Genomic DNA, 144,179 nt, shown 5'->3' with positions numbered 1-144,179 from the left:
TGAATATCACCTAAACTATGCTAACATTTCCTTTATTCTTACACAAAGTCAGAAATATGTGAATGATTCAAGATGATAACAGCATAACAGAAAAGATGGTCAGAAATAAGTTACATTCATGGAGCTATCAAAAGACTGGATTACAACAACACAAATCCAGAAAAAGTGAAATATCTTCATATTCTCTCAAGAATAACAAGATGCATTGCCTGATTTGGATCTCAGGACCATATAGAATTACTACGCAGTCCAAGATTCTACATGTCAGCCAATAAATTGAGAGAGAAGTTGTTGGAACAAAGAATAGCAACTTTATTCAGAAAGCCAGAAGACTGAGAAGATGGTGACTTAGTGTTTCAAAGAACCATCTTGCCGAGGTTTGTATGCTGAGAAGAGAGAGAGGTGAAGAGGCAAAGTAAAAAGGCATTAAATTGTTCCAAATATCCCATTAGACTCTGGAGGGGTTGTGATTTCTTCTTTTCCATAGTCACTCACATGTGAGACTGGTCAGATATTTCTGTAAGCCTAACAAAGGTATTTTAGTTTAACACTCCGGCATAGGAGGCGGGTTTCCCATAGACAGGCATTATGTCTTAAGTTATAAGCAACGTATCTTTAGTGATTAATTGATAGAAAAAACATTTGAATACAAAGTAACCTTAAAGTAAAAGAGACAAATCCAATATGGTGTCCGATTTGTTCTTCCCTGTTACAGAGTCTTAGTCTCTTTAGAGTGGTTGTCTGTAGAAGTGACTTCAGAGATCTTGAAGCAATTGGAAGATTTTTCTTTATTTTTTCTTTCCATTTCAAATAGAAAACACACAAACACAATATGCAAATATTAGTAGTGCATATCTCACATCTTCCTAGTTGTCTGAGTAAAATCAATTAACACTAAATCATGCTTAAAGAATTGGAAGAACTCCAAGATAAAACTCCAAAATAAAAACATTCACAAAAATCAGAATGATAAAGTTACATATGTCAGTAAAGGAATTTGTTAATTAGCTAATTTTCAGCTAGATTAACTGTTAGCAGTGTCACCTAGATAACATGGAATTTTTTAAAATAATTTGCTTAAATTTGAAAAAAATAATTTCTAGGGATAATCACTCAGATAGCAGCTTCTAAATTTATTGCAAACTTTAGCGTTGAATATGTCCTTTTTCCTAAGCCTTGTATTTACTATAAAGTTGGAAACCCCTAAGAATAATTTATAGCAACAATTCTAATCAAGATTATCTCAATTTAATTAAGTGATCTGGATCTATGTGTAAGAGCTCACTTTCTGATATTTCAAATAGTAAACATAATATAAACTCATCTTGCACCACAGTCAAAGTAAATCATGACTACTAAGTATAACTGTGTCAAGAAATTTGTAGAAACAGACATTAACAAAAATTAGAACAAAGTCAGCAACCATTTGTCTTGATACTGTGATTTTGTTTATCCAATGGCATGAAGTCTATAAAACATAAAAGAATGCTTAAATATATTCATTTGGAGAAGCATTAAAAGCATCCTTTTTCTTTCTTTCCAGGCTGCTGTCAGAACAGATTTCCTCAATATATTATAGCAAGCACAACTAGCTAAAATAACATTTACTTCTTTCCAGTGTGCTAAGATAAACTAACCTTTCTCCAGGGGCTCCCTGGTAGCTCAGGAGTAGCCCCCCTCCCCACTCCCACAAATCAGGAGCCACAGGAGATGCAGGTTTGATACCTGGTTGGAAATATCCCCTGGAGGAGGGCATGGCAACCCACTCCAGTATTTTAGCTTGGATTATTCCAGGGACAGAGGAGCCTCATGGGCTACAGTCCATAGGATTGCAAAGAGTTGGACACAATTGAAGTGACTTAGCATGCACATGATATTGAGCACCTGAATGGCGTGGACCCACCTGCAGGGGTCCCCAACCTCCCCAGGACTGTATAACAGGAAATGAATGCCTGGCAAGAGAGTGAAGCCTCATGTGTATTACAGCCACTCTCCATTGCTTGCATTACCATCTGAGCTCTGCCTCCTGTCCCATCAGTGGTGGCATTAGATTCTCATAGGAAAATGAATTTTATTGAATTTCAGTCACCCCAAAATCATCCCCACCCTTGCCTCTCAGTTCATGGAAAAATTGTCTTCCATGAAATGTATTGTTGTTGTTCAATCACTCAGTACTGTCCGACTCTTTGTGACCCCATGGACTGCAGCATGCCAGGTTTCCCTGTCCTTCACCATCTCCCAGAGATTGCTCAAACTCATGTCCATTTAGTCTGTGATACCATCTAACCATCTCATCCTCTGTCGTCCCCTTCTCCTCCTGCCTTTAATCATTCCCCGCATCAGACTCTTTTCCAGTGAGTCAGCTCTTGGCATCAGGTGGTCAAAGTATTGCAGCGTCAGCTTCAGCATCAGTTCTTCCAGTGAATATTCAGGACGGATTTCCTTTAAGATGGACTAGTTGGATCACCTTGCAGTCCAAGGGACTCTCAAGAATCTTCTCCAACACCACAGTTAGGAAACATGAAACCCAACTCTGGTGCCAAAGAGTTTGGGAGCTGCTGGTTTATAGCACTCAAGGATGCTGGGTCTACAAAGGGAGACCACAATATTTAAATGAAACTACTTGTCTCCAAGTTCTGTATATATTAGGAGATATTTTATATCAGCAGCCTCACCAGACACCAGCATAAACAGAAAAAAGGCTGGCAAAATTAATTTCAAAAAAGTTAATTAAAATTAATCAAAATTCAGCAATTAGGAAAATAACCAGATAAGGAAATTAAACTGAATAAATACAATTTAGAATTTAGAAAATCAATTACCATAAAAAGAGACAGAAATTAAGGCTGGATTTTAATAGGAAGATGATATACTGTCCATACCTATCATATCTATCCAGTGACATGCGCCGTTTTCTATGTCATTTTTGTGCCATAGCTATGCATATAAATTCCTCCTTGGTAGACAGATATTGTGAATGTCAATGGCTCCATCTTATCCATTCTTTTATTCACTACCACCCTACTCATAGGTTCTTAATCAGTGAACAATGATTTGGCTAAACCCATTGCATAGAAACACTCCAGAATGTAGTTAGTAAAAAGCCTTATTAACCTGGTTGATTAGTGAGTTTACAGCTTTGTGTGCAATTTTTAAGGAAAAGAAAGGAAATAACCAATGAAGAGAGGACACCCAAAAAATAGAGATTGAAGTAGAAATGACCAAAACATTAACGTCACATTTTATCTTGTCCTGAGCACTGAAAGTTATCCAATCCACTGCATGGGTTATTGCTATTATTAGCAGGTTGTAGTTTCACAAGGAGTATGTTACAGAAGGCCTTAGGGGAGCTCATTTCCAAGGAATTATTTTCTATAGATTACCAATATATAAGGGAAAATAGAAGTAAAAATAGAACAACATGCACTGACAAATGCTGAGTAATTAAAAGTCAAAGCAAAATATACACTGAAGCAGTTGAAAAATTGAGAAGTAATATTTCAATACAAAATATTAATCAAAATAATGGATGCCAGCATGGGACAGGGAAAATAAAAATAAAATTTAGCTGAAGCAGAGGATTCAAAGATGATTTTGACAAGAATCATTGCGTTAGCATTTGTCAGCCACTGATTTCATCAATATTTTAGTTATTTGGAGGTTTTACTTATGGTGAAATCCGACAGTAAGAAATCATCTCGTCTTTGTCCTTTAATATTCCAGAGCATTTAAAAATTGTGATATCTTTGCATTCAGTGTTTTCCTTGTTTATTATACAGTTCTGTGTGATGTAATAAGCCATAGTATCATATAAATATGATCAAAGTAAATTTACATCATCCATCAAATTTTTCCTGTACTCATTAGTATTGAGAAGTATAATGGAGATTTCACAAGATCCAAAAAAATTACCATAATTGTTGTCCTCTAATTTGCTTCAATTAAAATTTTGCTATGCTAAAACTAATGGATGGATTTTAAATTGTCTTCATACTATTGCTCCCGACACACTGTATTTTCTCACATTCTTATGCTAATTTTTTGCAAATTATTTATAAGACTAAAAAGGGCCATGTATATTATTTTTTAAAAGATTAGTTGGAGGAATAACTTTAGAACACTCAGTAATATGTTATATTGATAAATGAGAGTTTTGCATTTTACTATTTTTAAAAATATGTGTATATATACACACACATAGAGATAATGTATACGCATATATGTAAAAGACAAATGAAGTACACTTTTCATTTAATTTTAAAAAGTCAAGGCAGTATTCACTGAAATCCTAGGGATTAATTCTGTTAGTATTAAAGTTAACTGCTTATTTGCTTCAAAGTTAAAAGTTACATATATCTCCCAATTTCATGTAAATCACTGATTCAGAAAAATAAACACCACCTAAGGAATGATGTCACTTATATTAACAGAGCAAATATGAATGTTCACTTGTTCTAAGTGTTGCAATTCTATTTGCTGGATTGAATTTATCATAATAGATAGAAGCTATGCCTGGTTTATTGCATTATCACATAAATATTGTACTACTGAAATAAATAACAGTTCATTTAATCCTTACCTTAAGTGTTTTGCCTGTATTATATCATTCAATCATCACTATAAATCTACTTAATATGAACTGCTAATAACCCAAATTTGCAAGAGAAATATGAGGCAGAATGTTTAAATAACTGTCCATGTCATATAGTTAATAAAAAAATATAGCTTGATTTAATTCAGTCTAATTTTAGAGGCAACACTTTTCACTGCTATGCTTGAGGCACTGTTAGGAACATTTGAAAATGCTTAAAAAATTTACTGTGATAAATAAGCTTAAAATTTTCTACCATTTTTTCAGGCAATAGCTATGATTGCCAATAATGCCTTCTCTGTTTTAGCATCAGAGGATGAATTGGCTATGTGTCATTCCATATACAGTACCTCTAGCTTTTACATGACTTAAATATAACTATATAAAATAAACTTGTATAAAATGGAGCTTAAAGCAAAAACCATTGGTCAGGCTGACTTATCTATCAACCAACGTTTGCTGTTTGTTTAGTCGATAAGGTGTGCCTGACTCTTTTGCAGTGGTTTGTAGTCTGCAAGGATTCTCTGCCCATACGATTTCTCAGGAGAAAATACTGGAGTAGGTTGCCATTTCCTTCTTCAGAGGATCTTCCTGATCTGGGAATCAAACCCAAGTCTCCCACATTGCAGGCAGGTTCTGTATTGCTGAGCCACCATGGATTAGCAGACTTATCCCATGTGCTGAATTTACTGATGAAATAAAGTGTACTCTGACATCAGTGTTTGGGATAACTAAAATCTGTGCATCTCGGGTATCTACTAGTGACAGGAATATTCAACACTATTACCCAAGCTGGGCATTTGATATGCTAGCCAGGTATCCGGTGGCCCCATCAGGCATATAATCTAAGAGAGATGACAAATTACATTATAAAATAAACCTTTGTGAAATATGTATGGAAAAAAGAGGCCAAACAGTCCTGGCTTAGAGTATATAGGAAATAACAATAGTATGATTTCTTTAATTATAATAGTTTTGTCATTTATTTCATGGGTTGATTCTAAACTATTAATTTTATTCTCTGGGATCATTTTTTTAAATTTTTTGGTATAGCCTTCAGAAGCAATGAGCACAACATACCAATATAGTTTACCCTGATGTTGGTGTTGTTTAGTCACTAAGTCACATCTGACTATTTTGCAAATCCATGGACTGTAGCCTACAAGGCTCCACTGTCCCTAGGATTTCCCAGGTAATAATAGTGGAGAGGGTTGGCATGCCCTCCCCCAGTTGATATTTCCAACCCATGGATCAAATCCACATCACTTGCACTGGCAGCAGATTCTTTACCACTGAGCCACCTGGGAAGCCCAATAAATTTTATACTTAACAAAAAATCAAGAACTATGTCCCTTTGCCCCCACATATTAAAAATAAATGAATAAATTTGCACAAAATATTTACTGACATTGACCATCTACTCTCAAGTCTCTGTTGGTATCTAAAGTTATGTGCAACAATATGAAGCACATGTGCCAAAGAAACTTCAGCATTTATTCAAATTCAAGGGACTATTTAGGAAAAAAATTGCCTGCAGACCTGTTTGACTTATACATCTGTAGAATGACATTTACGTGTTACTCTATGAAAGGAGACTCTTAATTTTGAATAAATATTTTCCTAAATTAACATGGTTCAATTCCAGGCTTTTTCTAAATTGATTTGGCACATACAAACAGTTAAATGAAGTCTTAATATTTCAGCTCCATAAGAATTTAGTGATGATTATATTCTGCCAATTTTATATTATGCCCATCAAATAGAAAATCTGCTAGATGAATTCCACTAAGAGACTTTTACTTTGGTTCAATTTATGAAACCAATGTTTTGAGTTTTGAAGTTTATTTTTTGAAGGTGAAATATCAGATATGAATGTTTTTACAAAGTCTGTTGGAAGTTCAATATTGAAGAAAAATTGTTTCTGTGGTGATAATGCTTTTACAAACCATGTTGAAAGTTCAATATTGAAGAAAAATTGTGTCTGTGATGATAATGTAACTAAAATTTTGGTGGAACACAGCATTTTTGCTTCTATAAAAGCACAATGTCCTTCCTAATCTTGGAAAACTATGAAGCAGAAACATATTTATACTTGATTGTAGTACATACATAATTAATAATTGCATCTGAACAGCCTGGGATGTTCTACTAATTCAAAATGATCAACTGACAGAATTTGTTAAAAGCAAGATATATATGTTCATATGTATGCATGTGTCTATATATGCATATATACAAATATATACATAAAAAAGAAACTACAATTCATTTATAGAAATGCTTATTTTGAGTTAAAAAAGAAACATTTCAATAAACACTTTCTTGGATGCCCTCCATCAATCAGATTCTAAGAATGTTTGAGAGTTAAAAAAGTAATGTAATTCAAATTGTGTCTAAAATGCTTTTGATATTTTTTGTAACTTTTGTCTGTACAGTTTCTTGTATTTTATCCAAAATTATTGGATAGCCTTCAAAATATTCAATGCTAAAGAAAAAAATGTACAAATATTCTATAAACTCTGAAATTTAAAGAGGAAGGAATACTTAAAACCCATATAGCATGTCAGCATTAATCTGACACCATAATCTTGCTCCCTGGAAGAAAAGTTGTGACCAACTTAGACAACATATTAAAAAGCAGAGACATTACTTGGCCTATGAAGGTCTGTCTAGGTAAAGTTATGGTTTTCCTAGTAGTCATGCATGGATGTGAGAGTTGGACCATAGAGAAAGCTGAGTGCTGAAGAACTGATGCTTTTTAACTGTAGTGTTTTGAAAAGACTCTTGAGAGTCCTTTGGACTGCAAGGAGATCAAACCAGTCAATCCTAAAGGAAATCAGTCCTGACTATTTATTGGAAATACTGATGCTGAAGCTGAAGCTCCAATACTTTGGTCACCTGAGGCAAAGAACTGACTCATTGGAAAAGACCATGATGCTTGGAAAGATTGAAGGCAGGAGGAGAAGGGGATGACAGAGGATGAGATGGTTGGATGGCATCACTTAGTCAATGGACATGAGTTTGAGCAAGCTCCAGGAGTTGGTGATGGACAGGGAAGACAGGCATGCTGCAGTCCATAGGGTCACAAGGAGTGGGACATGACTGAGATACTGAAATGAACTGAATAATCAAATGACATTAGTAGAAAAGAGACCAATATTTATCATAATATAGGTGCAAATTGCTCTATAATATATTATCAAATAAAGTATTATCAATATAAATAATATCCTAATTGTATATTTTATGATATAAAAGAAGCAAAAATAATAATGCCTGATAACCAAGTAGCATTATTCTGAAAATGCAAGAATGATTCAATATTTCAAATGTAATATCAGTATTGACATGGTAAAGAAAGAAAATATATTAATACAGAAGTAAATGCCTTTAGCAAAATTCAGTGTACATTCATTATAAACATTATCATATTAGGAAGAAAAGAGAATGTTCCTAAATTGGTAAAGGGTGACTATAAAAATCCTCTGAATATATTACACTTAGTAAAAGACTGAATCTTTCTGTATAAATCTGGAAAAAAGCAAATAATTGAGAATTTACAGACTTTTTTTAATAGCAGATTTAGAGTAGTAGGAATTCTAGAAAGAGAAATAATTTTTTTATACAGGTACAAGAAGAAAACAGGAAAATTATACGTAAGAACTCTATTTGATCCTTGATAAAGTTCAGAATATCAGAGTTATCTTACTTTATATCTTACAACCATTTTTTATAACTACTTGTAAATGTAGTCTATCTTGAGACTTTTTGAAGTTCAGAAAATTAATATTTTATTCTGGAATGTCATTTTTAAACTCTGAAAGCCTTATATTCTTATTATAATTTGCAGTTTTATGCAAATGATATAATAAACTCTGAAAATAAAATGCATATATGTACTTTATTTATCTGTGTTACAGAGAAAATTAAACAAAATAATCCCTAGTTGTTGTTATCTTCTTGAACAAAAGATAAAGCAATATATCAATGACTCTAGTAAATTTACTATCTTCAGAAATTACATTTCTGAAAGATTGAGTTCACACCACACTTTAGAAAGTACATCATATCACTTCTGATTGTCCTTCTGCTTTTTGTTTTTTTTTTGTTGAAATTGCAGACATACACTGCGATGTATTGATGGCAGAGGTATATGTTTGGGAAACAGCATTTTGCCTATCCTAATTTATTAAACCCTGTTTAATTGACAGGCTGCGCAGTAGAACTGAAGGACGTTTCTACCATCTTTTAGCATTTCAAGTTTGTTTACTTTCTATTTCCATTAGCAAAGGAGGGGGGAGTTATTTTTCATTACAGTTTTATGGTATTTATTCTTCTTCTGCTGCTGCTGCTGCTGCCGCTAAGTCGCTTGAGTCGTGTCCGACTCTGTGCGACCCCATCGACGGCAGCCCACCAGGCTCCCCCGTCCCTGGGATTCTCCAGGCAAGAACACTGGAGTGGGTTGCCATTGCCTTCTCCGCTTTATTCTTACAATGACTTTCTATGTTATATCATATACTGTCTATTTGATGCCTACCGAAATGTGCACTGTAAATAGTAGAATGAATGTTTTATCAATAAAAATGCCTTCCTTTCATGGAGTGAAACTATCATTGCAATTTCTTACTTTAATTTGTATATTTGAAAACCACTTTATACAAAAGTGTTTGAGGCTGACATCCACAACTCCCAATGTCCTTAAAAAGAGGATGACTTCATTAAAATTTATAAGTAATTAAGCTGATACATTTTAAAATATTAACAAATAAAATTGTATTTCCATAATCCTGAATAAGAAGATATTAAAACGGTACTTTTCAAATCTAAAATAGTTTTTTTCTACTAAAGGCTAATTGGATTATATCTTTGGCTAAATATTTTACACTGCAACATACTTAATTATAAAAGATCATTGATAGCTTTACAGTTGTATAAAATACAAAGAACATGCTAATTTAAATTCACTACTTAGCTTTCAGTAACAAGGATCAAGAGAAGCATTAAAGATTTCAAAGGTAAAACATAGCTTGTAATATGTTATCTATTCATTACACAGTCATAAATATTGTGACATTTTAAATGTAAAGAAAAGGATTGGTATTTATACTGCATTTTCCCAATCATTCTCTCTCCCCAACAGCCCCTCCCCGCCCCCCACACGCATGTGTATGTGCTTATTCATTCAGTTGAGTTCTACTCTGCGACCCCATGGATCCACCCCATGGATCCACCCCACGGAGCCCACCAGGCTCCTCTGTGCATGGGATTATCTCAGCAAGAATACTGGATGGGGATGCCAATTCCTCCTCCAGAGGAACTTTCCAACCCAGGGATCGAACCCTCATCTCATTGGCAGGAGGATTCTTTACCACTGAGTCACCTGGAAAGCCCAGACTGCCACATTTGGTGTGCTGATTAGTTAATTAACTTGGAGAACTGCCACAAATATTATATATCCATGTTTGCAACTTGTGAAATGTTATTTACAAGTCATATTTTAAAAAACAATTCACTAGGACAAACTGAAAAAAATCAGAATGTTAGGTTTATGCTCATGAAGTAAGGAATGTAAATCCACGCTAGTCCTTCCTATTGGTGTTCACTTAGTCTTCCAGACACTTTTAAGTGTACTCTATTCCTTCATTATGTAGCAGCAAACATATTTGCCTTTATAACTACCTTATTCAACACTAGAAATTCACTTTTTACCACTTCAAACAGTGGCATCATGCATCCCAAAGTGGAAGATGATATTTCAACTCTTATTTCAATGAAGCCACTAAGTTCCCTGGCAAATGCTTTCAATACATTTCCACCTTAGATACCATGAAATCTATGGATAAGCAAACTGTTTCTTTAATGGGCCAGATAGCAAACACTGTATGATTGGTAACCATATGGTATCTTTTACAACTAGCGTTTCTACTGTTACTGCCCCAAGTCAACCAGAGACAGCACAGAAACAAATAGGTTTGGTTATATACCCATAAAATTTACAAAAATAGGTTGGTGGACCAGGTTCGGCTCACAGGTTATAGACTGCAGATTCCCTTCTCTAAACCACCCAAACCTGAAGTCACAGAAATATAAACAAATAAATGTGAAATGAGATATTATACTCTTTAGTGAAAAACGTGACTTCCAATTCCATGTTCTCAGTTCCTAAGTCTGCATATCTGGACTATAAGTGAGACATGACAATACATCATTTTCTGGTTCAAAGACTGTAACACATGCAGTAAGATAGGAATCCAACTTGGCAAGATAGTGTCTGGGACTGTAACTAAGCAAAGATTTTAATTATTCTCATGGATAAGTTCGACAGCAATACCAAAGATTTCATTAGGTTCGGTAGCTGTAGTTAATTGCCTTAATCCTTTTGCTGCACATGGTCAGAAGCAAATTTTTGTAAGTGTAGCAGTGGGTAAAGTATTTGGTAATTCCACAGTTTGTTTTACTGGCAGAGACAGCTACTCAAGAAAGTCAAATAAAACCTAGAATATAATTTAAATGACATAAAATTGCTGCCCCTCAATGGTTTAAGGCTGTTGCATTTTCAACCTGTCACCAGGTGGCTGACTTGTCTCCCATGAACACAGCAAAGCATTGGGACTGAATGTACCACTTTCTGGAAGGTTAGACTGGCATGAGCAAAGTCAACTCCTGGTTTTCTGTGGCTGGTAGCACCTTCATGCTTGGCGAAGAGAAGTGTGTATACTTGTTCTGAGATGTAATCCCCAAATCTGAGAATATGACACATGATCACACTTTTATTTTTTCACACATCTGAGTGTGTTTTGGGATGACTTGGGGTTAAGGAGCTAAACTGATCAATATGACTACTGAAATATATAGTTATTACTCTTTCCACGATACAGACTCTGTAATAAAATAGTTACATATATCTTTGGAAAAAATATGAAGAAAACATTACCACACAATGTTAGGTTTTTGTCACAGTATTTTTAAGTTTCCCATCCCAATCTTTTTTAAAAGTGTTTTATTTATTTATTTCTTTGTAAAAACAAGTACAAAGTTTATTATTAGAGACTGGGCTTATGGTTACTGGGGTAAGGTGGGGAGGGATAGTTTAAGCGTTTGGGATTGACATGTACACACTGCTATATTTAAAAATGGATAATTAATAAGGACCTATTGTATAGCACAAAGAACTCTGTTCAATATTGTGCAACAATCAAACTGGGAAAATAATTTGAAAAAGAATAGGTACATGTATATGCATAACTGAGTCACTTTACTGTACACCTAAAACTATCACAATACTGTTAATCAAATACACTTCAATATAAAATAAAAAGTTTAAAAGCTGAATAAATGGATGCTCCTATCCAGATCTCCCATTCTAATCTTTAATTGAGGGGCCTTGACTCTGCAATGTGATGACATAGGTTTAAAATCACATGAGGATTCTTCTTGTATATGTTGAGACTCAGTCTTTTTTTCTGCAGATATAACTTTTGTTGTTGTTGTTAATTATACACATCCAGTAAGACTTCAGTGGGTTCTGACATATTTTAAACTTAAGGACTGATTCTGGTATACATTTTTGCTACTATAAAAATTCAGGACAGATTGCACTCTGTCCCTGGTGAATGTTACAATAAATATTGCCCTTGTCTCTGGCAGGTAAGTGAAGCTACTTGGTTTCTGTCAGCCTTATATCCATCCACTCAGTTGTATTAGTTTTCTATGCCTGGCAAAACAAAATCACCACAGACTGAATAGCTGAAGTAACTGAAATTGATTTTCTTATAATTGTGGAGGCTAGAAGCCCAAGATCAAGTATAAGCAGGTTTGATTTCTTCTGAGGCATCATTCCTTTTTTGCAGGCAGAAATCTCACTGTGTTCTTAAAGGATCATTCCTTGGTCTGTGAGTATCTGTATTCACCTCTCCTCTTATAAGAACACTAGTCACACCGAATAGAGACCATTCATATAAGGCTCAATTTACCTTAGTTATCTTTCCGATGTCCCCATTTCCAAGTGCAATCACATTTTGAGGTACTGGGGAGTTAGAACTTCAGTATCTGGATTCAGAAGAACAAAATACAGTCCATAAAACCATCCCAATTCAAATTTGATAATCTCTTCCACAGGCATCTTTGCCAGCATCTTAGATCATAGGGAAGAACACTAGCATCTTTTTGATGTTGCTGATATTAGGAGAAGCACACGGACGGAAATTGCCCACCCTGGCCAGGCTCTCTAGTAACCATTTGCATGAGTTGTTTTATGATAGGAGGTCCTGGAAAGGATCATGGTACTAATGAGACACCACCAAGTGGAAGAGTTCAGGAAAGGTCAAAAGGAGACACCACGTGTCCGTCCACCTCCCAAAATCCCTCTTGTTAGCATCCATCTTGGCTGAGTGATGTGTGCCACCAGAAAGGGCTCTTGGTCAGAATGATTGGCCAAAGACAACCTGGAAACTAACCCCATCAACATAAAACCTGCGACCATGAGCCACATATCAGAGCAGTTCTCCTGGGTTCCCTTATCCTGCTGCTCTCCACCTGGGTGCCCTCTTCCAGTAAAGTCTCTTGCTTTGTCAGCATGTGTCTCCTTGGACAATTCTTTTTCCAAGTGTTAGACAAGAGCCCACTCTTGTGGCCCTGGAAGGGGCCCCACTTCCTACAACAACTGGAAAACACGAAGGGACCCCTATTTTTACTGCAGTTGACATCTGCATCTCTCATGAGCGCTAACAACCACTCGGGGTACTCCAGAACCAGCTCACCTGCTGACGGACCTGACCCAGCGGCCGCAAGTGGGACCCGTTTGTCCCTGGTCTCCTGATGCGGACAACTGGCCAGAGTGCATTGATCAGGTAAGGAACAAGAGATTCTGTTGACTACTTTTATCTCACCCCTCTTTTCAACCCATCCTATCCTATCCTACTTTTTCCTGTCCAACGGTCCTGGACACGGGAATCTGGTCAAAGGTCCTCAGCCTGAGCCGAGGATTGGAGATTGATCACCTCTTCTGGCAGAGAACTTGAATTTTGGTTCCGGTTGGGCCAAGTTCCAGTCCTCCTCTGGAGGCCAGGGAAAAGTCCTGTAACGCCTGGGTATCTGCAGGTGGCAGGAGACATCTGTAAGGCCACCTTTTTTTTTTTTTCTCTTTCTCTCCCCCACTCTTGGACCTCTTTTCTCTCCCCATTCCTTCTCCTCCAACCTGGCCTATTTTCTTCTCTTTGAAGACCCAAGGGTATTTGTTTACTCTGTCTGTCGATACTTGGGCCTGAACTTCTGGGTCTTCGTAAGAGATTTTCTGAGAGGCTATGCTCTCTCCTCCTCACCATTCGTGCTTTCTGTTCTCAGGGAGATAATCATGTGTTAGAAGTCCTCCATCGGTTGCCCTGTTTCTATAAATTCAGCCATTTGCCTGAATGCTTCCAAGTGGAAGTGATTGATGGGGTTCAGTATATTCACACCTGGTCATTGGTGAAAATTAACACCCTTTTGGGACCAGTCCTACAGGCCCATTGATTGTGCTTACTACTGAACATTTCCTGTGGCGCATATACAATCAGGCAATTTGGGACCAGGAGAGAGCTTACACTCTCTCTAGAGTCAGATATAGGGACATCCATTTTAGTACTGGTCCCCTGGGAATGAGATATAAACTATGCCACTGCTAAAATGGGAAATAAGCCTAACTTCCCTTTAGACACCCTGCTGGGTTGTCTTTTGGCCAACTGGGAGGGATACCAACTGGGAGGGCTAAAAAAGAAAAAGAAAAAAAAAATTATCAAATACTGTACTCGATACTGGCCTACTTACTCCCTGGAAGTAGGGGAAAAATGGCCCCCATTGGGGTCAATTGGACTCAACACCGTTTTACAGCTCAGTCAATACTGCAAACACAAGGGTACATACAAGGAAGTTCCCTTTGTCCAGGCCTTTATAGCCCTTTACCAGGATTCCAAAAAAGAGAGAAAATATAAGCTTGAAGAATTTGATAAATGCTCTTTCAAAGTCCTTTTGGCAAGGTCTGAAGCAGAAGATCCCTTTGACCTTCTCTTGACCTTCTCAGCTCAGGCAGAAGGTCACCGGGAAAGGAAGTTCAGACAAGCCCGGAAGTCAGGAGGCTAGGCCAGGAAGTCAAAGGACCTGAAGGAAGGTCGCTTACAGTTGCCTGGGTTCTGCCTCCGTATGTCTCTTCCCCTATGGGATTGCAATTAGGAAGTAAGCTTTGCTCTCTATAGAAGGAAAGGTCATCCTCAGACAAAATCTGCCCCCTAAGATAGATACCAGATGGGGAGGGGGGAACTATGCATATTCTTGCTCCTCTTTCTATGCAAGACATTACCCAATGTAGGAAGCAATTGGGTTTGTATTCTGAGAACCCCAAGAAATTTAGGGATGAATTTGAGAGTCTTAGCTGTAACATCTCCCTCATCTGGAGGGATATAATGGTCATCCTCATTCGGTGTTGTAATAATGAGGAAAAAGCTAGAATCCTAGATCAGGCTAGATAAGTGGCTGATGAAAGACAGTGGGTGGATGTCAATCTGTCCCCTGTGGACGAGGCAATCCCCTCTACAGAGCCAGATTAGAATCCCAATACAAGGGCAGGAAAGGAATCCTTAAGATCCCTCACTACTTGCCTACTACAGGGAATGACCCAGGGTGTCCAAAAGGTTGTTAATTATAATAAGATAAAAGAGGTTACACAGGGAGAGAATGAAAATCTAACTCTTTTTGGGGGGAAGAGTCACAGAGGCCTTTAAAAACTTTACCCTGGCAGATCTAAAATGTATGGAAGGAAGTGTCCTGTTAACCCATTCCATCATAATCCAGGCAGCCCCAGATACAAGAAGAAAATTGCAAAAACTAGGAAAAGGACCAAAGACTCCAATCTCCAATTTGGGGAAGGAGGCAAATAGGGTGTTTTTGAATAGGGACCAGGAAGAGGAAGCCAAAAGAGAGAAAAAGGAAGCCCGAAAGGATAGGAGACCTTTCAGTCTCAGACCCAAGCCTTGGCCCAACAACAGGCTAAAATCCTGGCCTTGATTCACCCTGCCACTATGTGAGAGTCATAGGGAGAGCAAGGAAGAAAAAAGGCTCTTAGAAATCCACCACAGCTGAGATGTGCCCAGTGTGCCTACTGCAGAGAGGATGGGCACTGGAAAGGGGAGTGCCCATATCGCCCTAAGGGAAGGCATGTGGAGACCCCTACACCAGATCCCTCTGTGCTAGTCCTGGGCAACCGGGACTGACAAGACCCACCAGGAGCTCGAGAAACCCCTGCAAATAGTGAGATCCAGATCACTCCTCTTGACCCTTGGGTGACTCTACAAATAGAAGGTAAGGTTGTGAACTTTCTTTTGGACACAGCGGCTGCCTTCTCTGTTCCTCCTCTCTGATTTGGACCTTTAGACTCCCTGGCTAAAATGGTGATGGAGATAGATGGAAAACCTCAAAGCTGAAATTTTACTAAGCCCCTCCATTGTAAGGTAGGCAACTGGCAAGGAGCCCACCCCTTCTTATACATCCCTTGTTGCCCTGCTCCCCTACTAGAGAGAGACTTTCCTTGCTGCCTCCAGACCACAGTGACTTGGGGAAAGCTAGAAGCTAATAATTTGCTTTGCCTAGTGTCTGAATATTTGCAGTCAGATGTAGAAAAGCAGGAGTCCGTCCCTTTCTTAGATGAGGTCAATCCCTAGATGTGGGATGTCTCCAGCTCTGGGCTAACCATAAATTTTCCAGCAGTGAAGATTCTTCTTAAGCCAAATGCTCCCTACCCCTGGAAAAGACAATATCCCTTAAAACCAGAAGCTCTTGAGGGTTTTAGACCATTAGTTAACAAATACGGAGATATTGGAATTCTAATCACCTGTGAGTCTCCCGACACTACTTCAGTATTGCCTGTTAAAAAACTAGATGAATCTTATTGATTTGTCCAGGATCTAAGAGCTGTAAATTAAGCTATGGTTCCCATCCACCCCATAGTCCCAAACCCATATACCTTCCTATCCCAACTCCCAGGAAATGCTAAGTACTTCTCAGTCTTGGACCTTAAGGCTGCTTTCTTTTGCATTCCTCTCCATCCTGATTCCCAAAAACTCTTTGCGTTTGAGTAGTGGGACCTGGGAACAAGGGAGACCATACAACTTTGCTGGACTCAACTACAACAAGGGTTTAGGAACAGTCCTCATATTTGGGGGACTTCCCTGGGGAGACAACTAAGGGAATTAACTTTAACAAACAGTAGTCTAATACAGTATATGGATGACTTGCTCATAGCTTGTCCAAATTTTACCAGCTCTCAAATGGATACTATTAAAACTTTAAATTTCTTGTATGAAAAGTGTTGTTGAATATCTCCCCCAAAATCTTGGATTAGCTTAACCCAAGTAAAATACCTTGGATTTATAATTAGGGAGGAAAAAGAATCTCAACCCCCAGAGGAAATCCCTCATCGAAGATACCCTGTACAACCCACCCCCCCCCAAAAAAAAAAACAGGTTATGGGATTTTTCAGAATGACTGGGTTTTGCAGGACCTGGATTCCTGTTTATGGAAATCTGGCCTGATGCCTATATGAGAAGTTAAGAGGGAAAGAGGATGAGCCACTGGACTGGGATGAGACTTGCAAGGTTGCCTTTAAAGCTCCAAAAGAATCTATCACTACAATCCCAGTTTTAGGCCTCCTGAATCTGAAAAAGCCTTTCAGGCTGTATGTTTCTGAAAGGATAGGAACTGCTCTTGGGATATTAAGGCAAATGATGCAAGCCTGTAAGCATGGCTTGCCTCTCAGAAAAACTATAGACGAGGAGGCCAAAGGGTGGCCCACTTGCCTCTGGGCAGTAGCAGCCACCACTCTTATGGTTAAAGAGGCATCTAAGTTGACCCTAGGTCAGCCCACTACAGTGTACACACCTCACCAGGTGGAAGCAGTCTTGGAAACTAAAGGGGACATATGGATGACAGGTGAAAGGATCCCCCAATACCAAGCCCTCCTCCTTGACACTCCAGAAGTAAAGTTAAGGGTCTGTCAGACTTTAAATACAACCTCCTTAATGCCAGATCCCCCTACTTCCCTTTTGAATCACCAATGCATGGAAATCATAGACGAGTTATATTTTTCTCACCGAGGCTTATAAGAGACACCTTTATCTGACCCAGAGGAAGCATGGTACACAGATAGCAGTAGTTTTGTAGAAAAAGGAGAGAGGAAAGCAGAATATGCTGTAGTGAGCCTAGAAGAAACTAGGGAAAGTGGTTCTCTTCCCCCGGACATCTAAGCCCAGAAAGTTAAACTTTTGCCTTGACAAGAGCTTTGGAATTAGAAGGAAAGAGGATTAATATGTATTTAGACTCTTTAGTATACTTTCCTCACCCTGCAAGCCCATGCAGCAATTTGAAAGGAAAGAGGGATGCTGAGTGCTCGAAGCTCTCCTATTAAACACAAAGAGCTCATTCTCAGGTTCCTGGAGGCTGTCAAACTTCCTGCTAAATTAGCTGTCATCCACTGCAAGGGTCACTAAAAAGGGCAAGAAAAGATGGCCCAGGGAAATAGGAAAACTGATCAGGAGGCAAAATGAGCCACTAGGGAAGCTACCCCATCACTGGTATCTGCCTCCTTATCCCCAAGGAAACCCTGACTCCAAATTATACCCCAGAGGAACATTCCCAATATGCTGAGTGGTGCTGGGAGATTGGGTCACATGGGTGGTTTCAGACTGATCAGGCCCAAATAATACTCCCTGACTCTCAGGTATGGAAAATTATTAACTCCTTACAAAAAAGTACCCATTTTGGAAGAGATAATCTGGAAAGCTTGCTCAAGCCCATTCTCTACCATCCCCCATTGGCTAAGGTTGTTCCACAGGTCACACAAAATTGTGCTACCTGTCGAAGAAATAAACCAAAAGCAGACCCGTGCCACCTCCTCTAACTAAACCTGTCCAACATTGAGGATCATACCCAGGAGAGGACTGGTAGGTGGGTTTTACAGCCATGCCAAAGACCCAAGCGTTCTCTTATTTGCTAGTCTTTATTGATATGTTCACAGGATGGATTGAAGCATTCCCTACTAGGACAGAGAGAGCTACAGAAGTCTGTAAATCCCCACTGAAGGAGATAGTGCCTAGGTTTGTGCTGCCTCGATCACTTCAGAACGACAATGGGCCCTCATTTACAGCCATGATATCCCATAACCTGGTCACATGCTTAGGCATCAAAAACTGCCTCCACTTATACTGGTGGCCTCAAGCCTCGGGAAAGCTGGAGAGAGCCAACCAGACTCTTAAAAGGGCTCTGGCCAAACTATGCCTAGAAAAACTTAATGGATCCATATGCTACCCATAGCCCTCATGAGGGTATAGGCAGCCCCCAAGTAGCCACTATTAAGACCTTATGAAATGATGCATGGACATCCATTCATAACTTCTGATTTGTTTTTTGATGAGGACGCCAATACACTTCTAAAACATAATTGACCTGGGAAGGTTTCAGCAAAAACTCTGACAATATGGAGAACAGATCCTCCCTAGACCACAGGAAGACTTGAAAAATCCCCAAGTAGAGCTGGGGGACCAAGTATTAGTAAAGAACTGGCAAGAAAAAGGGAGTCCAAGCCAGCTGTCCGAGAAATGGACAGGGCCATATCAGGTTGTCCTAGTAACTTCAACTGCTGTAAAAGTGAAGGGTCTATATGCCTGGGTCCACAATTCTAGAATAAATCCCCATAGGAAGGGGAGACAAACACTGAGACTCCAAAACCAGAGGACAACTATTCCTGTGACCCTGTTGAAGACCTCAGACTCTTGTTCAGGTGGAACCCCATCAAATCTCCCTCAGATAAGTAAAATGCATCCTATGATGTTCCTCCTCTTCCTGATCATGTCTCCCTGTATGGCTATTAATCTCTCCATAAATGATGTATTTACACTTGCAAACCTCACTGCTTCTCGACTCAACCTAGCCAGCCCTTGCTGGATCTGCATTAACGGTAGAAATTGGGGGTATGTCCAACCTAACCCAGGGCATCAATGGCCCACCCTTCCAGCCCAGCTACATGCTTTCCCCCAGCGCACCCTTTCTGGTTGTGGCAAGGCCTTTTGGGAAAAGGGAGAAAAACTCCATGCCTTGGTATCGGCAACAGCTGTCTATATTTACTCCCATGATAACATCTGTAATCCCACCCAAGCCTTTATTTTCTCCACTGACTAACATTCCCCCAGTGACCTTCCTTATCTGTCTAAGAAGTGACTCCCTAACTAGGGGTGTCCATGGGAAATCTGAACAACTCATGATGTGGGGTAACGTTCACCATCAGAACTGATGGGGAAAACTGGGATCTAGAAATTTCTCTAGAGTATTATGATTTAGCCCAAAATCTGGGAACTAGAAGTTCTGGTAGAACTGATATGCTATACCTATCCCCGAGCATGAGGCTCTTCTCAGATGCTATTAACCAGTCTCAAAAACCCATATTCTGTTCTGGACGACCAAAAAACCACACCTGTTCATTCTGGTTTCTAAATCGGGCAAGCAAATCTGACCCCTGTTATTCCCTTTTGGGGTACCCACCCCTGAAAACCTAACCTTATGGTGGGAGCCTAAACGAAATGCTCTCTCTACCTTGAGGACAAAACCCAGGATGCCTAAAACACTTGAATTCCTTCCTAAATGCCCTCACAGCTGCTGGTTTTGCAGCAAATGGAGTGATGGTCTCCTCCCAGCTACTAAAGGACTGCCCTTGTCCCATTACACCTTGTCCCAGTTGTAAGGCATATGGAAATCCTGTTCCCCTTTGGCAAACCCATTTTGCTGCCCAGCTGGAACACAGTCACGGTGCCTACTTTGTATGTGGGGAAAAAGCTTATTTATCCCTGCCACCTTTCTCGTCAGGAACTTGCTCCCTAGGGTACTGTCACATCCCACATAGATCTGGTCTGGAGTAACACATCCTTGCCTCTACCAGTATACACCCACCAGAAGATACGTCGTGCGGTAGTCCTTATCCCTCTTTTCCTGGCATTAGGACTGACTGCTGTTTGATAGGAGCTGCTCTCAAGTGATGGGAATATGAGACCACCTGGCCTGCCTCCTGAGAAACCTGTATGCAGGTCAAGAAACAACAGTTAGAATTTGACATGAAACAACAGACTGGTTCCAAATAGGGAAAGGAGTATGTAAAGGCTGTATATTGTCACCCTGCTTATTTAACTTATAGACAGTGTACATCATGTGAAATGCCAGGCTGGATGAAGCACAATCCTGGAATCAAGATTGCTGGGAGAAATATCAACAGCCTCAGATATAAGGGTGACAGCACCCATAGGGCAGAAAGCAAAGAACTAAAGAGCCTCTTGATGAAAGTGAAAGAGGAGAGTGAGAAAGTTGGCTTAAAACTCAACATTCAGAAAACTAAGATCATGGCATGTGGTCCCATCATTTCATGGAAAATAAATAGGGAAACAATGGAAACAATGAGATACTTTATTTTCTTGGGCTCCAAAATCACTGCAGATGGTGACTGCAGCCATGAAATTAAAGGACGCTTGCTCCTTGGAAGGAAAGTTATGACCAACCTAGACAGCATATTAAAAAGCAGAGACATTACTTTGCCAAAAAAGGTCCATGTAGTCAAACCTATAGTTTTTCCAGTAGTCATGTACAGATGTGAGAGTTGCCTATAAAGAAAGCTGAGTGCTGAAGAATTGATGCTTTTAAACTGTGGTGTTGGAGAAGACTCTTGAGAGTCTCTTGGACTGCAAGGAGATCCAACCAGTCAATCCTAAAGGAAATCAGTCCTGAATTATTTGTTGGAAGGACTGACTAATGTTGAAGCTGAAGCTCAAAAATTTTGGTCACTTTATGCGAATAACTGACTCATTGGAAAAGACCCTGATGCTGAGAGAGATTGAAGATGGGATGAGAAGTGGAAGACAGAGGATAAGATGGTTGGATGGTATCACCGACTCAATGGACATGAGTTTGAGTCAGCTTTGGGAGTTGGTGATGGACAAGGAAGCCTGGTGTACTGCAGTCCATGGGGTCACAAAGAGTCAGACACGACTGAGCAACTGAAATGAACTGAACAGAGGTGTATGGAGTTCTCCTTCTTTCCCTTCTTAGCACATACTCTTTCTGGGTCCAGTGATAACTATCTAAATAGGCCTCCTATTTGGCCCCTGCATACTCCAACTCCTTACAAAATTTATCTCCAGCAGACTCCAGCAGTTCCAAGCCAAACTGATGTTATTACAGGAGTAGAAGCTAGTTCCAGATATGGAACACTTCAACTTAGATCAGGTAGAGAGAGACTTCTGCTCTGCTAGACAGGACTATGTCCATGCACATTAGGAAGAAGTTGCAGACAAAAGACTCCTCTGCCCCAATTCCCAAGAAGTATTTTGCATATGAAATCTCTCAGAAGGGGTTGTTGGGGGAAGCACACTGACTAAAACCGCCCACCCTGGCCAGGCTCTCTAGTAACCATTTGCATGAGTTGTTTTATGACAGGAGATCCTGGTAAGGAACATGGAACTAATAAGCTACCATCAACCAGAAGAGTTCGGGAAAGGTGAAAAGGAGAAACCACATGTCCTTCCACCTCCCAGAATATCTCTCGCTGGCATCCATCTTGGTTGAACAATGTGTGCACCACCAGAAAGGACTCTGATTCAGAATGATTGTCTAAAGACAACCTGGAAACTAATCCCATCAACATAAACCCTGAAACTGGGAGCCTTGTGGCAGAGCAGTTCCCTTGGGTTCCCTTATCCTGCTGCTCTCTGCCCAGCGCCCTCTTCCAATAAAGGCTCTTGCTTTGTGAGCACGTGTCTCCTCAGATAATTCTTTTCCTAGTGTTACACAGGAGTCCACTCTTGTGGCCCTGAAGGAGGCCCCCCCTTCCTACAACACTGGCATTCTTCTTCAGCGATGTGTGATCTAAGTCACTATGAAAGGTGTGATTTCTGTGCCTCCTACTAGAGTATCATTGAGAGGGAGATGAGTAGACGATTTATGGTGATTCTACTTCAATGTTCCTATCACTCTAAATCCTTAGGTTACTGTCTCCATATTAGACCAAGGAAATTTTGGTATCTCAATTTCATTTATTGTAATCTGCTACACAATTCAGGTTCTAGTCAACCTATAAATAATTAGAAACTACTCACAATTTTGAAATCTTGCCTATTACATTCAGAACTTTTGATATTTTCATCTGGAATAATAAATTCAATCTCATATAAAATATATTCCTCTCTTTTTGCTTCAATGCCATCCATATCTGTACCTATTTTCAGAATTTTGATTCATATAAAAGTAGCAGCTCTTTGGCACTTGGGCCTCCTTGTCTCAGAATTGAAACCCTGTATTTCACAAGAAGGGAATGCTGGAATCTTACTCTATTTATTTTTAGGAACAGTGACTGGCATTGCATGTGGAGCATGAGGAGAATTGGTTTCTCCTTTGCAAGACTGTCGAGGTTTTCTGTTACAGCAGGGGGAAAACTTGTGGAACTGGGGAGAAAAGGCTACTTATGGTAGAAATAAAGCTCAACGTGGGGCTTTAGATGTTTAAGATACTTACCAATTCCATCTTTTATATTCTGACATGGGTTCCTTTCTTAATTCTAAAGGTCTCCCTCTCTCCATAACAGTGTCCTGTTACATCAGAGATACAGTGAGATTAGGGATTAAACTTATTTTCAGTTTGATTTATCTGTGACTTGTAGCTATTTTAGCCCTAAAACTAGAAGAAATGTTTAGGTTTGCTTTGTTTGTTTGGTTGGTTTTGCTTTTTGCATAATCATAGAAAGTACCTATTTCTCATAATATTCTTTGAGTTGAAATTACAGCATTCTTTAGTTCCATACTGTAAGATTTCAGTATACTTAGAAAAGCCAGTTAGCCAGTTCTTTTTTGTCTTCAACTTTATTTTTTTTCAAAAGCCAATGAGATCTCCCAAAGACATGCTCTCAATTTACAACTCATTATAGATGCTCAAATGGAGTTGTCTTCAGTCATGCTGTCAGTCTATGCTATAGGTTTCTAGAGTCCCGTACACCAGTATTAGAGGGATAACTGATGTTCTTTAAATTAACACAAGCCAGCTCACATATCCTGGATTCTCATTTCCTTAGAGTCTGAAAGCTGAAATCACAGTGAATGTCAATTTCTATAATAAGTGGTATTTTTATGAGTAAACACTGAAACCTATTCATGCAAGTTTAACCATAAATTTTATTTCCTAAATAGTATTGCTGGTTTACAGACTCACCAAGTGAATTAGAATCTGGCTTGGAGGAGTAGGATCTCAGAACAAAGCCCAAACTGCAATGGGGAAACTGACATAGTAGCTTGAACACTTCTGTGCATCAGGTCCTAGAAAGACATTAATTTCTGCCCCACAGAAAAAGCCTCCACTGTCCCCTCAGCAAAAATTAAAATAAAATGAAATCTTCAGGATGTTTTCTCCACATATTTCTCTCTTCTAAATGATAAGTCATGAGTTTACCTGATTGGCAGCACCTATATTGTATATGTTTATTTGCAGTTAGTGGCAATGAAATTTCTCTTTTTAACACTGAGATGATATTTAAGAAATATAAGGAATCCTCCAGATACAGGAATATTATGCAGAGTGATATCCCTGGTGGCTCAGTGGTAAAGAATCTGCCTGCCAATGCAGGAGTCATGGGTTTGATCCCTGAGTGGGGAAGATCCTCTGGAGAAGGAAATGGCAACACACTCCAGTATTCTTGCCTGGAGAAGTCCAGTGACAGAGGAGCCTGGCAGGCTATAGTCTATGGGGTCACAAAAGAGTCATACATGACCGAGCAACTAAACAACAAATAATAGGCATGTCCAAGTGCAGAATCCAAAGACACATTTCGTTCAGCTCATTGTATGGCATTCATCTAATTTAACAGATTTCACAGTGCTCCATCTCCCCCAATGTCCACTTACTCCAGATCTTTTCTTTGAGTTTGATCAAGTTTCACCATGTATTGTGGTGTGTGTTTATTATCCATCTTGAGATTCATTGGATTTTCTGAATCTGAAATTCATAGGGTTTTTACTTAACAATTCTGAAAAGGTTTTTAACATCTCTTCTGTGAACATTGTTTAATTTGTCATTGTCAAGGTCCTTCAGGAACTCTGGTCAGATATATGTTGTGATTATCATGTACATTGCTTTACCTCTTTCATATTTTAAGTGATTTTATTACCTTAATGACAATTTGAATAATTCAATTTAAATTCTGGTAACTGATCATCCTCTTCAGTAGCATCTAATATGCTATTTATCCAATTATCTAAATCTTTAACTTTGTTGCTGTATATTTTTCACACACACACACACACACACTCACACATGGTCTATTGGGCTCTTTTCCAAGTGACATATTTTAACAATTGTTCTCATAGATTTTCCAAGTGATTCATTACATTTTCAAAATTCTCTTTTATTTAAAATCCTTTAACTATAACAAAAGTGAAAGTAACATCTGACTCTTTGCAACCCCATGGACTATACAGTCCATGGAATTCTCTAGGCCAGAATACCCGAGTGGGTAGCCTTTCCTTTCTCCAGGGGATCTTCTCAAGCCAGGGACCAAACCCAGGTCTCTCACATTGCGGGCAGATTCTTTAGCAGCTGAGCTATCAGGGAAGCTGAAGAAAACTGGAGTGGGTAGCTCATTCCTCCTCCAGCAGATCTTTCTGGCCCAGGGTTCAAATCAGGGCCTCTCAACCCTTCTTGATTCTTAACCAACTGAGCTACCAGGAAGCAAAATATGTCTCATATTGTCAATATCTGAATTCATCACATTTTCATTTCTAATGCCTGTTCTCTCTTCAAACTCACTTTCCTTGTTTTTTCCTTGTTGCTTGATTTTAATTGAGTGCTGTATGAATTTTTGCTATAAAGTCCCTTGGAACTTTATTGAAATAATTGTTTAAGGTCAATGTGAAGTTGTTTTCCTCCTGAAATACATTCCACAATCTTTTACTAATTGTATAAAACAGTGTCAATTGGAGACTAAATTAAATTATCCATGTATTTTCAATGTAAATATTGTAAATTTAAATACTGTCATGGATCTATAGCTGACTTATAGATCTTCAATTTCATTCAAGATTTCTTTTTTACTTTTCTTCATTTACCCAATGTCTGACTCAAAACAGGAAAGTTTAATTACTGCTTATTTCTGCTTTTTAGGCTGATTCAGTATTGCACTGAGGTATAATATCTGAGGATCTTAACTTTATGGATGTTATGGTACTATACTTTCTATACTGAGTGAGCACTCAACTTTATTTCCTTCATCTGTAATCCTGTGCAATCATTAAAATTAAGGTCAGATTCATTAAGTTTTGAAATATATCTTCAAGGTGAGAACTTAGGACTACCTTGTTAAATAAGATTTCTCACCTTTACTTTGTTATTGTTCTCAGGAGTCTTTGATTTCTTGAAACTCAAGGATGTACTTTTTAGCACCAAAAAATTACTCATTCTTTAAAGATGTATTTACCAGAAGCATAATTCATGGAATTTAGTCCACAATACTACATTATTCCACTAGTTAGTTATTTTACAAAAATGCTAGGGAAAGCACTTTCTTACTGGTATTTTTACATCTTTGCCTCTGATTAACAGGTTTTCACTAAATATTTTGAATTAATTTTTATTTTGAATCAGATGTGTTACTCTTTACCTATTAAGCAGTTAATTTCAAGAGCCATAAATTTTAGACCTTAGGGAATATGAACCAAGACGACTTAGCCCTTACAAGACTTGAGAGGTTTATAAACCTCCCACTTCACATTAAATCACTACAGGTAATAGGCCAATATGAATTATTAATTATATCTCATTTATTTCAAAGTCCCTTCTAATGTTAATAGCATACATTCATTCACTGCTACACATCAGGAGAGTGGATTTCCAGTGACACACTATTCTTCATATACTCGGGACATTTTCATAGAAAAATGGTGTTTTAAGCAAAGAGGACATTGACAGTGATGGTATCCTCACTAAAAATGTTACTATATGTTTAGTACAAAAATATTAGTCATGACTTTTAAAAGATTGAAGTCAATATTATTAATATAATCTGAATATATTTGGGAAGTTTTAAATTTGAATTCCTTTGGGAAGAATTAAAATAACAAAATTTAAGATTCAACACATTCCATTCACTAATTTCTCTTTCACCAAAATAAGAGAAAGCAATAATAATTAAATTGAAATGACAAAAATGGCTCTTTAAAGCATTAAATATGATAAGGATTTATCTTTTGGTACTCAGTAGAGTATAGTAGTTATGTTGTATTGAAGAGAAGTACAGGGAATAATTTTGTTTTCTTCAATTATTTGGCTTGAGGTTTAATATAGGGAGTTTTACATATTGAAAAATGACTTGATAAACTTATCTGAAATATTAATCATTGGCTGCAGGAGAAACAGAAAATTTAATTGTATTTAAATAAGTCATAAATATGTATGATGAAATGGTTCAGTGTATTTTTGAACTATATTACTCCAGAGGAAATATTAATTAATATCCATTTCAGTAGTTATTAAAACTGAAAATTCCCAACTCTATAGCAGTGAAAAAAATGTTATTAATCAAGAATACAAAGTATTCTACATTTTCAAACATTTCCACTCTGGTAATGATTTAAGATTGTTAAATACTATAATTTTTAATAAAGCTTTATTATGAAATCTATATGACCTTTTAGGTTAAGTAACACAATACTTATATAGGCATTTATACAGGCACATCTTTGAGATATTATAGGTTTAGTTCCAGACCACCACAATAAAGCAAAATTGCAATAAATTAAGTCACATGAACTTTTTGGTTTCCAAGTGCATATAAAAGTTACATTTACACTATACTGTAATCTATTAGGCATACAATAGCATTTTGTCTAAAAAATGAATACATCTTAATTTAAAATGTCTTTATTATTTAAAATGCTAGGTATTATCTGAAACTTCAGTGAGTTATAATGTATTTTCAATAGTAACATCAAAGATCGCTGATTGAAGATCACCGTAGCAAATACAATAGTAAAGAAAACATTTGAAATATGGCAAGAATTATCAAAATATGACACAGAGACACAAAGTGAGCAAAACCTGCTGGGAAAATAGTGTTGATAAACTTGTTGATGCAATTTGTAAAAACTACACTATCTGCAAAGTTCAATAAAACAAGATATGCTTGTAAATTTCTCCTGTTATCATATCAATTATGCATTAATTAGGGCTGGGAGTAATTATACTTAAACAGTCAGTAACTTACTCTGGCATACAACATAATTCTTTGGTAAGCAGTCCAGGATTGGTTTGAAAGTTTATAGAATTTTAAAAACTCAGGCTTAGTCTCCTTTTCTGCTCAGCTGTGCATAAATTCCATTCTTGAGATGATTCCCTTCTTGAAAGATCTACGGTTTTATTAATCTGCACTTTTGTGCAGAGCCATTACTTGCAGTTATAATCCCAAGTATCAAAGGGTGCATGACTATCTTAATTCAAGTTTCTGTGACAAAAATATGATGACTAGGTTACTTAGATAGCAAACATTTATTTCTTACAGTTCTTAAAGCCAAGAAGTCCAAGATCAAAGTGCTGGCAGATTCGATCTGATGAGAGTTCTCTTGCTGATTTATAGACAGTCACCTTTTTGATGTTTCCTCACATGGCAGAAAGCAGAGTGAGAAACCAGTTCTCTTGTAGCTTTATATATATATTATATATAAATAGTATATTTTATTAAATATATATTTAATAAAATAATTGAAATTTATCTATATTATATATATATACACATACATATGTGTGTGTGTGTGTATGTATATAATTTATTTGTTTTGTTGATCTTGATTTTAACTATAGCACACAGGATCATAGGGCTCCTTTGCAGCATGCAGGATCTTTAGTTGCAGCATGTGAACTCTTAGTTGTTAAACGCAAACTCTTAACTGAGACAGGTGGAATCTAGTTCCCTGACCAGGGATCAAACCCAAGCCCGCTGCATTGGGAGGACAGAGTCTTAACCACTCAGCCACTAGGGAAGTACCTGTATCTCTTCTCGCATGCCTGCATGCTCAGTAGTGTCTGACTCTTTGAGACCCCTGTAAGGACTGTAGTCCACCAGGCTTCTCTGTCCATGGGATTCTCCAGGCAAGAATATTGGAGTGGGTTGCCATTTCCTCCTCCAAGGAATCTTCCTAACTCAGGTATCAAGCCTGCATCTCCTGTGTCTAAGGGCACTAATCTCATCACAAAGGCTGCATCATAATGACCTCCTGAAAGCCCTATCTACAAATAACATCATATAGTAAGGATTAGGGTTTCAACATGTGAGTATCATTGAGGACAGAAGCAGTCCACAGCAACAAGATAAGCTGAAATCACAACTTTCCCTCTCTAGTTATTGGAGTAAGCATGAGTATGCTTGGCAGTTAGGCCAATGAGATACTAGGGAATTTTTGATAAGAAGTCTTCTGGGAAATAGATTCTTCAATTTTAAAAAAGGTAGAAAATTTTTGTTCTAAACCCTCTCACTTGGATTTGTGCTCTGGAGCTACTATAGTTTTCCAGTAATCATCAGGGAAACCAGTCTGAGGAAGAGACACACGATGCTGTGGATGGCAGAAGAGAATAATAGGAAAAAATATATGAGTCTTGTTAAAATGTTGGGTCATGAATAAAACCATGATGTCTCCTATAGGTTTCTGTTCCACTTGGCATCAATCCCACAACTATTCTGCTTGTTACAATGAGCATGCAAATTCACTTCAAATAGTTTGCTTGTATATTTGTAACAAGGTGGTTCTAGTAGCAAAAAATTTGACTGCCAGTGCAGGAGATATAAGAGACATGGATTCAATCCTTAGGTCAGGGAGATCCCCTGGAGGAGGACATGGCAGCCCAGTGCAGGGTCTCACCTGGAGAATCCTATGGACAGAGAAGCTTAGAGGGCTACAGCCCATGGGGTCACACAGAGCTGGACAGGACAGAAGCAACTTAGCTTGCTTGCTTATCATGATTTTATGAGAGCATTAGTATAAAGTAGTAGGGCATAGTTTTGTCTTAGCTAATATGTGATAAATCTTTTACTCCAAGTAAAGTTTTAAACATGTATAAGAGAAAATTCAAGAAAGTTAAATTTTAAATGATCCCAATCAAATAAAAATGATAGGAATGATATACCAATTAGGGATTGAAATAAGTAATATATATGTATACTACCTTTTCACTGACAAGCAAACTCTTTATAATATAGCAAAAATATTTCTGGGTACACTGTCATCTGTGTTGAAATTGAAATACTAGGCATTGAAATACTAAAAACAGTTATGTCCTGCTATGATGGTTAGAGGACTTCCCAGGTGGCTTAGTGGTAAATTATCTACCTGCAGTCCAGGGGATGTGGGTTTGATCCCTGGGCTGGGAAAATTCTCTGGAGGAGGAAATGGCAACTCACTCCAGTATTCTGCTTGGAAAATCCCATCGACAGAGGAGCCTGAAGGGCTACAGTCCAGGGTGGTCATAAAAGAGTCAGACACAACTTGGCAACTAAACAGCAACAACAAATGATGACTAGATTGTAAATTCAGAGGAGTCTAATAAAAATTTTATGAATTTAGGAAAACAAGGATTTACAGGGACAACAGAAAACTATTATTTCCTCCTAAGTTACTGAAGAAAGTCCACTGGACAATATCATACCCCGTCAACAATGTAACTATAAATGCCATCAAAAGCCTGGCAAAGCTTTGGGGGAAATATGCCAGTGTAAGTTTGTCAGTCTTTATTCTCTCACAGGGGCTTCCCTAATAACACAGCTGGTGAAGAATCTCATAAACACGAGAAATTGAGACAAAATTTTTGAACAACTTTTGTTCTCAATCACTGTTGGCATATACTGAAGGAGGAAACAGACAGAACAGGCTCCATCTTGAAAGCAGGACTCCATCTTGGGCCGGACTATGGACTTTGAGCTATTGCTCAGTATCTATGGAAATGGCATACCAACTGGAAAACCAGACCCCTGCACCCCCCAGATGGAAGAGCCCCAGGACTCATGCCTAGACTCTCTATCCCTAAAAGAATACCCTAATTATCTGTGTAACCGAATAGAATCATCAATTATATTATGCTTATTGGGGTATGACCACAGGCCTTTTGATAATTCAGTTCAGTTCAGTTCAGTTCAGTCACTCAGTCGTGCCCAACTCTGCGACCCCATGAATCGCAGCAAGCCAGGCCTGTTTGATAATTGCCCACTGTTAACTAACAACCTAGGCTTAAGGCATACAAAGCATGGATTTAAGGCATACGAATCACAGGTTAACTTTGATTGTATCTTTCTTTTCCTTTGTTCAGACTAGTTTCAGAGAACTTGGGGAGGTGTGTTTGAGCATGTACACTTCGGGTATACAAGGTTTTCACAAAAACTGGTCAAGGTCCTTGGCCAAGAGGAGACTGTCTTGGGCCCACCGATGTAATAAACTACACTCCACTATCTGAATTGTCCTTCTAAGTGAGTTTGTTTCCCGGGATGCGTGGCTACAATACAGGTATCCCATGCTTTTGTCTGGTATTGGTATTCTTTGCTTTGTAACTTTTGCATACTTTCCATTTTCTGTAATAAAACATTTCTATATTAACTCATACCTTTCATCATAACCCTTAAAAAAAAGTTAGTGATAGAACTGAAAAGTTAGTGATGAAATGAAAATGTCAAAAAGGAATATGAATATCCTTCTGCATTATGTTCAGTGTTCTATTCAGAATGTATGTATTTTGAGCGCCAAGAATCTCTTCTAATTAGTAACATCTATTTGTGTATGTGCTAAGTCACTTCAGTGGTGTCTGACTCTTTGCGACTCCATGGACTGTAGCCCACAAGACTCCTCTGTCCATGGGATTCTCCAGGCAAGAATACTAGAGTGGGTTGCCACGCTGTCCTCCAGGGGATCTCCATGGCCCAGGGATCAAGCCTGAATCTCCTGTGGCTCCTGCATTTCAGGCAGATTCTTTACCACTGAGCCACAGGGGAAGCCCAACATCTATTTGCAGATAATACTTGTTTTACATAAACTTGCTTTCTATGGAAAAATTTTAAAAGCACCAGACACCAAAACACTATCCAAAATAAGTAATAAGTGTTCATTAACAAGTAATAGAATTTCTCTTCTGTGCAAAACTGAAATTCAGCTTCTCAAAAAGTAGTGGGTTGGCTGTGGCTATTTTATAAAAATAAATGCAAAATTGTCATGATTTCATTGAATCCTTATCACAGAAGCCTAGACAAATTATGATTTATAGGTTAAAGATAAACTAGTTGATAGAGGACACTGAACATGTGTGTTTATCTCTTATTACTGAGTGATTAATTCAGTCAGTTCAGTTCAGTCGCTCAGTCGTGTCTGACTCTTTGCAACCCCATGAACTGCAGGCATGCCAGTCTCCCTGTCTGTCAGCAACTCCCAGAACTTGCTCAAACTCAGGTCCATTGAGTTGGTGATGCCATCCAACCATCTCATCCTCTGTCGTCCCTTCTCCTCGTCTGCTTTGAATGATCAATTACGAAAGGCAAAACCTAACTCCCTATGCACAGAAAAGAAAGTCACAGTACTTCTGCAGGTGGGCTTGAACTAAAGCATATAAGATAGAAATTGGTATAATCCAGAAGTAAAAAAAGATTTGTCTTACTTGAAAAAACTTTTATGTATAAACTATAGTTCTGAAAATAGTGTTCAGTGACCAAGTGGCATGATGATTAAGCATAGGAAACTTACCTTCCGATAGTATAGATTTCATATCTTATACCAGGTTATAATTCTACTGCTCCCACGTGTTAATGTGTGGCTTTGAAGCAATTCTTCATCTCTCATTTCCTCTGTTTCTTCTGTACAATGCAGATGATAAGAATAGAACCTAGAATGTTCTTGTCATTTTCAGATGAGTTAATACACAAAGTGCTTATAGCTGCTTGGATTGCTGTATATATACATTACTCATTGATTTTAGATTATTAGATACTTATGATTTCTGAATAACATGATTAAGAATTTTAGATGAGATAAAGTCAAGATTCTTTGATTAGAACAAACAGATGCATTGGTAATATTCACTGTTCTAAGTTCAATGTTTTTCACTGTTTGGGTCATGCTTGAAGATGGAATAAGTGGTTAAAAGATTTGTGATATAATATGAATTACACTAGCTGATTACCTGTTCTTATTTTAATAACTACAAAATTAGCAAAAGTACTTTCCATGATCATAAACTTTAGCATGATTACTGTTGATTACTATTTCACAAAACTGACATATGATGAACTGCTTTGGGTAAACCAAGTGCTGTGAACTGACAGTATGTCAGAAGAATGCTGATAACATTAACTTCACAAATTTGCAAGTTCTAATAGCCACAGGGTGTTATTGCTGCTTTTGCACATCCAAAGGCTCTTTCTGAATCCTACACCCTATGCAACATATTTTGTTTGAGAAGGACATGGTTAATATATTTCAAGAGTGAGATCTGCACTTTGAAATACTGGAAGATAAAATGTAGAGCAAAATATCACATTTTAGAGCACACTGAATATTTTAAAAACTGAGAGTAACTAACTTTATGTTTGCATGTAACACTGAATTGTTAATTAAGACTACACTCACATTCTTGGCAACTTTTTGCAGATCACTTATAAATCTCGTATTAAATAAAAGATCACCAATATGAGATGGAAGAGAAACACAGGAGCAATTCAGTATGGTGTTAAGCTGAAAATGTGAAAAGTTCCACATTTCTAAGGAACTCAACAAGAAACCTGCTAACTATGAAGAAAGACAGTAGAAAGATTGAAGGTCCTACAATTGATTGTGGATTGAGACTTACATGTGTGTATTTATTATGTGTTATGGCCCTTTGCCTAAGTATCAAGTTATTATGAAGCAATGATCCTATTTTTTTTTTAATATTTACATTCCGCTCAGACCCTTTATGCAAAGTTCAGAGGACATTATATTCACAGTGGGCTTTTGCCAAACCTAGAAGATACTTTAATGCTGATAATTGTTGCTTACATTCTTTTCAGACCCTTGAGCACAATACACTCCAGAACTGTTTGTGTACTGACATCCTGTGCAAGCTGACATAGGAAATTTCTCCTTTTATTTTTCTCTGACATTTCCAGGTTGAGTCTTTACAGCTCAAAATGAAGGTCAGTGTCACAGGCATTAAAAAAAGTACAGTTCCATAAAAGCAATTCCATGACAGGTTAACTCAATGTGGTTTAAATACGCTGCCTCCTCAGGATTTGATTAAATGTGGAATGCAGGCTACCTAGAGAACAGAATGGATGGGTCTCCTTTGGGCAATTCTCAATAAATATTCAGATAAGCTTGGGGGTAATTTATCAAAGGGTTATACTTTTCTGACAAGCTCTTGATGTAGCAACATCTTGTGTGTCAATTAAGGACAGAGTCACACTATATAACTTCCAGAAGCTATGGTTGATATCCTTGTAAAAATATGGACTAGGCCATTTAGGATAACTTAATATGAGGGCATCTTACATCAGTCTGTGCTTTTTCCCTGAGAGACAAGTCTAAGTACACTCTAACAGAGGAATGAGCACATCAATATGGCCAAGAGTTATTTCTACGTGGTTTCACTTATTTATGAGTTAATTAAATAAATTACCTATTTATACAACATGAATTTATATAACTGTGTATGTTTATATATTTCTAATTATTGAAATGTAATTATTTTTATTGAAAGATAATCATTTAAAACATTGTGATAGTTCAAGTTGTATGTTTATATCAACTTATTATTATATATATGTATATATTTATCATTATTATTGTTTGATTGGCATGATAAGTGCGATTCCCAGATGGAGCTAGTGGTAAAAAACCTACCAGTCAATGCAGGCGACAAGAGATGTGGTTTTGATCCTTGAGTCAGGAAGATACCCTAGAGGAGGGCATTCCAGTATTTTTACCTGGAGAACCTCATGGACAGAGGAACCTGCCAGGCTACGGTCCATGGGGTCACAAAGAGTCAGACACAACTGAAGTGGTTTAGCATGCATGCATGTACTTTAAGCAATAGCTTCCATGATTTTACCTTAAAGAAATTTGCAAGCACTTTTTATAAATTTCTCACTATGGTTATTAAAGAAATGCACACACACACACAAGGCATTGCCCATAAAAATCTAACAGTAAGCAGGGTAATATTCTACTAAAGAAACTTCTAGATAAAAAAATGAATTGACTTACTCTAGATATCTTTTGTTGTTCAATTGGTCAGTTATATCCAACTCTTTGGGACCCCATGGACTGCAGTACACCAGGCTTCCCTGTCCTTCACCATATCCCAAAGCTTGCTCAAACTCATGTCCATTGAGATGGTGATGTCATCAACCATCTTGTCCTCTGTCATCCCCTTCTCCTCCTGTCTTCTCTCTTTCTCAGCATCAGGGTCTTTTCTAATGAGTTGGCTCTTCGAATCAGGTGGCCAAAGTATTGGAGCTTCAGCTTCAGCATCAGTCCTTCCAATGAATATTCAGGACTGATTTCCTTTAGGATTGCCTGGTTTGATCTCCTTGCTGTCCAAAGGATCTTCTCTAACACCACAGTTCAAAAGCATCAATTTTTTGGGACTCAGTGTTCTTTATGGTCCAATTGCACATTCATACCTGCCTACTGGAAAACCCATAGCTTTGACTATATGAACCTCTGTAGGCAAAGTGATGTCTCTGCTTTCTAATAAACTGTCTAGGTTAGTCATAGCTTTTTTTTTTTTTTTTTTGTAAGGAACAAGTGTCTCACAATTTCATGGCTGCAGTCATTGTCTGCAGTGATTTTGGAGCCCAAGAAAATAGTCTTTCACTGATATCTACATTCTATTAAAGATAATTCTTTTAATCTTAGAATGGTCTATCTTAATGCTTCTGAAATCAGTTACATCATAACTCTTGGTGGTAACTGTTGACACTAGGAAACTTTGTGTTAGGAAACTAATTATTCTGAGTATTTTGGATAATCACATAAATTCTAAATTGTTATAGTTTTTTAGTCCCTAAATTGGGTCTGGCTCTCTGAGACTCCATAGACTGCATCTCCTGAGCCTTCCCTGTCCTTCACTATCTCCCAGAGTTTGTTTAAACACATGTCCATTGAGTTGGTGATGCTGTACAACCATCTCATCCTCTACTGTCACCTTTTCTGTCTTCAATTTTCCCCATCATTTGATTCTTTTCCAAACAGTTAGCTCTTCACATCAGGTGGCCAAAGTATTGGAAATTCAGCTTCAGCATCAGTCCTTCCAATGAATATTCAGGGTTGATTTCCTTTAGGGTTTACTATTTTATCTCTTTGTAGTTCAAGGGACTCTCAAGAGTTTTCTGCAGCACCACAATTTGAAACCATCAAAACCATGGTGCTCAGCCTTCTTTATGGCCCAACTCTCACATCCATACATGACTACTGGAAAAAAACACAGCTTTGGTTGCATGCACCAGTGTTGGCAAAGTGATGTCTCTGCTTTTTAATATGCTGTGTAGGTTTGTTATAACTTTTTCTTTCAAGGAGCAAACATCTTTCAATTTTGTGACTGGAGTCATTGTCTGCAGTGATTTTGAAGTACAAGAAAAAAAAATCTGTCAGATTTCCATTTCCCCCCCTTCTATCTGTCATGAAGGGATGGGACTGGATGCCAATATCTTAGATTTTTGAATGTTGAGTTTTAAGCCAGTTTTTTCACTCTCCTGTTTTACCCTCATCAATAGGCTCTTTAGTTGCTCTTTACTTTACTGCCATTAGAGTGGTAAAATCTGCATATCTGAAGTTGTTGATGTTTCTCCCAGCAATCTTTATTTAGCTTGTGGTTCATCCAACCCAGCATCTGGCATGATGCAATATGCATATAAGTTAAATAAGCATTATGACAGTATGTGACTTTGTCATACTCCTTTCCCAATTTTGAACTTGTCACTTGTCCCATGTCTAGTTCTAACTGTTGCTTCTTGACTCAGATACAGGTTTCTCAGGAGACAAGTAAGGTTGTCTGACATTCCTACCTCTTTAAAATTTTTTCACAGTTTGTTGTGATTCACACAGTCAAAGACTTGAGTGTAGTCAATGAAGCAGAAGTATATGCTTTTCTGGAATTCCCTTGCTTTCTCGATGACCCAATGGATGCTGGAAATTTGATCTCTGGTTCCTCTGCCTCTTTGAAACCCAGCTTGTACATCTCGAATTTCATGGTTCACGTACTACCAAAGCCTAGCTTAAAGGATTTTGAGCATTACCTTGTTAGCACGTGAAATTAGTGCAATTTTATGGTATTTTGAACATTCTTTGGTATTATCCTTCTTTGGGATTATAATAAAAACTAACATTTTCCAGTCCTGTGGCCACTACTGAGTTTCCCAAATTTGCTGACATTTGAGTGTAGCTCCTTAACAGCATCATCTTTTAGTATTTTAAATAGCTCAGCTGGAGTTCAATCACCCCTAATTGCTTTGCTCATAGTAACACTTCCTAAGGCCCACTTGACTTCACGCTCCTGGATATCTAGCTCTAGATGAGTGATAACCCCACTGAGATTATCCAAGTCATTAAGAACTTTTTGTACAGTTTTTCCATGTATTCCTTCCATTTCTTCTTAAACTCTTCTGATTCTGTTAGATCCTTGCCATTTCTGTTCTTTATTGTGCTCATCCTTGAATGAAATGTTCCTTTGATATTTCTGATTGTCTTGAAGAAGTCTCTAGTGTTTCCCATTCTATTGTTTCCTCCTATTTCTTTGCATTGTTTAAGAAAGCCTTCTTATCTCTCCTTGCTACTCTCTGTAACTCTGCATTTAGTTGGGTATATCTTTCCCTTTCTCCCTAGCTTTTAGCTTCTCTTCTTTCCTCAGCTGTTTGTAAAGCCTCCTCAGGCGACCACTTTGCCTTCTTGCATTTCTTTTTCTTTGGGATTATTTTGGTCATCGCTTCCTGTACAATGTTACTAGCCTCCATCCATAGTTCTTCAGGCAATATGTGTAAAATATCTAATCCCTTGAATCTATTTGTCAGGAACCCATGTCGCTTATGTCTCCTACACTGGCAGACAAGTTTTTTACCACTAACACCACCTGGGAAATCCTCTATTCACCACATCCTCTGTATAATTATAATGGATGTGATTTAGGTCATAGCTGAATGGCCTAGTGGTTTCCCCTACTTTCATGGATCACAGCCTTATCATGGTGAAGGGGCTTGTGTAACTCAATGACTGTATGAACCAGGCAGTGTAGGGCCACCAAAGACCGACAGGTCATAGGGAAGAGTTCTGACAAAATGTGGTTCACTGGAGGAATGAATAGCAAATCATTACAGTATTCTTACCATGAAAACACCATGAACAGTATGTAAAGGCAAAAGATGACACCAGAAGATGAGCCCCTCAGGTTGAAAGGTGTTCAATATGCTACTGGTGAAGAGTGGAGGTCAGTTACTAATAGCATCAGAAAGAATGAAGAGAGTGAGCCAAGGTGGGTAACAATGCTCAGAAGTGGATGTGTCTGGTGGTGAAGGTAAACTTTGATTTTGTATACAACAATATTACTAGGAACATGGAATGTTAGGTCTGTGAGTCAAGGTAAACTTTGGAGCTGGTCAAGCAGAAGATGAGAAGGTATCAGTGAACAAAACTGGATGGGAATGGGAGAATTTAATTCAGATGAACATTATATCTACTACTGTGGGCAAGAATTCCTTAGAAGAAGTGCAGTAGCCCTCATAGTCAGCAAGAGTCCAAAATGCAGTACTTGGGTGCAATCTCAAAAATGACAGAATGATCTCAGTTCATTTCCAAGGTAAACTATTCAACATTACAGTAATCCAAATCTGTATCCCAACCACTAGTTCCAAAGATGTTGAAATTGAACGTTTCTATGAAAACTTGCAGGACCTTCTAGTTACTGTTCAGTCACTAAGTCGTGTCCAACTCCTTGTGACCCCATGGACTGCAGCCCGCCAGGGTTCCCTCTTCTTCACTATCTCCCTGAGTTTGCTCAAACTCCTGTCTGTTGAGTCAGTGATGCCATCCAACCATCTCATCTCTGTCACCCCCTTCTCTTGCTCTCCATCTTTCCCAGCATCGGGGTCTTTTCCAATGAGTCGGTTCTTTACATTAGAGAACTAACCCCCAAAACAATGTCCTTTTTATCATAGAAGATTGGAATGCAAAAGTAGGAAGATAAGAAATGCCTAGAGTAACAGGCGAGTTTGGCCTTGGAATACAAAATGAAGCAGGGCAAAGATTAACAGAGTTTTGGCAAGAGAACACACTGGTCATAGCAAGCAACCTCTTCCAACAACACAAGAGACCCTATGCATGGACATCACCAGATGGTCAATATCAAAATCATATCGATTCTCTTCTTTGCAGCTGAAGATGGAGAAGCTCTGTACAGTCAGCAAAAACAAGACCTGAACTTGACTGTTGCTCAGATCATGAGATCCTTAATGCAAAATTCAGTCTTAAATCCTCAATTACTTAATATTTTGAACTTACTTTCTCCTTTCTTTCATTTGTAACTATTAAAACAATAGTAAGAATTAACTCAGCTATACAAACAATAATCAATAAGGAAGAGAAATACAGAGCATACTGTGAGAGCCATGGGTATTTTCTCTAAATGTAATCCATTTTATTATTTAATTCTCCATTTTCATGTTCAATAATACTGTAAGTTTATTTTTTTTAATATCACATGGACGTTTCATGTAACTACATAATTATGTGCACTTTTACTAATTATGTGTCATAATTAGAACAGGTAATTACTATTGTAGCATATTTAATTACACAGTTGAACATTAAGGTATGCAAATGTACTTTGCACTCAGTAATATATGCTGTACAATAACTATTTTTCCTTAAGCTCTTATCAAGTCAGACTCTTGAAATCAATAAAAAAGTCAAAATAAAATCAAATTTTATTAAACCTAACTTAGAAGCAAACTTAGAAACAACTAAAGTATCTTTTAAAGGGATAAAGGATATTAACTGAAATTTAACCTGGACTTTCCAATTTATATAGACATATTTAAAGCAAGAGAGTTACAGAAAAACATCTATTTCTTCATTATTGACTACGCCAAATCCTTTGACTATGTGGATCAAAATAAACTGTTGAAAATTCTGAAAGAGATGGGAATACCAGACCACCTGGCCTGCCTCTTGAGAAACCTGTATACAGGTCAGGAAGCAACAGTTAGAACTGGACATGGAACAACAGGCTGGTTCCAAATAGGAAAAGGAGTATGTCAAGGCTGTATATTGTCACCCTGCTTATTTACCTTATATGCAGAGTACATCATGAGAAACACTGGGCTGGAGGAAGCACAAACTGAAATCAAGATTGCCGGGAGAAATATCAATAACCTCAGATATGCAGATGATACCACCCTTATGGCAGAAAGTGAAGAAGAACTAAAGAGCCTCTTGATGAAAGTGAAAGAAGACAGTGAAAAAAGTTGGCTTAAAGCTCGACATTCAGAAGACTAAGATCATGGCATCTAGTCCCATCACTTCGTGGCAAATAGATGGGGAAACAGGGGAAACAGTGGCTGACTTTATTTTGGGGGGGCTCCAAAATCACTGCAGATGGTGATTGTAGCCATGAAATTAAAAGACGCTTGCTCCTTGGAAGAAAATTTATGACCAACCTAGACAATGTATTACAGAACAGAGACATTACTTTGCCAACAAATGTCCATCTAGTCAAGGCTACGGTTTTTCCAGTAGTCATGTATGGTTGTAGAGTTGGACTATAAAGAAAGCTGAGCACAGAAGAATTGATGCTTTTGAACTGTGGTGTTGGAGAAGGGACTCTTGAGAGTTCCTTGGACTGCAAGGAGATCCAACTAGTCCATCCTAAAGGAGATCAGTACTGGGTGTTCATTGGAGGGACTGATGTTGAAGCTGAAACTCCAATAATTTGGCCACCTGACGCGGACAGCTGACGCATTTGAAAAGACTCTGATGCTGGGAAAGATTGAGGGCAAGAAGAGAAGGGGATGACAGAGAATGAGATGGTTTGATGGCATCACTGACATAATGGACATGGGTTTTGGTGGACTCTGGGGGTCAGTGATGGACAGGGAGGCCTGGCGTGCTGTAGTTCATGGGGTCACAAAGAGTTGGACATGACTGAGCAACTGAACTTAACTGAACTGAATAGCAAAATATAAAACTTGGAAGTTTAAAATTATTTCTTAGTTGATATTCAGCCACTCAGTCCTGTCTGACTCTTTGTGACCCTATGGACTGCAGCACACCAGGCTTCCCTGTCCTTCACTATCTCCTGGAGTTTGATCAAACTCCTATTTATTGAGTCAGTGACACCATTCAACCATCTCACCCTCTGTTGCCCCCTTCCCCACCTGCCCTCAATCTATCCCATCATCAGGGTCTTTTCCAACGAGTTGGCTCTTTGCATCAGGTGGCCAAAGTATTGGATCTTAAAAAAACAAAACAAAACAAAACAAAAAAACCACAAAGTATTGTATCTTCAGGTTCAGCATCAGTCCTTCCAATGAGTGTTCAGGGTTGACTTCCCTTAGGATTTCTCAGTAGTTTTAGTGTTTTAAATTCTTGATCTCAAAATAAAAGTGTTTGTATATCTGCTTTCTAAGTTGAGATATAGCAAAGCCAATATTCATATCTAGACTTATTTTTTTGCATGTGAAAATAAAGACAAAATAAGCTCTTTTGAATAAAGAGATATGAGAAAACTTTATGAATAAAGTAGTCGATGCTATATATTTTCTCATTTTTTTCTGCCTATATCCTCTATAGATCTAAATACAGCCTAATTGGGGTGTGTGTGTGTGTGTGTGTGTGTGTGTGTGTGTGTATGTTTTTGACAAATAAACTTATTCCTAATCCAGAGTAAATGCTCTGAAGAATGGGAATTAGCAAAGTGTATTGCGTACCCATTATTTCTGCTCACTGAACACATAATATTTTTTTTTGAATACTCCTAAACATTTGGCTTTTGTTCAAGTATTCTACTAAAAAATTGCATTAGTGATTATAAATACTTTTCACTTAACAAATTCAGTGAAATTTTCTCAATCCCCATATTACAATTCCTTTTATTTACTTCAAAGTATTTTTTTTCTGGACTTCCTGAGTTCTTCTATAAAATCTTTGTACTTGCATGAGAAAATTATGGATAATTTGAGATGAAGTATGCATGGACATTGAAGACTAACTAAAAGACAATTAGCAGAATGATTACACCATTTAACAACTCTGTAGGTGATTGAGCTTTTAAATCTTAGTTTATCTCTCTAGATCTGTGAACTATATGTAAATTACATATAATTATGTAAAATATGGAGAGTAATGTTACCTACTAATAAGATTATTGTCTGGGCTTACTTAAATACATCTGAAATATCAAGGTTTTAATAAATAGTATATTTGAGAAGTCAACACATCAATACTAACATGTATTGAACATATTTTATGCCAGGCATCTCTCTAGAAAGTAAATTAATTTTAAAAACAGTCTTATAGGGACAGATGTAATTACTATCCCTGATTTACAGATAACAAAAGCTAAAAGAGCATGACTTTTTGGTGCTATGAGATTAGCAGCATATTGCAGTATCCATGCAAAGAAAATTTAAAACGACACAGATTAACAGAAAAGCAAAACAACGCCCTCCTCCCCACACACAATTCAATGAAACAGACTTTTAAAAGAATTTTGCTAATGGTATATAATGACAGAGTTGGGAAGATTTTTGTGTGTGAAACAATTTTTTACAATACTTCAAATACAGTATGATCCACGCAACTGGCCTTTGTTATACATAAGCCTGGCTGTAATAACTACTTAAGACCACAAATGCTAACTGCTTAAAATAAAACATTTTGAATTTTAAATAAAAACAATAAACAAGCACAAGGTAAAAATACAAAACATTTGTGAAAGAATACTGTTTTTAAATGAGTGTACTTTGCATATATTCTTTGATGTTTCCTAGTATAAATTCCCACTTGTAGTTTCACTTCAATGGGAAAATCTTTACTGTGTTATTATTTTGATTTTCGCTACAGGCATTCCATGTGCCCTAAAGGACAATCACCTATTCTTTTCCAGGAATCATATACTGTAAAATATATTTATTTACAGTTTCATATTAAAAGTTAAAACATCCCACATAAAAGATATAGAGGTAAAAACTTACATGGCTGAAATATTGTTTTAATCACAATGCTGATAGAATGTTCTCACATGTGTCACGGTTAAGGGCTCCATAAGCAATCAACTTTTCTTTGTTTTTGTTTGTTTATTTGTTTATTCTCTTATTGTTGCTATCATTGTTTTCCCTTTATGGGTCATTCCCTAACTTACATTTGCTCTGTGGAAGTAAATTAAGAATATAATTCTTCAGAATCAAAATAAGTAATTAGGTAATAAAGGAAAAACAGATGAAGTTATTTTTAAGTAAGTTTCTTTTAGATTACTGTGGTAATTGATAGTAATCACAAGGAAATTAAAGGACAGTCGGGAAATTCACATTTGATATTCTTACTTCAGTTTGATCTAGAACTAAGACTTTCTATAAACTATATTTCTAAAGGAAAATTTTTCTACGTTTCTTCAGAATTCAGACTTACATAGGCCAGTAAAATGATAGAAACATGAATCTTCCTTCTCATAGCGATCTCTTCTCTAATGTTTCTTTTCCATTCTGCATTAGAGGTACTCAGGTGATGATTTTATCATCATCTTCTTAGAACTTCTGCTGTCAAATTCCCCAATGACCTTATAAAGACAAATCCAAATATAATCACTCCATTCTCCAGTCAGTAGCATCTGACACAAATAGTCCCACCAGCATTCTTGATTATGGCTATGTTTCTTTGATACTCCTCTGATTATTCTCAATTTTTTGTTCTTTATTTTTTTTCAAACTGTCCCCTAAAACTTAATGTTGCAGTCCTGGTGAAAGTGAAAGTCACTTAGTTGTGTCCGACTCTTTGCAACCCCATGGACAATACATTCCATGGAATTCTCCAGGCCAGAATACTGGCATGGGTAGCACTTCCCTTCTCCAGGGGATCTTCCCAACACAGGGATGGAGCCCAGGTCCTGGTATTCAATGCAGCCCTGATACTCAGTGATATCAGAATACACATTATTTTTAAATGTACACAGTTGTCAAAATTAATAATTTATTGATTATTAAAACTTGTCACCGCAAATTTCAAAATATTGAAATCAGATGGGGAATTTCTCTATTTGCAGTGAAATTAAATTAAAAATTAAGCACAAAAATGATTAGTAGATAAATTTACATTTCTAAATTAAACAATTTTCTTTTATAAAGAACCAAGGTTCTTGTTTTTTGTTAAAACAGTTGATAAATTTTTATATATTTGATAACTTTGAACAAAATAAAAATACAAACATCAGCATACTATTTATTTTATTAAAATGTTGCAAATAAGGTGATACATCAAGAAAAGCTATTTATTCACATGTTACAATTGAATATCTCCAGTATATGTTCTTTCAAATCAATAAAAAGGCCAATGTCCTGATAGAAAAATGCTGAAAAAACACTGACTAGCACGCTCACAGTAGAATAATAAAAATAGTCAATGATCACATTCATGAAAATATATAAAGCATATATAATGAAATGAAAGATCTCTTTCATTTACTTGTCTGACTGTAAGAAGTTTAAAATATTGACTACCTCACACTGAAGGCAATAATATGACTGTGATTTGATGAACATCTTTTGAATAGAACAAGCAAACCTGGGTCAGTATCAGTATCAGGTATGTATCTTATCCTTACGTTAAGTACATCTTGACCCAAACTAATCATCAAGTGCTCAGTAGCCGCCTTTGGCTAGTGGTTACTGCACTGGATAGAACAGCTCTAGAGCCCCAATTTGTAACGTATTTTTATGTTTTATTTTTCCTATTAGAATTCCATGCTAGTCTTGCAAAACAGGGATCATATCTTAATAAAAGTGTTATTTATTTTAATTTTTTATTACCTCACCATCTGACATGTGGGATCTTAGTTCTCCAACCAGGGACCAAACCTGCATCCCCTGCATTGGAAGCACAGAGTCTTAACTGCTGGACTGCCCAGAAAGTCCATAAATGTGTTGTTTGTATTTTAAACACTTATCACAGAAACTGGCAACTATTATAAAGCAGGTAAAACTAGACTGAGGAAAAGGAGTCAATGTGAGGTTGCTGAGAGCTGATGGACCAATGGAAGGTGAGAAAGTAGTAAAAGCATTTGCAAGCTAATCTAGACTAACTGTTGTTGCTGCTCAGTTGGGCCCAACACTTGGCGACCCCATGGACTGTAACTCCTCTGTCCATGCCAGGCATTTCCAGGCTCCTCTGTCCGTGGGATTTCCCAGGCAAGAACACTGGAGTGGGTTGTCATTTTCTTCTTGGAGGGATCTTCCCAACCCAGGGATCGAACCCACATCTCCTGCATTGGCAGGCGGATTCTTTACCACTGAGCCATCTGGGAAGTCCAGACTAGCTGTTAGTATAACAAAATTGTATTTATGGGTTTGCCTTCCATTTTATATAGGATGCTTTGTTAGTTTCCTATCGCTGCTGTAATATATTACCACAGTTTAGTGGCTTACAACAATAAAGATGTAAATCTTAAAGTTCTGGAGCTTGGAAATCTGAAATGAGCTTTAAGGGGCCAAATGTATGTTGTTGGTTAGATCACGCTCCCTCTGGAAGCTTTAGAAAATAATTAGTTTCCTTGCCTTTTCTAGCTTCTAGAACTGTATTCCTTGCATTCTTTTCCTCTTGGTTCCATTTTCCTTCCTCAAAGTCAGCATCTTAGTATTTTCCAATTTTTTTTTTTTTCTGTTTCCTTAATTATGTCAACCTTTAGTATTTCAGCTGGTAAAGGATCCACCTGCAATGCAGGAGACCCGGTTCAATTTCTGGTTTGGAAAGATCCCCTGGAGAAGGGATAGGCTGCCTACTCCAGTATTCTGGACCCCCCTGGTGGCTCAGATGGTAAAGAATCCACCTGCAATGTGAGAGACGTGGGTTCGATTCGCGGGTTAGGAAGATACCTGGAGAAGGGAATGGCTACCCACTCTAGTATTCTTGCCTGGAGGATTTCATGGACAGAGGAGCCTGGTAGGCTACAGTCCAAGGGGTTGCAAAGAATCAGACATGACTGGGCAACTTTCACTGTTTCCCTAAGCCTGCCTCCTCTTACAAGGATCTTTGTAATTTATCAGGTTCACCTGGATGACACCCTTAAAACAGTCATATATGCAAAGGCTCTTTTTTCATAAAAAGGACATTTACAGGGATTAGAACATGAACATCTTTGGGGTCACTATTTAGCCAATCACAAATACCTATTGATTTAAACATTTATTTTTTGAAAAAGCACATATAAGGAATTTTTAAATATTATCTGTCCTTAGTCACTCAGTCATGCCACTCTTTGCAACCCCATGGACTGAACCCACCAGGCTCCTCTGACCATGGGGATTATCCAGGCAAGAATACTGAAGTGGATTGCCATGCCCTCCTCCAGGGGATCTAAAAATATAAATATTAATGAACCATTGATTCATGAATATTAGTATTAATATTCATTAGTGTTCATTAGTATTAAATTCATTAGCACTAAAAGTCCATAAGGATGATATGTAGTTTTCTTTTTTCTAGGTTAGGCAGTTTTATTTTTTCTAAATATTTTCCACGTATACATGTAAAATATACATATATTTTTAGTTAGCTAAATTGAGCAAGATTTCAAAGAAGGAAAAAATAACACACCCTTGGAATTGTATATATGAGAGACTGCTAGTCCTTTATATTAGCATTGAGTTAATGTGTTTATATCATAAGTCTTGATAATATTTTAATTAAAACTATACAGATCATAAATTTTAGTCATTAGTGTAATTTAATTTAATACCAAAAGATATGTGAGTAGCATAAAAATTGTATTCCTGCTCTTTCTTTTTTCCAATTGCTATCTCAGGTAAGGGAAAAATTATCATATTATTTTTCCTACAAAGTCCTGCTTAATTTTTGCCACCCTCTTCTCACTCCTGCAGTAAGTGGAGATTTAAAAGGATAAAGCACAATGCCATAGTATTGTCAATAAATATTCTGCCTGTCATCAAGAATTTTATAAATCAGCAGTAGATAGTGGTTAATAAAAACTGATAAGATAGAAATGCTTCAAATAATTGTTTATTGTCATAACCCTGCTATGCATTTCTTCTGTGCTGTTTAATAAATCATCATGATCAAATTTACCCAGTAACATTTTACAAAAGAACAGACTGGACTTGTCCTTATTTATACAAACACTGCACCTAGGATTTAAATACTATTTCATTATTGAAAATTACTTTTTAGGTTCTATTTATATGAATTATGAAACCAAGCAATTCTATAAATGCAATGAGTTGTGCTGTGAGTGGAAAAAGTACTTTACAATAATGTAACAACATCATCATTTTCACCTAAATCTTTTATAATAACATAACTACTGCTAAACAACTGAAATCATTACTTTAAATGACTCCTCTTAAATATACAAACAAGTATTAAAGGAATATTTTAAGATTTTAAGATTTAGGTATAAATAACAGTAAATAGATCTACATCATTCCTTATAGTATTGATTTACAATTCATATTTATCTAGCTACAATTTACCTAAAACATAATGCCTAGAAAACGTCCTTTGGATAGCATCTATTATTAATCAATTTGGCTATTGTGACAAAATCCTAACTGTGTTTTCATCAGCTAGAAATTGTTGTAGCAACATTTCATGAGACTACAATTAAATCAATTCCCCTGATAATAATTTTACTTTTTATAAAAGTACAAGCTAATATTATTATACTGGAGTTTCTTCAAATTTGCTAAGAGTAGAAAATTCTTCTTGCCAATAAGTTGAAAGAAACCATCATCATTTGAAAGAATATAGCACAATGTTTAAGAGTTTCCCTGATAGCTCAGTTGGTAAAGAATCTGCCTGCAACGCAGGAGACCAGGTTTGGTTCCTGGGTCGGGAAGATCCGCTGGAGAAGGGATAGGCTACTCACTCCAATATTCTTGGGTTTCCCTTGTGGCTCAGCTGGTAAAGAATCCGCCTGCCGCCTGCAATGCAGGAGACCTGGGTTGGGTCCCTGGGTTGGGAAGATCCCTCGGAAAAGGGAAAGGCTACCCACTCCAGTATTCTGGCCTGGAGAATTCCATGGACCATATAGTCTATGGGGTCACAAAGAGCTGGACACGACTGAGTGACTTCTACTCACTTTCACTAGTTTGAAAACCTGGTTCCACTTACGTGACTTTGGACAGATTCATCAGTTTCCTCATATAAATTGAGAATAATAATAGTCCTTACCTGACAGTGTTTTTGTAAGGAACAAATGAATTCATAAACGTATAAGCCTTACATGGTTTCAGTAAGTATGTGCTCAGTTGGTGTTCAACTCTTTGCGACCCCCGTGGACTGTTGCCTGCCAATCTCCTCTGTCTATGAGATTTCCCAGGCAAGAGTACTGGAGTGGGTTGCCATTTGCTTCTCCAGGGGTTCTTCCCAACCCAGGGATGGAACCCAGGTCTCCCTCACTGCAGGCAGATTCTTTACGTCTGAGCCACCAGTGCTCAATAAATGTTAGTTGATGTTAGGTCTTCTGTATGAAAAGACAATGATAGTAATTATGACAAATCACTATATAACTGGTGAAAGAAAACAAAAAAAGAAGATAAATTTAATGGTCATATTTTAAGAAGCTTTGAAACTGAAAGTGAAGTCGGCCAGTCATGTCTGCAGCCTACCTGGCTCCTCCGTCCACGGGATTTTCCAGGCAAGAGTACTGGAGTGGGTTGCCATTTCCCTCTCCAGGGAAGAAACTTTAAATTATGCTATAATTCCAGAATTTGTACAAATGAAGCTTATAGATAATACCTACTATGTGCTAAATGCCCAATATACATAATAATTATTTCTATCATTAATGAAACTATTAATTGAATTTTCTGAGACTGATATAATTTTGATCTGAAACTGATAAAAGTGCAAATATGAAAGACACAAGTCAATTTGCCTAGGAAACTAAGCCAAATTTCTAATTAAACTACTAGCTAAAATGTTTCCAATGCTGTATTTAAATAATAAATCATTATTAAAAAGTGTTTTCCCAGGAATAGTTTATCATCAGAAAAATCTATCCCTGTAAGATACCACAAAGATAAATAAAAAAGAAAGTATTTTGATGCAAACATTTGATGTGTATTCAGTCATGTCTGACTCTTTGCAATTATGGATTGCAACCCTCCAGGCTCCTCTGTCCATTGAATTTTTCCAGCAAAAATACTGGAGTAGGTTGCCATATCCTTCTCCAAGGTATTTCCTGACTCAGAGATTGAACCTGTGTCTCCTGGGTCTCCTGAATCACAGGTGGATTCTTTACTTCTGAGCCACCAGGGAAGGCAAACATTTGATACATCCAATAACTATTAATTGTGTAAGGTCTTAGGGAAAGAGGAATAGAAGCAACTTTTTAATCTAATAAGGATATCTACGTAAAACTTGTAAAATATTTATTTTACATAATGGAAAAGCTTTGAACCATTCCACTTATAACTGGGAAAAGTTAGCATTTACACTATAATATTTAGGGATAGCATTCAAAATATTCAAAAACTTTTCTAGAATCAACACCAAACACTGAGATCTGATGTAGTCAAATCCCACTGGAATTCACCAGCAGATTTCCAGCTTTGCTACAAATAAAATATAAGTAAGGAAACAGCTATGGATCCCCTAGTGGCTCAGTGGTAAAGAATTTGCCTGCCATTGCAAGAGAGTCAGGAGGCATGCATGTGTGGTCAGTCGTGTCCAGCTCTGTGACAATATGGACTGTAGCCCATCAGGTTCCTTTGTCCATGGAATTTTCCAGGCAAAAATACTGGAGTGGATTGTCATTTTCTACTCCAGGGGATTTTCCTGACCCAGGGATCAAACCCAGGTCTCTTGCATCTCCTTCATCAGCAGGCAGATTCTTTACAACTGTGCCCCCTGGGAAGCCTGCTTTTTTAGTGGATAATTTAATTCTTAAAACAAGAAATAATTAGGAATGAAAAAGTAAAATGAAATGTAGTTAACTAGAAAACATGTCATATACTACACACTGTCAAATTTGATAGATTTTATCCAACAGGCATGGGAAACTTAATTTTTATATTAATACATGTGCCATAAAGTTTGCATGAAATTAGTATCTTTATTTCTTTTCTTTTTTAAAATTTTAATTGGAGGCTAATTACTTTACAATATTGTGGTGGTTTTTGCCATACATTCACATGAATCAGCCATGGGTGTACACGTGTTCCCAATCCTGACCCTCCTTCCCACCTCCCTCCCCATCCCATCCCTCAGGATCATCCCAGTGCACCAGCCCTGAGCACCCTGCCTCATGCATCGAAGCTGGACAGGCGATTATGAAATTAGTATCTTTAAAATAAGGTTATTGGGTATTAAAAAATAAATGAATAAATAAACAAAAATATATTTTTGTTTCTTTCTTGTCATTCTCTCAAAATTGTAAGAACCTATATTATACACAGAAGAGTATATTTTCTATTAAAATTGGCTAAACTTTCATATATACAGTTAAGCCATGGCTTTACAAAAAGATAGGTATGTAATCTGTAGTCTAGGAACAAACATATATATGTGTGTATATATATATATATATATATAATTGTCATAGAACCATAGGTTTTTCCCCTTGAAACTGATGAAGTACTGGCCTCAAATTTTAAAAATAAGATATTCCATATTCGAGGGATGAGAACATGCAAGTCATTACTTCATAGGCTGTGGGAAAGCTCAGTGGGTGGCTTAGACAGCTGATGATTTCTAAGGGAACAAAGAGAATATGTGAGTTTTTCTAGAAAGCTGGATTTGAGTCATGAAGTGCTGTAATTATTGGTTTAAAAATCAGTTCTCTTCATCTTAGGAAGCCAGCATGTTCTATCCAAAATTAGATTTACATGAAATGGTATCTGTGAGCTAGTTACCTTTTTTTTTTCTTTTTACTGAATTTCCCTTTAGTAGCTGAATGTGTACTGAATGCATGCCAGTTGGTAGCAACTGAAATAGTTAACGTTTGAAGGCAATATTCAGTAATAAATGGAAACACTTGAGATTCAGTGATAACAGTTTCATGAGATATCAGAATATGAAACCCAACCATCATTTAACCTTGTTCACCTATATTTTAAGTTTCTTGAATGCCCTGAATTAGATACTATACTTCTGGTACATCTAAATCTTTCAGTCTATACATTTTATTAATCTGTATTATTAAAATATACTAAAAGCATTAAAATTAGCACCAGGGATATACTTGAATGGCTATAGTTAAAAGCTAAAATATGATTAAAAATGTAAGTGAGCATTTATTTTAATGCACATACACAACTGAAAAGGAAAAAAATGAATTGCTTTTTGATTTTGTGTCTTAAGTATTTGAAAACTTTGACATATTTTACAACTGCTTGTAAAATGGAGAAACATTACAGAATAAAAGTATCTCTCACTTAGGAGAATGCATCTCACAGCACAGACTGAAAAGAAATTTCTTCTTTCTGTATACCCCTGGATAGTACTGTCTGGATCGCTCTCCCGGATTGATATCAAGTCAACAATAATTATTATTCTAAAACAAACTCAGAGCAGCAAGCCTGACTCAGGCAGCTTGTTCAGTTCAGTCACTCACTCATATCCAACTCTTTACAACCACATGGACTACAGCATGCCAGGCTTCCCTGTCCATCACCAACTCCCAGAGACTGCTCAAACTCATGTCCATGGAATCAGTGATGTCATCCAACCATCTCATCCTCTGTTGTCCTCTTCTCCTCTCGCCTTCAATCATGCCCAGCATCAGGATCTTTTCCAGTGAGTCAGTTCTTCCCACTAGGTGGACAAAGTATTGGAGTTTCAGCTTCAGCATCAGTGCTTTTAATGAGCATTCAGGACTGATTTCATTTAGATTGATTCATTGGATCTCCTTGCAGTCCAAGGGACTCTCAAGAGTCTTCTCCAACACCACAGTTCAAAAACATTAATTCTTCAGCACTCAGCTTTCTTTATAGCCCCACTCTCACATCCATACATGACTACTGGAAAAAACATAGCTTTGACTAGATGGACCTTTGTTGGCAAAGTAATGTCTCTGCTTTTGAATATGCTGTCTAGGTTGGTCATAAATTTCTTCCAAGGAACAAGTGTCTTTTAATTTCATGGCTGCAGTCACCATCTGCAGTGATTTTGGAGCCCCCCAAAATAAAGTTTGTCACTGTTTCCATTGTTTCCCCATCTATTGCTGTGAAGTGATGAGACCAGATGCCATGATTTTAGTTTTCTGAATGTTGAGCTTTAAGCCAACTTTTTCACTCTCCTCTTTCACTTTCAACAAGAGACTCTTTAGTTCTTCTTTGCTTTCTTCCATAAGTGTGGTGTCATCTATGTATCTGAGGTTATTGATATTTCTCCCTGCAATCTTGATTCCAGCTTGTGCTTCATGCAATCTAGCATTTCACATGAAATACTCTGCATGCAAGTTAAATAAGCAGGTTACAAGATACAGCCTTGATGTACTCCTTTCCCAATTTGTCACCAGTCTGTTGTTCCATGTCCAGTTCTAACTGTTGGTTCTTAACCTGCATACAGATTTCTCAGGAGGCAGGTAAGGTGGTCTGGTATTCCCATATCTTTCAGAATTTTCCACAGTTTGCTGTGATCCACACAGTCAAAGGCTTTGATGTAGTCAATAAAGCAGAAGTTTTTCTGGAACTCTCTTGCTTTCTCAATAATCCATTGAATATTGGCAATTTGATCTCTGGTTCCTCTGCCTTTTCTAAATCCAGCTTGAACACCTGGAAGCTCACAGTTCATATACTATTGAAGCCTGGCTTGGAGAATTTTGAGCATTACTTTGCTAGCATGTGAGATGAGTGCAAGTGTGCGGTAATTTGAACATTCTGTGACATTGCCTTTCTTTGGGATTGGAATGAAAACTGAACTTTTCCAGCCCTGTGGCCACTGCTGAGTGTTCCAAATTTGCTGGCATATTGAGTGCAGCACTTTCACAGCATCATCTTTTAGAAGTAGATGAAATAGCTCAACTGGAATTCCATCACCTCCACTAACTGTAGTGATGCTTCCTAAGCCCACTTGACTTCACATTCCAGGATGTGTGGCTCTAGGTGAGTGATCACACCTGCGTTGTTATCTGGGTCATGAAGATCTTTTTTGTGTATCATTCTGTGTATTCTTGCCACCTCTTCTTAATGTCTTCTGCCTCTGTTAGGTCCGTACCATTCTTATCCTTTATTGTGCCCATCTTTGCATGAAATGTTCCTTTGGTATCTCTAAGTTTCTTGAAAAGATCTCTTCAAGAAATCTTGAAGCTTGTGGTCCAGCCAAAAACTGAGGTATAAGTGCCATCTCTGTGATCCTCCTAGCTTTCAGAGATGTGAGGGAGAGTGTGGGAAGAGCTATTTGCAAACTCTTGACTATACCCCAAAGGATGACAACTCTGTAAACCATCCAAGGACCATAGAGATGCCAGGGAGGCTTGATGTGCAAAAGGTGTCCCTACCATTATGCATCTAGTTACTGGAAAATTTGAGGAGAACAAATTGAAATTCATAAAAATCAGTATTTATCACAAGAATTTGTTCAGTATCTTATTTTGGGTTACCTGGTCTTGAATCTATGATTTAATTATGAGTAGTTTATTTCAAACATGTTTCCAGTAAAATGCCATAGGGGAGTACAAAAGTGAGACAGAAAAGGGGAAATACTTATTTCTTAGGTCTATTAAAACAAATTGCTACAAACTTGGTTCCTTAAAATAGCAGACATTTACCCTCTCACACAAGTATTGCCAGGGCCATACTCACCCTAAAGGCTCTAGGGCTAAGTCATCTCTTGCCTTTTCCAGGTCCTGATAGCTCCTGGCATCCCTTAGTTTGTAGCAACACACATTCAGTCTCTACCTCCCTCTTCTCAGGGCTGTCTTCACTGTGTCTGGATTTTTTGCTTCTTGTAAGAACGTTGTCACTGGACTTAAGGCCCACTCTAATCCAGTGTAATTTTAAAATATTTGGCTATGTCCACAAAGAGCAAGATCTGCAATAATTTCTAAGTAAAGTCATATTTTGCATGTCCAAGATTTGGTTGGGACACTATTCAAAAGGTAGTCAACAAAGTGCATGATATTAGGCAAGATCTCCTAGTAAGTAGCTAGAACTCAGTGGCAAATTCTGGAAACCCATGGAGAACTGGAGCCTCAGAGTAATAGTCCACACCCTGAAAGGGAGGAAATTGACAATAACTCTGTCAATAGTTGGTTGAGGCTCTAGGGGGTGAGGAGAGGAGTTTACTAAAGATAGAGGGGAAGAGGAGGCAGGTTGTACTGACATTATTCAATGTAGAGTGGATTCCCCCCACCAAAATAAGCTCCAGAGGAAAGAGGTGCAGACATTAGCAGCTGGAAGTCTTCTGGTGAGTACTACTATGAAGCAATAGAAAGAGGGCACCAACAGTTTTTGTTGCAGACAGTTGATTACACAAGTATACATTTCATCCATCAAAACTTTTTCTTTCAGGGGAAAATATTTCAGCAAATAAATTGACTAAATTATTTAATTAATTAATTAGTTAAAATTAAATAATTAACTAATTCATTTAATGTACATATATCTTCTAGTAGCTCAGTTGGTAAAGTATCTGCCTGCAGTGCAGGAGACCTGGGTTTAATCCCTGGGTTGGGAAGATCCCCTGGAGAAGGAAATGGCAGCACACTCCAGTGTTCTTGGAATACTGGACAATTTCCTGGAAAATTCCATGGACAGAGGAGCTTGGCTGTCTACAGTCCATGGGGTTGCAAGAGTTGGACACAACTTAGTGACTAAACCACCATAAATAATCTATATAAAATTATAGATAATAGAAAAAAATTCAACTCATTTATTTTACTCAGTTGCAAAAATATCCATATGTAAGAATGGGTGATAGAAACAGTGAAGCTAAGGAGATTTCTACACAAAATACTGAAGGTGTGATCTGGGTCCTCCTGACTGCATATAGTAAAGTGAGAAATAAGAGTCATGAATTGAAGAATGAATAGTTAGTAAAATGACACCAGAACTTGAAGATTTGGAAAATTCTCAGCCTATCCATACTGCAAAAAAAAAAAAAAAAAACCAAAAACAAAAACAGAGAGAGAAAGCTTGTTCTTAAGGGAATACTAGGGTGTTGCTCCACAGTCATCTGAGAAGGGAACTGGTGTGGATATGAAGGACAAATTTAATCAGCCACCATGCAGCAGGTTCCAGAAGAGAAATGAGACTATAGCAACAGAAACACTGTCAGAGACAAAATGAGAATGAGAAATGAGGTGGAATGAAAGAAGGCTGCTCACAGGAGTTACCCTTCAAGGAAAGGGAAGAATAACCCCGAAGACAATTCACAGATCATGAGGGCTGCCGCTCCCTGCACAGGCCGAGGGAATAAGGCTGCTTGCTTTCTCCTCGGTTTCAGAGGGCAGACCCTCACAGGAAACTGAAGAAGCCCCACAACGCTGAGCTGGAGAGACAGCTGCCTGCAGAACCATGGAGAGACACTACCACCGCAGCCAGCCTGGAGGACAGAACATCAGGCCACAGAGAATTATTCTTGAGTCTTAAGATCTAATGGAATTTGCCTTACCAGGCTTTAGAGTTGCTTCAGACCTGTCATCCCTTATTTGTTTTCCCGTAGTTCTTCCTTTTGGAACGGGTAATGGCTATCCTCTGCCTGTCTATCATCGCATTTTAAAAGCACATAACTTGTCTGGTTTCACGGACTCACAGCTGGAAAAGAATTTTGCCTCAGGATAAATCGCATATCAAGTTTCACCCAATCTGATAAAATGATATTTGTATGAGACTTTGGACCTAGAGTTTACAGCTGATGCTGGAATTTGTTAAGACTTTAGGAGTGTTAGAATTGGATGAATGTACTTGTGTGTGAGAAAGACGTAAATCTGAAGAGCTCAATGGCAAAGTGTTATGGACTGAAAGTTTGTGCCCCACCCCAAAACTCATACATTGAAGCCTCCACTCAGACTGTATTTGGAAATATCGCCTACGAGGTGATAAATAAGGGTTTATCATAAGGGTTCTCCCCTATTTAAATAAACCCTTATCTGAAGAGGAAGAGATACCAGAGCACTCTCTCTTCACCATGTGAGGACAAAGAGAATGTAGCAGTCTGAAAGCAAGGAAGAGAGCTCTTAGCAGAACTTGACATGCTGGCCCTTGATCTAGGACTTCCATTCTCTAGAATGGTGAGAAAATAAATTTCTGTTTAAGCCATTCAGTCTAAGGTATTTTGTTACAGTAGCCTGTGCAGATTAAGACAGTAGACTTCATGTCACCACTTACGGTCTAGCAAGGAAGCACCAGCATGAAGAAAAATAGAACTGAAATATTAATACTGGAGGAAACAAATTCATCTGAAAGTATATGAGCCTCTGAGTCAGATCAAGCCTGAGGGACTGTTGGGTTATATGACCAATTTACATATGTATGTATCACTTGAACAAAATTCAACTTTGAGTTTAATTTTCTAGAATTTGAAAACAAAAGCTAACTGGAGGTTTAAAAATTAGTTCTCTTCATAAATGTGCATATGCCAGTACGCTCTGAATTTCTAAAGGTCAAATTGTTCTAATGAAGAGTATGCACTAGTACCTCTTTTCTTAAAGTCTCAGACTAATATTAAATCAATTTTTTTCTGTGGAGATTCTATTAACTGAATGAAGTTTAAACAACTGATTTGAAAGTAGAAAAGTGATGTATAACTATTATTATTGTCTTAGGATTGCTATAGCAAAAGAACTGTAGACTGAGGTGAGGAGGGTGCTTTTTAAAGAACATTTATTTCTCAAAGTTCTGGAGGCTGGGAAGTCCAAGACCAAGATGCCAGTGGATTCAACGTCTGATCGGACCCTTCTTCACGGTTTGCAGAAGGTCACCTTCTTGCTCTATCCTCACTTGGTTGAGACAGAGATCATCCCTCAGGGGTCTCTCCTTATTGAAACAGGGATCTCACTTAGAAGGGCTGTGCTCTCATGATCTAATTATCTCCCAATGTCCTCACTCCACATACAGTCAAATTGGGACATGAGCCTTCAACATATGAATTTTGGGGGAGACAAACATCATTCCTTAACAATCTCCATATGCTTTAAAGGCTAAAATATTTAGCATCATTTTCTGGATAAATTATTATATATTTCAATCTCTCTATGTTTCTATGGGCTTCCCTTTTAGCTCGGTTGGTAAAGAATCTGCCTGACCCCTGGGTTGGGAAGATGCCCTGGAGAAGAAAATGGCAACCCACTCCAGTATCCTTGCCTGGAAAAACTCACGGACAGAGGAGCCTGGTGGGCCGCAGTCTATGGGGTCACAAAGAGTTGGGCACAACTGTGCAACTAACACTTACTTACTATCCTTCTATCCTTATGTCTTTATCTGTAATAGCCATAGAACAGTTCATTCTATTTATATCTATCTTTTTTCCTATAAAAGTGAATATATACAAGTAAGCCTTACAACTGAAATCCCAGACTCCCCTGAGAAAAATGTATAAATCAGAATGCTTTTAGTTATTTTTTTCTTTATTTTTTGTTTTTTTTTTTCCCCCTATATATTGCCTGGAACATTTCCTGTGTCACTGTTGTTTTGCTTTCCTGAATTCCACCTATTTCTTGTTATGCTATGGAACTCTAATCACATGTGGAGCTACTCTTCACATGATTGCACGTATTATAAATAATAGTAAGTTATTCTTTGTGGAAAGTCTTTAAGATCTGACAGGTTAAAACTTTAATGCAGATCTTTGGGTCTACTGGTACTATTTCATGGAAGAGTTTGTATGTAAATACATTTTTCTATCCCTGGAGAAGGAAATGGCAAACCACTCCTGTATTCTTGCCTGTGAAATCCCATGAACAGAGGAGCCTGGCTGGCTAAAGTCCACGGGGTTGCAAAGAGTCAGTCATGACTTAGCAACTAAAAAACAACATTTTTCTATTACAGTTTCACAAATTTCATCAGGTCTTATTAAAGAATCATTAATCTCAAATCTAGCTAAAACTCAAATCTAGCTAAAACTCTTTCTTCCAGTAGCAAGAGGTGGGCTTTCTTATGTGTTACTGGGAGAAAGACAATTGATTGGACAATTTGTCCTACACTTAATAGCATGCCAAAGAGTATTTGTGCCTTTCTTCTCTTTTAAAGGATAGCCCCGCTTTCTATTTTCTGTTTGCTGGTTAAACTACAGAAAAGCCATGAACAAGGCAAAAATTATGGATTTTCATCAAATTCCTGATAAATATAATATGCCAGTCATTCAAGAGTTAATTATTTTAGGGAGCATTGAAATGTGGCTTAGAGTCCCAAAGGAATTTGAACTATATCCCCTCTTTAAGCAGCTGTCACAGTTTTGCAAAATGCTCATATGACCTCCCCTTAGGCTGCATCTGTTTCCTCAGAAAGGTCCTTGGAGCATTTCTTTAACTACTGAGAAGTGGGATTATCGTGTTCAATGCACTTGCTTTTGAATTTATTTTAAGTATGTTTAGGACAAAGGTCAGTGTAAATAGATCATGTGAGGTCGGCCACCTACTCTGGCCCTGACTAAATTACATAAATTCTTCCTTGAGCCATTTTATTAAACAGTATTATTATATTTATTTAAAAGTAAAATTAGAAAAATCTATAGCCCAGCCCTCCTTTCTAACCCCAGTGCCCCAGTGTAAATCTCTATATCAGCAAGTTTCTAGGTTTTATTATCTACAGAAAGAAGGGATTAAATCCTACAAATACCATGATCATTGTTTCCAACAAATCTGATATTATTCTGTTGCTCTTTTCAAAAGGCTGAAAAGATACACTGCTTCACACTGGCCATGTTGCTTCCTAACTATTAGTTCTGCCTCATTAATTTCTCAACTAGGTTAATTAATTAAAGACAGAGAGAATGAGAAATCAACCCTGAATATTCATTGGAAGAACTGATGCTGAAGCTGAAGCTCCATTACTTTGGCCACCTGATGCAAATGGCTGGCTCACTGGAAAAGACTCTGATGCTAGAAAAGATTGAGGCTAGGAAGAGAAGAGGGTGAAAGAGGATTAGATGTTTAGATGGCATCACCGATTCAGTGGATATGAACTAGGGCAAACTCCAGGAGATGGTGAAGGACAGGGAAGCCTGACTGCTGAAGTCCGTGGGGTTGTGAAGAGTTCGACATGACTTGGCAACTAAACAGCAACGAGAAAGAGAGAATAGTAAAGTGAACCCATGTACCAGCTTGCTAGGGTTGCCATAACAAAATATTATAGACTGGGTGGCATAAACAACAAACATTTATATTCTCACACTTCTGGAGGCCGTAAGTCCAAGATTAAGGTGTCAGCAGGGTTGATTCCTTCTGAGGCCTCTCTTCTGGGCTTGTAGATGGCTGTAGATGTGTTTTCACATGGTCTTTCCTTGGGGCAGGCACATCCATGTTGTCTATGGGTGTCCAAAGTTATTCTTATAAGGACACAAGTCATATGGGATAATTATAATATCCTCATTTTTAATTACTCATCTCTTTTTAAAGCTACCAGCTCCAAACACTCTAATGTACTGAGGGCTTCAACATACAAATTTTGGGGTAACAAGCCTCAGCCCTAAAAACATGTGCATTATTATATGTCAAGATGCTTTTGTAGGTAAAAGGGAGAACTGTTAACAATTACACAGCAACAATATTGATTAAACAAAACTGTCCAAGGCTAAGGGTCTAATCATTCTTGCATGTGGAGACTCTATGAAATGCCTTCACAATCCAGAATTCAAGTTATTCAGTATACCTCCCTATTGCCTCCATTGCAACTAAACAATTTTGTTGATTTAAGTAGCAATCAGGTAGTGAAGAATCCACTTGGTCAGAGAGGCCCAGAATCTCAGAGTTCCTGCTTTTTCCATCATTTTGGGTTGATAGTAGGGTGCATATCACTTCTCAAAGATTGATCCTAAGGCATTTATTGCTTTTTTTTCTTATTCTATACTGAAGTATTCAATGTCTTCCTATGTCATTAGTGAAGGAAGATGTACTGCATTTAATGACAGCTTTATTTGCAAACTGCTGTTGTGTGTTTTCTGTGGAGCTATCTATTATCAAACTTTTGAAAGGGAAAATGTCCGAAATATTTACTTCTGTTTTTTAAGCTGCCACAAGTCCAGATGGGCTTTGAAATATATGGCTTTCCAAATTTAAAAAAAATAAAAGCACATGTATATCATATTTTATGTAGCACCATCAATACAGTCTTAGGATTACTCCATAATGAAAATATATTAACTTTTATGAAGCAAGATACACATTCACCTTGGGTAAGAAATTTTAAAAAAATTCTGAATGCACACATAGATGTGTATACATATATTTGTGTATGTGTATGAATTCAATCACTCAGGCATGTGGTACTCCTTGTGACCCCATGGACTTGAGCCTGCCCAGCTCCTCTGTACATGGAATTTTCCAGACAAGAATACTGGAGCCAGCTGCCATTTCTACTCCAGGGGATCTTCCCAGAGATTGAACTGATGTATCTTGTATCTCCTGCATGTGCAGGTGGATTCTTTACCACTGCGCCACCTGGGAAACCCCATATATATAGCATATACCACACACACACAGAGGTGAATACATGTAGGTCAGTTCAGGTCATTTTGCTACCAGACCAATTTGACACAAGCACAGACTATGTATTACTTGACTGTCCCTCAGAACTCCTGTAAGTTTCTCTCTTTGAGGATGGTCCCAAGTGAAGTAGGACTTAGTTTCTCAAATCTGTGTTTTCCCCTCCTTTTTCTTTGCTCACCAAATTCTTCAAAGAAGCTTTGTACACTAGATACCCGCTCCTCTTTATTTCATTCATTCACTTTTAGTTTCTTCTGTCTATGCTCTCCTTTGCCCAGTCTCTATGGAAAAGCAGGATGTCAGCATCGGGTGGGTGATGATGAAGATGACTTGAGGATGGGAAACTTACTCCTCAGATTCAAAATATCAGGACTTATTATTTATGTAATTATTGGTTAAAGGCATATATTAGACTGAATATTCTGTGAGGTCTGAGATTCTGTTCCTCTTACAATACTGAGTCCCTGTCATCTTTTATAATGATTAGTACATAATAATGTTGATATGAAACCAACTGACTGCCAGATGTTTATACAGCAAAGATGGGATGAGCAGAGTGTTGCACTTTGGGGTGTGCAACCATGGAGAGCAAAGTGAAAATTTCCAGGGGACGAAGGAAGGAGAACGCTTTTGTAGAGGGGAAAGGAAGTCGGGAGGGCTATAGTAAAGAAACAGTCCATGGCTTTTCATGTTGAATCCTTGGCAGGAAGAGGAGAAGTCTTTCTGCTTCTTGGGCTCTGCTATTATGACAGAATATGAGAGCTCTGCTTCAGGTCTCCCAAGTCTATTTAGTGGAGTTTTCCATTCACTAATCTTTTTTTCTTTTTTAATATTACTAAGCAAAAAATAAAAAAAGAAAACTTGTAAAAGGAAGCAAGTACAGATAGATAAAAGAAGTGATGAAATAATAGAGGAGCCAAATATCTCTAAAGTTTTAAACCTTGTGACTTAACAGACAAAAAAATAATGAAATGTTCATGGGAAGCTGCTCTATAGTGCAAGGAGCTCAATTCAGTGTTCTAAGATGACCGAAAGGTGTGGGATGGATGGGGATGGGAAGGAGGTCCAAGAGGGAAGGGATATGTATCTATATATGGATGATTTGCTTCATTGTACAGTGTCAGATTCTGACACAACATTGTAAGGCAACTCTATCCCAATTTAAAAAAAAAAAAAAGTGTGCAAGAAAGAATGGTAAGTGCATTTATATATATTACATTTGAAATTGTGGCAGAAAATGTAAAAAGACAAATGTATTCATTTCCTAGGGCTGATGTAACAAATTACCACAAACTTGATAACTTAAAATAACAGAAAGTAATTTTCTCATGCTTCTGGAGGCCAGAAGTCCTAAATCAAGTTGTTGGTGGGTTTGTGCTTTCTCCACGGGTTTTAAGGGAGAATCGCTTCACCTTTGTATGGCTTCTGGTGGCTCAGGCATTCCTTAGCTTGTGGCTGCTTAATTTCAATATCTGCCCACATCTTTTCATTCCATTTCTTTTTCATTCCACACCTTCTCTTCCATTTGTCTCTCTTCTGCTTGTCTCTCAAAAGGAAACTTGTCACTGGGTTTAGGGTCAGACCTGATAATCCAAGGCATTTGTCAATTCTACATCTTTAATCGCATCTACAAAAACACTTTTTTCAAGTAAGGTCATATTTATCGATTCTGGATTTTAGGATGTGGACATAACTTTGGTGGGGGAGTGGGGTGAGGTCATTATTCAGTCCACTGTAATTTGTCCAGTGGGAATTTAGATCTAAAATTTAAGTAATAGCTCAGGAACTGCACTATCAATTTTGGGTTTATGTATATATGATTATTATTTTTTCTCCTCTAAATACTAAAATGCAGAATTGACATTTATTTTTAAAGTCCTCTGTAATAGAACAAAATGATGACCAAAGACAAGTAAGTATCCAGATTTAGTCCATACATTTAGTGCAAGTCTTACTTTATTGGATTACTTTGAGCACAGTATCATGGGTTCTAGACCTAAGCTAGTACCCTGATGGTCTGAACATTTGAGGCAGTCACTTGGGAAAATAAAATCTAGGGATTGTTAGGAATTTGTCACCAATAGATTCGGAAAACTCCTTCAGCAACCAACTGAGTAATAAAATCATGGTATATCATTACAGCAAAAGATATGGTGGATATAAACATGAATTTTCAGGCAAATAAGCTTGGGTTTGAATTCAGGCTCCAAGGTTTATCACCTTTCATATCTCAACAAGTCATTAAATACACTGAGTTCCCTTCTATCAAACAGTAACACTCATATCTCATGAGACTGTTATAAAGTTTAAATGATTAAGATACCTTAGCATACACTTTTGTGTCTTGTATATATTCAGTTTTCCATGAGAATTCTAATAGATATATAAAATGGACATAAGCACAATTAACAAAATATGTAAGTGTAACCTAGAAGAGAAAAATATACAGTAAGTAGATGTGATTTTTAAGTCTTCAGCAAAATTGTGAAGGAAGTGAAATGGGTTCTTGATGCCCTAATTAAAAAAATCCCACCTTACATCACATTTCTTCTGCTCTCAGGCTTTCTCTAGACCAGTCTACCAAATCAAACCCCAACTAGTTATCATAAATCCAGGTTAAGGTGTACTAGTACAATTTGTAAAAAATTAACAAAGAGATTTAGAAAGAGTAATTCTGAAATTTAAAAAAATGCAAATTAAATGAAGTAAATTTAATTACTAATAAGGACGTGTGGGTTTAATCATTTCAAAGATAGTGACATTTTACATAACCTATTAACTGCCCCACTTTTAGGTATAACATAAATGTCCACAAAAACTTCTTGGTCACTGGCAGAATCTAAAATTGCTAGTTGAAGAGAATGACAGAAAAAAATTAATTTATCAAAGAGTATTTGATAGCTCACTAAATCTCTGCAGGATACAGAGTCAAATACAACACTTACACAGCCAGGATCAATGTTCAAACCATACCTGAATGGCCATGGCTAAGTCACCAGTAATCGTGTTCCTTAATATGGATACTATGCATCTCCCTGCACTCTTAGACCACCAACACCATTGTGTCTGAGAGTTTAGAGTCTCCCAGAATTTCTAGAAGAAAATTTCTGTACATCATTTCCTTCTTACATTGTTCTTCTGAAAAACAGGCTAGTGTGTATGTATGAGGGCCTAAGTCACATGTCTATACATGGTCACAAGAAAAATTGAGAGAACAGAACTCATAAATAGTGGGTTGGTGAAAGGTCCATTTATGGAAAAATCCAAATGAACCTTTAGGCCAACAAAATATAAATGAATGCAATTAAAATGCGAGTTGTTCTAGGTTTGCTATCTCCAAATATAGGCAGATTTTGCTCAGTAAAAGCTGAAAAGAGCCTGAATTGTCAAAAAAGTTACTTTTCTATCATTAGTATTAACTAAAAAAAGGAAGCAAAAATATATTATGATTGGGGGAGGAGCCAAGATGGCGGAGGAGTAGGACGGGGAGACCACTTTCTCTCCTACAAATTCATCAAAAGAATATCTGAACGCAGAGCAAACTTCACAAAACAACTTCTGATCGCTAGCTGAGGTCATCAGGCGCCCAGAAAAGCAGCCCATTGTCTTCGAAAGGAGATTTTTACGATTTTTTTTAATTAGGGGAAAATCTTTTTTTTTTTCTTTTTCTTTTTTTCTCCTTTTTCTCTTCTATTTTCTATTTTTCTTTTTATCTTATTTCTTTTAAAGTCCTCCAGTACTCCTCTACTACTCCTTAATTTTCATTTTCAATACACTATAACCTTACCAAAAAAAATAAATAAATAAAAAAAGAGAAAAGCCCTATTTTTTAAACTGAACTTCATATATATTTTAAAAAAATTTTTTGTGTGTGTTTTGGTTTTTGTTTTTAATATAGTATTTTTAAGAGTCTAACCTCTACTCTAGATTTTTAATTTTTGTTTTTCAATATATGATATAAATTGTGAACATTTAAGAATCCAATATTCAGTTCCCATTTTTATTCAGGAGTGTGTTGATTATTCTCTCCCAATCTTGACTTTCTGTTTTCTACCTCAGAACACCTCTATTTCCTCCTTTCCCCTTTTCTTCCCAATCCAATTCTGTGAATCTTGGTGGGTGTCTGGGCTACGGAGAACATTCTGAAAACAGACAACTGCGTAGATCTGTCTCTCTCCTCTTGAGTCCCCCTTTTTCTCCTCCTGCTCAACCCTATCCCCCTCCTCCCTCTCCTCTTCTTCATGTAACTCTGTGAACCTCTCTGGGTGTCCCTAACGGGGGAGAATCTTTTCGCCATTAACCTAGAAGTTTTCTAATCAGGGCTGTGTAGTTGGAGAAGTCCTGAGACTACAGGAAGAATAAAACTGAAATCCAGAGGCAGGAGACTTAAGCCCAAAACCTGAGAACATCAGAAAACTCCTGACTATATGGAACTTTAAGTAATAAGTGACCGTGCAAAAGCCTCCATACCTACACTGAAACCAACCACCACCCAAGAGCCAATAAGTTTTAGAGCAAGACATACCAAGCAAATTCTCCAGCAACGCAGGAACATAGCCCTAAACATCAACATACAGGCTGCCCAAGGTGACACCTAACACATAGACCCATCTCAAAACTCATTACTGAGCACTCCATTGCTCTCCAGAGAGAAGAAATCAAGTTCCACGCACCAGAACACCGATGCAAACTTTCCTAACCAGGAAACATTGACAAGCCAATCGTCTAACCCCACCCACTGGGAAAAACCTCCACAATAAAAAGGAACCACAGACCTCCAGAATACAGAAAGCCCAGTCCAGACACAGCAATCTAAACAAGATGAAAAGACAGAGAAATACCCAACAGGTAAAGGAACATGAAAAATGCCCACCAAGTCAAACAAAAGAGGAGGAGATAGGGAATCTACCTGAAAAAGAATTTAGAATAATGATAATAAAAATGATCCAAAATCTTGAAAACAAAATGGAGTTACAGATAAATAGCCTGGAGACAAAGATTGAGAAGATGCAAGAAATGTTTAATAAAGACCTAGAAGAAATAAAAAAGAGTCAATTAAAAATGAATAATGCAATGAATGAGATCAAAAACACTCTGGAGGGAACAAGAGTAGAATAACGGAGACAGAAGATAGGATAAGTGAGGTAGAAGATAAAATGGTGGAAATAAATGAAGCAGAGAGGAAAAAAGAAAAAAGGATCAAAAGAAATGAGGACAACCTCAGGGACCTCTGGGACAATGTGAAACGCCCCAACATTCGAATCATAGGAGTCCCAGAAGAAGAAGACAAAAAGAAAGGCCATGAGAAAATACTCGAGGAGATAATAGCTGAAAACTTCCCTAAAATGGGGAAGGAAATAGCCACCCAAGTCCAAGAAACCCAGAGAGTCCAAAACAGGATAAACCCAAGGCGAAACACCCCAAGACACATATTAATCAAACTAACAAAGATCAAACACAAAGAACAAATATTAAAAGCAGCAAGGGAAAAACAACAAATAACACACAAAGGGATTCCCATAAGGATAACAGCTGATCTATCAATAGAAACCCTCCAGGCCAGAAGGGAATGGCAGGACGTCCTGAAAGTAATGAAAGATGAAGGATGCCACAAAAAAAGAAAACTACAGGCCAATATCACTGATGAACATAGATGCAAAAATCCTTAACAAAATTCTAGCAAACAGAATCCAACAACATATTAAAAAAATCATACACCATGACCAAGTGGGCTTTATCCCAGGAATGCAAGGATTCTTCAATATCCGCAAATCAATCAATGTAATACACCACATTAACAAATTGAAAGATAAAAACCATATGATTATCTCAATAGATGCAGAGAAAGCCTTTGACAAAATTCAACACCCATTCATGATTAAAACTCTCCAGAAAGCAGGAATAGAAGGAACATACCTCAACATAATAAAAGCTATATATGACAAACCCACAGCAAGCATCACCCTCAATGGTGAAAAATTGAAAGCATTTCCCCTGAAATCAGGAACAAGACAAGGGTGCCCACTCTCACCACTACTATTCAACATAGTGTTGGAAGTTTTGGCCACAGCAATCAGAGCAGAAAAAGAAGTAAAAGGAATCCAGATAGGAATCCAGAGGAAAAGAAGTGAAACTCTCACTGTTTGCAGATGACATGATCCTCTACATAGAAAACCCTAAAGACTCTACCAGAAAATTACTAGAGCTAATCAATGAATATAGTAAAGTTGCAGGATATAAAATTAACACACAGAAATCCCTTGCATTCCTATATACTAACAATGAAAAAACAGAAAGAGAAATTAAGGAAACAATACCATTCACCATTGCAACAAAAAGAATAAAATACTTAGGAGTATATCTACCTAAAGAAACAAAAGACCTATACATAGAAAACTATAAAACACTGATGAAAGAAATCAAAGAGGACACAAACAGATGGAGAAACATACCGTGTTCATGGATTGGAAGAATCAATATTGTCAAAATGGCTATTCTACCCAAAGCAATCTATAGATTCAATGCAATCCCTATCAAGCTACCAATGGTATTTTTCACAGAACTAGAACAAATAATTTCACAATTTGTATGGAAATACAAAAAACCTCGAATAGCCAAAGTAATCTTGAGAAAGAAGAATGGAACTGGAGGAATCAACCTGCCTGACTTCAGACTCTACTACAAAGCCACAGTCATCAAGACAGTATGGTACTGGCACAAAGACAGAAATATAGATCAATGGAACAGAATAGAAAGCCCAGAGATAAATCACGAACCTATGGACACCTTATCTTTGACAAAGGAGGCAAGGATATACAATGGAAAAAAGACAACCTCTTTAACAAGTGGTGCTGGGAAAACTGGTCAACCACTTGTAAAAGAATGAAACTAGAACACTTTCTAACACCATACACAAAAATAAACTCAAAATGGATTAAAGATCTAAATGTAAGACCAGAAACTATAAAACTCCTAGAGGAGAACATAGGCAAAACACTCTCCGACATAAATCACAGCAAGATCCTCTATGACCCACCTCCCAGAATATTGGAAATAAAAGCAAAACTAAACAAATGGGACCTAATGAAACTTAAAAGCTTTTGCACTACAAAGGAAACTATAAGCAAGGTGAAAAGACAGCCCTCAGATTGGGAGAAAATAATAGCAAATGAAGCAACAGACAAAGGATTAATCTCAAAAATATACAAGCAACTCCTGCAGCTCAATTCCAGAAAAATAAATGACCCAATCAAAAAATGGGCCAGAGAACTAAACAGACATTTCTCCAAAGAAGACATACAGATGGCTAACAAACACATGAAAAGATGCTCAACATCACTCATTATTAGAGAAATGCAAATCAAAACCACAATGAGGTACCATTACACACCAGTCAGGATGGCTGCTATCCAAAAGTCTACAAGCAATAAATGCTGGAGAGGGTGTGGAGAAAAGGGAACCCTCTTACACTGTTGGTGGGAATGCAAACTAGTACAGCCGCTATGGAGAACAGTGTGGAGATTTCTTAAAAACTGGAAATAGAACTGCCATATGACCCAGCAATCCCACTCTGGGCATACACACTGAGGAAACCAGATCTGAAAGAGACACGTGCACCCCAATGTTCATCGCAGCACTGTTTATAATAGCCAGGACATGGAAGCAACCTAGATGCCCATCAGCAGATGAATGGATAAGGAAGCTGTGGTACATATACACCATGGAATATTACTCAGCCGTTAAAAAGAATTCATTTGAATCAGTTCTAATGAGATGGATGAAACTGGAGCCCATTATACAGAGTGAAGTAAGCCAGAAAGATAAAGAACATTACAGCATACTAACACATATATATGGAATTTAGAAAGATGGTAACGATAACCCTATATGCAAAACAGAAAAAGAGACACAGAAGTACAGAACAGACTTTTGAACTCTGTGGGAGAAGGTGAGGGTGGGATGTTTCGAAAGAACAGCATGTATATTATCTATGGTGAAACAGGTCACCAGCCCAGGTGGGACGCATGAGACAAGTGCTCGAGCCTGGTGCACTGGGAAGACCCGGAGGGATCGGGTAGAGAGGGAGGTGGGAGTGGGGATCGGGATGGGGAATACGTGTAAATCTATTGCTGGTTCGTGTCAATGTATGACAAAACCCACTGAAAAAATAAATTAATTAATTAATTAAAAAAATATATATATATATATTATGATTAAGTTAAAAAACAAAAAAACTTTATTACCTCTAACAATATTACCTATCTTTTAAGAATTTCTTTGTAACAAAAAGACAGTTTTCTAGATTCTATATTTTACCCTTAATTTTAAAAAAAATGTGTATTTAAGTAATAAAATCAAAATGAACTTAGGGATATATTTTACCCTTAAGCTTCTGTGTAAGTTATCAACTGCCAATAGTGGCCTGCTCAAATAAACATATACATCAGAAAAATCAATGTTCTGATGCTGAAAAAAGAGTCTGTTTATATTACCTACTAACTTTACCATACCTCATAGTTACTTATTAAAATTTTGATTATTTACTTGTCAGTGGAAGAGTCGTTATCTATTGAGATCACTATAAACAGCTTCAGGGCTTCTGTTAAAAGCACTTAAATGGAGTATCCATTATACATTAGTGGAAATAATTTATCTAACAGGGATCATCCAAGTGTCTTTTAGGGTAAATTCCTTCCAGATTAATTTAAACTCACTTTTAAAACTCTCTTTAATTTTCTTTTTTTTTTTCTGAATTGTGTTACAATCTGATTTCTATCATGTTCCCTAATAATTGACACCATCCTGTATCAGAACTGAAACCTATTCCCCCACAGAATTTCTTGGAAGTCTGTAAAAACTGAATAATATCCTCCAGCAGCATAGTTGTAGAACATGCATTTATTTTTTAAAAAAAATAACATAAAATGGCAAAAACGGCAATTAATAGAGTATACTAAGACATGACAAAGCATATAATAAATGAATATTCAGACATACTTTAATGTGCTAAAATAAAGTCATAGATACTTATGATGACAGTTTCAAAAGTTTTAAAATTAAATGCAATGTCTCTCTACACAAATAATTAGGAGAAAAATATATGCACATAGTTTGGTGAAAGTTTATATTCTTTGGACATTTTCCAGGCACAGTTTTCCATTTGTACTAATAATCTGCCTGACATTAAAATACACTTTGAGCAGCAAATTTTTACAAGCCATTGGTAATTAAACAGGAATCATTCTTTGTGATATGGGACTCTGAATGTGTTTAAGATGCAAGGGAAAGCCGTTAATTAACTCCTTATAAATTTATGATGTGACAAGATATTGTCTGTTTCATTTTCGCAGGAGACCTCCCAGAGCCATGAGAGGCTCAGCTCAAGCTATTAGTTACCTTTCAGGGGTAGCAGAGCTACCGGAGAGTTGAATGGAATCCGCAGTATCATGCTGCCCATAAGAACAACGGCATAAAATATTAATCACTCCAGCTCCACATGTGAAATGTTACAAAAGAAAAAGTCAAAGAGTAAAGGGGAAAAAATCACTGCAGGGTGCCATATATTAGCATCAATAAACCACTAGTAATGGCTAAAGCAAAATGTGATGGCCCGAGTCCCACATGCTAATAATTTTCAAACTTTTGTCATGGTTAAATAATGACCTAGCCACAGTGGGATGTCCTGCTATAAAAGGAAGGGGCTCTGTCCTAATGAAAACAGCCCCGGTGCCAATATGACAGTTGAAACGATTTATCAGAAATGAAGTGAAATGCTAAGCTGAGAACACTGCCTTCCTAAAGCTGGTATGGAAGAGAGAACTTTTCTCTGACTGTAATAAAAATGCTAGCTATTGTCATTTTTAACCAATTTATCTCACGTAATCCACTTAACAAGCCAAAAAGGTTGTTATTAGTATCCCCAATTTTCAGTTGAATAAACTTGCCAGTTTGTAAGTGAGTATTCTAGGATTCAAAACCAGGTTTATCCAATTCTAACCCATAAGATTTTAGCCACTTAATAGAAGATTTAGCTACCCCTCCCTTTTCTCTTCGAGGAAGTTTAATATCATTTTGGCATTATGAAAATTATGACTGCTTTATTTAAATGCAGTGATATACTGAATATTATTACAAAGGGCCCACAAGCCATTCTGAAGGGATGAGTAGTTATCTTCCAACACTGTTACACAATAACAATGTACAGGAGTAAAAGAAAAAAACTATACGTTTTTAATAAAATTTAAACTTGGTTTAAAAGTCAATTTGTTAGCATCACGTATGTGTATATATAAGTATATATATATTTAAATCTATGTTATCTATTTAAAATATATATATTTTTAGGTTCCAAAATATTTATATGTAAAACTTTCTAATGTGAGACAATGACCTTAAAATGAGAGAAAAACATTTAAGTCAATAACCGGTCTACAGAATATATTAAAAATATATACCTGTTCAGAGCTGCCATCCTAACCTTTGCATGAAGTTGCAAAGAGTAAATAGATTGCTAACTATATCACCTATATAAAGATGCCTTAATAGGTACATGAATGGAAACAAAAGTGAACTGAAGTTGGAAAGATAAGAGGGTATGGGGAGGTAAAGAGAAGGAATGTTACTGGGAGTGTTTAAGTAAGAATCAGGTTAGTGCCTGACAGAGGATGGGCTTGTTTTAGCAAGGCTTAATGGAATAAGGAAGAAGAGTTCCTTCAGGTCACAAACCTATCAAACCTGAAATTCCCTTACTGAAGTTTAAGCATCCTCTCTTCTGAGAATACAAGGCTGCTAGATTGTTGACTCCATCTACTTAGATCCCCCAGAAAAAAAGATCTTTAACTAAAAGCTTTCTTTATCAAGTCAAAGGTTATGTTTGGATGGATTGAAACAAATATTGCTTGACTTAATAAGAATTAAGAAAAGAGATCAAGAGTTCTACAAATCAATCAAATAGTATTTAACTGGCCAAAGCATATCTATTGGTATGATAACAATAAGATAACTCAGACTTACTAAGTATTTGCTATTTGGAAAGCACTGTTCTAAGAGTTTTACCTGAATTAGTTAGTTCATTTAAATATTAGCATAATTTTTATAGGGTTAATTAATCTGCCTAAGGTCAAAATGTCAATGTAGAGAAATAACCAGCATTCAAGTTCAGGCAGTCTAAACTTCATTGTACTTAGGCCGTGTTTTAATCACTGTACTCTACAGCCTTCCTTAGCAACGATCTTTTATAATTAGGAGTATTTTCTTCTTGCAAGCTACTTTACCATCTGTAAGGAAGGCATAATGATAACCCATAAGTGTATCCAGATATCTTAAAAATAAAATAATTACAATATCTTGATATTGTCAGAAGCAAGAATGGGTTCGGAGAAATAGTGTTTGTAAATAAGAAAAACAATTAGGGTAGAGTCTGAGGTTGTTGGCCTGAAATCATGACTGAGTGAAACAAAGAGAAAATTCTATGTGTATGAAAAGGAATTCATTCCTTTGTAATTGTTGGATATTAATTCAAATTTGGTGAGAGGGAATCAAGGAAAGGGAAGGGTTTCTATAATGAGACAAAAGTGTCTATCATTATAGAGGTATATATGTGAGTTATCATTGAAGGAAAATTCCATTTTCACTCAGTGAGGCACTGTTTATGAAGTTATGAAAAATTATGGCTCTAAGAGGAAAACTAAGGTTCAATGAACATATTTTTATACAGTGATTTTTGAATCAGAAGTCATAGTAAACTGTTTCAAGAAAAAAAAAAAAATCCTATGTTAAGAGTTCTGGAATTTAAAGTGTTGAACTCCCAGTTGGTATTTGTTTGTATTCTACAATATGAAAAGTTGAATTTGAAATTGAGTTTGTGCTTTCCCATATTGATATCAAAACATACTTCATATAAACTCAAGAATAAGATTGAACCATATGAAACTGCCTATGTTCAAATAATTTGGTCTACAAAAAGTGGGAATTCCCTATATTTCAATTTAATATGTGTCACAATGTGATTGTCACACCTTGCAATAGAGGAACATTTGAACATATGAATTAGATTCAATAAGAATGTGTATGCCTTGGTTTCCCTGACTTCGTGATTATAAGCTAATTTTCAAAAAAAAAAAAAAAGACTAATAGTTAAACTATCAGGTTATAGACTCACCATGTTAGAATTATTTTAGCTTTTGGCACCAATAAGCCCTGTGTTTATTGATTTAATCATAATGGAACTTTACTTCTTGATACAGAGCATGCAGGGAGTTGTCCTTAGTTTGTGGGTAGTTTTCTGCCACTTAATATTCATAGATTCAGACAACTTCATCTTTGATTCTGCTACCACCCTGGCCTCATTATCACTGGGGCACCTCTCACCAGAAGAGTATAAAGATTATAGTATAAAACACTTTTCAGAAACACTGTCTTGGACATGATCCACATCATAGTGCTCATATTCTATTCATGAGAACTCGGCACAGACTTTGGTTCGATCCCTGGGGTGGGAAGGGAGGTCCTGGAGGAGAAAATGGCAATCCATTCCAGTATGCATGCCTGGAAAATCTCATGGATAGAGGAGCCTGGTGGGCCACAGTCCATGGGGTCTATGGCCCACCAGGGGGCCATAGGGGTTGGGCATGAGTGAGTGCACATGCAAGCCCTGAGCCACATTTAAATGCTAAGGAAACTGGGATATGCAATCCAGCTGAGTGCCTTGGAAGAGAAATTAGACCCTTGAAAGGCTAACAGGACCGGCCACATCTCAATGTAGAAACATGTTTATTTAACTTATGTGCAAAGTACATCATGTAAAATTCTGGGTTGGATGAAGCACAAGCTGGAAACAAGATTGCCAAGAGATATACCAATAACCTCATATATGCAGATGACACCACCCTAATGGCAGAAAGGGAAGAGGAACTAAAGAACCTCTTGATGAAAGTGAAAGAGGAGAGTGAAAAACCTGGCTTAAAACTCAACATTCAAAAAACGAAGATCATGTCATCCAGTCCCATCACTTCATGGCAAATAGGTAGGGAAACAATGGAAACAGTGACAGACTATTTTTGGGGGGCTCCAAAATCACTGCAGATAGTGACTGCAGCCATGAAATTAAAAGATGCTTGCTCCTTGGTAGAAAAGCTATGATCAACCTAGACAGCATTTTAAAAAGCAGAGACATTACTTTGCTGACAAAGGTCTGTGTAGTCAAAGCTATGGTTTTTCCAGTAGTCATGTATGGATGTGAGAGTTGGACCATAAAGAAAGCTGAGCACCGAAAAATGGATGCTTTTAAACTGTGGTGTTGGAGAAGACTCTTGAGAATCCCTTGGACTGCAAGATTAAACCAGTCAATCCTAAAGGAAACCAGTCCTGAATGCTCATTGAAAGGACAGATGCTGAAGCTGAAACTCCAATACTTTGGCCACTTGATGTGATGAACTGACTCATTTGAAAAGACCCTGAGGCTGGGAAATATTGAATGCAGGAGAAGAAGGGGATGACAGAGGATGAGATGGTTGGGTGGCATCACCAACTCAATGGACATGAGCTTGAGCAAGCTCCGGGAGTTGGTGATGGACAGGGAAGCCTGGCGTGCTGCAGTCCATGGGGTCCCAAAGAGTTCGACATGACTGAGCGACTGAACTGAACTGAACAGGACCTGTCGATCACAATGTAGAAGCATTAAATATTTTATCTCTAACTTGGAAGATCTTTCTTAAAGCATTTCTAAAAGGTATAAAATGTTTTTTTACTGAGAATTATTTAATGTTTCTGGTTCACTCTGTGGTTTTATCTAACTCTTAATTCACTAATGGATCTAGTTATCTTTTCAACAGCGCATGTGATGGATAATTATTGCCACTACCTTCCTCTCTGAATTTCATTGGCCAAATTGTGGTTTATAAACATTTTTAAAATCTGATATGCAAAATATGAAGTCCATACCTTTCCATTTTATAAAGAAAGTGAATTTGAGAACATATATCAAAGCCAGTACTTTTGAAATATTGTTGTTAGTTATTTTAAATCATCATTTAATAATAAGTAGATTCAGATTCTTAATAGAATATGTAACATATAGTAGTCTACTTAATTTAGAGGGCAAAATAAAAATAGAAAATTATAAGAATTGAATGATAGAATGTCATTCAACAGAAAAGAGCGCATATGTGTAGCCACTATCTGTAAATGAAAAATTCTTTTTAGCTCTCACTCTGTCTTCCTATTCTACTTTGAAGTGTGAAAATTTCATCCTTATTTAGTACACTAACAATTCTGAATTTTTGTTTCTTAATTTCCATTTTCCATTTACCCAGCTCTTCAAATTAGTCTAAATGTTCTAATCTCCATGTTAGGGAAAATGTTGACTGAAACCACCCACCGTAGCCAGGCACCATAGTAACCATCTGCATGAGTTATTTTACAACAGGAGGTCATTGTAGGCAGCATGGAACTAACAAGTTACCATCAACCAGAAGAATTCAGAAAAAATCAAAAGGAGACACCACATGTCCTACCAACCTTTCAGAATCCTCCTCGCTGGAATCTATCTTGACTGACCAATGTATATTCCACCAGAAAGGACCCTAAGTCAGAATGACAGGCTAGAGACAACCCAGAAACTAGCTCAATCACCATAAAACCCAAGAATTTGAGCCATATGGCAGAGCAGTCCTGCTGTTTCCCTTACTCTCCAGCTCTTGACCCAGGTTCCTCTTCTCAATTAAGTCTCTTGCTTTGTCAACACATGCATTTCCTCTAGCAATTCATTGTTGAGTATTAGACAAGAGCCCACTCTCAGGACCAAGAAAGAGTCCCGCTTCCTGCAACATTCAGACAACACTTATAAAACAAGTTACTCATTCATTTTTTTTTAATTTAACAAAGAAATTGTTTTGTTACTTATTTTCTAAATTATATATATTTACATATTATGTATTACATATCTATTCATCTTTACATATCCATATGTATATTCTTTTGTTTAGGTCAATTCTTTTTCCTCTGTCCAATACATTTGTTGTTGTTGTTGTTTTTGTTATTTTTTGGTTTTATTTTTGTTTTCTTTTGCTTTCTACTGAAGTCATTTACTTTAACCTCTTGTGGTTAGGTTCTTTCTCCTCTGCTCACCTACTCTTTGTTTTCAACTTTTAATGGGGAAGAACAGATAAACAGCAGATAACGTTACTATTTACACATAGCATCTGATACACCTTAAGTGTTACATTTTCTGGTACATCAACACTTACCTTTCCCTCTTTGGTCTTCCTGGAGAAAAATTAGCAATCAGGAAAGTAGGTAGCTAAAGGAAGAGCAAAGAAATGTATGGAACTCCAAAAAGTCATTGGTAATCCATAAATCCTATTCCATACTGTGGGTGTTTTGGAGGTAAAGGCAAAATCTTAGCTTTTTCCTGTGACTGCAGAATATTGATTACTACTTAGTAAGCAGCATAATAAATATACATTGGAGAAGGAAATGAACAATTTGACTCTGGATAATTAATATTTAACTGATAATAGATTACTAGAAAGGAACTCCTGTAGAAATACTTTAGCTGACTTAAATCTCTTTTGTCAGAGATAACAAAATGTAATGTATAAAGATACATTTATTTTTTACCTTTAAAAGCTATTATGATAAACATTTTAGATGCTCTAAGAGGCTAGATATTTGATTTAATTAATTTTGTAAATATAACTTACTTAGCTAGAATATACAGGTATGATTTTGCTAGAAGGTACTAACTTTGCATATTTACATAAAAAATACTTTCTTAATCCAATAGCACTTTTCCTTAAATGTATAAATTAAGCCAGCCATTGCTCACATTTTGAGGAAAAAGGAAAGATATATTTTTCAGAGTTTTAATAATTATAGTTAAAGTCTATTGCCAATTAGAATTTAGGCACACAAAATAGTCACCCAAGACATCAAAATACTGATCTTTATAAAAAGAAACATAGCTAGGTCATAGTTATGGAAGTATGTGTGTGTATGTGTATGTGTGTGTGTGTTTTATTTGATTTATATCTTTAAGACTTTTTAATTTATTAATTCTCTCATTATGGTATTGGTTCTCTTATATCCTAACTATGCCTCTAATTTTCTTCAGATGTGTTTAGCACTCTGTCACACTGAGAACTCTCCATAAATAAATGAAAATATAAGAAAAATCTTCTTGAATAGAGTTACATGAATTAAATATTCTCATTAAGAACTCTTATCATCAGTAAGAAACTTTCTCCTGTTTCCTGTCACTTGAAAGAAATTCTTTCTCTTTGATGATCTTCATCAATCTCTAATCAATAACAGAATTGAAGGTTACTTTCTCCATAAATGATAACCATACTGTGAGGAAATAATTAGTATTCAGTCAAAATATATAATACATTAAGGAAAGAATATTCACATACATTATTATAGTATAATACCTATGCATAAATGCATATATATAAGAGAATGTACATTTTAAATACTCTCAACATTAACTTCTTATTCCTTCTTCCCCACCAAATCAATCTTTTTTAATTCTTTTAAATATTCTATTGTTCAGATCCCATGTTCTTTGAATTAGTTTAAAATATCTCACGCAAAGAAAATACTCACCACATGAAAACAAGTTGTTTTGTGGGATATATGTATCACTTTATTAAGATACATTCCTTCTCTTCTCTCCTTGTGATTTTTTGTGTTTATTTGTTTAGTTTTGCTATTCAACTTAACAAAGAACAGTCTGCTAGTGAAAAGAATCTTGCAATTTTTATAGAAATTAATTTCACAACTGATCATAAGTCTTTTCTCACTGCAAGCAGGTGAATGGCTAGAATTTTTTTTCAGTGGATGAATGAACTATATCAGATGCACAATGCATTTATTCCTGCCTCAGCAGACTGGGATTTTTCTTTCTTTTCTATTTCTGTGTATGAAACATAGATAAGGATGGCTATAATAGGGCCTGGTCAAAAATTCAACGTGGTTGCCAAAAACACACGTCTGTCCAATACACAGGGGAAATGATAGCTTTTATCTTTAAGCTCCAAAAATTGCCAATGCTTTATTAAAATCTTATTTCATCCTTATTCAATTATAGCTGCATATTTTTTAAAATAATGAACTACATACCCACTGCCCAGCAATTACTCTTATTTCACAGGGTTCTCAGCCCTAATTTGATCTAGCCAAAGGATGGTTGTAAGGTTTTATTTGATTTGGCTTTGGCTTGTATTCTTTTGTAAAAGAGATTAAACAATACACTTCCAAAGCTTGATTTAATTATTTGTGAAACGTAATCTCTCCAGCTAATGATATTCTTGGAAGAAGATTTACAGTTTGGGGCCAGGTTATACATATTTTTTCCTCCACAATTCTTTGAGGAAGATGCTTCCAGTTCTGGACTGTAGATACTTGAAATTGAAATGGAACAACTTTTGCCACAGGATTTTCAGCCAAAGGCAAAAATCTAGAAGCTAAATTAGAAAGAAAGAGAAAAAAAAAAAACTCACTACTTATATAATGTGGGTAGATAATTCATATTCATTATGAATAAATGTGCAAAATTAAAGTATAAATGTAGGCATGCTACAATTAAATTTGCAAAATAACCAAAAGAAGACTAACATTTAAACTTTCAGTATAAATAATAATAATAAAATAAAACTTTTAAACAGTTACTATGGGATAGGCTCTGTCTTCCTTTGTGTTTAATTGCTCAGTCATAGCCAACTCTTTGTGATTCTTTTAGACTGTAGCCCATGAGGCTACTCTGTCCATGGGATTTTTCAGACAAGAATACTGGAGTGAGTTGCCATTTCCTCCTCTAGGGGTTCTTTCTGACCCAGAGATTGAACACGTGTCTCCACTGTCTCCTGCATTGCAGGCAGATTCTTTACCTGGTGAGCCAATGGGGAAGCCCTTATTATTTTTTTTTCTTTCTTAAATCAAGGAAGCAGTGTGACTGGAGAAACTTTTGAGCAATACGTCCTCTATCCATATTTAATTCATTTACTTTCAAAAGCAACTTTATGAAGTAGATATAGTGATTATATTCATGAGAGTTTAAATAACATGGATAAGGTCTTGGCTTTTCATGAACTTAAACTAGGTAGTTTGAGTTAATTTAACTTTTAGCCACATTTAAAATGTTTCCACACTGAATCTAATGTAAGTAAACTTGTTTAAATTGTAATTAGCTAACAATCAATGCAGACAATTGTAGGAGATGTCAATTTGATCTAGTAAACTTCTAGAGGTGTAAGGGCTTTCTTTGTGGTCACAAAGTCTGTCTCTTTCAGCTAAACATATATCTTTGGGGAGAAGACAAAGTCACTAATAGTAAGAACAGAGCTGGTCCATTCACAGGAGGTCTGTGGATACACCTACCACATTTCAACTTCCTTTTCTATCTGGTACTAGCCTAGGTACGGGTGTCTATGTAAACAGTATGAGGTTATTGATATCCACATAGCAGTAGAAATATTTTCTAATAACCATAGTTCAGTTCCGTTCAGTTGCTCATTCGTGTCTGACTCTTTGTGACCCCATGAACCACAGCACGCCAGGCCTCCCTGTTCATCACCAACTCCCGGAGTCCACCCAAACTCATGTCCATTGACTTGGTGATGCCATGCAACCATCTCATCCTCTGTCGTCGCCTTCTCCTCCTGCACTCGAAAATTCCCAACATCAGGGTCTTTTCAAATGAGTCAGCTCTTCACATCAGGTCCAAGGATTGGAGTTTCAGCTTCAACATCAGTCCTTCCAATGAACACCCAGGACTGACCTTCTTTAGGATGGAATGGTTGGATCTCCGTGCAGTCTGAAGGACTCTCAAGAGTCTTCTCCAACACCACAGTTCAGAATCATCAATTCTGCACTCAGCTTTCTTTATGGTCCAACTCTCACATCCATACATGACCATTGGAAAAACCATAGCCTTGACTAGATGGACCTTTGAGGACAAAGTAATGTCTGTGTTTTAATATGCTGTCTAGTTTGGTCATAACTTTCCTTCCAAGGAGTAAGCGTCTTTTAATTTCATGGCTGCAATCACCATCTGCAGTGATTTTAGAGTCCCCAAAAATAAAGTCAGCCACTGTTTCCACTGTTTCCCCATCTATTTGTCATGAAGTAATGAGATTGGATGCCATGATCTTAGTTTTCTGAATGTTGAGTTTTAAGCCAACTTTTCCACTCTCCTCTTTCACTTTCATCAAGAGGCTTTTTAGTTCCTCTTTACTTTCTGCCATAAGGGTGGTGTCATCTGCATATCTGAGGTTACTGATATTTCTCCCAGCAATATTGATTCCAGCTTGTGCTTCCTGCAGCCCAGCGCTTCTCATGATGTACTCTGCATATAAGTTAAATAAGCAGGGTGACAATATACAATTTTGACACACTCCTTTTCCTATTTGGAACAAGTCTGTTGTTCCATGTCCAGTTCTAACTGTTGCTTCCTGACCTGCATACAGGTTTCTCAAGAGGCAGGTCAGGTGGTCTGGTATGCCCTTCTCTTTCAGAATTTTCCACAGTTTATTGTGATTCACACAGTCAAAAGCTATGGCATAGTCAATAAAGCAGAAATAGATGTTTTTCTGGAACTCTCTTGCTTTTTTGATGATCCAGCAGATGCTGGCAATTTGATCTCTGATTTCTGTGCCTTTTCCAAAACCAGCTTGAAATCTGGAAGCTCACGGTTCACGTATTGCTGAAGCCTGGCTTGGAAAATTTTGAGCTTTGCTTTACTAGCATGTGAGATGAGTTCAATTGTGCAGTAGTTTGAGCATTCTTTATCATTGCCTTTCTTAGGATTGGAATGAAAACTGACCTTTTCCAGTCCTGTGGTCACTGCTGAGTTTTCCGAATTTGCTGATATACTGATTGCAGCACTTTCACAGCATCATCTTTCAGGATTTGAAATAGTTCTACTGGAATTCCATTATCTTCACTAGCTTTGTTCTTAGGTATGTTTCCTAAGGCCCACTTGACTTCACTTTCCAGGATGCTTGGCTCTAGGTGAGTGTGAGTGATCACACCATCGTGATTATCTGGGTAGTGAAGATCTTTTTTGTACAATTCTTCTGTGTATTCTTGCCACCTCTTCTTGATATCTTCTGCTTCTGTTAGGTCCATACTATTTATGTCCTTTATTGAGCCCATCTTTGCATGAAATATTCCCTTGGTATCTCTAATTTTCTTGAAGAGATCTCTAGTCTTTCCTATTCTGTTGTTTTCCTCTATTTCTTTGCATTGATCGCTGAGGAAGGTTTTCTTATTTCTCCTTGCTATTCTTTGGAACTCTGCATTCAAATGGGTGTTTCTTTACTTTTCTCCTTGCTTTTCACTTCTCTTCATTTCACAGCTATCTGTAAGGCCTCCTCAGACAGCCATTTTGCTTTTTTGCATTTCTTTTTCTTGGGGATGGTCTTGATCCCTGTCTCCTGTACAATGTCACGAACCTCCCCAAGTCAGTAGGTGCCCAATATACTACTGGAGATCAGTGGAGAAATAACTCCAGAAAGAATGAAGGGATGGAGCCAAAGCAAAAACAACACCCAGGTGTGGATGCAACTGGTGAGAGAAGCAAGGTTTGATGCTGTAAAGAGCAATATTGCATAGGAACCTCGAATGTTAGGTTCATGAATCAAGGCAAATTGGAAGTGGTCAAACAGGTGACAGCAAGAGTGGACATCAACATTCTAGGAATCCGCAAACTAAGATGGACTGGAATGGGTGTATTTAACTCAGATGACCCTTATATCTACTACTGTGGGCAAGAATCCCTTAGAAGAAATGGAGTGGCCATCATAGTCAACAAAAGAGTCCAAAATGCAGTACTTGGATGCAATCTCAAAAACAACAGAATGATCTCTGTTTGTTTTCAAGGCAAACCATGCAATATCATGCTAATCCAAGTCTATGCCCCAACCAGGAACACTGAAGAAGCTGAAGTTGGATGGTTCTATGAAGACCTACAAGATCTTCTAGAACTAACACCACAAAAAGATGTCCTTTTCATTATAGGGGACTGGAATGCAAAAGTAGGAAGTCAAGAAACACCTTGAGTAACAGGCAAATTTGGCCTTGGAGTATGGAATCAATCAGGGCAAAGGCTAATAGACATCTGCCAAGAGAACGCACTGGTCATAGCAAACACCATCTTCCAACAACACAGGGGAAGACTCTACTAATGGACATCACCAGAGGGTCAACACCGAAATCAGATTGACTATATTCTCTGCAGCCAAAGATGGAGAAGCTCTGTACAGTCAGCAAAAACAAGACTGGGAGCTGACTGCAGCTCAGATCATGAACTCTTTATTGCCAAATTCAGACTTAAATTGAGGAAAGTGGGGAAAACCACCAGACCATTCAGGTATAACCTAAATCAAATCCTTTATGACTATACAGTGGAAGTGAGAAATAGGGACTAGATCTGATAGAGTAACCATAGATGGCATTTTATTTCAGTGATAGGAAATTTTCCAGATATTGTTTTATCAGAAACTTATGTGAAAAATGTAGATTGCCAATTTGTCGTGCATGATAGAATATTTTAGGCTTCTACCAGGATCCTATAAAACTTATATGGCCACTTCAATGACTCCTAAAATCTTCTAAGAGAGGAAGCTGATTTGTGCCCACTCAAGTCTTCAGAAATGGTGAAGAAACATAAAGAATGAGGAGACAAGATAATAGCAATTAAAATCATCTCTGTGTATTGGCTAGGTCCCTATATGTAAGAATAACTATTTCATAGAGTTCCCAAAACAAACTGGTAGGAATGTGAGGCTTTCCTACATGTATATCTTAATTGTATTATAAACTACTGTCACTTTATATCTTATCTTATAGGTAATATGCAGACATTGGAAAACAGATACTAGCTGGAATGCCTATCATAGCCAGAGCTTTTAGGGCACTAGCCTTATTTTGAAATGAAGCTCTGCATATGATAGATGATTAGCAAAGTTTATAACTCTATATGTAAGCCTTCTATAGCCTTTTCTCTGGTCTCTGTTCTAATTTCAGAATGTCCTTTCTATCTCTACAATGTAATTTTAAAACTTACTGATAAGCAGTGGGTTTTAGCTGTTCATCCCTCATTCAGTATCAAATTGTTCAATCCAATATCAAATGTGTGCCAGTGCTTCTCAAGAACTAAGTAATCCTTGTGCCTCTGCAAGAAAGCTTCAGAGAATCTGTCTGTTCAAAACATTTCCATAACAGTATTACACTGCTATTTGCCTTCTCTGTCATGTTAATACTTGCACTAAGGAGGTTAAAGAGTGAACATTTTAACAGGAATCAAGGTAGCACCACCAAATTATACTAAGTCATTCAATCTTCACCAAAACAAAATTTGAGTTCCACTTTAAAAGGTCTTTGATGAAGCAGTAGAAATTAGTTAAATATTGATTCTTGAGTAGGTATCTTTTAAATATTCTGTTTGATAAAATGAGAAACACACATATAGCATTTCTGATGCATACCAAAGTAAAACGATTGTCTCGAAGAAAACAATTTGGGCAATTGCTTGAAATGTGAGCTAAACTAGCACCCTACCCCACCACCATGGAATACCATTTTGCTTGGAGAACATCTGTAAAACTATGGGTATTAGACTTGACAGATACTTTCTCAAAGGACTGAGTGAATCCATCTATCACTTTAAAGAAAAAAATCAACATATTTATCTCATGCTTTTGGAATTTGGGGAATTTTCTCTTGACATCAAGTTTCCCATTATTTTAAGGCTTGCTATGAGGTTGGTGGAATAACTAATGTCGTTCTATTTGATATTTTATAATTAAATCTACCAACACTATAATTCAATTAATCATTATTTTCCAAATGATCAGTACATTATTATAATATGATATATGGATATAATATCCATTCAACAAACATAGAAATGGATTTTATTGGAACAGAATATGAAAAGTTCATCGATGTGTTTTCAAATTCCACATTGAATCAAACTTTTAAGAAATTGCTGTTTGTACACTTTTGATGTAATTGATGTAGTTTATTGCTGTCAATAGACAGCAAAATATCTTAAATATTCATAGTTATCTGAAAATGATTATGAAAATATTATTCATCTTTCCAATTGCATATCTACATGAGGCCACATTTTCTTCAAATGCTTCAAGTGAAACAGCACATTGAAATATATTGGTTGTGGAAACTAATTTGAGAACCCAAATAGGATCTACTTAGCCTAAAATTAAGGAAATTGCAAAATATAAAACTCTTTGTCATAAAGATTTTTTTTTTTTTTGGTTTTGTAAAATGCAGTAATGATTTATGTTAAAATGTTATGTATTTTGCTGTTCTTTTAAATGAATTAATACTTTAGAATATTAACTTTAATTCTTAATGTGATTTGATATAGATACATAATATAAATATACATATAGGTATAAATATAGATACAGATATAGACATAGATGAGCTTCCCAAGTGGCACACGTGATAAAGAACCTGCCTGCCAATGCAGGAGACATAAGAGATGCAGGTTCAATCCCTGGGTTGGGAAGATCCCCTAGAGAAGGTCAAGGCAATCCACTCCAGTATTCTTGCCTGGAGCATTCTGTGGACAGAGAAGCTTGATGGTACAGAGGAACCCTAGAGTTCATAGGATCGCAAAGAGTCAAACACGACTGAAATGACTTAGCAAGCACACACATAAACATGGGCATAGGCATAGGCTAGAAATAGATATGGTTAACATACAAGCTCTTTGGGATCCTCGATAATTTTAAGAGAGTAAAGGAGTCCTAAGATCAATTTGTTTGAGAAATGTGTGTTTATTCTTTCATATATCCTGTCGTAGCTCCCTCCCATAGCAGATTTACCTTTCTGTTCAAAATTAACTTACTGAGAGGCTTTCTAACTTAATGACATCACCACATTTGGCCTATTTTATTGCTCAGCATTGTATTTACACTCTGCAGTATTTTATATTTGCATTTAAACTTGTTTATTTTCTGTATCTCCCACTGGAATGTGAACTCCGTTGGGTGAGAACTTCATTGGTTCACAATTGTATCTGCAGTGTCCAAACCAGTGCTCAGTAAATACCCGTCACATAAATGAATGAATAAAAATTAACAAAATGGCAACATTCTTTCAAATTTCTTGTCTTCCTATACCCAACATATTTTCCCCAGTTATACATTTGATGATATCATTCAAAACTGCAAAATATTTCATTACTTTCCCGTCAGTCAAATTTCTTAGCAAGACATTCAAAGCATTCCATGGCCCATATGAATCAATTCAAGTCTTCAACTTATATCTCTATCCTCACTGCCTCATAATATATGATTTAATCACTTTGAATTTTATATATATATAATAACCCACATATCATATCGTTATTGGCTACCTTTTCTAATGTTTATACAGTTTCTTTGTTGTTGTTGTTGTTGTTTAGTCCCTAAGTAATGTCAGATATTTTTGTGACCCCACGGACTGTAGCCCACCTGGCTCCTCTCTCCAAAGGGTTTACTAAGCAAGAATATTGTAATGGGTTGCCATTTCCATCTCCAGAGGTTCTTCCTGATCTAGGAACTGGACCTGTGTCTCCCACAATGGGAGCAGATTTTTTTATCACTGCATCACCTGTGAAGCCCTTTCTTCAGTATAAATAGCTACATTATACAGAGTAATGAAGTTACATTTTTTTTTCATCCAGCCCTTCAACTTTTTAATATGTAAATAGTACCATGTCTTTCTCCTGCTAAAATTTCTCCAGTGGTTTACAATTGTGCTTAGAGTAGAAATAAAATTCTTTCCCAAAGTCTGCATCCAACTACTTCATCTTGCCCTGACCTGGCATTTTGACCTTAATTCATACTATGCTCCTCCAGGCTCATTGGCTCGAGCCAACCTGAACCTCTTCAGTTGTGGGGATACACAAAACCTTTTACCACATCAATGACTTTGCTTTATTTTCCTTACCTCTTCAAATATTTGTTCCTAATACTCTACAGGAATTAGTGATCAAAACCATCCCAAAGAAAAAGAAATGCAAGAAGGCAAAGTGGTTGTCTGAGGAGGCTTCACAAATAGCTGAGGAAAGAAAAGAAGTAAAAAGCAAGGGAGAAAGGGAAAGATATACCCAACTGAATACAGACTTCCAGGGACTAGCAAGGAAAGGTAAGAAGGCCTTCTTAAACGAAAAATGCAAATATAGAGGGAAACAATAGAATGGGAAGACTATAGAGATCTATTCAGGAAAATGGAGGCATCAAGGGAACATTTTATGCAAGGATGGGCACAACAAACAACAGAAGTTGTATGGATCTAACAAAAGCAGAAGAGATTAAGATGAGGTGGCAAGAATACACGGAATAACTGTACAAGAAAAATCTTAATGACTGGATAACCACGGTGGCGTGGTCACTTACCTAGAGACAGGCATCCTGGAATGTCAAGTCATGTGAGCCTTAGGAAGCATTACTATAAACAAAGCTAGTGAAGGGGATGGAATTCCAACTGAGCTATTTAAAATTGTAAAAGATGATGCTGTTAAAATGTTGCACTAAAAATATCATCAAATTTGGAAAACTCAGCAATGGCCACAGAAATGGAAAATGTCAGTTTTGATTCCAGTCCCAAAGAAGGGCAATGCAAAAGAACATTTTTAACATACCATACAATTGCACTCATTTCACATGATAGCATGGTAATGCTCAAAATCCTTCAAGCTAGGCTTCAGTGTACATGAACTGAGAACTTCCAGGTATATAAACTGGGTTTAGAAAATGCAAAAGAACCAGCGATCAAATTGCCAACATTCACAGGATCATAGTGAATGCTAAGGAATTCCAGAAAAACATCTGTTTCTGCTTCCTTGACTATGCTCAAGCATTTGGCTGTATGGATCATGAAAAATGGTGGAAAATTCTTAAAGAGAAAGGAATACCAGACCACATAACCTGTCTCCTGAGAAATGTGTATGCAGGTCAAGAAGTAATGATTCAAACTGGACATGGAGCAACTGACTAGTTCCAAATTGGGAAAGGAGTACATCAAGGCTGTATATTGTCACCCTGTTTGTTTAACTTATATGCAGAGTACATCATATGAAATGTTGAGCTGGATGAATCACAAACTGGAATCAAGGTTGCTGGGAGAAACATCAACAAACTAATATATGCAGATGATACCACTGTAATGGTAGAAAGTGAAGAGGAACTACAGAGTCTCTTGATGAGGGTGAAAGAGGAAAGTGGAAATGCTGGCTTAAAACTACACTTTCAAAAAAATAGAATCATGGCATCAGGTCCCATCACTTCATGCAAATAGAAGGAGGAAAATGGAAGCAGTGACAGATTCTATTTTCTTAGGCTCCAAAATCACTGAAGACAGTGACTGAAGCCATGAAATTAAAAGATGCTTGCTCCCAGGAAGGAAAACTATGACAAATCTAGACAGTATTTTAAAAAGCAGAGACATCATTTGCCGACAAAAGTTCATAAAGTCAAAGCTATGGTTTTTCCAACGGTCATGTACAGATATAAGATCTGAACCATAAAGAAGGTTAAGCATCAAAGAATTGATGCTTTTGAATTGTGGTACTGGAAAAGACTGTTGACAGTTTCCTGGACTGCAAGGAGATCAAACCAGTCAGTCCTAAAGAAAACAACCCTGAATATTCATTGGAAGGACTGATGCTGAAGCTGAAGTTCCAAGACTTTTGCCACCTGCTGCAAAGAGCTGATTATAGAAAAGACCCTGATGCTGGGAAAGACTGAAGGCAAAAGAAGAAGTGGGTGACAGAGGATGAGACAGATAGCATCACTGACTCAAAGGACATGAATTTGAGCAAACCCTGTAAAATAATGGATGACAGAGCAGCTTGGCAAGCTGCAGTCCATGGGGTTGCAAAGGGTCAGGTATGACTTAGTGACTGAACAACAACAATATTCCTTTAGGATAAAGCAGATTCACAGATAACCCTGTTAAATTTTTTCTGAAAATATCCCCAACCAGGTGTTCAATCTCTCGCTTTCTTTAGTCGCTAAGTTGTGTCCAACCCTTGCAATCCCATGGACTATAGCCTGCCAGACTCCTCTGTCCATGGTATTCTCCAGGCAAGAATACTGGAGAGGGTTGCCATTTCCTTCTCCAGGGAGTCTTCCCAACCCAGGGATCAAACCCAGGTACCCTGCATTGCAGGCAGATTCTTTACCAACTGAGCTATGAGGGAAGCCCCAATACATACTGCTAATTTTTATATATGTGAAAATATTACATATACATTATAGCTGTGAATCACATACATATGAAAACATGCAAGAGGAAGAGGATAAAGTTGCTTACAAGTTAAACAATTTAGATAACTTTTATTCTGCTTTTTCAGTGATACACGCTATACTTACTTTTAAGGTGTATATGATATAGTTTTTAGAATAATTTTTATAGTTTTAAACCTACCAATATTTATGTTTAAGGACTCTAGTAGTGTTCTCCAAACTCATAAGATTTAAACGAGAAATATATGTGCATTCATACGTAAAGAAGCATTCCTGGTCTCCACGGCGCCAAACTTTTTATCTCACCAATCACTGATACTCACTATTATATATTTGAACCAAATGTATCTTTCAGGAACACATTGAAAAGGTCACATGTGCTAAGTACTCCCCGATAAGAACCTCAAGGTCCCCTTTGATCTGCTGTCATTTTCGACCTCTCACACTTTAGACTGGACTCAGGGACTCTTTAACACATCATCCTTAAGTGAAGGTTTTCTATGACACATGCTTGCCTATTGTTCTACCCTGAGAAGTTAGACTGTTGGCCACATCTGCTCTGGATTTTTTACTGGTGGATTTTCTCTCTCACTTCCCCACCCTTAATGCAGGGAAATTTTAGATACTTATTTTCTTTATGTTAGGGAAATGTTCCCATTAGATATTCCATCCTTCCTTTTGACTTTGTCTCTTATAGTCTTTGAGGAGGGAAAATTCTACTTAAATCTCTATATAGCTCTCTTGTTTCATTGGGAAAACTCTATATATTTCGATTCAACAATGTTCTAACTTTTGTTTAAAAACAATTTTCAGAATCAAACTTAAATAGTTAGTCTTTCAAGAGTCTGTATCTAACACCTTCATTTCAAAATGTTGTCTTGCCACAACCTTAGAAACAAACAAGAAATCTTCCACAGAAAATCATGAAACAATGTTATTTTTTCTTCTATTTGGATCCATTTTCTTGGTAAAAGAATAAAGGCCAATGGCTCAGTGGGTGGAATGTCTTAATCAACTAGGAAGAAGAATTACTGAGGATAAAATATATTGATCACTATATGAAAATAAAAGTGTAGATTCACCAGGGAAAACTTTAAATCTAGAATTACAATATATAAAAATATGGCAATTTTACAAAGAGCATCTTTTAATATTTGAAAATAACACAGAGATACAGAAATAAGAATATTGAAAGTAATGTAAATTTTCACCAAATTAGCAATCTCTCATCTAAACAAAATAAGAAAATGTTATAGAAGTTTATATTATCTGAATATTTTTAAAATGTTAGACTTTTTATATTAGAATATATGATAATTGTAATAAACCTCCAGTGAAAATGATAGGAATACATGTTTTGGGATTTCCTTTTTGTTGAAAACAGAAAATCTCAAGCTTAATAATTTAATACAATTTTAAATATACACAATTCTTTTTATAATAGAATAAAAATACAAGGAAAGCAAATATATGAATAAAAATAATAATCTGCAATATAGCTTCTTATAATGCCATAAAGTGTGATGAATCTTTTTATCATCAAAATTTTATATATTGCTAACTGCTTTATAGCTAGTAAGAGATCACCATTATGAACAGTTATAAAACTTGTCACTTTTTAATGCAGACAGTTCATTTTTACAGAATCATCCATCAGATTTCTAGTTCTTCATAAAACTTATTCCTTGCCTTATGAATATTTCAGTTTTTGTGAACACTTATATGCCAATTATAAATGCAAATGCTTTAGACATTGAATGTTATATAAAATGGCACCCTATTAAAAAATCATATTTCTTTAAGAGGTCTTGATATGCAATAGCAATAGAACAAATTGTTTATAAATTCACTCACTAATATGTCATCTATCATTTATTTGTATATGTGGCCATAGTTTCTGTATATTTTCTCAGTCATGTATTATATATAGAATTATTTCTTTATTTGGAAATGTGAGTTTTTTGGCAAAAATTACTGTAAGCACTTTTACACATGCATATACTAATATATATCACTTAAATAGCCCCCAGAATAAAATAGAAAAAGCTCAATCTGTTTTCAAGCCTTATTTTTAAAGACAATCTATCTGGTCCTCGTGGCCTGGAGTAGAATTTCTCAAAGAAGATTTTATCACCAAAATTACCTGGAATGTTTGTTAAAAACAATCAATTTTTTGTGCTATCTTAGACCTACTAAACAAAAATCTCAAATGGAAAAAATCAGAATCTGAGAATATACATTTTATAGTGATTTTACTTATTCTTACATAGAACAAAATTAAGTACTGTTACTCTAGAGGATAATACAACATAGTTCTTGGTATAGTAAACAAATCTTTTCATTCAGTCTCCAGCCTACTTTCATCAAATCAATTTCATATCCCAATGTACCAACTACACAATTTTACACACATTATAACATTCCATAATTGTCAACATTCAACAAAGGTTCATGTTTTGCCCAAACTGCTCATGTTTCTTTGGAAAGTGACTAAACAACGTTCTCGGCAGCAAAGTGAAGATGAATATCTTTGCCTCTTAATTGCACGCTTTGTAATATATCTACTTTCTAAGTAATTAAAAATATAAAAATGATATATGGAGCATTGGATGATATTCAGAGAAAGCCTCTATCCATACTTCTGAGAAATTTTGTTTCAGACCTAATTAAAAACTGGAAAGCTTTCATTTAATGCATTTAAGAAGAGCGTTTTGAAATACATTAAAACTAGATGTCAGTTGTACCTGTGGACATGTTATTTCTCTGCATTTTAAACCATAACACAACATTAATTTATAAATCTTTACTTTATTCTGATTTTATAATTTTACATTGATCTATATGCATTAACCCTGGAATAAGATCATTTAATTTTCAAATACATTCAAGAATATTTGGTTGAATAGACTCAGTAAAATTTTCAAAAGTTACAGATTGTAAATGAAAATTTCATTGAATAAAATTAAAGTGTTATTAATTAATTATATAAATAGGAATTAAAATAGGATTAATTTTAATGGAATTATTTTCAATCTTTACTTTCAATATGTTTCTTGACATTAAGAGTATTTGAATATTTTTTCAAAGATTTTGGTTATAATCTTTCACTGTTATGCAAAATACTGTCTTGTCAAAAAATATTTTTTCAATATTTTCTATATTTATTTTAATGTAAATTTTATGTGACCATAAGTGATTGACTGCATGCATGGGAAGTTTTCACATTCACAAAGACAATTCCATGAACCCAACGAATCTTCTTTGCTGGAATACTCTTCAATATGCAATTTCACATCAAGAATTTGTCATTTTGACCAAAATAATGTCAGAGTCTGGTGGACAATTTCAAAAATTCACTAATATGTGAGGACAAAAATATCATTATTAAGTTTTTACTTATGAAGTTGGACAAAAGAATCTGAAGGAAGCATTTGGGGCCACGAAGTAGAGGATTGGTAATTTGAATAATGATGAAAATGATCAGGCCATGAAAAATAAAGGCATTTGCAGCTCCCTGGGGACAGAGAAAATCTGAGGATAGAGAAAGCACCAAAAAAGTACTTCAAAATATTTTTTGCTTAGTGTTAGCCTAGATTGTGGACATGGATACATATCTGCCGTATTATGGAACCATTTTTACATTCAAATGAATAGAAAACCATTGACAGTTTGTAAGCAAATGGATAATCCTACTGGATTTGTATTTTAAAGTCATCAATCCGATTTCAGTGAGAAAAACTTTGACTATGTTTTAGAGTGTGTGTGGTTAACCCATTTAGGGAAATACAGAACTGGTTCTGATCAGTTCAGTTCAGTTCAGCCACTCAGTTGTGTCTGACTCTTTGTGACCTCATGGACAGCAGCACACTGGTCTTCCCTGTCCATCACCAACTCCTGGAGCCTACTCAAACTCACGTCCATCGAGTTGGTGATGCCATCCAACCATCTCATCCTCTGTCGACCCTTCTCCCACCTTCAGTCCTTCCCAGCATCAGGGTCTTATCTAACGAGTCAGTTCTTCGCATCAGGTGGCCAAAGTATTGGAGTTTCAGCTTCAACATCAGTCCTTCAAATGAATATTGAGGACTGATTTCCTTTCGGATATACTGGTTGGATCTCCTTGCAGTCCAAGGGACTCTCAAGAGTTTTCTCCAACACTACAGTTCAAAGCCATCAATTCTTCAGTCCTCAGCTTTCTTTATAGTCCAGATTTCACATACATACATGACTACTGGAAAAACCATAGCTTTGACTAGATGGACCTTTATTGACAAAGTAATGTCTCTGCTTTTTAATATGCTGTCTAGGTTGATCATAGCTATTCTTCCAAGGTAGAATGAATAATGATGACGAGTACTAGACAAAGAGGAGTCATAATATATAAAAGACTTCATTATATTTCTGAAGTGGAACAAAGAGGATTCAATAGGCTGAATAAGAGTCTATCAAGAGTGCTTATTTTTACTAGAAAAAATTACTTGAAAAATTCATATAAAAGCAATATATCTTCTAATGGTACATTAAGTATTTGTGAAAAAGCTATTTTCCTGGAATGAAATTACCACATTGATTTTTCTTCTGGATATCTTAAGCCTACTGAATCATTAAGCCATTCTAAACTAATTGAATGTCAAAGTATCACAAGCTATCTGGAAAGATATTTTTAAAAAATACACTAAAAACCAATGGTACATTCAAGTCAGAGCTATTTACTTCCTGATAGCAGACTATCCATTTAAAAAGAAGTTTTGTTCTTTGGCCCATTTTTTGATTGGGTCATTTATTTTTCTGGAATTGAGCTGCAGGAGTTGCTTGTATATTTTTGAGATTAATCCTTTGTCTGTTGCTTCCTTTGCTATTCCAAAGAAGACATACAGATGGCTAACAAACACATGAAAAGATGCTCAACATCACTCATTATCAGAGAAATGCAAATCAAAACCACAATGAGGTACCATTACACGCCAGTCAGGATGGCTGCTATCCAAAAGTCTACAAGCAATAAATGCTGGAGAGGGTGTGGAGAAAAGGGAACCCTCTTACACTGTTGGTGGGAATGCGAACTAGTACAGCCGCTATGGAAAACAGTGTGGAGATTTCTTAAAAAACTGGAAATAGAACTGCCATATGACCCAGCAATCCCACTTCTGGGCATACACACTGAGGAAACCAGATCTGAAAGAGACACGTGCACCCCAATGTTCATCGCAGCACTGTTTATAATAGCCAGGACATGGAAGCAACCTAGATGCCCACCAGCAGACGAATGGATAAGGAAGCTGTGGTACATATACACAATGGAATATTACTCAGCCATTAAAAAGAATTCATTTGAATCAGTTCTAATGAGATGGATGAAACTGGAGCGCATTATACAGAGTGAAGTAAGCCAGAAAGATAAAGACCATTACAGTATACTAATGCATATATATGGAATTTAGAAAGATGGTAATGATAACCCTATATGCAAAACAGAAAAAGAGACAACAGATGTACAGAACAGAATTTTGGACTCTGTGGGAGAAGGCGAGGGTGGGATGTTTCGAGAGAACAGCATCAAAACATGTATATTACCTAGGGTGAAACAGATCACCAGCCCAGGTTGGATGCATGAGACAAGTGCTTGGGCCTGGTGCACTGGGAAGACCCAGAGGGATTGGATAGAGAGGGAGGTGGGAGGGGGGATCGGGATGGGGAATACATGTAAATCCATGGTTGATTCATGTCAATGTATGACAAAAACCACTACAATATTGTAAAGTAATTAACCTCCAACTAATAAAAATAAATGAAGAAAATAAATAAATAAATAAATTTTAATAAATAAATAAAGAAAAAGAAGTTTGACCAAACCTCACATTTATTTTTCCCAGTGATTATTAAGTGCAGCCAAGGCTGTGATCTACTGCCTTATAAAATAAAACACATTTAATTAAAAAAAAAAAACATAGCCTACAAACTATATGTCTATATTACGTAGATAGATATCTGTTGTTGTTTAGTGACTAAGTCATGTCTGACTCTTTGTGACCCCATGGACTGTAGCATGCCAGGCTCCTCTGTCCTCCACTATCTCCTGGAGTTTTGAAGTGTCTGATAGAATAGGGCATCAAAAGGAATTAAGAAAAAACACAGATTCCAGTGTGATGTGTATCCTTATTTCTTTGCAGAAAACACACTTATTGGAAGGGGTGGATAAGTCTTTAAAATGAATACAGAAGTGTACTGGAACAGATGAAAGACACACAGATTTCTAAATTATTTAAGTTTTTATACATCACCAGGGAAATCAAATGTGCAAAAAGTCCTAAGAATTCAACATGATAGGAAATTTTTATGGCTAGCTAAACCATTTGTTTTTTAAAATCTTCATAACAAATTTTCTATGAGTTTAAAAATTCTCTGTGAGTTTAAAAGTCCATAACATATAGGACTTCTCAGTAAAGTGGGTAATTTGATTTAATTTCTACCCGAAATTTTGACTTGCAATATGGTTATAATTTTGATTAATCTTTATTCATCTGTTATGAGTTGAATAGTATCCTCCAAAAAATATGTTAAAGTCTTAATCTGCAGTACCTTAGAATCTGACTTTATTTGGAAATAAGATCTTTACAAAGGTAATCAAGTTTAGATAACTAGGGTGAACTCTAAGCCAATATGACAGATGTCCTTATGAAAAAGGAAATTTGGACACAAAGATAGACCTGAACAAAGGGAAGACTATGTGAAGAGATACAGGGGAAGTATTATGTGAAAATGAAGGCGGAGACTGGAGAAACACATCTATAAAACAAGGAAAGCCAAAGATTGCTGCAAACCACAAGAGGCTAGGAGAGAAGCAAGCAATAGATATCTGGTTTGGGATTTTTTTAATTTATTTATTTTTAATTGGAGGATAATTGCTTTTTAATACTGTATTGGTTTCTACCATATATCAGCATGAATCAGCCAGAGGTATACACATCTTCCCTCTCTCTTGAACCTCCCTCCCACTTCTTACTCCATCCCACTCCTCTAGGTTGTCACAGAGCACCAGGTTTTTAAGACACTCATTTATTGGTATTTTATCATAGCAAATCTAGGAAATTAATGCATTTACTCAGATAAATAGATTTTCTTCAGAATAGTGAGTAAATATATTTTTCTGAATATTGACAGACTAAAGAAACACTTCCCTTCCCTAATATCCTTGTAATATTTCATACTAATTGAACATCACTGTTTAAAATATTATTAACTATATAAATTATTAAAAAAATATAGCCATCCTGGCCACCATTCAAAGTCTTAAACATAAAAGTACTTAGCATAGCAGAAAAAGTAAAATATAATACTCTGAATTTACTTAATACTAGAAAATTATGTTAAAATCAATCTTGTTCAAGCTAGCATACATATTTTTAATCCTTTGAATTTAAGATCTCTATCTGTCATTTTAGAATCTTTGTCTCAAACTAGCACTGCATCTCATATAATATTTAACAAATAGTTGTTATATATATCAAAGTAGAGATACAAACAAGGATAAACATATGTTGTCATTAAGTTTTGAAAAGTAGACTAAGATACTGTTTAAATCTCTCTCTCTTTTTTATTGAAGTATAGCTGATTTACAATGTTGTGTTAGCTTCTGGTGTACAACAAAGTGATTCAGTTACACATATGTATACATACTATTTTTCATGTTCTTTTCCATCATAGTTTATCACAGAATATTGAATATAGCTCCCGGTGTTTATATATTTATCTATTTTATAGATAGTAGTTGTATCTGTTAATCCCAAACTCCAAACTTATCCATCATCCATCACTCTATTTTTAATTATAAAAGAAACAGATACATAAAGCAAATGTGTAAGTTACTGTTTCTGTAGATGTGGTAGTAATCCCCATGAAATAAGTATTTTCAAGTAAAGCCCCTTGAAAATAAGTCAGAAGATTCCTTTACAAATAACCAGTGTACTCTTTAGAATCTGCTCCCCAACTTCTCTTGCAGTTCCTATGCTTATATAATATATATAATACATATATATATACATATGTATACGTATATATACATATATATATATTGCACATAGGATCAAGTAATAAAAAATCTTAGCCAAAGATGTGGGTCAGCTAATGAAAAACTAAAGGAATTATATCTTAAAGAAACTTGAAGACCCAGCCAGAAAAATCAGAAAGAGCACGGAGGGTAAGCGTGGGACTAGTTTCTGAGGGTTATTTGATCAAAGGAAGGAATTCAAAAGCAAAGTATAATAAAGAAAAAATTCAAGAGCTCTATCTCTTGATATGGGATATAAAATTCTGTCAAGAACTCCAGGAGGTGATGTAAACTTGCTTCTAGTGTGTCTCTTAGAAATGAGGAAGCATGATGATCCCATGCTAAATAGAAGTTCAAGAATTGTCATGATGGAAAGAAGAACCTATTAAAAGGATCAGGATAGTAGGAAGACTAGAGTTGATATACTCTATCAGCCTGGAAAGCCATGAAGTGATACTGTCTCACAGATGGTCTGGAGGACCATAACCAACACCATAAGCATCACTGAGAGGCACGGTGGTTGTTCTCTGCACACCATGGATGATGGTAGGAGAGATGGTTACACAATTTGTCTGCTGATAGCACTGGGGATAGACATTAGGACCCCAGAAAAATGAGACCAAATGGCAGAAGTTATAAACCAATTGAATCAAACTCTAATGAAGTCTGAGGGGTGGTCAAGAGGCCTTATAATGAAGAGTTATGGAGCTGTTGACCAGAAACATGTCCAGATGTACAAAATAGCTTGGCATCCAGTAAAAGGGAATGGGCAACAGACTGACAGGATTTGCCCTGGCAAAAAGCCACAGTCTCCTCCCTAGCTTTCAGATCTGGGCAGGTTTTTGACCTGGAACCCCATGTCTGGAGAAGAGGCCAAGTCCCTAAGAGGAAGGACATCAGAGTAGATGTGTGTGTACATGGAAACAATTATTCTAAATATACCCAGAGTGAAATTCCACCATTTACTCAAGGAATTATATACTTTACATGTAAAAGGAATAGCCAAACATTTTGAGGTTGATTGTCCTGACTGACACTGATATTCAGAGACCCCAAAGGATGATGACAGCAACCTGTTTAACGCTGCCAGCATTGATTCTGACAGAGATAAACACATTCGTCAGATACAGGTCAGCTTTTTCCACTCACAGTCCATAACCAGCATCAGTATCAAAGGGCTTATGGAGTATTTGATCTTTCAGCATGGGATTCCATACAGTATCATCTCAGAGAAAAGGACCCACTTTACACAAGCAGGGTGCATGACCCAGACATTCACTCCTTCTTGGGAAGGGTAAAGTCACTGACCTCTAACAATCTGTTTGTGTTGGCTGATAAACTCTAAAATTTCACAAGGAATTTAGGAAATATCTTGTTGTACATAAACATGAAAGTAGGGCTTCACTGGTAGCTCAGAGAATAAAGAATCTGCCTGCAATGAGGAGACCTGGTTCAATTCTAGCTTGGGAATATCCCTTGGAGAAGGAAATGACAACTTGCTCCATTTTTCTTGCCTGGAAAGTTCCGTGGGCACAGGACCCTGGTGGGCTACCGTCCATGTGGTCGCAAAAGAGTTGGACATGACTTAGCAACTAAACAACAGCAACAATAGAATTCTTATTATATTTCACTAAGCAACATAGAATGACTTGTACGTTTTGAGTAAGACTGAAAATGGACTCCAGTACACACTTTGAAATGAACTGCTTAATGTTTTTCAAGCTATGGGTGAGCCTGTTGGTTTTGCTTGATTCTATGTATTTGTATGTATTTCCTGCTTAGACTTGTATGTTCTCCCTTTCTGTGTTCCCCAGTTCCATGTTATGAACAGCATTGAGTATACCCACACATAACATGAGGTCAAGTTGGACCCGCCTGTCCATGTAGACAGCCATTCATGGCTTACCCAACACTCCTCCACTTGGTTTCACCACTTGACAATAAAACTTAAACTGAAAAAATTTTGTTGAATCACAAGAAATGGGACAAAACTTTAAGAGATGCTGAAAATTAATTCAGAACATTTATATCTATCTCCTTTATATTTATATCCTGGGAAGGAGAGCTTCCCAGGTGGCACCATGGGAAAGAATCTGCTTGCCAATACAGGAGATGCAAGAGACCCAGGTTTGATCCCTGGGTCAGGAAGATACCCTGGAAGAGAAAATGGTGACCCATTCCAGTGTTCTTACCTGAAAAATTCCATGACAGAGGAGCCTGGTAGGTTACAGTCCACGGGGCTGCAAAGAACTGGACACAACTGAGCATGTGCACACACACACACACACATCTAGTAGGAATTTCAAAGAAAGAGAAAAAAATAATAGAAGAAAATTCCCCAAGGATGGATAAAGGCTGAGAAGATTATTAGAGTAAGATGCTTGCCTAGATGCAGTCCTACAAGATTTCACAATAATAAAAAACAAAGGAAAAAAAAGCCCCTGTTTACCCACCTCTTAAGACCTCCTAGAGACAGGAAATAAGAAAAAAAAGAAAGGACATTAATTACTCGGCCATGAATATGAAAAAAAATAAAACATGATCATATGTTCAGTTCAGTTCGGTCACTCAGTCATGTCCGACTCTTTGCGACCCCAGGAATCGCAGCACGCCAGGCCTCTCTGTCCATCACCAACTCCCGGAGTTTACTCAAACTCATGTCCATCGAGTCGGTGATGCCATCCAGCCATCTCATCCGCTGTCGTCCCCTTCTCCTCCTGCCCCCAATCCCTCCCAGCATCAGGGTCTTTTCCAATGAGTCAACTCTTCTCATGAAGTGATTGTATATGGTATGTGTCAAAATGTTTATCAATTCTAAATCCTAGGAGTTGATAGAACAATGTCTTTAAATTATTAGCAAAATAATTTTGAGTCTATAATTTAACTGCAAAATATTTTTGTGTGGGAGCAGATTATAGATACATAGAATTTTAAAGTATTTTTAAAAAGTCATTTGATAACAAATACCGGAAAATGTAAACAGACTAAAGTAAAAAGAAAATGTGAGATAGGAAACAATGAAAGTAATCCAAGAGTGAAGAAAAAAAGAGAGAAAACGCCCAGGGTGAAAACTGTGGTGTGGTCTTAAAATCAACCAAATGCAGAATAGGAAGTCAAAGGAGTCTAAGAACCTCTTTAACAATAATGTGGATTTTATTATTCAAATTGTATGATTAATGAGGAAATGGCAGTACTTAGTGAATGGAGAGGAAAGCAATTGAGAAAAAAAAAAGCTAAACACAATAAGTCATGATTCAAATACAAAATAAAATATGAAGTGTTTTTGAGTAACTAGAGTAAATCAAAGAAAAAGAATTGATTTTTTAATACTCTTCAGTTACCCTACATTTACTAGCATTTTTCTTTCAATAAGTCTGTTCACAGTTCTTGACAGCACAGAATCAAAAGTATAGTTCACTGTTGTTGCTTGTAACAGATTACCACAAATTAAAGCTTATTTGTAATTCATTATAAGCGACCACAGGAAATGAATACATTTTCCTGTGCCTTAAAGAACAGATTTAAAGCAACGGACATGTAATTTAACACAACAGATATATATTCCATCACAGTTATAGAGGCCAGACAGAGGTCTTGAACCAAGGTGTTGAGAGGGTCACACTCCCTCTAAAGGCTCCAGGTTAGAATCGTTCCTCACTTCCTCCAGTTTCTTGTGGTCATTGGTATTCCTTGACTTATAGCTGCCTTACTAGGATCCTTGCTTCTGTCTTCACCATAGTCTTCCCTCTGTGTGTGTCTATATAACTTATTGATAAATCCTTCTGCCTCTCTTTAATAAGGATACTTATAGCTGTATTTGGGCTTCCCGGGTGGAGTTATTGGTGAAGAACCCTCCTGCCAATGCAGAAGACATAAGAGATGCAGGTTCAGTCTCTGGATCAGGAAGATCCCCTGGAGGAGGGCATGACAAGCCAGTCCAGTATTCTTGCCTGGGATTCCAAGGACAGAGGAGCCTGGTGAGTTACAGTCCATAGGGTCACAAAGGGTTGGACACAACTGAAGCCACTCAGCATACATACACATATAGTTGTATTTAGACCCACCCAGATAAATCAGTATAAACTCCTCTGATCATATAAAGTAATACTCACAGGTTTTAGGGATTAGGATGTTAACACACCTTTGAAGAACTTGTTCCTGCTGACCTCACTCAACTCTCACAAAAACAATGGTGAATTGATGGTGAATGAGTTAAGAAATTCCACATTCCACTTTGCTCAACCCTCAATAGAGGTTCTGTTTAAGGTTGTTGGATCAAGAAATGGTGGTTTAATTATATTCAAAGTCCTAAAACTCGGTATTGGAAGAGTAAAATTTGGAAGAAGGACCTGATGAGTAGGCCGGAATAATAAAAGAGACTAAATACTCAGTATTTGATAAAGTACAGCCCATTGTTTAGTATTTATCTAGATGATCTAAATGCTCATTATTTGAAGTTATGAGATAACTACAGATAGTATAAAAATTGAAACAATGTAAAGTCACTTTGGTGGATATGGCTGGAAACAGGTGGAAATTTGGCTGGGTAGAACAAGAATGTTTATTTTGCATTTTATACAGTTTATATTGCCTTTTTGTATCATTCACATTATACCATGATTATTATAAACCTATGGATAACAAAAATGTTCTTATTAATGGTCAAAGTAATTTTATTCTTAATAGAAAAAGGAGAGAGAGAAAAAAGAGAAATACCTTCTCTACATTTTTTCCCATGGCCATTGCTCATTTGGCCACCAGCTTCTGCTCATAATTTTAAATGCAAAAGCTGTTTTCTTTTGCATGGAAAAAATAAACCTACTCAGAATCCAATGTTCCTTTTTTATCCCAGGGAAACTAAATAAGAATGAGATAAAAAGTATATCCACTACATCATCTTTCTGCTGATTGAGTTTCTTTACCTATGACTAGTATTTGAATCCCACTGGAAATCATATGTTTTTATCTATTAGAGGAATGTGGACTTCTCAACATAGAACTCTAACAGAATTGTTCTTATTCATAACAGCTATGCCTGTACATACCTGTTAGCAATCATTTTGCCTGATAAATTAAACATGACTACTAATCAATGACTGACAATTTCAGCCCTGAGATATCAGTAACAATGACACTGTTCTCATATTCATTATTAAGAAAATACACTTAGAATCTTTGCCTTTCTAAAATTTATCATACAAGGGGGAATGGAATGGCACATTATTTGTTCTCACGAGTTTAAAAGGCTCATCTCAGTAGTGGGCTGTGAGAGAGAAGCTCAGTGACTAATCCCAAAAGCTTTGCAAAATAGAATATTCAAATTTTATTTACTGGTTTATGCAGTTATTACAGTTGATCAACATCTTAATTGAACTTGAGTTTGTCCACTATCTTTGGCTTATTTTTGACAGCTCTAGCTTGACAAAATTTGTCATGGCTGAAATGCTATGCTTTAGCTGGTCCAACTTACAAAAACCTGGAAAATACTGCAGATTTCTAGGGTTGCAGATCATTATAGTAGAATTAATACATATGGAGTATTATGTTCAGTTCTTCATTGAGAAGCAAGTGATTGCATAGTGTTCAACAGAAAGGTTCATGGCAGCAGTGTGTATGTGGGGTGTGTGTGTGTGTGTGTGTGTGTGTGTGTGTGATATCTTAAATGGATAAGCAAATGATGAAGAAGAAGTATCACTAGAAGAACACTGAGGGATTTACTAGAGTCAGAATAATCTGAATACCATAAAATGCTGACGAGCAGCAAAAATTCTCTCAGATCAGACATTTACAGTTGGAAACTGAAATTTTTGTAACTGCAAATTCTTTAAAGATAGAGTATCAGTTTCATCACTTGACTCATTACAAAAACTGAATAAAGGCATAATGGAAACTATATTTTTCACAATATAAAATATGTATTTTTACATATAAGTTATAAAAATAATAAAATGCTGTGTGCTTGCTGATAGACAGTAGGTCTGATAAACTTCTCATTCCCTAATTGTTAGGACTCTGTGTTCTCCTCCAGGCCTAATGTTTAGTATACATGGAAAATTTAACATACATAATAGTTACAGAATCTTTGATTCTGTGAGTTGAGATTAAGATTCAATAAATGTCTATTTTTACCAGATTTCTTGCAACTAGGCTTCTCTCAAACCTTAACATACCGATTATACTAAGTCTGTAGGAATAGCAGTTTGGGGAGAAAATGTGATGAAATTGATAATTTCTAAGATTATTGCTCTGCAATGCTTATAGAAATGGAGCAGGAGCTTGGAAGAAGGATTGACGTGCTTAGACTTGACTGTTATTGACTCTACAGGCTCCCCTCTGGAATGAATGACCAAAGGTGCCTATGTAAAGAAGAGGGTAAGAGTTCATATGTGGGAAGATATTTGCATTCAGAATGTAAGCAGAGAAAACAGAGCCACAATTAGTGACCACAGAGGCAGGGAGGCAAACAGAACATAAGTTCTACGAGGTAGCCTAGAAGCCAAGGGAAGAAAATGTCCAAGATGAATTGGACAATGCAAACAAAATGATGAGAACTGTGAAGGAGGAAGCCCTTAAAAAGGCCACGGGATCCACCGACATGACAGTTATTAGTTACTCACCTTGAAAGTACATTCAATGAAGTAGTAAAAGAAATACTCAAGTTCTAAGGTGTTCAGAGTATCTCATTGAAGGACAAGAAGTGAGATAAACACTGTACTTTTAAAAATGTTATTGACTAGAGAGTAGTACCATGGTAGGTCAAGAAATAAGGTACTACGGACAGATACGGGTGTGTTTACTGGTGAAAAAAGTAGTTCCTAGGGATCGAGAATTTTTTAACTGAAATTGCAAAAGTTGGTGTATGTGGCATATGTATTGATGGAATATGACTAGGCATGAATCATCAAATTAGGAAATAGTAAACAATGCAGCAACTGTTATTATTTTTCAGTTAATACATGGTTCAAAAGTCAATGGCTAATTAGGTTACTTAGATAAACCATCAACACAGGTTTAATCTTTAGAAAAATCCCATTTGCAATAGTAAGTCTATTCAGTTATACACATTTGACTGTAAGAAGAACCATAGAATGACAATGATCTGGCCTGAAAAATCCCATAGACAGAGGAGCCTGGCTGGCTACAGTCCAAGGGTCATAAAGAGTCAGACATGACTGAGCTACTAAACAATATTTGCTTCATAGGATATTTGTGATTCTTTGTCCATTCAATATTTGAATCCTCTTACTATGAAGATTTCCCCCCAGAGGTATATCCAGAATATATTGGATGCTTACCATCCCAATTCATTACAGTTAAAGAACAAACGCCTGAAGTTCTGCCAGTCGCACATTGATTCTGAAACAGAAGCTAGTGACCTGAAGAAGAAGGGGAGCAACTAAGTGTTTTCTGATGACAGGTGTCTGGAGCGACAGCAGCTAAATTCAGAGGCCAGTCTTGGCAGAGGTTGTGTCACTAGAGGCAGTTTCTGTGACGCTGCCTCATGAAGCATCACCTAGTTTCCAGAGATAAGGCCAGTTATGTCCTCAGTTAACCAGATCTGCATAATGCTTTGGAAATTGTTTATAGCCACATGGCCTTCAAACCCGGTTCTGTGGATCTCTGGAGATCCTATGGGCTGTCCAACATCTTTCCAATGAACTCATTTTCTAGAATAATTTATCCAGAATCAGCTGTTCTTTTTCGGCTGCGATGAATTCTTGCAATCAGCTCTACCTGAGTCATCAATTGGGACCTTAGTTTTTATATTATTTATAAATTAGTTTATTCATTTGTAATATAAATGTCTGTTATCTGGAGACCTATTCAAACTGAAATGAATTATTGATTTGGCTTATTTTGTGTGACTTCCCCATTCACCAATTTTTATTCCATAATACTCCATAGTTGGGGGAAGAGAAAACAGCTATGATTGTGTGATGTCTTTTCATTCTCTTTTGCTGTATTCACTCTACTGGCATCATTTGCCACTCTAATTCTCATCCTGTGTTGGTTAGTCACCACTATTGACTCAGAACAGTGCTGTGCTGTGTAATATATCTCTGCTGCAAAAAGCATTCTTCTTCGTTAAATCCTCTTCCCTCGCAGCTGCTTGCTGAGTTTCACTCTTCCCCTAGCTGCACATGCTGCATTTTCTCTGATTGTATTTGTGGCACATTCATGAATGCTTCTTGAGTGAAAAATCATTCCAAACCAATAAATCAAATCAATAAATAAGTCAATAAATCTCTTTTGCTTTACAAACATCATCAGTCTTTAGCAGAATGAATCAGTAGTGCTTGCCCCTACCTTTTGGACCCTTTGAAACTATTTCATCTAATATTAGAAGCTCTTTTAGTCCTGTGTTAATGCTTACATTAAATAACACACTTGACCTTATACAAGATCCAAAGACTTTTGACCCTACAAGTCAATTTCAATGAACTCTGTTTTTACTAAGTAACTTCCCATTGAGAACAGAATATGTTGAAGAAACAAAGTCATATATAGGTATGTGTGTATGTGTGTGTATGTATATATATATTTATTTATTTATATAATATAATTTAATTCTTGGTGTATTGTATTCTCAATGTCATATCTGAGAATTAAATTGGGATGTTATATATATTTAATTCTCAGAATATCAACTTCTTAAGAATTAAATTTCACATTTTATGTCTATAATAAAATATGTGGTTAAGCCTATCCTTTTTGAAATTTTATTAAATTAATACAAGAAGTGGAAGTTTCAGTACACAGTTTTCATTCTTAAATATTAACCAAAAAGTTTATCGACTCAACCACTTAATGATTCCAATATCCAGTTGGACTGGATACCTTTATACCCACCTCTTATCTGCTACTCCACCCACGTACATATTCTCATTCCTTAAAACCTATGCCCTGCTTATCCCTTTAAGAGACTGATTCCTGCAAATTACATCACCCAGGCTCTCTTGCCCTCTGGCTTCCAGTTGGATTTGGTGAGGGGGAGGCTCAGAATAAAAGATTTGAGGGTTTGACCCTGTTCAGGATATTTCATCCCTATTTCCTCCCTGTTTGTTCCAACAGTGGTTAAGCCCTCTAGGTCAGGCAAAAGATTCTGTGAAATCATTTCATTTCAATGGTCTGACTTTGAACTAGCTCTGACGATATAATTTTCTCTCATCCCTTCAGGAGTATGGGTGACTTTCTGCTAGTTCCTGGAGGTTTATTGATGTGTGTGTGTGTGTACATGTGTGTTACACACACACACACACATACACACACACACACACACACACACTTCTCGTAAGCTTCTCTTCAAAATTCCAGTTTGGTTTCCGTGTCCTGCCAGGACTTTCACTGATGCAGACTGTACTTATTTTAAGAATAAGATCAGGGCAGACCTTAAGAATCAGAAACAAAGATTAAAAGAATTGTCACTGATTTAAAATTTGGTCACGCTTTTAAGGTCTCAGTGACCATTAATTCAGCTTCCCATGATTTCTGACTAGCTGAATAATTCACCTCTTCCACTAGGACCTTGTGTAATCAACTAATTATTTCTGAGAATCCCCTCAGTCTTCTGCACTTAATTTTAGTGTCTGTGGTTTTCCTTTCCTGCTCTGTGACCTGCTTCTGATTTCCCAGATGTCTATGAATGGCAAGTGAACTCAAAATTTCTTTGCTCTAAGAGGTATTGATTGACTCCAGCTTCACAGATTGTAATTTCTCCAGCAAGCAGCATTTTCCATCTTTCCTAGTAAAGTCCAAAAGCACTATCTACCAAGTTAGGAGTTTTCCTGTTCTATAACTTTTAGCTTTCTCAGCTGGGTCACAAGAATTTTAAATTTTCCACCTCATCATGTCTTATCATCATAAAGTCTATCTGCCTCAAATGCTGCTACAGTTCTAGAATAATCCTTGACAATGCAAGATTCTGTAGCTATATGACCAAAGAAGGGCTTCCCAGGCGGTGCTAGCAGTAAAGAACCCACCTGCCAATGCAGGAGACACAAGAGATGCGGGTTAGAAACCTGGATTGGGAAGATCTCCTGGAGGAGGGCATGACAATCCACTCCAGGATTCTTGCCTGGAGAATTCCATGGATAGAGGAGCCTGGCAGGCTACAGTCCATAGGGTTGCACAGAATCAGACATGACTGAAGGGACTTCGCACTATTCAAAGATAGTTTAACAGAGAGTGGAGTCTTATAGCTTGAACTCAAAAGGCAGGATGTGATTAGAGTGGTATTCTTGATACCAACAAAGATCTGCTTATATACACAGGAGACATAGTTTTTAAATTGTCCAATCAAGAAAATGAGACCTATAGAGGCAATTCATTTTGCTACTCAGGTAGACAGAAGGTTGAGCCTAGATTTCATGTCTCCCAAGTTCTTCTTCTACAAAACAGCAAAAAAAAATACATATTTTTATGTATTTCTTATTTCAGTGGCATGTACACACTGATATATTAAAATGGATAACCATCAGGTTCCTTCTGTCTAGCATAGGGAACTCTGCCCAATATTACATGGCAGGCTGGCTGGGAGGCGAGTTTGAGGGAGAATGGATATATGTCCATATATTGCTAAGTCGCTCTGCTGTGTACCTCAGATTATCACATTGTTAATTGGGGCTATACTCCAATAAAATGAAAAGTAAAAAAAAAAGAAAGATACACATTTTAACTAATAGTAAATTAATAAATCTGAATTAATCAAAATTAATAAACAATAAGACTTACAAATGTATTTTTCTCACTGAGGTTCTTCTAAATGTTTTTAAGTATTTTATAATCTAACATGAGCAAAGTTCATGAATTTCTCCATAAAGTAGGAACTACTGCATGTATAAAAATAATTCCACTGCAATAATATAATTAGTTGTTCAGTCATGTCCAACTCTTTGAGACCCCATGGTTGTAGCCCATCAGGCTAGTCTGTCCATGGAATTCTCCAGGCAAGAATATTGGAATGCGTAGCCATTCCCATTTTCAGGAATGGGTTGGAAAGATTTCCAACCCAAGGATTGAACCTGGTTCTCTGGCACTGCAGATTTTTTACCATCTGAGCCACCAAGGAAACCCTACATACATATTTTAAATATATAAAATGTTATGTATTTAAGAACTAGTGGGCTTCCTCGAATTATACTTACTATTTCATATTGCATGTTTTAATTTTGTAATATACAAATGGGCCCAATGCCCAGAACAGACATATTTATTAAATTTAGTTACTAGCATGACTATTCACTTCATATCCTTGTAATTTTATCCACTGCTGTATGAACAAATGATATTTAAAACAGCAATAAATGAAGAGATGCAAATTAATATCTTTAATTTTTCATTTTTAGAGTGTGAAAGGTTAAAGGAAATTTCAGAAATCATAAAGAACAGGAGACTTGTTCTCTATTTTCTGGTGTTACAGTACTGGGATAGTTAAAATCCTTGGGCAGCTCTGCTTGTGCAAACATTAACATAGTTTTTATTCTGGTATTGCTGCTGTGGGTTTATCAAGTATTCATGATGTTCACAGATATGGTGGATTGACGCTGTGTCCAGGGACTGAGCAGAAACCTGTGTGCATAGCTAGAAGTTAACAGTGAACGATTTTGTTATATGTTTAATTTTAGTACTCTCTCACTTTCTCTCCAATGTCTTAGCTATTTTTACGGATGAGGTGTCCTGAGGAAATCATGCTTTAATTATTTTTTTTCTTTTGGTAACATATTCTGATACTTTTTGAACAAAAACTTGTAAAGAAATCCACTAGTAAAGAAAAAATAGAGATTTAGAAATGATGTTCACTATCAAACACTATATCAAGAAAATGTTTCCTTTGAATGACATTTAGAATCTGGGACTCATGCCAGGAAGTAAAAGCATTTTGGCTGTGTGGTTTCAAGATCAAAAGATCAAATGTTTTTCATAATCTATCATGCAAAAGTTATTTGTTTGATTTATAGTCTGTTTCCTTCATTCTCAGAGGGGGAAAATAAATGATATAAAGCCACAAAATATATTAAGGAAATGACTTGGCTGCATCATATGAGTATCAGGATTTGGTGCTCATTTGGATAGCTTGATACCTCTGAATTTATGAAGTATATACGGTACTTTGTCTTTAATCTGTACTCTTAATAATGCATATAATTATAATATGTAGACAAGATAAGCAAAAACTATTCTATTATATTCTAAATATATTTGAGTGTATTTTACATTCCTTAAAATTAACACAGAGCTGGTATTAAGTATTTTTGCATGTATTTTTAATGCTAAAGCATAAAAAAAAGAACATTATTTTTAAATGTTCAATAGTTTAAAAAAAATTCATTTCAAGATTATGAGGAAAATCATCACAACAGCAAATAAAAATTGCCCAAAGAAACCATTGGATTTTGCTACTGTTTATACCCAGACCTCTACCATTTCCACAACTTATTCATTAATAAAAATCTTTTAAAAAATCTCTCACTTTAAATCTGGCATATGGATAAACACTTGGTTTTCTATGAAAAATTATATATTTATTAGCATAACATAAACAGTGAAGAGTTCTTCTACTTTTATATGTTTTACTCACATGACACATTTTTACTTTGATGATTCAGTAACTGAAAAAATTCAATATGGAAGTAAGAAAATCTGTCAAGTCCTTTACTGATATAATTGTGTAACTTGTCAGATTCTAACACTGTCTATATTCAGAATAACTATAATTTGCCCAGAGTATAGATGTCCACTGACATCATCTATAATGATATTTTCTCTTGTCAACTACAGTCCCTCTTTACCAGAATAGATTATGTTTTGACCATGTAGCTATATTTCTCCAATAACTATCATTTGGTAAATACTGAATGGATGTAACTAAATATGGTCCAACACAGTTAAACCAGTATCAAAAAAAATATTTAATTTTATTTGTAATTAAAAGTGAAATTTTACTAGCAATTTTTTTAGAAGTTATTGACTTGAGAATTGTAAATGGGATTCAGTGTTTGATAACAAACTATGGGAGATTAGGACCCTACCTTGAACTTAGTTAAGTAGAATTAAGCTTATTAAATAATTTAATTGCCATGATTAAAAGTTTAAAATAATAGATATTATTACTGTATTAATGCAGTCACATTATTGTTTTTATTTTAACTATTTCAAGTGTTAAGGAAACTGTCCCCAAAGTTTTGCTAGAGGAACTTAGGACAAATACTTATGCTGTTAAAATACTTTATATGCTTTAATTCATTTAGCTGTCATGACAGCTCTGTTAGGTTGATCCTATTATTGCATCTCTTTTACAGATGGGAAAATTGAGACAAGAAGATTGTTAAGGTCATACACCTAGTGAATACCTGTGTGCCAAATCACTTCAGTCATGTCCAACTTTTTGCGACCATATGGACTGCAACCCGCCAAGCTCCGTTGTCCATTGGGATTCTCCAGAAAAGAATACTGGAGTGGGTGGCTAGACCCTTCTCCAGGGTTCTTCCTGACCCAGGGATCGAAACAGCATCTCTTATGTCTCCTGCATTGGCAGGTGCGTTCTTTACCATTAGTACCACCTGGAAAGCCCCACACACTGAATAACCATTCTTAAAAGAATTATTTGTAACAAGGAACTTTGCAAAGTTTAGAATGTTGTAAAAAGAGTTTTAGAGAAGTTGCTATGTAACGCATGGACCCCAGCCTGGCACTCTGTGAAGACCTAGAAAGGTGGGATAAGGAGAGGGGAGGGACGTAATATATGTGTAAATATGGCTGATTTGCATTGTTTTATAGCAGAAACCAACAAAAAGTATAAAGCAATTTTCTTCCAATTAAAAAAACAAAAGAGTTTCACAAGCAAAGCTCTGTTGGCACTGCCATCCTTGAATCTGTGCCCTTTACTACATGGATATTAAAACTTCTATGGCTTAACTCATAAATCATTTACTTGGTTAGAGCACCTATATCCTTGTTCAGTTGCTGTCATATCCGACTCTTTGTGACCCCATGGACTGCAGCACACCAGGCTTCCTGGTCATTTACTCTCTACAGAGTTTGCTTCAACTCATGTTCATTGAGTCAATGATGCCATCCAACCATCTCATCCTCTGTTGCCCTCTCTCTTGCCCTCAGTCTTTCCCAGTATGAGGGTCTCTTCCGGTGAGTTGGCTCTTTGCAGCAGGTGGTCAAAGTATTGGAGCTTCAGTTTCATCATCAGTCCTTCCAATGAATATTCAAGTTTGATTCCCTTTAGGGTGGACTTGTTGGATCTCCTTGCAGTCCAAGGACTCTCAAGAGTCTTCTCCAACCCCATAGTTCAAAAGCATCACTTCTTCAGCACTCAGCCTTCGTTATGGTCCAACTCTCACATCCATACATGACTACTGGGAAAATCATAGCTTTGACTATATAGAGCAACTTTAGCTGCCCACAAATAGCATTAATCCCAGCACAAGAAGGATGATGAGTTTTAAGGAGGTTATCAGTGTCTCACAGAACACAATAGCAAGAAGGCAGCTCAATTTCATAGACTAAACCCAAGATGTGAAAGTCATAGGGACCCCGAACCCAGAGAGATGTTTCTCTCTCTTTCTTATTTTTTTCTCTTTCTGTGAGTCTGCTTCCTTTTTGTATCTCTAGATGTATAGTGTCCACTGTTCTCAGAAACAGCTAAAAACAGTGGCAGGATGTCAATGTCTGACATGCGTTTACAGGGAGCCCCATGGACTTATTCTCCAGTGAAAGAACCACAACTGGTGAAAATTATAAAAACAGCCACCTTTAAGCCACACTTAAAGTCTCTGGAAGGTATCATGAGGGCATACAGCAAATGAGGAAACATTTGTTTGAGAAAATCTACTAAGCCTCAGTGAGAACAGCAGAATCTTACTGAAACATGACCCATCCCCTCCTTTTTCCTACCCCAGCTTCTCAGGAGTTCCACACTGAGTCAGTGTTGCCAAGATGGCTCTTCTTCAAAGAAGAATAAGTCCACACTCAAATACATCACATTACAAATGCTGAAATCCCAAAACCAAACAACAAACAAAAAACTCCAAACTTTTGAAAACAGCAAGAGAAAAATGATTCATTACTTAAAAGGATTCCAAAAAGAAAAGGAACAGCTCTGTCTTATCAGAAGCAATAGAGACCAGAAGTCAAAGAGATTTCCTGACAAGTAGAAGCTGAATGATTTTGCTCCCAGAAGATCCACTTTTACAAGAAGTACTAAAGGAAGTTCTTCAAGCCGACAGCAAGTCACTTCTGAAAACCTACCCCAAACATAAAACAATGGTATCAATAAAGATAGTTATGTGTTTATAAAAGAGAGCAAAATATGTGTTTTTCCTTTCTTTCCTGGAGTGATTTTACAAACAGTTGTATAAACAATATGCATATACTTGCAATAAATATTAGATCTGAAATATACATAAATGTAGTATATTTGATAACAAAAATACAACACAATAATATGTGATCAAAACTATATTGGGAAAAGGAAATGACATCGGGTGGTGATTTGAATCTATAGTAAAAATAAAAAGAACAGTATGTGATAAATAAGAAGGTTAATACAGCAAACTTTATAAATGTACATTTGTTCTTCCCCCTTTAAAACACTAAAAAACAAAAAACATAGTAGCCCAAATCTCCTGAGTTTATAGGTTCGAGGTACAGGCCAGAAATATCAACAAAAAAATAACAAAAGAATTACTGTGTTTTTTTTTGGGGGGGGGAGGGGGTGGAGTATGACCATTCCCCATTCAGGAAAAAGAGATTTATTGACTTGGCTATTTCCAGCTTCAATCCCACCTCTTCTACCAGCTAAGCAAGACTGACTCTGGAGGTCGGCTCATGTTTTCCATAGGGGATTTGACTGAGCAAAAGCCACTGAAATCAGGGAAGAAACATCTTACCCAGGGAAAGGGCTATTCTGAGTAACTGAGATGCCCAGAAATATGAAGACAGTCTTGAACCTTATGAATATTGTACGATTTCTTCTGGCAAACTGTTTTCACATCTCAAACCCCAATGGATGCTTCTGTGCCCATAGAGCATGGGCAACTAACTCTATCTGGGTGAGGGCTGGCAGGCTTCCCAGACAAGATGACACATGAGTCAAGTGTTGAAGGATGCACAAGAGCCAAGCAGGATGGAGACAGTTTTTCTAGGAATGGGGAGCAGAATGGGCAAAGCATCAGAGGCATGAACAAATATGTGTAAAAGGCAGGATATGGGACTGGCAGACTAGCTGATTTTTGTATATTTCTCAAATTAGACTATCAAGACCAACTCAATGATACTTTAAGCCAGAGACTGACATTAACAGATTCAAATTGTAGAAGATCATCCAAGTAGCATTCTAGGGTACAAAATGAAAAATAACAGAGGAAACCATTCCAGGGGCTGTGACAGTGATTCCACCGACTTGATATTATGCTCCCAAATCACCATATTATGTGCAGGAAGGAGCCTGCAAGCTTTTACTAAGATCCCACTGCCTTTTGTAACCAGTAACAATGCTGGGCCGGACCACTTGGGAAATGCAAATAGACATTCATTTCATTAATTTTGTGTATCCTATGTCATATGAGTTATATACTATATATTACTCTTGCTGAATGTTTAGTACTACAAGAAAAATTAAATATAATTCTATATTTTAATTACTGCCTGGTTGTTAATTGAGTTCAACATTTTTAATATTTAAGCTAGACCTATTAAGAAGAAATATGGGAGGTTAGGTAGAAAAATACACTTACTGCAATTAATGCAAGAACAAATATTTATCTTGAAGAATAATTTTACTAATCTATGCAGAAAATAGCTTCAGGCCTACCAGAAAATGTTTACATATTTGAGTTATGTGACTCACTTTCTAGCTTAGCTACTGGTAAGAATTGTTTTCACAACTGATTAAGTGATTTCAGCCAAAATAGATACAGAAATATAATGGCCTTATAATTTTCTCTTATCTTCTATAAAGAAAACAAGAATGACAGCTTCAAATAAAGAAATATTCAAATTAAAAAGAAATATTTGTAGTACTAAGCAGAAATTCATTCATATAAAGCTGGAAATATAATTCTTACATATAACAATCAGTAAGGGCAATTGTTGCACTAGAGGGTTATGTTTTACAACATTTAAAGGACTTCTGCTTGATGTTTATTTCCAGTTTGAGTGTTTGTTATAATGCAAATATTTTGAGAAAGAACACGCTTCATAACTCGTTTATATTCTTTAATTTTGAGACAGTAATGTACTCATTGTAAAATATGTCACAACTAAAGATAAAGACATTTTAATGTTTATAATTTCCAAGGAAAACTCAGGATTTATGCTATCAAGAGTTTACTATTTTGTTTCAATAAAATACATTTACATACAGAAGTTGAGATATCACTAAAATATTAATATCTGTCTAGATGTTAGAGTCTACATTAAATCCATTGTTGAATCTTGCTATGAAAACACATTAATTTAGGGTCCAACTATTATACAGTGGGTTATAAAATAGAGTAGGTTATAAAATCTGAATGTGAGCATGCAGAAGAGAGCTGTACAAATCACAATTAGAAAGCAAGGTTCAATTTGTCTATCGCAGAAAATAATGGAATAATAACTCAGACTGTGTAGGTTTCCACTCCAAAGAAATAAAAAGAATTAGTTTCAACTGAAAGTAAAGTGTGTAGATTTTGAAACATATTCTTCAGAAAATATTGCAGATGATGGCTCAAATATTAATAATTTAGTTAGCATTTTTTTAGTTCAGTTCAGTTGCCCAGTCGTGTCTGACTCTTTGCAACCCCGTGGACTGCAGTACACCAGACTTTCCTGTCAATTACCAACTTTTTATGAAATATACTAGGACTATTTTTGATCAAAGAAATTTATCTATGTAACACTTAAGGAACACTGGATTAAATACATTAACTGTGTGTGCTAAACTCATTGACTGGCCCTTGATAATCCTTTCCCAAATCATATTCTCAAACAAATATAAGATTTTATTTTCCTTCAATATGTATTCAGAAAGGTTTATTGATTAAATAGAAGAAAAAAAAATTATACAGTGTGTCTTTAGTGAATTACATCGACAGAACATTTGACTTAGGCCCAAGGTATGGCCTGAAGTAACTCATTAAATCTAGTGTACTCACTATGATGCACCAGCGTAACTATTCTTAAGACTGCTTTGGGAAATGACATCACTGAAATCAATAGTAGTCGTGTAGGCAAAGCCTTATTCTCGTGGTATGATTTATTATAGATCCAATTATATTTACTCAGAGATTTGCTAGGGGATAGTTGTATGTACTCCCAAATTGTAATTTGCTCAGAAAAGAAAGAGGCCATGTTAACCATGACACATTTAAACAGATGTGACCACATTTTTTGCTTCATTCAGTACAAGGTTCTATTTACTGATTGTCTATCCTTAAAAAAAGGGAGGGAGAGGGAAAGGTAGACTGCAAATTTATGTTTTAATTAGTAAACTTCTATTTCTTGACAATAACTGATATTTTAAAATTGGTGCATTATATTAGAAACATAATTAAGAAATAGTTGAGAAAATCTGAACTCATCATACAGAATGAATTTTAAACAGTCCTACACAGTTATCATAAATCTGTGTATAGACAGACATTAGGAATTGCTAATTTACTCCTCTGTTGGAGGGGAAGGGGACGACAGAGGACAAAATGGTTGGATGGCATCACTGACTCAATGGACATGAGTTTAGGCAAGCTCCAGGAGATGCTGAAGGACAGGGAGGCCTGGCGTGCTGCAGTCCATGGAGTTGCAAAAAGTCAGACACGACTGAGTGGCTGAACAAGAACAATTTATTCCAATGTATAACTGATTAAAGCAACATTTATTCATATTACTGTATTTTTAGATTATTTTTTTCTAGCACATTTTTTTCATTGTATTCCAGAGGTAAGGAAAGGATAAGCTTCTATTCCAATGAACCAAAATGTTGAAGTACTTACTTTCACATGACTGTGAAGTGTATTCTACGTATATTGTTCATTTACAAACTCAAGCTTTTTAAGCAGAAAAGGATGCTGCAGCAGCATCTGCAGACTCCACCTCATTTCTGAAAAACTGAGAAATGATTTATATTTTTGTACACTTATTTTCAGTCTCTACTCTGACTCTACTGATTATGCTTTCTCAGCTTAGAGTGGCTGGACACTGACTTTGTCTTAATTCTGATCAAAATCTTCCCTTTCATTCCTCTGGCTCTCCCCTGTTTTCTTCTCTAATTTATGCTGTCCACTCCACAGCACACCAGATTTACTATGTTCTTAAGATGGTTCCAACGCAGTGATTGCAAAGGGTATCCTATATGCATGTTATACAACAGACATTGGGCCACCAGACACTCACCCTATACAGGTAACATGTAGGTAGAAAAAATTGGGTGCCCTGTCTCTGAGTTTCCATGACAACCTACACTTAATGCCATCTAAGCCCACATCACAGTGTCTAGTGACTGTAACCATGTGTTTTTTTTTCATCCTTAATGGCAGGATTGTGTATTTTATCATTACATGGCTAGTGACTTGCACAGTGTATGGACTGGAGCCTATTTGAGCAAATGTTTGTGAATGATTTTATGAATAAAGTGAAATAACAGTATCTCTAATCTCAAATTGTTTAGATTCCAGAGTTGACAGACAAGAAAATCAATAACAGTATTGAACACTAACGGAAAAATGCACAGGTAGGAGTGAAAAGATTTGGCACCTATCTCATTCTGAATTACAAACAGAAAGCTTCCCAGAGGACAGGAGACACGAACTGAATCTTGAAGAATGAAGACAAGCTATTCAGGCTGAGAAAATAGAAAACGGTTTCCAGGTAGAAGAAGCAATACTGCAAAGGCATGGAAGCTGAGAGATCACAGAGAATGGACAAATCTGAGACACTGAAATATGCTTTTTTGTCCTATATTAAAGAGTCTGAATGGGACTTCCCTGGTAGCTCAGCTGTTAAAGAATCCACCTGCAATGTGGGAGACCTGGGTTTGATCCCTGGGTTGGGAAGTTCCCCTGGAGGAGGGCATGAAAACCAATTCCCCTTTTCTTGCCTAGAGAATCCCCATGGACAGAGCAGTCTCGTGGGCTACAGCTCCTGGGGTCACAAAGAGTTGGACATGACTGAGTGACTAAGCACACAAAGTTTGAATATAGCCCTTCAATGAGGGGAAAATCATACTATTTTTAGATATAGAATATTATTGTCAGATTTTTTCCTAAATTCATTTTAACTAAATGTATTTAGCATCAAAGTAGAAGCCTGGGTTGGAAGAAGGATGAGATGAAGATGGGGAGATCATATCCTAACTAGGTGCCATAGGCCAAATGGGAAATAATCAGGATTCTACAATAAAATGATAGCATTGGGAATTGATAATATTAAAGTGGAATCAAATGGTGGCTTTGGGAAACAAGACAGTAAAATGGAAGAATTTATGTTAATCTGTAGATAGATGTACAGTAACTACAGGTCCAAAGATCTACCTACCCCTGATATTTTTGGAGTCTGGGTCAAAAATACTAAGGGAGGGTTATATATTCCATGTCTAAATATTTAGAAGCTTTAAATTAAGGTACAAAATCATTATGTACAATATATCCATCCTTCTACTTTGGAAATGTACCTTCATAATGACCTGAAAGACCAGATTAAAGACTGAAATTCTAATAGTCTTTGGAGTTCCATGTTGGAACCTGACAAGTCAAAGAGATCTCATCCTACATTTGACTCCATCCTGCATGAACAAAGGTCTCAAGCATTCACGTGTGGAATTTCAAGTTCTATTCAATCCTCTCTTTCCTGAAAAAGATCTCTCTGGGCCCTCTCCTAGGCCTCAGAGGTCTACGCCCTGGAGAACTACCCTGGAAAGGAGGCCCCACAGGCCTGAGAGGCAGACTCAGGGTCAGCTGAGATCCCAGGTACTCAGAACACAGTCCGCAGAAGAGCCCCAGTCTGTAGGGGGTCATGTCTTTTGATCCTGCAGATCTTCTGCCCTGATCTTATAAACTACGTGTACTGTGGGGTGGTCTTAGATCTGGTCCAAGGGAGTATTTTAATGTAGAGAGCTTCTTGGTTGTGTATGTGTGTGTGCATGTGCGCGTGCTCAGCTGTGTCCAGCTCTTCGTGACTCCATGGATTATAGCCCGCCACGCTCCTCTGTCCAGGGGATTCTCCAGGGAAAGAATATTGGAGTGGGTTGCCAGGCCCTTCTCCAAGGGAGCTTCCCAACCCAGGAATGGAACCTGCATCTCTTGTGTCTCCTGCATTGGCAGGTGGAATCTTTACCACTGAGACACCTGGGAAGCCCAGAGAGCTTCTTAATCGTATCACAGAGATTTCAGTGTCTACTTTTTTTTTTTCCCCCATATTTAGTTTTTGTTTCTCTTTCTGGCTGTTTATTGTCCTGTTTTCTATTCTGTTAAGTGCTGGATGTGAAGCTGCCTGTGTTCCCTTTGAATGTGAGTGTTTTCTGATAATACTTTCTACAAATTCCCTTAAACAAAAAGACTGCATCTCCTGAGACTCTGTCCTTCTGCTGCAGTGAAAAAAGTGAAAAGCTGGTCTGTTTTAAGCAGGTGAATATGATCTTGCAGCCTGTTTTTGTCATTTTAACTCATTCCTGAGCATCATTATCAAATGCCACAGCTGCATGAATGGGGGTTAAGAGCTCTGGAATTTCTTTCTCATAGTGCTTTTCCTGTTTAACTATCATTTAGCCAATCATATGAATGTTACATTAGTCCAAAGATCTTTGTTTTTATTCCAATCTCCACTATTAACTATTAGGATGACCTTGGACAAATTGTTTGATTACTCTGTTTTTACTCTGTTCTCTTATCTGCTTAGCCATGTCAAATAGTTGCCATATTAGGAGAAAGTGAGGTAGAAAACCTTACTTTTAGATGTGTTGTGTGTACAAATGCTGTGAAAATTATAAAACACTGTAGCAAAATATTTTTTTAAGTGTCATATCTCTCTTTTGTGAAAAATGCTTCTATGCTAGATTTTATTTTTGTCTTATTTACTGAGATGAGTGGAGATTCATATGCACTATGGAGTTATCCTATCCTGGCCTTGTTAACACAAGTGTCTATAATGAATTAGTATATTACTTCAAACCAAATAATGATTGTCATTGTCAATAATATAAATATGACAATTAATTATTTTATGAAAATTAAGCTAACATAAAAGTTCTTAGGTTTCAAATGAGTTTTCTCATATTTAAGCAGATAAAAGTATATTTCGTTAAAATGATTTTAAAAGATTCATAATTATGCTTAATTAATTAAAAATTCTAAAAATAGAAACATTTAAAAACTTCCAGAAACTGTAAAATCAAAATTAATGCTCCATATTTTATGTAAGTTTTAATAATATATTCTAGGGAGCTTTATATATCAACTATTTCATCAATTCAAGTTATCAAAGAGCTAAATACACACAAACAAAGGTAACTATAATTATCCCAATCTCTCTGAAACTGTAAAATCTTTGCAGGTACATAAAAATATGATGTCATTTAAATTTTACTCGTGCTCCCCTATTTTCTTTATAGTTTCTGAAATGCTTACTGTCAGAGATTCCAGATTCAGTTTGAAATTAAAGTGAAGTCATGAAATGGATATAGGTCAACTTGTTTGATAGAAGGGGCTCAGAGGTGAAGCAGTAAGTCCAAAGTGTAATTCTCAAACATTTCAGAGTCAAGATCACACTTTGTAAAGGAAAAGAAATGTTTGCACTTCTATGACTCAGGAGAGTACTTGTACTTTTAATATATATTGACTAAAACAAAACCAAAAACAAAAAAAATTATGGCATCTAAATTTAACACATGATTAGAGGTACCAAAATTGAATGAAAGAATAAAATAATTAAAGAAAAATCCTTTCACCTACAATTAATCTCATCTCTGATTTTACCCATAAATGTCTCTAGTGGAGTACAAAAAGGTGAAAAAACTTATTTTTACTTTTTTTATTAGGATGCATGCTCAGTGTTTCATGATTTTTCTTTCAAATGAACTTCTTATTAATTTTTCCTGTGTGGCATTTTGGTATAGTGAGAAGTTTATGCAAAATCATTGTGAGGTGTAATCTCTGGTCTACATGTCGTCACGTGTTGTCTCCTCTGGATAGTTAGTGGTGAGGGAAGCTCATGTCATCTTTTTTGAGCATTGATCTCTGTCCTGTAAGCAACCACGGAAGTGCCTGCAGCTGGTGTGGCTGATTGTTCTCTTGGAAGGACAAACACACCACGACAACTCACTGCAAGCTCAGCCATCACCCCTTGCTGACACTACTATTTAACAAGCACACACACAGCACTTATCATGCCCCGGGCACTATTCAAGTGTGTTACAGTCATACCCGATTTAGTTTAATAACAGCCCTAAAGGGAAGGCTCTATTAATACTCTCAAATAAATAATGGAATGGAGATCTAGTGAGGTCAGGTAACTTGCTAGCACAGTTAGTAAGAGGTATGGCTGGATTTAAACCCAAGCAGTCCCCCCTTTGAGTCCACACAGTTGATACTCTCCTATGATATCCCCCTACTCCTTTTCATAACCCTCTGGTGGTGCTAAACTCGAAGAATCCACTGTGTTCTTCTTGTAACTGTGGCTTACAACTGCCCCAGCAGGCGGCTCTGTTCAGGACCCTCTTCTCAGCCTTCAGCTGAACCCTAGGCACAACCATCACTCAACCCTCAGCTACTTAAAAGCCACACAAGGATCCAAGTCTTTATTCAGTTTCACATGCAGTCTATTTGGAAACTGCACTCTTCATCTTGGGCATTCTTTCTGTGTAAACATTTCTTGCTAACACCTCTGTTTTAATGCAGCTATTTTCACGAGCTCCACAAAGTAAATGGGACAAAATCTCTCCACTTTATGCTTCTTCTTCAACCTAGATGGAGGAATGGATGTAGTTGATGTATGCTAGGACCCTGCTCAGAGACTCTGGCAGAACTGTGACATGGTATCAGCAGGAAATATAGGACTTCCCACTCCTTCCTATGGGGGAGAACATTCCTTGTATTTATTCTCTTCAAATAATGACATATAGCAGGCCTTCTTGCTGAAGATTTTTAAGAAAACAGTCTCTCTACAGGTAGCCTATTTTGGGAATCTGTTATTTCTCAGTTAACTCAAAAAATCAAGTGAAAATTCAAAGATGAGCTGTTCTCTTTTTATAGTTCTAACTAACTCCTTCAACCCATTGGCATATACTCAATGGCCTGAGACAAGGTAAGATTATGGTAGGAAAAAGGTCTTGACTTTATATCTCAAATATCTGTATAGCACTATTGTATTGTCGCCTTTAAATATATTTGTATATTATGCTTCACAAAAGCATCTTCATGTAGTTATGAAGGTTTGATACTAAATGAATGAGACAACATTCCTTTAGTCTATTATCAAAATTTGATGAACACAGTATTTGAAAACTCTTTATAATAACCCATGATTAACCTCTTTGTTCAGAGAGTCTGATTCATGTGATGGAAAACTGGTGGTTCATGGACCTGAGTGGTACAAAGCAGCTTCACACTGTGGGGAATTTGGACTTCTGTAAAAGCAAAGAATGAAATGAGAGGAACTGATGGCATCCTTAACGAAAGGGTAGAAGGTTAATGGACTCGAGTTCACTTTTAATCCACATTTAGGAGGCTATAATATGGATCAGCTATTCTAAATCTACCCAATGCATTTTTAGAAAACTAATTGATTTGGTTAAGAAAGAATGTAGAAATCCTAGTTTCATATTGTCAGAAAGATCCTGGTAAGTGACAGCAGGGACAATAGCAGCAGCAATTTGATGGCAGTTCTCCAAAGATCTTGTTTCCTTGTTTAGAGCTCTCAAAAGGTTCCAAATGGTGTGAATATGCTTTAACAACATTTAGACCTCATGAGGTGGCTTCTTTCCGTGGGTAAAAACAACAACAACAACAACAAAGGCACTCAGGGATTCCAGCTTCACTCACATCTGTAGCTTCCGCTTTTGTTTAAATTTGATTTTTTTGACAATGCACCCTTCAGGAAAAAGCTTCAACAGCTTGTGTAATTATTAATACGAGTGCTGCAAACCTTTTGTACTGTACTTAAGAGTTGCCAACCTTCACTGTCAGGAAAATCATGGAAAATTAAATTAGGACAATAGATGAAATAATGGATGTGTGGGAGTGAAATCCCTAAGTGCTCTGGTCATGCTGCTAATGAAGAAAGACTTCTCCCCCCAGCTACATTTCCTCTCAGTTGTGTGTGTCAGATCTCAGCCATGAAAATATACCTTATACATATTTTCTTTTCTATATAAGCTGCTAATGATTGCTTGAGTGGTTTCTTTAAAATGAACTCTTCTAATGCAGTGTTTCAAAACCACTGTTGCTTTAACAGACTGTTTTAAAATAGGCTAACTTTCAGATAAACAATAAAGAGAGATACAGAAATAGAGAAAGAGATGGAAAGAAAGCTATCAGATCAGGCCTGTCTTTATAATATGTGTCTAAAAGCATTTATATATGGTCCTCTATTAAAAATTACATAAAGTGACCCAAACATAGCGATGGTCTGCCAATCACCTACCTCATGACATGATATATTACTCATTCAGTCAGGTATAAAAACAAAGCCTCCCACAGAAACAATGAAGGAAATAATTCATGTAATATTAAACATGATGACTGGGGATTGATATATTTTCTAGAGTTGCTTTATTTTTCTAATATTATGTGAGCCTTTATATCAATTTATCAGTTTTTAATTAATTGTGAAATATTAGTCTAAACGGAAGGGGACACTTTTGTCATTTCTCAGTAAATGTGAACCATCAGTGAAAGACAAATGCATTTAGTTGGTGGCTGAGATTAATTAAAAAAAAAAACAACCTAGAGGCATAATTGGAGAGTTCAAAAAAAGAGAATATGGATAAATGACTGAGGTAGTGGTGGTGGTTTAGTTGGTAAGTCATGTCTAACTCTTGCAGCCTCATGGACTGTATCCCACCAGGCTCCTCTCTCATGGAATTTTTCAGGCAAGAATATTGCAGTAGGTTGTCATTTCCTTCTGCAGGGGATCTACCCGACCCAGCAATCAAACATGGTCTCCCACATTGCAGGCAGATTCTTTACCAAGTAAACCACCAGGGAAGACATGAGAACAGGGATAACATATATTTGAGAAAAACAGACCCATCCTGTCCATTACCAACATGAACTGAGTTAATGTAACATGTTGCTGTTTTTGATACCCCTTCCAGAGGGCTTAGAAATATTGGGTTGGCCAAAAAGTTCATTTGGGTTTCCATAATGTGTTATGGAAAACCCAAACAAAATTTTTGGTAAACTCAATACAAGTCTAGCTGCCATTCAACAATATGCCCCTTTGGTGGGTGGCACCTGACAGGTGATCCAGGAGGATGGTGACAGAGGTAACGGTATTGCTTCCTCAAAGGCATGCAAAGTCTAGGAAAATAGTTCTCGGGTATCTCAGGAAAAATAAAAAAATCTTCCTTTTAATAGTAAATATTTTATAACACCTTACTTATTGTAAAAACATATTTTAAAAGCACACTAAATTTAATATAAAGATGAGAAAAGACAATGCAATTTATAAGAAAATTTCTTGTTATTTTTTTGTTTAGTCGCTAAGTCATGTCCAACTCTTTGCAACCCCAGGGACTGCAGCATGCCAGGCCTCCCTGTCCCTCACTATCTCCCAGAGTTTGCCCAAGGTCACGTCCATTGAACCCAGGTTGTCATCCAACCATTTCATCTTCTGTCACCTTCTTCTCCTGCCCTCAATCTTTCCCAGCATCCCTATCTTTTCCAGAGAGTCAGCTGTTCATATCAGGTGATCAAAGTATAGGAACTTCAACATCAGTCCTTCCAATGAATATTCAGAATTGATTTCCTTTGAGATTAACTGGTTTGTTCTGCTTGCTGTCCAAAAGATTCTTAAGTGTATTCTCCAACACCACAATCCAAAAGCATCAATTCTTCAGTGCTCAGCCTTCCTTATGGTCCAACACTTATATTTGTATGCAACTACTGGAAAGACCATAGCTTTGACTATACAGATCTTTGTCAGCAAAGTGATGTCTTTGCTTTTTAGTACACTGTCTAGGCTTGTCATAGTTTTCCTCCCAAGAAGCAAGTATCTTCTAATTTCATGGCTGCAGTCACCATCCACAATAATTTTAGAGCCCAAGAAAAAAAAATCTGTCACTGCCTGCTCTTGTTTCCCACCTATTTGCCATGAAGTAATGGGACCAGATGAAACAATCTTTGTTTTTTTAATACTGAGTTTTAAGCCAGCTTTTTTCACTTTCCTCTTGTAAATGAAACAAAGTAGCTTCATTTGTAAATTCTCAAGTCTGACTACAATAGAAAAATCCCATGAATGAGGCTTGTACACACAGACACACACACACCCACAAACACACACACACATTTATAGGCATCATAAAACCCAGCTACAAATGCATCATGGCATAAGAATGTTACATGGAGAACTTAAGCACCTTTATAATTACAGGTGATGTCAAAGATGCAGGCTCTTGAAGTGAAAACTAATTCTTAGTAATTCTGAAAAATAATAACAAAATAACATGGTCCCCTCTCAATGTATTTCATAGTAATCTATTCTTGAAATTTTGGTATGCAGTAAAAACTGAACAAATACATTTGACTACAAAGCAGGCTGTGTATCAGATAAGATTTAAATAGGCTTTTCCCAGAACTGATTAGCTAGAGGAGGGTTTTTAAATTTTGTGAAATTCAGAGAGATTCTTCATTATGAAGAATTGTCCCAGACAGTTCAGTATGTCTAAGAGACCTGGCCTCTGTCCATTAAAAGATTTTAACACCAAATACCTATCTACCACCACATTTTGGTAAGGAAAACAGTGCCCCAAAATTTCCAAAACTTTCTTTAGAGGGTGATACCTTCACTGTTGAGAAGCAATGCTGTAGGAAAATGTGAAAAATACCTTCAGTTGGAATTCAGTTATATATTTCAAACCATATGAAATCTACAGTGAGCAGAGGTTCTGAGACTGTTAGGCAGCTTATCTTGGTAGAAGATGACTGCCCTCTGCACTCTAACTGCACTTAATGAATGGACGTCCAGTGCATGCCTGCCTGACATCCTCAAAATCTGCAGGAAGACATGATTTCTTCCTGCTGTTTACAGCATCACATCTGGAAATTCTTGTCTTGTTGTTATTGTGTCCCATTCTTATATTGTACAACAAATGAGAATCTTTGACCTTGTTCTTTAGCTCTAGATGAGCTACTGGGCTAACACACCGTGAAATATCCTTCAATTAAGGGAAACAATCACTCCTACCCAGCAGCTTGCTCACATTCTTCCCTCCTTCCACTCCCTGGTTCCTGGGAATCAATGAAGTGAATGCTGTCTAAACTCAGAAACGTGTCAGATGTGACGTCACAGATGCAGCTGTCTTTACTTCCCAGCTTCTATTACACACACCAAAACATAAATGAGAAGCATGGTTGAGCAATATACCCCAGGGTATCTGTGAGGTAGCAAATTCTAAACTGAAAATAGTTATGGTTGTTTCCTTGAGGCTGAACACATAACACATGTAAACCATTATTTCTGACAACATGGGCAAATTTCTCTGTAAATTTCAGGGTCATCATAAGTACACAAGAATAATTGTAACCTTATTTATGTTATCTGAAGCAGAAAATACTTTCTATAGCATGAACAAGAACCACTATATGTGGTTTCAACATTTATCAGGGATCAGTGAAGTGTGTTTTGGGGATGGGGCAGGAGAAATGCTGTTTTTTATGTCTCCTGTATTTTCCATACCTGGATTTGCATCCTTTTCCAACACTTAGAAAAATTTCCCTAGGAAGATGCAGTTCACCATCCTTTCCACATCAATATCAAAATACAGGATGCTCTTACTAAGAATTTCCATGTACTCCAAGGTTAAGACTTAGATTTCAATGCCTCACTGTTGTTTTCAAAACTGACCGGCCCTCTAAGGCTATTTTTCTCTTACAAGGGCAGTAGTTGCTTTTCTCATTTTACTTCTTTCTGAAAATCTTGATTTTCAGATAGGTTCAGCTTGTTCCTCCCTTGATAATATTATTTATATCAATAGGGAAATTAATGAATTATAAATCAGACTGACCCAAGGGGTAATGAAATTTTTAATTTCAGCACATTTCCACTGCAAAGCTGTTATTTCAAATTTTACATCACCCTTGAGCTTCTCAGTGTCTGAAATATTCCTTTTTTGTTATATTTTACTTCATTCAATAAAAATTCAAATTCCTCTTCCCTTGGCTATGATCTGAGCTCTCCACAATTATACTAATTACTAGTATCCATAGGACATTATCGTTTATCTCATCACTTGCCAAAGGCCATCTGCAATTTGGGTAATGACTGCTTAGGGCATCTCTGGGCTTCCCAGATGGTGCTACTGGTAAAGAACCCACCTGCTAATGCAGGAGACCTAAGAAACTTTGGTTCAATCCCTGGAATTTGAAAATCCCCTGGAGGAGGGCATAGCAACCCACTCCAGTATTCTTTTCTGAAGAATTTCATGGACAAAGGAGACTGGTGGGCTACAGCCCACAGGGTCACACAGAGTGGAACACAACGAAAGCGACTAAATCACAGGCACACAGGGCATCTTATCATCTCTTCTCTTTTGTTCAGCTGTCTACCTTCTACTTATGCGGCTTCCTTGGTTGCTCAATCGGTAAAGAATCTGCCTTCAATTCAGAGACCTGGGTTGGGAAGGAAATGGCAATGCACTCCAGCATTCTTGCCTGGGAAATCCTATTTCCCAGAGGAGCCTGGTGAACTACAGTCCATGGGGTTGCTAGAGTAGGACATGACTTAACAACTAAAACATTACCACCTATCTTCTACCTATACAACTATTTAGCCACCTACCAAATTCTGGAACCCACAGTATTGGCATATCTATTATTTCTTATCAGCCTTCATATCACATTACTTTCCTTAGAATGCCATCTGTGAAGCTTTGTCAATGCAAATAATCAATAAAGAATCTATAATAGGATTAGAAAAGAATTTTATTCAAGTTAAATTGAGCACTATAGTCTGGGGGACACAGATTCAAGAAGCACTTGAGTTGTGTTTTGCTGGACTACAAAATAAGGAAGGCTCATAGAGGCAGAAATCACAAAGTTACATAAATTGTTTAACTTCAAGTATAACATAACTCCATTCAGCATTTGCTTATCTGCATTCAACAAGTTCTAAAATGTCATTGTTTCAATGCTACTTATTTCTAAGAAATTTGAATTTTTGTTTATGATTAGTGCTTTTATTTTATAGAAGTATTTTGTTATATTTCTTTTTATTTATTTATTAACTTTTGCAACTTAATTGCATTATGGTCATTAACTAGATTATGCAAAGCACTTATTCTTTGATATATATTGAGATTATGTTAAATAAATCCAACTAACCATAGATCACCAAAATACATTTACTTTCAATTGAAATCAAAGTTTTCAATTTTATATAACAAAGGAGAACACACATAGTTCTATATTTTTGTGGATATAATTCTTGGGGGAAAATGTGATTGCTTATTGCAGAAATTAAGCCAATGTATAAATCTAGAAGATATAAATCTTAGAAAATTAACCCCATTATTGCACTCATAAAATCTTGGGTCCACAGACTTTTCACATGGTAATAAAATGGGGGAGTACAGGGAGATCTGTTTTAAAACTAAAAACTTTATCAAGATGGTGTTCTCCTTTCCAAGAATACTATAGAAACTCTCTTTTGGATAAGTCAAAACTGTACAGACACTGTAAAACATGCCAAATGCTCTGAGTGTCTCATTTTTCTTATCTTGTATCCTAGTAACAAAGGCCATTAATTAAACTCATAGATAAATCTTTCCCTCCATTCCTCAGTTGCAGTTTTGCCAAGAAACATATTTATAAGAAAACGTATATAAATAGAAGTTTCTGTTTCTTTTAGCTAAAATGGGGCAATTAATTTTTCATTTGCCTATAAGTCACAAGATATTAGAAACTATTTTGAGCTGAATGATAGTGTCACACAACTTTTCAGAAGTTGTGAGGTGTAGTGAAAGCAGAGCTTAGAGAAAAATGTGTAGCTTTGAATGTACCTACAAGAAACAAAGGAAGACAACATCTTTTAGCTTCCAACTTGAAAAAAAGGCAAATTAAAGTAACATTAGTAGAATAAAAATGTCAATAATGGGAAATGCAATATGTTATACAGAATAAAGAAAGAAATAGAGGAAAGCAAAAAAACTAAAAAAAAAAAACCTGATTCCGCAGTAAGTTTAATAAAATTAATAAGCCTAAAGAAACTCTGATTCAGATAAATAACACAAATTGCCAACACCAAGAAAATTACTACAGATCTACCAGATAGTGAAAGGAAAATAATATATTAGCAATAACTGTCTTTCAATAAATTCAACAATTTTAATCAATTGAAAATTACAATCTACCAAAACTAAATTACTGAAACTAGAAGAAATAAGTGAACTGAGCATCTGTTCAGTTCAGTTCAGTCGCTCAGTTTTGTCCGACTCTTTGCGATACCATGGACTGCCTGTCTCCCTGTCCATCACTAACTCCCGGCGTTTACCCAAACTCATGTCCATTGAGTCGGTGATGCCATTCAACCATCTCATCCTCTGTCGTTCCCTTCTCCTCCCACCTTCAATCTTTCCCAGCATTAGGGTCTTTTCCAATGAGTCATCTATTTGATCTGAACATACCTTAATCTAATTCCTAGTTTAAAACATTCCCAAACAAAAAATCCAAAGTTCAGAGAGATTTACCTGTGGAATTCCTCAAACATTAAGAAGGAAATGATACCAATTTGAGAAAAATCACTTTTAGAAAGTATGGAAGGAAGTTATCAAGTCCAGCCTATCTCTGATATCACAGAACGATTAAAGAGAAGTAAGGTATTAAGAAAGACAAGGAGGGAGAAAGAGAAAGAAAGAAAGTGAGAGCAAGTTACTCATAATCAATTGGGCTTTATCCAAAAAGTTCAAGATTGGGTTATTCTTTGAAAATTAATCAATGAAATTTAGCATGTTAAGAGAATAAAGGACAAATAATGCAGGAAATGTTATTGACAAAATTAAGCACTGCTGCTGCTGCTGCTAAGTCGCTTCAGTCGTGTCCACCTCTGTGCGACCCCATAGACGGCAGCCCACCAGGCTCCCCCGTCCCTGGGATATTCGTACTGGAGTGGGTTGTCATTGCCTTCTCTGAAATTAAGCACTCTTCCATCATAAAAGCTGTCAGCAATATAGGAATATGAGAACTCCCTTAATTAGTTAAAAAGCATCTACTTGCTAGGCAAGAATATTGGAGTAAGTTGCCATTCCCTCCTCCCTGAGATCTTCCCAACCCAGGGATTGAACCCATAACCCTTATGTCTTCAGCATTGGCAGGTGAGTTCTTTACCACTAGCATCACCTGGGAAGTCCACTTAATGGTCCATATTATCATAAAGTGAGGGTGCTTGCTCACACTAATTATATGCAACTTTGCACTAAAGATACTTACTAGCTGATGCAATAATGCAAAAGAAAAGTTAATTACATAAAGATTGAGAAGAAAAAATCAATCTGAAACTACCACAACATTGTTAATTAGGTATACCCAATGCAAAGTAAAAAGTTTAAAGTCTGCAAAAAAAAATGTCTCTAGTGACAGATGGAATGATTATCTATGTATCAAAGCCTAAAGAATTGACTAATAAAGCTACCATAATAAGCTAATTTAGTAAGATTACAAAGACAATTTATGATATTATTTGTAATGAAAATGCTAACCTAGACTATTTACTCAAGACCTATTGCTTATATTCATTTTACTTGACAGTTTCAGAAATAGATTCATGATAGACTACATGTTTTTTATCTTCTTTTTTTCTGGCCTTGCCACAGCATGCAATTTCCTGCATTCTAGTTGCTTAATCCTTTGTTACTTAGTCCCAAGGCTGCTCTAGTGGAAGTGTGGATTCTTTTTTTTTTTTTTTCCCCATTTATTTTTATTAGTTGGAGGTTAATTACTTTACAATATTGTAGTGGTTTTTGCCATACACTGACATGAATCAGCCATGGATTTACATGTATTCCCCATCCCGATCCCCCCTCCCACCTCCCTCTCCACCCGATCCCTCTGGGTCTTCCCAGCGCACCAGGCCCAAGCACTTGTCTCATGCATCCAATCTGGGCTGGTGATCTGTTTCACCCTAGATAATATACATGTTTCAATGCTGTTCTCTCGAAACATCCCACCCTCGCCTTCTCCCACAGAGTCCAAAATTCTGTTCTGTACATCTGTTGTCTCTTTTTCTGTTTTGCATATAGGGTTATCGTTACCATCTTTCTAAATTCCATACATATGTGTTAGTATACTGTATTGGTCTTTATCTTTCTGGCTTACTTCACTCTGTATAATGGGCTCCAGCTTCATCCATCTCATTAGAACTGATTCAAATGAATTCTTTTTAATGGCTGAGTAATATTCCATGGTGTATATGTACCACAGCTTCCTTAATCCATTCATCTGCTGATGGGCATCTAGGTTGGAAAGTGTGGATTCTTAACCTCTGGACCACCAGTGAAGTCCACCAACACTTTCAAATAACTCAAATGTCAAAGAACAGGGAATGAAAACAAATCATGTTTTATTCATATCAACTAAACAGTAAATAAATTAGAGACATATACAGTGACATGAATTAATCTCAAAGATATTATGTTAAACCAAAGAAGACATACATTAAGAATACATTCTAAATGATTCTATTTCTATGAAGTCAAAGTTAGGCAAAATTAATTGATAGTAATAGAAATCAGAAACTAGATTCCCCAGATAATAGGATGGTGGTAGAAACTGGGGGGAGAGAGAAGATGAGATGATAGAAATGTAAGTGATGGTTACAAAGAATATAAAATTTATATAAAGTATATAAAGTTACCAAAACTTATTGAACACTTAATAATTGTACATTTTATGGAAGGAAAATATGACTCATTTAAAAAAAAAAAAGAATAAATCTGAGTTAGAGGGACTTTGAATGACTCATCCAGTGCCAGAACTATCATCCATCATTCTATTTCTATTTTCTAGAAGAGTTTGAACAAACTGCAAATTTATTATGTTCATTACTTTGATATTTAAACATGAAATATTAGCACATGTGTTAAATGGCAATATCATACTTCAAAAGATGTCAAGTGCTGTACCTAATGACCTGATTACTTTTCAGGAAAGAGGATAAGTGCTATGATTTCAGAACAGGGAGAAACCACTGTAGGATGAAAAAATCTGGAAGGTCTTCACACTGAAACAAAATTTCAAGTCAAACTTTGAAAGTTGAGCATACATTTGAGTTGTTATCCAATATTTTAATTATTGTTACTGGTATACATTTTTTACTTGCTATAAGCAGTGTTATAAGCATTAAAGCTGGCCAAAAATAAGCAAGTTGGATTAACCCTAGATTAAGAAGAGTTTAGATGATAGAAATTGAGAATAATGATAGATAGTTTTGGGAAAGACTTGAAATAAGAATCTTAGTTTTCAACATCTGACATTATTTGCAAGTGGTGTCAAAACAGTGTCTATTAACATCAGTGAAAGTAACCATGTTTAAAAATGTAGAACAAACCTTTATGCACCCAGAAATAACTTGACTTTGTCCACAGCTAAATAAAGAAAATATAAAAAGCAAGCAAAACACAAAACATGAACACCTTCAGTTTTTTCACTAAAACACAGAATGAGATTTCAGTACTTCTGTTTTCCTGACATCTGAACGTTATTACAGTATTAAATTTAACAACTGACTAAACACAACACTCACAAGCTGATGGATGATAGGTAGTAATTGTTGAAGCAAAGCTTCAGAACATGTTTTACAGGGTACAGTAACCAATTTCCTGAAGTGACAGTTTTCAGTATCTTAATAGTGAATGGACAGTAAATTGTCCACTTCATGAGCATTTTTGGCACAAATTTTTAGAAGCAATTTTCAAGGGAGTCATCTAGGATGAATGATATGGTGCTTAGTGCAGCATGGGAGTACAACATTAAACAATCACCGTGTGCAGGATATGACTTCATATGACCTGAACTGCAACTTGTGTGCAAGGAGAGCAAGAGATGCTTATGTTACACGGAATAAGTTTTATCCCTGTGACAAGAGAAAAGAACTTCCAGCCACTGGATTCTTCTAAATGATAAGACTGATATTTACTTGAAAGTTTAACTTTCTGTGATGAGCATTTTAGATTACTTTTTTTATCACTAACCAAGCAAAGCTGTGTATCATGGAAAAGTATAGTTGCATTATGTTGCTATTGAGATGAGTCTTTATCCCTACATAGCCCTTAAACTTACCCAGTGGTGGGTGGGTCTGCGGTGCTGAAGGAGTCATTTCTCGTATTCTCGCTAGGAAATTCATCCCTCTAACAGTTTCAGCCTCCAAGGAAAATCTGTTGCAAAGAGTGTAAACTGTGGCACATAAACATATCAGCTAGTAAGAAATATAATTCAGAGTGAAGGGGCTTAATGATTTCTTGGAGCTAAAAAAGATAGTATATTAATACTTGGTCATAGACTAATTCCCTTTCTGTACTTAACTTCCCATTTAACTCTTACAAAAAAAAGTAACTCTCTTTCAACATTACTTTCTTTTTTCAATTAATTTTTATTTTTACTTAACATTTGGTCACATTGGATCTTCATTGCTGTGCAGGCTTTCTTTAGTTGCAACAAGGGAGGCTGCTCTTCATTGTGATGTTTGGGCTTTTTATTGCAGTGACCTCTCTTGTTGTGGAGCATGGGCTCTAAGGCATGCAGGCTTCAGTAGTTGTAGCTCATGGTCTTCAGTGGCCGTGGCTCCCAAGTTCTAGAGCACAGGCTTTCTTACTGTGATGCACATATTTAGTTACCCTGCAACAGGTGGAATCTTCCCAGACCAGGGATCAAACCTGTGCTCCCTGCATTGGTAGGAGAATTCTTATCCACTGTACCACCAGGGAAGTCCTCAACATTGCTTTCTATGTAACATGACATACTTTGAGAGATGTAGGTCTTAGGTAATCTTTAGAAAAATATAATGTGGGTGGAGAAAGAACTTGCAACCCACTATAGTACTCTTGCCTGGAGAATCCCACGGAGAGAAGAGCCAGGTGGGCTACAGTCCATGGGGTCAAAAAGAGTCGGACTCGACTGAGTGACTAACACTTTCACTTTTCCTTAAGAATTAGGGATCCAGAGTCATTTATCTAACACTTAATCCTATATCTGCCATATTAATGCCTGTGATTTTCAGCAAGCTTGCTTTAATTTTTATGTGTCATTTCCTCATTTGAAAAATTAAAATAGTATTAGTATATATGTCATAAACTACTAAGAATATTGGATATCTTAGAATATGTAAAGCACTTTCAAATAAGATTATCACACAGGAAGAAGTCAAGGTTTGTTCTTATTGGAAAATATTTGGATCTTTTTCTCATGTGTCATGTATTAGATGGGTTGTTTTGGTGAGGGAACATTAAGAAATACTGTGGATAATGATAACTAATCTTATTCAAATTGAAAAAACTTAAGCTGAAATGTCATCAATAACTGATTCTAAAGTTCTAAATTAAGTTGCAAATTAAGACATAAAAAACCGGGTAAGTAACAGGGACTAGAAATCAGAATGTATTTCTTGTGACTTGGAACCCCTCACTCATCTAAAAATGTCACAAGAATCTGTGCCGATTTCTTGAAGAAAGGCTAATGCCTTTGACGGCCTTACAGAAAGAAGGGAAGGTACAAGTAGAAGAAATTCCAAGGAAACCCCCTTGGACAGCTCATATGAGTCCAGTTAGAACTACCAGAGCATCCTGGATGGATATGTAAGAAATGTCTAAAGAAACTCAAAATACAAGGATGTGGCTATCGGCCTAAGACAGCTGGGCAGAGAGAGAACAGAAACTAACATTTAGCAAATAATTGCTTTTCCAAAAATGAGAGTGTAAAACATATAACAGTGTGGCTCTCATGTGTGGACCAACCATGGAAGTCGACCGTTGTTACCTTTGTTTTTTGTTTATTTGTTGTTTGACTTAGCAAGCTTAGCAAATTTATTTGTCTTAGCAATGCCCGACTCTTTTGCAACTCATGAACTGTAGCCCGCTGGGCTCCTCTGTCCATTGGTATTTCCCAGGCAAGAATACTAGAGTGGGCTGCCATTTCCTCCTCCAGGGATCTTTCCAACCCAGGGATCAAATCCACATCTCCCCCAATGGCAGGTGGATTCCTTACCACTGAGCCACCTGGAAAGTCAACCTAGACTCAGTTAAAATAGAATTTAATCCAAGAGAAATTGTCAAAGAATGTGAGGAAAACCCTTGAGAATAAGAAGATAAGAAGACTGGAGAGGTGGCTAAAGGGGAGAATCTCCACTCCTCTGGTATGTATATAGTCAGAGAAATCCAGCAAGAGACTTCAGGAATTTCATGACATCACCAAAGAGCTAAGTAAACTTCAAATATCTGTCATTTCCAAAGAGCAAAAGCCATCTTAAGACAGGTTCAAGTCAGGGTTAGTACACTGTCTTTCCTCTTACCAGCTATTTCCAGACCTAGAGGGATTAGTCACTGCACCAAGTGAATATATGGATATGGAACAAGGAAGGCCAATCATTCCTCCTTCTAAAAATCAAGCAGCACACCAGCAATCAGCATCTCTCTGAAAAAAGGATACTGGGAAAGACTCACTCCTGAATAAATGTCGAAATGATAAATACACTGTATCCAACATTCTACTTTAGGAATCAAGGCTTCATTTTATGAACAAAGTAATGCTGGGATTCCCTATTATCTGAAAATTACACACACACACAAAGTCATGAGGCTTGACAGAGTTGTTATTTACTGGCTGAAGAAAAATGTCTCCCCAACTGAGGGGAAGTGGGAGACAAAATTATAGTTGTATTTGCATTACATCACACTTACACTTGTTCTGTCTACAGTCCCACTAGTATTAATAAAATTGTTTGTCATGGGCAAGTGTTCCCTGGCTTTCATTTTTCCTTTATTCCCTCTCACATTAGCCTGGGGTTTTTGTGTTTGGGAAATTTTCCCCCCTCCCAGTCTTGTTTCTGTTATTACTGTGAAAATTATTCTATTCTCAGCTCTAAGAGTGGTCTTCTCAGGTGGTTCAGTGGTAAAGAAATCACCTGGAATGAAGGAGACTCAAGTTCGATCCCTGGGTTGGGAAGATCCTGGAGGAGGAAACAGCAAACCACTCCAGTATTCTTGTGTGAGAGATCCTATGGACAGAGGAGCCTGGAGGGCTATGGTACACAGGGTCTCAAAAAAGTCAGACGTGACTTAGCAACTGAACAACAATAACAAAGGCTCTAAGAACATGCCGTGATTGACTGAGACCAGTCAACATATCACATTCCTCTGGTCATTTGAGTAACAGGGAATGTTTGTGATTGTAGATTTCAGGAGCTGTATCCAAGCCATGTTGCAGTTAGAGAGACCAGCTCTTTCCTCCAGCTAACTAAACATGGGAGAACGTGGAGTATGAGGTGGCTGTAATCCCTTAGCTAACACAGTGGAAAGCCCTGACCTGGGTAACATGGGGTGTGGGGATAGCGCTGACCCAGGAAGGTAGACATTGTTTGATCTGCTATGTAGAAGTAAAGGAAACTAGACTCTTGACTCTTGAGAAGATTAAAGCAGTAAATTTTACTTCTTGTTTGTGGATGAAATATATCGAAAATGTATGTGGATGAAATACATCTAAAATATCATTGAGATTTGAAGGGGGGATTTATTTGAATTTTGCCCCCATAAGTCCATATATTATACAATTGTTTGATTTGTCACATTCAGTTCCTAGTTGCTACTTCTTCCTCATTACAAATTAACATAATTGCTAAATGTTTCTCAATTTTGGATATATTTTTTGATATTTAAAGTTATTTTCTTAGTCATAATATCCAGCAAATGAATCTCAATCCTCAGAAATAATACTGAATGTCATTTGAACTTCTTTGCAGCCCTATTCCTGATCCTCAGGTCTCACTGCTTTAGAAAAATAGCACATTTTCTACTTGCCTTGATATTTGTTTTGTTTTGTTCTTCTTTCTGGATCAAATATTAGGCTGTAGCTTATGATTCTTGAGGGATAACTTCTTCCAATTTCATGTCTGAATAAATAATGCTGTATAGAGATTTTTTATTTTTAAAGATTAATTTTATATAGACTATATTTCAGCGGAAAGATATCAAGAATACAGAAAACTTGATATCTACTAGTTTAATGAATCCATAAAAATGGCAATATTCTTCTTCTTAGGCTAGCAAGATGTAAATAACAGCATTTGAAAGAGCATGTTCTTAGGTTATTTACAAGGAGTCTTATTTATCAGGAAACTGAAACTCATTTGGACTTGTAAACCAGAATGACCTATACATACTAATATTATTAGCCTAGAAAATAGTATAGTGAGTTATTTCCCTGTCAGAGCCCAAGAGCTAGAGAAAGATGAGGTGCAGAAAAGTCTGATTAGGAGGTTACTAGAGAAAAATACTTGTGAAATGGCCTTTGTATAAAACAAGATAGCTACTTGAGTAGAAATTTTAAAAATATACTGTTTCAATTTTCAACCCTTGAAATATTTCAAAATTTAGACATGGATATAAATCTAACACAACTAAATTAAATGTTAGGGAACTCTTTGATCTCCCTTCTTGAAATCAAATTTACCAATTTTTGGCTACAATGATTAAAGAATAGGATGGTGGAAGGCAGAATTTTACCTGGCTTGATATTTGGGAGGTGATAAATGATCCTATAGGTACTGATATTGGTATGACTTTCAGGGCCACTAGATATTGGACTGTTTCTGACAAGAGACACTCTTCCTGCAATTATTTTGTGATCTATGAATACACCTGGATTATACAGTTGATGCCGTACATCAGAATCTTTCAATCAACTGTCACATTCAATGATAGTCATAAAAGTGAATAGATCTTATCAAATAATTGGCTATAACATTTTTATTAATCAAGTCACACTTCCCATTTCTTCTATTATAGAATAAAACACTGGTACTGAAAAAACAGTTAAATTATTAAAAGCAAATTAAATTTAATGTGCTTAATGTTTATCCACATAGTAGCATGTGACAGAATTTCCTTCTTTCTTAGGAACAAACAATGTTCATACCTAAAACTGCTGAACTGTACACTTGAAAATGGCTAAACTATACACTTAAGATGGTAAAATATTAAATTCTATGTGATGTATTTCATCGCAATAAAAACTCAAAAAATAACTAAGTATAAAAAATAAGAAAGTACTTAATAGTAAAATAACAAAAGATATAAACAGAAATTACTTTTTCATAAAGAAAATACATAAAAGATAAATGCATCATCAAATATTAAAACTCATAGATAACAATATTTTCTTAAAGAAGTGCTACGGTGATACACGATCATATATGCAAGTCCTTGGAACAGTGTCTGGCCTATTAAAACTGTTCATCAAGTTGGATAGTATTATCACAAATAGGTTTTAAAACTGGAATAGGGATTGAAGAAGAGTGGAAAAATACATATATACATAAAGAGAGAGCGCGTCATGCTCAAGTAAGTAAAGACTGAAAAATTCCTGGTGCTCAGTGTAGAAAAGTATCATCCTGAACATTACTGGAAAGATGTAAATCTATATAACCTTAGAAACTGATTTGATAATGTGTTCTCAAAACCTAAAGAGTTCTTTATCCTTTACCCAGTAATTCCATTGCAAAGATTCAGTTTAAAAGAAATAATGATAAGTTGAAAAAATATTCATTGCTATTATATTTTAAAATTTTTACAAAACAAAATTATATTCCATGGAGAATAAGAATCTTTTGTTTTATTTCCATACATTTATCATAGCCTAGCTGTCTGTCCAAAAAAAAAAAAAGTTAAGTTAATGATGTTGGTTACTTAGTGTATTTAATACTATATTCCTTAATATGTCAAAACAACTGATTAACATTTTATTGAGTATAATTCAAGATAAAGTAATGAGAAAATGAGTAAGTGAAATACAATAACTATTAAATGTGGGTGACAGAACTATGGAAGATTTATTTTCTAAATGGTTATAAATCTTTAACATTTTAACAAGGAACATGAATTAGCCACTTTGCTATTAAAAAGACAAATAATTACACAAAAGTACATGGGATATTTCTAATTAATTAATTAGCCTCTTACAAACTCCAAAGCTTAAAAGCTTAGGGCTATTACAGAATTGTCTCATTTTAATCTAATTATTTAATGAAATTTTGATTCTCTTAAATTTGATTATTTAAAGGGTAAGTACTATACTGTGCAATTTCTAAAGGGAAATTTTTTTAAAAACTCTATCACTGATTTTGTTTCTTCCTTATAAAGTCATCATTTTTTCACCTTATATTGCTGGTTTCTAGAATAGTTGAACATATTTCTATTCATTCAATTAATATTTATTGAATATCTTTGTACTGGAAGTTCCTCGAGGTAAAGATGATGAGTTAAAATCTCAGTTGACTCAAGAAAATTCATAAATAAATTGATAAATATATTGGAAGTGTTATAACATAGGCATAAAGTACTTTGGGAATCCAGAGTGGTTATTATTTAACCCACATTGAGTGAGAGGGGTTGCAAGTTTTTAAGAGAACCTGGTAGAATATGAGGCATGTGTTAAAATATTTCCTGAACATTTTAAGAAAAGTAAATTTACAGAACAATCCAGAAATAGGCAAGAACATGAAATTATATACCATGATATGTATATTAATTATATATGTTCATATGTATATAGGACAATGAAATACTATTTCTGATGAATAGTATAAATGAATAGAATAAATTCCAATGTTATTTCTGATGAATACCGGGGCCATTGTGACTAAAACATAAAGCATACATTTGGAAAAAATGATAGACAGATGTGAAGGATGGATTTAGAACAAGTAGTTGAAAAATAGAAAATATTTATTTGCACGATGTGCTTTGAAGTCTATATATTATCCTCATGCAAACATTACTCAGCAAATCAGCATATGATTTGATTGAAGAAGAAGAATTAGAAAATTTTATTGATGGTGAAAAATTGGAGACTCATGTGGAGATGAGAAGCAACTAGAAGTACTGTACAGATATCATTTAAGAGATAGCTATGATAGCTATAATAAAAACATATAATATCTTGAACCAAGTTTTGTTGGCAGACACACAATGAAGAAAGTCTCTCTAAGGTATATAGGGTTCATTCTCTGACTTTATATAGGTGGTAAGGGAGATAGAAGAAATAGGACTGTTTTGGAGGGTATCTGAACCTATCACAGGCAATTGCATGGATGATTATGTCTTCAATTCAGAAATGAAATATTAGATTTCACTGAGGTATTATAATGAGGAACAATTATACAAAAATATATGAAAATGCTCATCCAGATAGGCTTGCAGCAATATTTGAGACCATCTGCCAAGATCGTGGGACTGGGACAGAAATGAAGACATCAGTGGAGGAAAATGGGTTTCTTACTTAGCTCCAGGTTTTCTGCTTGTTTGTTTGTTACAAGGTATAGAATGTATACTTCTTAAAATATTCAAATACTTATAGGGCCAAAAGAAGTGTAGTTAAACAAAAAGTGACCAGCTTAGTGGAAATTAATAGACTAAAATGTACCAATAGGAAACAATTTGAATATATATTTTCAATATTAATGAAATATTTAAATGAAAGATATGTATAAACAACTCAGCCTTAATTTTTCTAATTATTTATAATATCTTAAACTATGTAGCAAAGTAGAGTTGCCAATAGATTGGCTAAAATTATATTTATGAACAGCTATTGTGTTTAATTAGCAAATAATTAAAATAATTCTAAAACTTCTAAAAATATTTGAAAAATATTTTCTGTTATGATTCAAATATCTCCATCACCCACAAAATTATCTTACTCAGATTCTCAATTTACTTTGCACACCTTTTCTTAATATGTAAAAGGAAGTAACAACCTTTCAACTCTTATCAAAATTAGTTAAAATCAAATTTACAGCTCAAATATATGATGTGTTATCCTAGTATCTTAGCATAGTTACTAATGAAATGCAGAGAAAAGGAGAACTTATACAGTAAGATTTGTTTATTCAGGGAAAACTGTATGGCGTAAATTTAGATCAGGTTTTTAAGGAGATTGCAGTGGTAAATAAATATGGCTGCCAAGGTCTGGGGGGCAATGTGAAAATGAAAGAAATCAAAGAATAATAAAGTTTTGAGTATCTCATACCCTCTTGACTCTGTTACAACAGTTGACTCTATTACAAATGTCACATCCCTTGCTTTCAGATTTCTTGGAACCCATGCTCAAAAATGAGACAGTATTTACTTACTTTAATTTCAGCAAGTATGCTCAGCTTCCCTGTGAAAGAAGGAAAATAATTATCAAATGACACATCTAAAGATAGATGTAAAATACTGAGAAATATTAGACTCACGAGGTAGATACTGAAAAAGATGAAGCGAGAAAATGGCCATTCCGTGCACACCTACTATGTGCCAGGCACCAGGCAGGTGCTTTGTGTATATTGTGGTATTTACTCCTTGAAGCGACCTGGCAGGTTTGCATGGTTTCATTGCACAGAAGACACTCAAGTTTAAAGGTTAAATACCCTACCCAAAATGACCCAGAATAGTAAAAATGGAATCTCTATATGGGTTTGCTTTCTAAAATGTGTTGTTCTCCACTACTTACTGCGAACACTACATTTTACATGTTGCCTTTCTTTGCTTAACGTCACTATCGATTTCTACATGAAAAAAGATTAGCTATTAACTGTATATTGATATCATTGATGTGTAGTGATTTATGGCATACTATGCATATGTTTTATTAAAAATCTTTCTTGGGGATTCTATTTAAAATTACAAGAATCTTTTAGCTCACAAAATTCTTAGGACAGAATGGTCATAAATAGAGAGAAACTAGATACATTATTAACAAGAATCATTTTTTATCAACCATCTCCCACATTTTAGTTCACATATCTTGAAATATTCTTTACCCCCAATTACTTCACAATGAACAATTATTCATTAGCTTTGACAACATCAAAGAAATAAAGGATTGACCCAGATCTGCAACTTAGAACTGGGTCCCTGATCAGTTAGGGAAGGTCAAAGGGGCTAATGCATTCAGGAAACATAGGAAAGGGCATACTGAAGGGGATATATTTAATCCTCAGAGCCAAATAATCACTAGCATGGTGATGGATAAAGTTAAATATGCAATAACTACAGAGTCAGTACTACATTTATTCAGATTCATAAATGAAAATAAGGAGTGACAATCAGGCTCCGAGGTGGTTACTTGAGTAAAGGATAAAATGTCTAAGTCCATAAACTCTGAAAATAATCATGAAATCATATACTGCCTTTCTACTATATAATTCTGATTTTAGTATTTTAACATTATTTATTGACAACTCATGTGAAGCAAATGTAGATAAAATATTTCACCTAGGAATTATATATACTTTGATTCAACAAATACTCTTTGTGTTCATTCTATACACATGTGAAGTTTCAAATAACACTTGTACTATATTAACTTTAGACAATTTAATCTATTGCATGCAAATCTAGTTTCAATATTTCTTATCACAATGTACAAATTCAACACCCGTAAGTCTATATAATATGCTGATCTTTTAAAACTATGCCATCACTATTGCAATTTAAAGTTGTTTGTAAACTACGATTAAAATTAGCATTGTGATAAATTCTCTTTGAAGCTCTGTAAAAGACAGCATACATTTTTTTGCTCCTTTTTAATATCAAAAATTAGATATTTGTTAATATATTATTCAATGACACACTTCTAAATAAATTGTATTTCAGGCTGCCATTGCATAGTAAAATAGTAACAAATACAGTTTCTTCTGTTTCAAAAATATATACCCATTTCACATAAAAGACAAAAAAAAGAACAATGTGTATGCTATTGTATAATTCAATTATCTCTAGTTTGAATTATATAAATGGCCAGTAAATCTTCCCCTTCAGAAAATGCATAAATATTTAATAACATAAAGGTGGTCAATAATTTAAATTCAATGAGATTTGTACATTGATTTTCCAGATTAATGCTATTAAGCCAAAGGATTTCCCACGGGTTCAGTTTTCTCTATGACCCTATGTGTTATACATTCAGATGTTATATTTACAATAACCAAGGAAGCATTCTTGCTCAGCAAGTGAAGCAAATTAACTGAATATTATAGATTATTTCTAGTGCAACACTGATGGGTACATACTTACTGCTGCTGCTGCTGCTAAGTCGCTTCAGTCGTGTCCGACTCTGTGTGACCCCATAGACGGCAGCCCACCAGGCTCCCCCGTCCCTGGGATTCTCCAGGCAAGAACACTGGAGTGGGTTGCCATTTCCTTCTCCAATGCGTGAAAGTGAAAAGTGAAAGTGAAGTCGCTCAGTCGTGTCTGATTCTTAGCGACCCCATGGACTGCAGCCCACCAGGCCCCTCCGTCCATGGGATTTTCCAGGCAGGAGTACTGCAGTGGGGTACCATGGCCTTCTCCTATACTTGCTGCTGCTGCTAAGTCAGGTCAGTCGTGTCCAACTCTGTGTGACCCCATATCTGCTACCTGAGGTCAAATCCTGCCTTAGGCAAAAATCATGAAACAAGCCCAGGTGATCAGTATTTCTCTTCCACGCTCCTGACCTCCTCAAAGACCCCTGTTTTCAGTCCCTCTAGGTGGGACAGCTCTTCCTGGCTACACTTCAGGTGTGCAGTGATTAATCAGAGGAAACTTCTTAGGACAATGTTTCATGCTTCATGCTTACTGCTCTCCGCCGCGTCAAAATACACTGTGTTAGATATTGGTTATCAGCTGGAATACAAGTCGTTACCTAGATACAAATAAAGCCATGAAATGGTACAAAATGATTGCCTCCTCTGAAGGTATTTATGGTTCAACTGACAACACTTTTTAAGATGAAAGAAATGACTCTTAAGCAGTGAAATATCAAGAGACAGTCTGAAAATATTTTCAGAAAAGTGTGTCTTTTCCTGTGCCTCTAAGTCATAAAAATCTATGCACCAGTCCATTCAAAATTATCTCAATTCTATTCTCCAAAGTTTTGTATTATGCTTAATCCCTAGTGGTCTTCACAGTGAAACAATGAGACTATAAAATGAGATTCAGAAGTTTTGTCATCAAATATGTATTTATGAGTGAGTGACAGTGGCTCAGTTATGTCCAGCTCTGTGACCCTATGGACTGTAGTCTGCCAGGCTCCTTTGTCCGTGGAATTCTCCAGGCAGCAATACTGAAGTGGGTTGTCATTTCCTATTCATATACTTTCATACATCCTTAAAATCTGATTTCCAAATTAGGACTAAGATAGAATTCTCAGTTGCTGATTATTTTTTAAAGTTTTTTCAGCTTTTTAAAGATATAACTGCATATAGTAGTTTATTAGCATAGTATATACAACATAATGATTTGATATATACAGTGAAATTATTACAACAATAAATTTAGTTAACATCTTTTGCTGAAATAGTTACAATATTTTTTTCAAGAAATTTTAAGATCTACTCCCTTAGCAACTTTCAAATATGCAATGCAGTACTGTTGACTATAGTTATCATGTTGTGCATTATATCTCTGGAATTTATTTAATTTTTTAATTGGGCCTTGGTTACTTTTAATCATTTTTTCAAGTGGTTGGCATTAATACAATGAATAATACAAGGGACCCACACTGGTTTTATAAACTAAATTGCAATATAATGGAACTTGAAATTTATATTTCTTAGAAACTATATTGTTAAGATGATATTTTATATTCTTTGACAATATGTCCTTTTTATTTAATTTTTAATTTAATTTCTAGTAAATTCTTTATGTAATTTCTAATAAAATAGGTTGACATTGAGAAATATAATTTATTGGGGCCAATGTTATTATAAATTCTTTACTATCTTCTTATACCTGATGTTAGGGACTTGCATGCTTAAGTTTCTCATAATAATCATAATTATATCCCATGTTTCTTATTATTCTTGATAAGTAGATAAAATTGAGACCAAACTAGATTTTTTTTTCAATCAATAAAATGGGAGGTTTTGTTGCCTTTAGGAAAACAGACCAATAAATATGTATATTTTATATACCATTAATTTGAAAATTAGAAATGGTTGCCTTAAATAGACCCTTTGTATAATCCTGGTATTAAAAACTTAGTAACTAAGGTGTTAAATATTTCCCCTTTGCTGTTGAGACAGTACACTATTCCATAGTATGTGCCTTCAATCTTCACTTGTCAAGATAAGGATAATCAATCTCAATTCCCCATAAAATGTAATTTCCATTAGAGACAAGCAATAAACACTACCAATTTCTTAGAAGCATTGGACTTCTGCAAAATAATCCCCTTTAAAAAAGACAAGGGGAAAAATACTTTATTTTACCACTGAGATATGGTATATGGAAGCAGAAAAGTCAATTCATCTTCTTATCTTCCTGAGATACCTACAATTAATGTTTCTTTAGTTTTTTTCAAGGCTAAAATAGAATTCAGTGAAACTCAACATTGCAAAGGAAGGGAGCAACAGCATTTACAGAGAGACATTAAAACTGCATTCCATATAATCTGGCATGCATTCTAACATCCCTATATAAGGGTGACTGTCAATAAACTCAAAATCTGGTCATCAATATTTTCTTTTGTGAAATACTCTGTGTGAATAAAAGTTATGGCCTCCATCTTCAGGAAGCTTATATTTTACTAGAGTGTAGAAAATACAATTCAAGGCAATATATTTTTCTTTTTTCCAAAACATGCAACAAGGAGGATGTATTTACAATAAAAAATTGAATTGCTGTTAACATAGGCAGATTGACATACATGAATGCTCACTGTGGATATTGCTGATGACTTTTCTAGAACTTAAATCTTGATATCATGTCCTTGTTGCAATCTTTCAGAGGTTCTGCATTGTTTTCAGCATAAAAGTCAAAGGATCATAAAATAATCATCATTTTAACATTCATTTAATTTGAACACAATTCTAATTCCAGTGTTCTCTTTTCCTTTATTCTATATCTGTAGATATATTACTCTCCCTTATTGCTCTCTCTCCTCTTCCCAGCAGTGTGGAAAGTTACCTATTAACTTGCATGTATCTTGCAGAATTCATTTTAATGCCTCCTCCC

The sequence above is a fragment of the Cervus canadensis genome, chromosome 27 (genome assembly GCF_019320065.1).
Source record: "Cervus canadensis isolate Bull #8, Minnesota chromosome 27, ASM1932006v1, whole genome shotgun sequence".
NCBI lineage: Eukaryota > Metazoa > Chordata > Mammalia > Artiodactyla > Cervidae > Cervus > Cervus canadensis.
The sequence above is the reverse complement of the archived record's forward strand: the minus strand, read 5'-3'. Positions refer to the sequence as shown.